Here is a 107,318-nt window from a genome sequence, read left to right on the forward strand (position 1 = left end):
TTCTAGTTTTTTAGGATTTCTAATTTTCCTAGTTTTTCTAAATTTTCAATTTTTTCAGGATTTCTAGTTTTTCTAGTTTTTTTAGTTTATCTAGTTTTTCTAGTTTTTCTAGTTTTTCTAGTTTTTCTATTTTATCTATCTTTTCTATCTTTCCTATAAAACCTATAAAAACTAGAAAAACTAAAAAAACTCAAAAAACTATTAAAAAATAGCAAAAAACTAGAAAATACTTTTAAGTTAATAGTTTTTCTAGTTTCTCTAGTTTTTCTAGTTTTATAGTGTTAATAGTTTTATAGAAAGATAGAAAAGACTAGAAAAACAAAAACCAGAAAAACTGAAAACTGGAAAAACTAGAAAAAATTAAAAACTAGAAAAACTAAAAAAAGTTTTTCTACTATTAATTTTTTTTAGTTTTTCTTTTAGTTTTTCTAGTTTTTCTAGTTTTTCTAGTTTTTCAATTTCGTAAAACAAAGAAAAACTAGAAAAAATTGAAAAACTAGGAATACCTAGATAAACTAGAATAGTTTTTTAGTTTTTTAGTTTTTCTAGTTTTTATAGGTTTTATAGAAAAGATAGAAAAGATTGATAAATTAGAAAAACTATAAAAACTAAAAATGTTTTTTTAGTTTTTCAATTTTTTCTAGTTTTTCCAGTATTTCTAGTTTTTCTCGTTTTTTTGTTTTTCTAGTTTTTCTTTCTTTTCTATAAAAACTATTAACACAAGAAAAACTAGAAAATCTAGAAAAACTAGAAAAACTAGAAAAAACAGAAACACTTGAAAAACTAAAAAAAATTTAAAGTAGAAAAACTTTAGTTTTTCTACTTTTAATTTTTTTTAGTTTTTCTAGTTTTTCTAGTTTTTTAGGATTTCTAGTTTTTCTAAATTTTCAATTTTTTCAGGAATTCTAGTTTTTAAAAACTAAAAAACTATTCTAGTTTTTCTATTTTATCTATCTTTTCTACTTTCCTATAAAACCTAAAAAAACTAGAAAAACTAAAAAACTATTCAAAATGTAAAAAACTATTCTAGTTAATTTACAGGAAAAGATAGAAAAGATAGATAAAATAGAAAAACTATAAAAACTAAAAATGTTTTTTTAGTTTTTCAATTTTTTCTAGTTTTTCCAGTAATTCTAGTTTTTCTAGTTTTTTTGTTTTTCTAGTTTTTCTTTCTTTTCTATAAAAACTATTAACACAAGAAAAACTAGAAAATCTAGAAAAACTAGAAAAACTAGAAAAACTAGAAAAACCAGAACACTTGAAAAACTAAAAAATTTAAGTAGAAAAACTAGTTTTTTATATTTTTCTAGTTTTTTAGTTTTTAGTTTCTAGTTTTTCTAGTTTTTCTAAATTTAATTTAGGATTTCTAGTTTTTAATTCTATCTAGTTTTCTAGTTTTTCTAGTGTTAATAGTTTTTATAGAAAAGATAGAAAATTTAGAAAAACAAAAAAACCAGAAAAACTAGAAAAACTGGAAAAACTAGAAAAAATTAAAAAACTAGAAAAACTAAAAAAAGTTTTTCTACTATTAATTTTTTTTAGTTTTTCAGGTTTTTCTAGTTTTCAATTTTTTCATTTTTTTTGTTTTTCTAGTTTTTCTAGTTTTTTTAGTTTTTCTAGTTTTTTAATTTTGTAAAAAAAGAAAAACTAGAAAAAATTGAAAAACTAGGAAAACCTGAAAAACTAGAAAAACTAGAAAAAATAGAAAAACTAGAATAGTTTTTTAGTTTTTCTAGTTTTTATAGGTTTTATAGAAAAGATAGAAAAGATTGATAAATTAGAGAAACTATAAAAACTAAAAATGTTTTTTTAGTTTTTCAATTATTTCTAGTTTTTCTAGTTTTTCAATTTTTTCTAGTTTTTTCTAGTTTTTCTAGTTTTTCTAGTTTTTTCTATCTTTTCTAGAAACACTAGAAAAAATTGAAAAACTAGAAAAACCTGAAAAAAATTGAAAAACTAGAAAAACTAAAAAAACTATTTTAGTTTTTCAATTTTTTCTAGTTTTTTGTTTTTCTAGTTTTTTTTGTTTTTCTAGTTTTTCTAGTTTTTCTATTTTTTCTATTTTTTCTAGTTTTTTAAGTGTTTCTGGTTTTTATAGTTTTTATAGTTTAGAAAAGATAGAAAAGATTGATAAATTAGAGAAACTATAAAAACTAAAAATGTTTTTTTTAGTTTTTCAATTTTTTCTAGTTTTTCCAGTATTTCTAGTTTTTCTAGTTTTTTTGTTTTTCTAGTTTTTCTTTCTTTTCTATAAAAACTATTAACACTAGAAAAACTAGAAAATCTAGAAAAACAATTATTTCTAGTTTTTCCTAGTTTTTTAGTTTTTCTAGTTTTTCAATTTTTTCTATTTTTTCTAGTTTTTCTAGTTTTTCTAGTTTTTCTATCTTTTCTAGAAACACTAGAAAAAATTGAAAAACTAGAAAAAACCTGAAAAAAATTGAAAAACTAGAAAAACTAAAAAAAAACTATTTTAGTTTTTCAATTTTTTCTAGTTTTTTTTGTTTTTCTAGTTTTTCTATCTAGTTTTTCTATTTTTTTCTAGTTTTTCTAGTTTTTCTAGTTTTTCTAGTTTTTCTAGTTTTTCTAGTTTTTCAATTTTTTCTAGTTTTTCTAGATTTTTAATTTTTTCTAGTTTTTCTAGTTTTTCAATTTTTTCAGGTTTTTCAATTTTTTAATTTTTTCTAGTATTTCAATTTTTTTAATTTTTTCTAGTTTTTCAATTTTTTTAATTTTTTCTAGTTTTTCTAGTATTTCAATTTTTTTAGGACTTCTAGTTTTTCAATTTTTTCTAGTTTTTCAAGTTTTTCAATTTTTTCAATTTTTTTAGGATTTCTAGTTTAAATTTTTTCTAGTTTTTCAATTTTTTCTAGTTTTTCAATATATAGGTAACCATTAAAATATATTCGATTTTTTGTTTTAGATTGCATAAAATATCAGACTGATTTGCAAAAAGAAATAGCTATGGTCACGTGTATGTACTTATACAGTTAACATTTTTCCAGAACATGTTTTAAAATTTAGAATAATTTAAACACCACGATTTGTATTGCTTGCATCTGTTTTATTGTAATTAATAGTTACAATAGTTTACACAGAGTCCTATTTTATACATTATGTGCATATTATGACATTAATCATAAAAAATATAGAAAAACATTAAAAAGTATTTGTTTTTTTTTTTATATACATGTTAGAACTGATGAGATACGAGACTGATTTACGAAGAGAAATAATGTATGTCACATGTAAGTATAAAATATAACATTTTTCGCGAACAATTTTCAAAATTCATACTTATTTAGTTCTAAGCAATATTTTACATTGATTAATTGGTCTAAGTAATAAAAGTTTTATTGTGACAGTTAAACGTTAATTATACATAAAAATCTGTTTTTTCTTTACTCTATAATCGCTTTATACTTTTGTTACAGCTATCCCTGTGCCGGTTGTTGAAAACCCAAGTAAAAACACATTTATTTGACGTACAAAACAGTCCTTTAAACAATACAGCACCGTTTTGTATAAATCTATAATATAACAGGCTTAAATTAAGACTCTTCAATCGTACAAAGTACAAGAGCCAACTTTTCATGGCACAGCACAAACGTTCTAAACTTTGAAAACATCACTGCTAAGAACTTAAATATAGTAATTATTCAAATGGGTGTACACAGTTTTTTTCATATACAACTTTAAAAGTCGAATAGTTTTACTTAAGTATCTATTTCGAATACTGATAAAAAAAACAGGTTTAACTTACAAAAAAGCATTCGTTGACAAATTCTGTACGATCAAACACTGGTCAAGCCCTGAAACATTAGCTTCTCATTTGTCCAATGTTAATTTCAAAATTTGAATGTGTAATAAGTATAAGTTATTTGAGTTTCGAGTACCCGAAGATTACTTTCTTACGCTATCAATACTTTTGGCAGATAGTGCACTAAAATGCGGCTCATCAAAATTGAAAGTATAATAATATATGAGCAACTAATTTGTTTTTGTATTTTTAGTAATTATATGCTATTACCAATGTAATTTTCGATTTTTAGCAGATATTGGTTGGATAGACCTCGGAAAAGATCGAATCTCGAGAATTAATGTAGCCCTGCAAGCTATAATCGACACTAGTAAATATCCATACATTAATATGTAGAGTTGTAACGGTTTGACTTTTTTCCGTTTATACAGGGTGATTCATTTGTTCAGTATGGTTAGGTTAGAAGTTAGAAACTCATTTTCTGGAAAATCAATTACAATTTTGTTGTTTTTCTATAAGTATTTTTTAGAGCACTGTCAAGTTTTAAAACTTAAACGGTTAGGCATTTCTAAAGCATCATTGGTGTAATTAATAAGAAATAGTAGTCAAATTAACTATATAACAAACTACATTTTAGCTTCGATGCAAAGCGAGAAGGTATTGGTTTTACTCTGATGTGGGCTTTTTTTTTCGCTGTATACACTGTAACTTTTTTAATACTAGACCAATTCCTTCGAATAGCAACTCTATAAATCACAAATTTTGTCTAGTTTGTACTTTGGGGGGGTAAAAGTTGAAAAAGTTTAAGTCTTCACAGACGAAAGTTGAAAAAACAAAAAAAAAACCGTACGAGTTTTTAAGTTAGAACTTTTACTGGCTATAGTATCGAGAAAAAGAGTCGGATCGAGTTGAAATGTATAAGAAATAATTATTTGGTATGCCCGCACACGTCAGTTGTGTCAAACTTAAACTATACCCATTTCCCACCCCCCTAGGGGGGGTACAATTTTTTTTGTTTTTCCGGGTTTTTAGCGGTAATTTTAAACATTTTGGGTTGAAAATTTGCCAGGAGTTGGAACTCATATGTATCCATAACATATAAAACGGGAAAAAAATTCGGCACTACAGTTTTTTTTTAATTACCGGGAAACTGTGTTTTCGCAGATTTCGTATATTTTAACAAAAACACCTAAAATCTTTAAAAAAAATTGATCAAATCATTAAAAACTTTTTATGTATATCTATGCAGAATGATACTATTAAGTTTTGTGCTCAAGTACCACTTTTGACTTTATGTTCACACAAATACAATTTTTTTTTTTTTTTAACTAAAAACCCAGTGTACCAGATGTGAGAAACGAACAGACACTAAAAACTATCAGTTGGTAACGTCTATCCGTGTTAGATTAGGTTAGGGCCCAATGATCGGTATCATAATATTGTGTTTATTACATGATATCACAGGCGACTAAATCGTGTGACTGATTATAGTAGACACTCGATTTATTGGGGAAAAAACATGTCCGTGTACTTATTAAGACACTTATGATTCTGATACGACAAAACCACTGTCGTTATCTCGTTATTTTATAGCCTGCGTTATATAACCTTACCGAAGGTTAACTATGAGTATTTAATGTCCAACTACCTGCAAATCATGAAGAGGACTGTTGTTTTTTGGATTCAGATTAAGTGTTGGTTTTTATGCAGTATACCGCCTCAAAATGTTTTTTTTATTACACAATTTTTTTAAAGGAAAACTAATGTTTTGTATATTGTTATACTGTTATTCATTTAAAGAGATTCACGCTTGATTGTTTAAATTGTCTAATATTAGATAATCTGCTTCGTGCTAATTTTATTTTTTTAGTTTATCAACTTGTAGCTCTAATTTTGTAAAAAATATTTCATTATTTTATTACTATGTACTATTAATATTAAGATAAATTTTAATAATAATTAAGTCATAAATGATAATACTTTATTTTATGACTAGATCAAATCTCGTGAATATTTAACATCATGATACTGCTCCTATGCTATTATTAAAAAAACACAATTTTTAAAATCTCCATAAAAGGTTATTGTTAAATAACAGGCAACAGCCGACTGCTAGTGGCTATACACGTTAGTAATATTTAACTTATAAGTAATAAATGTAGGTAAAATTTATTGTTTTCTCCATCACAGTACCAGTATACGATTTATTTTAATTTAAATGTAAGAAAATCGATTTTTCTTTAGAAAATAACAAGAAATTAATATACAGGATGAGGCAGTAAAACGGCGATTTTCTAATGTATTTAAATGGTAAAACCCGTTTCACTATCCCACCCTTTACATTTTAAGGATCTATGAAAAGGTTTTTTTAGTTGCATTTTATTTTGTACATTGTCAATCTAGTAAAATAGAAGTATAATATAGCTTTGAAATAATATAATCTGTGAAGTATAAATAGTTTGTGTGAGATTGCTTTAATGGAAGTATATAATACATAAATATTAATTTTATTGAGAATAAGCGACTATAATTTAAACTATGGAGTACAAACGATTGAAACATGAATCGTCGACCATTCCAACAAAATATAACAAGACATTGTATATGTGTTATTTGGTCCACTAAGTTTTTGCAAAAAAAAAAAAACCCCGTACAGTGGGGTCGGGGCATAGTGGGGATGGAGCATAGTTGGGTCGGGGCATATTGGGGACGGGGAGGTCACAGGTTTACAGGAATTTTTAAATCTGAAAGTGATAAAATCACTTTCGAAAAAACGCTTCGATGCAAATCGGTAGTTAGTATTTTCAAGCCAGTACAATCCAAACCAAGCACAGTATAAACCAGCAAAGTTAGAAAGTTTTAAATGAAGGTTCTGTATTTACAAATGCGCATCAAAGCGTTTATTTGAAAGCGATTTTATTCAATTTTATCACTTTTATTTATAATAATTCTTGTAAACCTGTGACCTCTCCGTTTCCTCATTGCTTTGATTACATTATGCCAATACTCTACTGTACTAGTCCTCTAGGATAAAATCGCTTTCAAATAAACGCTTTGATGCTCATTTGTAAATACAGAACCTTCATTTAAAACTTTCTAACTTTGCTGGTTTATACTGTGCTTGGTTTGGACTGTACTGGCTTGAAAATACTAACTACCGATTTGCATCGAAGCGTTTTTTCGAAAGTGATTTTATCACTTTCAGATTTAAAAATTCCTGTAAACCTGTGACCTCCCCGTCCCCAATATGCCCCGACCCAACTATGCTCCGTCCCCACTATGCCCCGACCCCACTGTACTGGTTTTTTTTTTTAAATGTATTTTATATCATTTCGACTAAAAGTAACATGGCTGTACAATACGAACACCTTGTATATTGTTATATTTTTTCTACAAAATGTGTTTTGCACGGGTTTTAGTTATGTCTTGCACGATAAATAAAAGTTGTAACCATTTGACAATTTACCAAATGAAATGTTTTCATTTTGTTTTAAGTTGAAATAGATGCACATTTTGCTTTGCCTATCATGATATGTCGTTTGAAAGGAATGCTCTTGAGTATAAATCAGCCCAGTGCACGTATTTTAAAAAATGTCAAGTTGGACGATACATATAATTGTGTCCTAACTGCTGTAAACAACGATACGTACATTCTCACTGCTGTTTGGGAGCCAAGCATGGCAAGCATACTTCATTCGAGTGAAATGTAAAAAAGCGTTCACTTGCCACTCGGTTATGACGAAACACATCAAGCATTTAAAATATGGACAACTCATTGAAATTATCAACTGCTATTGTTAATATATTGAAATAACCAAAGCGAATGTAATGTATTTCATAATAAACAGTCTTGCTTACGATTATTATACTACAAAACGTCGATTATTATTTTTACCTTTTTGCCCTCCCCTGGGCGGCATATCACCCCTCCCTAAATCCTCTTACCGAAGGGGGAATAAATTGCAATGGCATTAAAACACCATTGTACGGATAAAAACCAAAAATGATTCACATAAGTGGTTTTTTTCATGATTTTAGAAAATAGTTAATAAGTCAGGTGGGCCATGAAAATTTACATCCCATGTAGGTATTTCTCAACGTTAGGTGCACATTATTGTAACGCAAGCTCAGTATAGGCAAAATTGGATTTATGTAAACATTTTTTTTTTTTTTAATATGTGAACATTGAGCTTGGTTTGACTTTTGAAAATCGCACGCGGATGTGCAAAATTATTCAAAAACCTTACTTTCTAACAATTAAAATAATCTCTACATTGTCTTATAAACCCGTGGGATTCTTGGTGGACTTATTGGTCTAAAACGAGACAACTAATTTTTTGAAAATCATCCACCGACTATTAAATTGTGCCGTCGCTTTAAATATTTTGAAATTGAGAGGAACACAAACAATGGGCGTTTTTACAATTGATAAAACTTTTATAGAATTGGACACTCCAACCAAATGTTTTCACCGTGGTTCAAAGATGGAATGAGTGAAACAGTTAGGATTTTAGCACCGATGCAGAGCAAAAATGTCTACAGTTTATATTCAAAACGGTTTTACATGTAGTAAAATAAGAATAAGAAACTAGGTCTTGGTAAGATATTATTTAGGAGTACAACGACAAAAACAATCGCCCATTCGGTGTAGTACCCAAGAACCGAGAAAAACACTTGTTAAAACAATTTACATTGCGAAAATATTATACTGCTATTCGCCTACGTATGAACCATGTCAATTTTTTTTTACAGGGCCTTGTAGATATGTTTAAAAAAAACAGACACTGTCAAACATACACCGTCACGGCACGTATGAATACATTTTATTCCGCCGTGAGTTTTTCTCAGTTCTTTATCGAACGACTTAACAGTGTTTTTACACAACTATTAGATTAACAACCGTTTGTAATAATTACAAGATGCAAAAAATCACAAATGTTTTTATAATTGCCATTATCCTGGGAATATCGTTGGGTAAGTAATTATTTGTGTTTGTACTTTTACAATACTTCATTCTCAGTTAAGACTTAAACGTATCCAACAAAATGCCATATCGATGGAATTTTATTATTTCAATGCATCCATACATCGCCAACACTAAAAGTATTATGCGAGTATGAATTTATATTGTTAATTTTAGAAACTTTTATTATTTCCTATCATTTTGCATATAATATTTTTGGTGACTTGTTTTACCCCGTTGTATGTATGATGGCAGTCGATTGCAATTTAAAAAAAAGGGTTTTTAGTTTTAAAATCTGAAACTTTCAATTCAATAAATAACAGCATTTTTAAGCCTTTAGTCCAAAGATATTTCCATTTCTGCTATTTCCCCTCCTTACCCTTTACTAGGTGACTACTTAAAATGTATTTTTCATATTAATGTATTTTTTAACGATACAACTTTGATACGCAGCTGAATAGTATTTGTATTACAGTGTAGTGTTTTTGTTTATTGATTTTTAACGTGTCTAATGCCTCAAACTCATATATCCTATGCAAATAGTTCCAAAAAATCAAAAATGAAAAAAAAATTGTAAACAAATTTTTGGATTTGGCCGATGCTATATTTTTTAAATTTATTGTAAAAACCACTAAGTTCACCACCGAGTTACTTAATAAATAATTATAATTTCAAATTTTCACTGAACAATTATAATTTAAGCGTTTTTTTTTTTTTTAAAGCATCTCTAAACAATTAATTTTTTTATTTTTAAGTAGCTTAAAATTGTAAAAAAAATTCAAAATTGTGTACATTTCATTCGTTTTTATGCTGACTCAAGTTTCAAATAAAAAAAATATGGATATATTTTATCCTAACACGTCTAACTACACTCTTTTGATCATAATTTTTTTTTTTATGATGTAAAAGTAACTTTAAAGTTTGGCGTTTTACTAAAAATTTCAATATTTATAAACTTATAACGTTTTAGGGCGGAAATAAAATTTTGAAATTTGTTCAGCACTTACTAATATATATGTAAAACATCTGGTAAAAGTTTGGTAATGGAAACTTATTTTCACTACAAGTTGTATGAACTTGAATATTTCAAATTTCGTATTTTAGAACTACACATAACATATTTTTATTCAAGTTCTTACAACTCCTAGTAAAATTAAGTTTCAAAACTTTTACCAGTAAGTAATGTATAAATTCTATAGTTTTCAGTTCAATTTAGAAAGACTTAAAATTATTCAACAAATTGCCATTATGATGACATATTATTATTTCAATGCACTCATACATCATTCCATCGCCAACACTAAATGTATAAAATATATTGTTAATTTTTTTTTTATTTAGTCGCACAAAGCCAGCCACCTCCAAATGGTAAGCTACAATTAACGGCACATTATACGTTTTGCATAGTGTTTTTATACAAACTTTTTGTCCCGATGGCGGTAAAGACTGGAAAACCGTTAAATTTTGCATTTTGAAAGCTTTTTCGGATTGATTAACTTGAAATTTAATATACACTAAGTATATTGCAATTTCTTACCGACAGTCCTGGGCAATTTTTTTTTAAATATAAACAATATCAAATTGCAATACAGAACTGATCTCGAAATTAATGGAAAAAATTATGATTTTTAGAAACTTTTATTATCTCCCATCATTTTGCATGTAATATTTTTAGTGACTGGTTTTACCCCGCTGTACGTGTAATGGCAGTCGCTTGCAATTTTTTAAAAAAAGGATTCATAGCTTTAAAAATCTGAAACTTTCAATTCAATAAATAACAACATTTTTAGTTCCAAAGATATTTCTATTTCCGCTATTTCCCCACACTGCCCTTTACTATGTGTCTCAATTGTAATTAAAATGCCAAACTTTGAAGTTACTTATAAATAATAAACAAAAAAAAATTATGAGTCAAAGGAGTAAAGTTTGGTGTGCTAAAATAAAATATATTTTTTTTTTTAAACTTTGATCTTGATACTTATTTTTACTACGAGCTGCACGAATTGTATTTTTCCATATTTCTTTGTATAATGTTACATTGTAACCTCGTCAAGGAACCTCTGCCAAAAAAAAATACCAATCAATTTTAAAATTATTGTAAAACAACACAATTTCATATTTGATCATCATTTTTAACAAAATTCAATATTAGCATGTAAGCCATTATAGGTAGGGGAGACAACAGACACACGGGACAATGCCAGGGGCACCGATGCCCAGTTAGTTGACATACTACCATCTTCGGACCGCGACCTAATTATTCTAAAGCCATTACCTATATTTCACGTTACATTACTATTTTATATTTCTTTTAACTTTACCCGTACTCGTGTGTCCGTTCAACTCCGCCATTACCTGGACTAACTACAGAGAACGCTTTAGGATCCAGGTAGAGGTGTAATATATATGTACATAGCTTTACTTATTTAATAAACCTGTTTTCGTTTCGTTGCACACTTGAGAGTTAAGTTATTTAGAGGTACGATCGCCTGTTAAGCTCCTCAGGCGATATAGCAAATATACAAAGGAGACTTTAGGGATATTTAAGTGTAGATACGGCCTAGCCATCCGTCCCGTCTTCGGGTCCACTAATTTAACCCTATCGACTGTCGTTTCGGCCTAGCCTAGCCAACTAGCCAAGCAGACACGTTACAATTTGGTGGAGGCGCCGATTTTCGTTAGTCTTACCTCAGGGAGGGACCCTAACATTTTTAAGGGAATAGACGACGGACACGACCCCATATAATTGTACCTGCTATTTTTTTGATTTAACTCTCAGGTTGTAGTAAAGTACATTTTTTTTTTTATTAAGTATCAAATTGCATTTAAATTCTAAATTCAAATATAAAAATCGATTGTAATTATTTTTTAATACAAGAAAATTAATCATTATGGCTGGTCATAACATATGCGAACCCCGAATATTTTCGGGGCATATAACTGAAGATGTTGTAGATTACTTTTATACTTTTGAGAAAATTTCTGCCGCAAACAACTGGGATGACAAAAAAAAAGACAATTATGTTTCCATTATATTTAAGAGACCGAGCCAAAAAATTATTTCAATTTATCGAGGTTGAAAATATAACTTTAACGTGGGAAACTTTAAAGAAATCCTTTTTGGAATTTTATAATACAGAGGATAAATTGGAAATATTAACTTTAATTATGCCAGTAACAATAATAATAGGTCTACTTGTAGTAGTTTTAACAGTCAAAAGCCCTATTTTACTAGAGTTCCATATGTATCTAATGAGAATTATAACACAGGGAATGTAGCCTATAATCCAGGAAGGGAAAGTTGTGTCCAAACTCCAATTCCCTTGTTTTCCCCGTCTTTTTATAGATATTCTAATAGGCATTAAGTATGAGAAAAAGGAAAACATTTTAATTTTTTTTTATTTAACTTATTTTTCATTTGAAGAGTATAGATATACATAATTTTTTTTTTAGGAATCTTTTCAATAATACTATTGCGCACAGTTATATAAATTGTTAGTTTTCTAGTATGGCAGAAACAGCAAATACAGTGTACGACCTGAGCGGCCTATACTATTAAGGATATGATAAGATAGGTATTGCGTTATACATTTGTTAGGTAGCGTTTTTAAAACATACATAATAACTCCCACGATGTAATTACCAGGAATTCAGTCCTCAGTAATTTTTTTTTTCTCTCTCTTAGCCTTTATTTAGTTATAATATCGAAATCCGACACGCTCTTAGTAGAAACCATTTGATTAACACTTTGGCAAATAGAGTCGTGATTTCGTTGAGTATTGTTCTCACGAAATCGTTGGAAACCGTTAAATTTTAATCCTGACATAAACGAAATTTATAAATTTAATACAATATTAACTTAACTAACCGTTATGGTACTTGACCGTTAGGAAAAATATTTTAATACATGTAGGATAAATGACACCGCACACATTTTTATTAATTTATATTTTTTTTATTTTACTTTTTTTGTTCAAGCTGACAATGGGTGTTGTGGAATTCCATACAACTGTTGATTATAAATCCCACGACAAACTATAATTGTGTTTTATATAATTTGAGTATTTTAACTTAAAATATATATTTTTTTTGTGTGCCATTTACTTATTGTTAATACTATGTATAATTAAATTGACGTTAACTCTTTACAAATATAAACATATTAAGCCAGTAATTAGAAAATATTTACCTTATAAAATTTAATTTAATTAATGATAAATTTAACAACTTAGCGATATTTAATAAATCATCTAGACTATTCTTTTGAGTTAAAATAATTAAATTATTACAATTTACAATCATCATAATCTTTCTTATCACGCTGATATGGTCAGGGAACTTAAAGAGATTTAAGTAAATATTTCACTTGTTTGAATAATAATACTAAATATGTTTAACGGAATTATAAATCGCAATGTTCATTTTAAATGAACTCCAATGTACCAGACATTATAATAACAGCGTCAGCAAAATCTTCCCGTTTACCGACGCGTAGGTATTAGATTACTCGAACATATATTTGTTTTTTTTTATGTACATATATTATATCCTATATATATATATGTATATCTAAGTGTGTGTGTGTGTGTATTTATACATATACATTATTATTACGAATTAAACTTATCATATAAGTGTATATTGTTGATCTGTGCCATTGGTACAACAATTTAGAATTTTTTTTTTTTATATAAACAAGGTATACAATTGTAGAAAATAGTTTTTGCTTAACACAAACATATTATTAAAATATTTTATTATTAATTACGATTATATTTGCCGGTATGCTATTGTTTAGTTCATTTTTCACTAGATTATTGTTATTTAACACTATTCTATTGGTATGTAATTTAAGATATAGAAGTATCCGCGTATAAGTTATAAACGCTGTTAGATTTCTAGGAATAAAGAAATATTTTAGGAACGTATTTAAGCCCAAAAATATTTCATATTTAGGTAGGTGCTCCTATTTTTCCGCGAGTCGGGAGCGGTCGTAGTACATGGCACCAGCTCCGACTTGACGAGATGAAGCAATATAATGACCAAAAGTAGATAGATTTTCTTGCTTCACGTGGTAGTTACAGGATAGGTCGATTCATTAGAACGATAATTTTTATATGAGAAGGTAAAGGACTAGAAAATATAAATAAATTAAAAAAATAAATAGTATGAGTAATTTTAAGTTTTTTTATGAGGGTATAAAATTATATACGTTAGTAATATTCAATCAATTTTAATCGGTAGTAATATTTAAATAAATTGTTTAATCGAATACAAGGATTAATCGCTCGTTTAGTAGACGTAGAGTACTAGAGGTTTAGGTGTGGAAAATCATTGTTTTTTTTATTAGACCTTTGTTAAACTGGACACGAAGCGTATCTCTCTCACGGATGGACTTGTAGCACCCAGGGCCCGGGTGTCTATAAGTAGCGATTGCCGCTTTCCTGAAGCTGATAAATACGCTGGCCAAACGTAAAGTTTTAATGTGAGGCTCAAATTATTATTTTTTTTTTTGAGATATTTAAATCAAATTTCATTTACACACTGTATATGATGCGATTTAGGTTATAATTATATATTTTAACATCGCCATTATTCTGCTATTTTTACCGCTATTATCAGTTAGCATTTATTGCCGCCGTTTGGCCATTAGTTGCCTTTATTTGCCGTTTTGCCGTCCTGCAGTGATGCCATGTTGCCGTCCTGCAGTGTTACCATGTTGCCGTTTGGCCATTAGTTGCCATTATTTGCCGTTTTGCCGTCCTGCAGTGTTACCATGTTGCCGTTTGGCCATTAGTTGCCATTATTTGCCGTTCTGCCGTCCTGCAGTGTTGCCATGTTGCCATCCAACAGTGATGCCATGTTGCCGCCAAGCAGTGTTACCGGCTTGTCGTTTGTTTTATGTTGATGAATGCCGTGCCATGATTTTTTTTTTTCATCGCACGTTTGCCAATTGTAGTCACCCGAACATTCGAATTGTTTAAGGTCAAGGGACCTCAAATTTTTCCACAAAACTTGACACTTAACTTTTAAATTTAAAAATCGGGCGTGTAGGTAGTTTAAAGAAAGGCGTAGCTAACCTCTATTTTATTCGACCGAACTGATTTTTAGGTGAACATTGTTAATTCGAGTTTCGTGCGCGGTCATCTGCACATGTGGGTTATATTTTATTCCGGCTGATCACCGATGATTTATTAATTTACGGCACATTTTTATCCCTGAAATTTGCAGTGGATTTTTGTTTTATTATTTTTACCGGCACAATTAAATCGGCGATTTATATAATTTTTTACGGCTTTTGTCTCCGAATATCACGGAATGAATTACCGATGTATTTATTAAAAACGGCATCTCGTACTAATAACGGCACTTACCAATTTTGTCACGAATTTACATATATAATACGACATTTTTGTTATTTTTACACCACCTATGAAGTGGATATATTTATCATTTGATAACGGAAGTTTTTTCATGTTTGATTGATTTGTATAATATGAAATTTGTGTTTTTACTTTATCGCGTTTATAATGACATTTTAGGGCAACATTTTTAAACTTATTTACTACATAATTTTACTTTATCTATCTCGCGTTGAATTGAAATGAATATGATATTCAGCAAATTATCTGTACCCCGTTTTAAGTAGGTTGGTGTTATATTCTATTATATAAAAAGAAAATAAATAATAATTATCCATCGTGGTAATTTTAGCGAATATTTATTTAATATAATATTAACGTATGAAGCAATATTGAAATTTTTTTTTGTGATAGAACTTATATAAATAATGATTACTCATTTTATAATAATAAAATCTAAAGGATATACTTTTAAAAATAACATTTATATTAAGAATAATAAATAATGCAATTTGATATTTCATAAACATACCTTATTTAAATGTATACATATATTTTATTGTTTTACGGCACATGTTTTAATAACTAAATGAGTTGCAGGCACCCAAATGGTACACAGATCAACAAATAATTCAAAACTATTGTAATTAAAACTGTCGTTTTCACGACAAATTTACTAACACAAGACATTTTCATTTATTATGTATAAATATTTTAAAAAAAATAAATATAACTTGACCTACTGACTAAACTTAACGCGCAAGATAAGCGACTTCAATTTTTTTTTTTTTTAAAGGTCAAGGGTATTATTGTTTTTTTTTATCGTCGCGTAAATTACCCTGGGTCCGATATTTTTTCGACTACTAAGCGTTTCTCTGTTAGTCTTCTTTTCTGTTTCTTTTATAAACACTTAATGAAATTTATTTTATTTTACGATTATTATTATTTTATTTTGTATAATTTAAATGAAGTAGTTTTTTTTTTAAGCACGCAGAGGTATCAACTTAACTTAAGATAATGAATGTATATGATAAATGATTTTTAGCAACGTTTTTCATCATTATCATTAGGATTAACGTAATTACACATATATATTGTGAGATAAACAGACAATGAATTTTTCTTTTATAGTTGTTTTGAGTTTTCTTGTATGCGTAGCTTAGCCAACTTAATATTTTAAACAATAACAATACAATGTAGCCCATGCTTTTCCCATATTACCTTTTTATGTGGAATAGAATATGACAACCACTAGTAGCTTATTAAGACCTTGAGAACACCACTATTCATTTTATAGAGGGTTGACCTACAAGTCTTTTCAAGAAAGGCGAGAAGCTAGGTTGGATGTTTTCGTCGAGCGATGGCCTTTCAAATTTTCAATAAAAACGACAAGATAAGGGATGGATGATCGTCGAAATTAACCAAAGGTCAAAATAAGAGTACAGGTGGCCCTCCTTTAAATCATAATTAATTTAAACCAACCTATAGGAACCTTTATTTTCAGGGTATTTGTACATATCTTATTTATTTTTCTTAGTACCTATTTTTATTTGTATAACTTAGGTCTGAGGTCAGACCTCATTAGGGGAGGAGCAGCTGTAACGGTCACATTTAGCCGCCCGTTACCACTCGCCTCCAAATATGCATTATTAGCAGTTTACCCCGATTAGCATGTAAGCCATTATAGGTAGGGGAGACAACAGACACACGGGACAATGCCAGGGGCACCGATGCCCAGTTAGTTGACATACTACCATCTTCGGACCGCGACCTAATTATTCTAAAGCCATTACCTATATTTCACGTTACATTACTATTTTATATTTCTTTTAACTTTACCCGTACTCGTGTGTCCGTTCAACTCCGCCATTACCTGGACTAACTACAGAGAACGCTTTAGGATCCAGGTAGAGGTGTAATATATATGTACATAGCTTTACTTATTTAATAAACCTGTTTTCGTTTCGTTGCACACTTGAGAGTTAAGTTATTTAGAGGTACGATCGCCTGTTAAGCTCCTCAGGCGATATAGCAAATATACAAAGGAGACTTTAGGGATATTTAAGTGTAGATACGGCCTAGCCATCCGTCCCGTCTTCGGGTCCACTAATTTAACCCTATCGACTGTCGTTTCAGCCTAGCCTAGCCAACTAGCCAAGCAGACACGTTACAAAAGTAATATTTCTCGTTTAAACGACTAGATTTTGCAGTAACAGCATATAAAGATCTACTGGATGCATTGAAGGAAGCATACAATTTTCTTTCAGACAAAATCCATGGTTCTGATTACTCAGGTACTTATTTAATGATATCAATAAATAGAAAAATAATGATAATTAACGTGTAGGGATACCAATGATAAAAAAGATATAACAATAGGTAACTTGCACTTACTAAGTGGGCTTTTTAAACGTCTTAACAATATTTTAATACGTTTTTTAGGCGTCGATCGCAGAGTCCTTCAAGATGGAATAGGAGATGATGCACCTACACGTACGTAGTTAACAGCAAATAATAATTAACAAGATAAAGGCAAATAAAATAAACACATAATTATATATAAAATTACAAAGGGAAGCTCGAAAAATGTCCACAAGAGTAACTTACCAGAAAAAAAAAATACCTAGAATACATTTTTACAGTTATTGCGGCACATGATTTAAATTTGACTGTGATTTTTAATATTGAACAATTCAATAGTACCTATGTGTTTCGCGTTTATACGATTTGTGTTTGCAGCATGGGAAAATTTGTTGGATTCAATAAAGAAATTGCGCGTTTGTATTGAAGATAAACTCGTTTATACAGGTACTTATTTGATGATATAAATAAACAGCAATATAAAGCAATAGTAAACTCATATATCCTATGCAAATAGTTCCAAAAAATCGAAAAAACAATTGTAAAACATTTTTTTGGATTTGGACGATTCTTTAAATTTATTGTAAAAACAACAAAGTTCACCACCGAGTTACTTAATAAATAATTATAATTTCGAATTTTCACTGAACAATTATAATTTAAGTGTTTTTTTTTTTCATAGCATCCCTAAACAATTTTTTTTCTAATTTATAAGTAGCTTAAAATTTTAAAAAAATTCAAGATTGTATACATTTCAATCGTTTTTATGCTGACTCAAGTTTAAAATTAAAAAAAAAAAAATTTTAGTCTAACGCGTCTAACTACACTCTTTTGATCATATTTGTTTTTATGATGTAAAAATAACTTTAAAGTTTGGCGTTTTACTAAGAGTTGCAATATTTATAAGCTTATTGCGTTTTAACGATATACAATTTTGAAATTTGTACAGCACTTACTTATATGTACGTAAAATATCTGGTAAAAGTCTGGTAATGGAAACTTATTTTCACTACAAGTTGTATGAACTTGAATTTTTCAAATTTCGTATTTTAGAACTACACATAACAAATTTTTATTCAAGTTCTTACAACTTCTAGTGAAAACAAGTTACAAAACTTTTACCAGGTGTTCAATATACATTTTAGTAAGTGATGTACAAGTTTCATGTTTTTAGTACAATTTAGAAAGACTTAAACTTATCCAACAAATTGCCATATTGATGACATTTTATTATTTCAATGCAACCATACATCATTCCATCGCCCACACTAAATGTATGAATTATATTATTAATTTTTTTTAATATTTAGTCGCACAAAGCCAGCCACCTACTAATGGTAAGTTAACTGCACGTTAAACGTTTTGCTCAGTGTTTTTTACCAACTTTTGTCCCGATGCCGGTAAAGACTGGAAAACCGTTAAATTTTGCATTTTGAAAGCTTTTTCGGATTGATTAACTTGAAATTTAATATACACTTAGTATATTGCAATTTTTTTCCGGCAGAACTTGTTAATTTTTTATTTAAATATAAATAATATCAAGCGCAATAAAGAACTGATCTCGAAATTAATGGAAAAAATTATTATTTTTAGAAACTTTTATAATTTCCTATCATTTTGCATGTAATATTTTTGGTGACTGGTTATACCCCGCTGTACGTGTAATGGCAGTCGCTTGCAATTTTTTAAAAAAAGGGTTCATAGTTTTAAAAATCTGAAACTTTCAATTCAATAAATAACAACATTTTAAGTTCCAAAGATATTTCAATTTCCGCTATTTCCCCACACTGCCCTTTACTAGGCGTCTCAATTGTACAATTTGTTGAATTATAGATGGCGAGAGTTCAAAACTTTCAATCGCAAAAGGCAAGTATATGTTTTAGTTACCTACTGTACATGGGTTATTCTATGCCAAATCATCTGATGTGTGTGCAAGTGGATTTTCTAAATACTTCAAACTCATATTATATCCTATTCAAACATTGTTTTGGATTTTGGCGATACTATATTCTTTAAATGTATTGTAAGAACACCTAAGTTCACGACCGAGTTACTTAATAAATAATTATAATATCGAAATAGAATTTTTACTTAACAATCGTAATTTAAGTGTTCTTTTTTATAATATATCTAAACACCTTTTTTCTAATTTTTAAGTAGCTAAAACTTTGAAAAAAATTCAAAATTGTATACATTCATTAATTTTTATGCTGACTCAATTTCAAAATTAAAAAAAAAAAATGTTTATTCTGACACGACTAACTACACATGTTTGATTCATACATTTTTTTTGTATAAAGTAACTTTAAAGTTTGGCGTTTTACTAAAAATTGCAATATAAGTACATATAGGTAAGTGATGTACAAATACCAGAGTTTCTGGTTCAAGCCATAAGAAGTTATTGCCTCTTTTGTACAGCACTATTCATTAAAATTCCAAACTTTGAAGTTACTTATAAATAATAAACAAAACAAAATTATGAATCAAAAGACTAAAGTTTGGTGTGCTAAAAAAATATTTTTTTTTTTAACTTTGACCTTGAGTCTTATTAAAACGTAAAGCTGCAAAAATTGTATTTTTCCATATTTCTTTGTACAATGTTGTATTGTAACCTCGTCAAGGAACCTCAGCCAAAAAAAAATACCAATCAATTTTAAAATTATTGTAAAACAACACAATTTTATATTTGATCATCATTTTTAATAAAATTGAATAGTAATATTTCTCGTTTAAACGACTAGATATTGCAGTAACAGCATATAAAGATCTACTGGATGCATTGAAGGATGCATACAATTTTCTTTCAGACAAAATCCATGGTCCTGTTTATTCAGGTACTTATTTAATGATATCGATAAATAGAAAAATAATGATAAATAACGTGTAGGGATACCAATGATAAAAAATATATAACAATAGGTAACGTGCACTTACAAAGTGCACTATTTAAACGTCTTAACAATGTTTTAATACGTTTTTTAGACTTCGTAGACGGAGTCCTTTAAGGTGGAAAAGAAGATGTTCCACCTACACGTACGTAGTTAACAGTAAATAATAATTAACAAAATATTGGCAAATAAACTCTTTTTGCACAAATAAAATAAACACATAATTATTTATAAAATTACAAAGGGAAGCTCGAAAAAAGTCCACAAGAGTAAAAAAAAATACCTAGAATAGATTTTATAATTATTGTGGCACATGATTTAAATTTGACTATCATTTTTAATATAAAACAATTCAATAGTACCTATTTGTTTCGCGTTTAAACGATTTGTTTTTGCAGCATGGGAAGATTTGTTAGATTCAATAAAGAAAATGCGCGATTATATTGAAGATAAACTCGCAGGTACTTATTTGATGATATAAATAAACAGCAATATATAGCAATAGTAAACTATATAAACGAACAAAATCGTCATAATCTCTTTAAAAATTATACGCCTAATTATAGGAAAATATCATTGATAATTTATTACTCAACAGTAAAAACATTACTACTTACGAGGTTTAATGTTGACTAAGACGTTTCACGAACAGATCGGTTTGCAATTCACTCATCAATTTATATATTTATGTTTTAGTGGAAGCAGAAGATATTCACAGCGATTAAATAAGGTAATTTTTTAGGAGTTTTATATTTGTTATTATTTATTTATTTTTATTTGTATAACATGTCGCTGGTTAATATTAACTGTACACTTACAATGCTTGCATAGCATGTTATACTGTATCATAATAATAATAATTGGTTTTATTTTAGGCATTCAAATATGGGTTGCTTACCTGATCCGACCTGAACACAAATATAATTCCATTATTTAAAACAATTTGTATTGACTTTTTAATAAAACTATGTATATTTTGTGTGTTATGTCTAATTAATAACGAGCAATAAATGTGCAAAATGATGCGTTTAAATTTTATAAAAGCTTTTTTAATTTTCAGCCAATATTACAATAGTGTCTTTAAGAAGAATATGGTAAATTATTATAGAATTCTATAAGAGTCTTTTTTCGATGAATTTGCGGACATTTATTAGGCGTATTTATTTGCATTTATTAATAAATTGATACAACAATTTGAAATTAAAAAAAAAATCTACAAAAAAGATTATTTTTTATTGAAATAATTTAATAAAACAAGCCTAATGGTGTACCATTTGGTGTTAAATCTTAATACATGGAGATTTATTATTGTTCTAGTCAAAACAATTTGCGGACACCCGTAGCCACTCCTCACCCTTCCGTCTGACTATGCTCTGGCAAAGCAAAGGATGTGTAATGGTGTATATAGTAGCTCAAAAGGGATGAACGGGGTTGCCTAGTAATACCAAAGAGTTACAGCTGTAGTGTCGAATGTGTAATGTGTGTATAATGTTGATAATTAGAAAACTTTAATAATTTAAAAAGGTTCTTTTTTCGGTTATACATTAGTACCTACTTAAATTAGAATTGCCTCGCCGGTGCAACAAATAGTCAACTAAACAAAATACAATTGTGAATAAAACTCACACACAACAAATTAACTTAATTTCTGGCCAGGGGTGTAGCGAGGTCATTGTTTTAGGGGGCTCATTTCAAATATTATGTAAGCATGTTCACTTTGAAAATATACATTTTGTATTTATTTATTTTATTTACTGTATCAAATAATACTTCACTTAGTTATATTATTATTTTAATAATTCAACTAGTTTGATAGATATTTCAATACATGTATAAATATTTTTTTTTTAATGCCTAAACATTTTATCTACCTATATTTTGTAAATACCTAAATAATATAATATAGGTACAAGTTAACTTTTGAATTAGGTAGTTAACTACATAATTTTTTTCTAAGTGTAAAATATATTACCAAATATCATATTTTATTTCCTTGTTTTTTTTATAGCGTTAGTCAGTTTAACGTTGGGACAAAATGTATAGAAATTAAACAAGTCGAAAACAATTACCTTTTCACCTTTGTAAAAATGCTATAAACCTATAATATGTATTTTGTATATTTTAAATACCTTTTAATTGTGCAATTTAAGTGAAGTATTTTGGGTGGTAGGTTTGTTGTCTTATTTGATGCAATCAAGTTTACTATGTGAAGGTAGGTGAAAATTATAAAGAAACATAATATAACAATTTGTTAAATATTAGAATAGAAGTTCATAATAACTTTCAGCAACATTTAGGTATCAAATAAATGAAATAAAATCTCAAATAACAAATACCACATTAATTGAACAATGTAATTTACACTGTATAATAATATAACATATTTATTTGAAAATACCATTTAAGTGTACACACATAAATTAGTTACTTGCGAATAATCATAAAATATACAATATGTAGAATATGAATAATAGGTAAATTTACAAAATTGTCAAGGGTATTCTTTGGTGATCAAAAAAAAAAAAGATATAACTTAATAGTAATAATTTGTGTACAAAACAACAACAATTGTGAAATATAAAAGAAGAAGTTTAGACGGATTGGACATGTTGAAAATAGGGAGAAAACGTAAAAAAAATCAAAAAGAATGCATTCCCATACAGCGTTAAGTAAAGCGAAGAAAAACAAGGGCCAAACAAATCAAAAGGGTTTTATTCATCTGCATGTCACCGATGTGTTTAGATTTTTTTAAGAAATTAAACCTTTTTAGGCACATTCGTCACCGAGTAGGCCTATCGTCGTTCTTGTGCGTTTTTTTGTGTCTTTTCAGAGTTCCAGACAGTGAAAATGTTTTCGAACATACTTTACATTCGAAAGGCCTTTCAGTAGTGTGTGTCATTTTGTGTCTACTAAGCGTTCCGGATTCCAAAAACGACTTCGAGCACACTTCACATTGAAACGGTCTCTCGCCCGTGTGTGTCATTTTGTGCGTTTTAAGATACCCAGGTAGACGAAACGTCTTTAAGCATACTTCACATTGGAAAGGCCTCTCCGGCGTGTGTGTCTTTTTGTGTGTTATGAGATGTCCAGATTGTGAAAACGTCTTGCAGCAAACTTCGCATTTAAACGGCTTCTCGCCCGTGTGTATCATTTTGTGCTCTTTTAAAATCCCTTTTTTCGTAAACGTCTTCGAGCACATCTCGCACTGGTACGGTCTCTCGCCCGTGTGTGTCATTTTGTGCGCTTTAAGATACCTAGGCCGTGTAAACGTCTTGGGACACACTTCACACGGGTAAGGCCTCTCGCCCGTGTGCGTCATTTTGTGCGTTTTCAGATGTCCAGATTGTGAAAACGTCTTCAGGCACAATTCGCACTGAAAACGCTTTTCTCCTGTGTGAATTATTTTCGGTCTTCTCGGATTTTCCGTATCAGAACCGGTTTCGACTTCAGATTCTTCTTTAGCTCCGATACTTTTTGTCTCGACGTTTGATTCGCCAACACTACACAAAAAACAGGTAAAACAAATTATTTGGTAGTGTTGTCAATCTGTTAGTAATGTAGACAACAATGTTGTGGTTATAATTTATTCCATAAACATAAAAAAAATGTTTCAAGGAAAACACTGAATCATAAGTATAAGTTTGAAGCATATTTGGCCCTATACATTATGCACTAATCCGGTATCTTAATTGAGTAAATAATTCTAGTTAACATAATATCAAACTGTGAAAAAATTGAGTAAACTACTATTAATTATATTAATAATAATAACTAGGTTACTGGATTTTGATACGTGCACACAGATTTTAGGTTAACCCCAGGGGTAAAAACATGTACATGTTAAAATTAACTCACCCAGTAGACAGCGGCTCTGAAACTGAAAATGTTAAATCAGTAAATATGTTCTCGACTTCGGTTTCTTCAATTTTAATACTTGCTGTATCGCAGTTCGATTCAACGGAACTTTAAAAAAAGAAACAAGTAAAACAAATCATACAACAGTATTACCAACATCTAAAGTAAAGACAAACAAGTATGCTGCGACAATGATTTATTCAACGATGTATACTATATTTACTCCTAAAGTAAATATAGTTATATTATTTGTTGCATGAGAAGCAAGTGAAATATATTTATAAGAGGTGCCCTAATACAATGTATAAAATAACTACCATCGTTCACATGAAACAATTACATTAAACCATTTATATCTTATAGGTACCGTCTTCGGCCTTATACATTAACTAACCCCAACCTAACCGATCAAAATTGTAAATAAATTCAATAAACGAATATACAAATTGAGTGAATAAACCAAATAAACCGATTAAAAGTGAAATAAATGAGTAAATCGTTAGGACAAAATAGACTCACTCCGTAGAAAAAGGATCCACATATTCGTTCTTTATAACCGTAAAATCTTGATCAGCTTCAAGTTTTAATTCAGGTTTGAAATAACAATCTTCATCGATTTGGTCAACTTCCGATTTATTTACGGCCTCGCTGTTTAATTGTACAACAATAAAAAAATAAGCTAAAAAATAATGATATATTAAGCACTCCAGAAATATGTTCTCTTCATTTATTTCAGATAAAATGGAGTTTAGTATACTGAAATGTACATAGGAATCCAGGCATTGATTTAAATTTACTTGACAAACATAACTGATTTGAATTTTGGTTCTCGTCAGATTACTAATAAGGATTGAGTGTAAAAATAAAATATCTAATTAAAATAAACTTACCCAGTAGACAGATGATGCTCTGGAATTGAAAAAGACCAATGAAAACTGTCTTCGACATCAGATTTTTCAATTTTAATAATCGACATCTGAGGGTTTGATTCACCAACACTATAAAAAAAAAATAGAATAAATTATATGACAGCAGTCTCAACATCTATGAAGTATGTTGAATATATTTATTTGAGAAAAATACAATTTTGGCGATAACAATAACAATATTAATTTCGGTTGCTGATCTTTAGGCGGGGTCTAGGTTACTATATTTTAGGTTCTAAGAAAGTTAACAACATTTTTGTACAAATATTTACTATTAATATCTAAAACAAATGATATGAGAGTATGCGAGTTCATCGAGTGTCAGCGCATCAAGCTCACAACAATTATGTTATGCTTTTTTTTTAACTTACGACTTACCCAGTAGACAGATGCTCTGGAATTGACACGGTCCAGTCAGAACTGTCCTCGACATCAGATTTTTCAATTTTAATACATGTCTCGAGGTTTGATTCACCAACACTAAAAAAAAAAAACAAATTATACGTCAGTATTCCTAATATCTAAATTTATCTTAGCTTAGACTGTACTTAGTAGAAAGAAGGTTCACATATTCGTCCTTTATAGCTGTGTCGTCGACTTCTGATTTAATTACAACCATGCTGTTAACAACAAAAAATCAAATATTGCTCTGGGTTCGAACAAAAATAAATTTATACCGTTCAGTCATATCGTTAACAATAATATTCTGTGTTATTTCCAAATATTGTGTATTGTCTCGATGCAGATCGCTGTTGAAATACGGTTGTATACTATCTGAATTCGAATCATTAGCACTCGACTGTACATTTTGCCGACGTTCCCTTCTTTCTGCTTCACGTTGTTGGAGTTCTTCTCGGTGCAGTTCCCTGTATTTTCGCTGACGTTCTTTATTAAGAGCACCCTTCATGTATACACTGAAAATATGAAAATAGAAACGAAAAGTAGAATAAACATTATCTTCAGTACATTATCAGATTAATGACAATACTAATAAAATAAAGAAATCTTACTTTTCACTGGAATGTTCGTTATGTGGTGCTTGTTCTATACTGTCGAAATCTGAAAAATTTGTCGTAGGTTGGAAAAGTACATTTTGTTGACTTTCCCTTCTTTCTGCTTCACGTTGTTTGAGTTTTTCTCAATGCTGTTCTCTGTATCGTCGTTGACATTCTTTTTTATTGAGAGCACCCTTATTGTCTGTTCTATTATTACAAAATCAGAGAAATTATATTTTTTAAGATGGTATTCATTAGTTCAATAAAAATGAAAATGATTATGTTACATATCATTGATATAAAATTATTAAACCAGTTCACATCGAATGCAAGATAAATATAATTACCTCGTTGATACAGTATGTCTTGTATCACATGGATTGTCGTCGTTTCGAGTTTCAATAACAATATCACTTATCTCCCGTGACTGTTGGGTACTGAAAAATAAAAATAAAAATGCAAGGGTTGTTGAAAATTAATAAAGAGCAGAAGACACTAACCTAGCACCAGAAAACTAGGGAAAAATAGCTAGAGAGAGAAAGAGAGACAGAATATATATTTTTATAGAGTAAGTAATTAATCCAAATTATATTAGTACATACATACATAGCTATGTACGTGGATTTAAACTTACTTTGATGAATATAATTGGTTTGCAGTTTGTTCCTCATTCGAATCGTACTGAAGATCTGCACATAGAATGATACATGAATTAATACAAGTATGTAACATAATTTTATAACAGTAATGGCGTGCCCATAACCTACCCTAATGATATTTGTTGTATTCAATACTTATAACTATTCATTTTATAATTAAAAAATGTCTAGAAGACTAAGACTATGTCTGTACTAACATCATTGCCCATGATCACGCAACAACTTTATAATTGTATAGCGAAATAACTGTTTTTTTTTTGTTAAGTACTCACCTTGACTGGAAACTGGTGTGGATGGTTGTTTTCTGTATTTTTAGCCCAATGAAGAAACAACCACTAAAATATTGTAATTAATTAAAAAGTATTTTACTGCTTGACGTTAAATGTATCACCCTGTGCTACAGTGCTTGAATTGGAATACGATAGCATGAGAGCCACGCTACTATCAGTTTTAATTTCAGCATACCCTAGAGCAAAAATGAGTAGTTAAAAGGATATATATATATATTAAAAATACATCTGCATTTTAACTTTTGGGTTTAGAGTAAAATTAGAATTAGTATAAAAGTGTGATTAAAAAATAAAAATGAATAGTTGTACAGTTATTACGTGTTAGAGTGTAGCAAATAATTGTACTTGTTTAATGACGATAAAGTGTTTAAATTTAAAGCATAACAAATAGCTGGACAATACACATTTAGTCCATCAAATATTTTAGTATTTAAAAACATATTCATTTGATCATAATATAAAATCTAACTGCATTAACAAAATGAAAATGCACATGTACCCATGGAGGTACGACTAAACAGTCAAAAAATAATATGAATTTATGTTTACCTTGTAGCATTAACAAAGTGGCCGGCATACAACATTGACAGCTTGGGATTCATTTAATTTTCAATTTCAGTCGGTGGCATCAAATACAACAGACACTGAAACAAAAAATATCTATAAATTATTTCAATTAAAAAGAAAAATATATATATATAGCGTTGCGTGTGGATCGTAATCATGACTGACCTCTTTCTAGTATAAATATTTACACAACCGCCCAAAGAGTAAAAGGGCAGTCGTTACTTTAAATTAATTTCCTTTACTCTGAAACTCGTATAATTGTATTTATTTAAAATGTGTTATGCCGAGTAAAATTAAGTTAAAGTAATAAATATATAGTTATATAAAAGATTTTACTCCTGGTATATGGGTTAGCCCTATGTTAGCCATAAAATACAATATAATTTATTATTAAATTATGATATTAGCGTGTAGATGGTATGATGATAACTAATTCGTACGTAGACTCTGTTCACCGAGAGAACATACAGCGACCCGTTGCATAAATACTTTTAAAGTATTATTTACCTACTGTCCAACAACTACTTTGTACGGCAAGGCCATTATATGTTTAAAACAATAAGACTCGGCAATCTCATCGGTTTTCAACTCAAACAGTGATTCAATAACTCTAGAATTAGAACTTATACATACCAACAACGGTCGCTTTTCAAAAGTTGCAATATTTTTATTATTATATTGTTCATCATCACAAACGGTTAGGATCATCGATAAATAAATCAACAAAATCACATAATCCTTGGCAAGTAGGAAAGCACTTCCGGGGTTTTGTTATCATTTGACAACGACCAGACCAGAATCGGAAGACTTTAAACCACAATTATTGGCGATCGATCCTACAGGGGCTGTAGGATCTTACAACGCTGTAATCATTTATTCATTTATTATTAAAAATATCGTACAGTATAGTGCAATAATAATCACTTTATTCTTTAAAATATTATGTAAAACGTTCACATCAAAGTGTCGAGACGCAGCTACAACGAGACAGTCCAACGAATCGTTTTTCGTTAATAAAAATGTATCTGTTCGTGTAACACATACTAGGTATATTAAGCGAAACGAATAATTATTACCGAAATTCTTTAGAAATAATAATTATTATATTACAAAACAATTTTGCACTTTTCGATTAATGTGACATTCGACACTTTACCGTGTGTTATCATATTGATAACAAATCACCTACAAAACAGCAGCGCTTGGCGGGCACATGGCAGTTAGCCGAAAAATGATAAGCGATTTTATCATCAACATCACGCACGAGGGTTACACCTCAAAGAGCCACTCGACACGGAGCCACTCGACAAACAACCACCGAAAATCGACACCGAGCCACTCGACAAGCAGCCACTCGAAGGGGTACCAACATATACAATATTTATAAAAAATGCACGATTATTATTCGTGTATGTTGTGCGGCTAGTATTGTTTATTTAAAGGGGAAAACTTGTACATTTCATAACTAATGCAATAAGGCTTGAACTATTTTTAATTCACTGTGTGACCTGTCTCCTGTTTTGAGTTTTTTTATTTAAGTTATAATCAAATCAGTTTCTATTATTGAAATTTATATAAAAAAAAAACTGAAAGTATATGAAACAATATTTACAATATTATATTATAGTGATAATTTACCAACAATAAATTGTCTCTTGAGTTTGTAAAAAAAAATGTTTTTCAAAACATACTTACACGTTTTATAATAAGTAAAGCAGAATGTTCATTGATCAAATTTCAATGAAATTATACTTTTTTTTTAAATTATTTAATACCGATGTATTATACCTATCTATTTAAAACAATACATCGTGAATACCTCATACGAAACTATTCGATACCCGACAATAAAATTAAACACATTTACTTAAATACTTTACAACTTCCAATAGGCAATAACACAATAATAAATTATAGTTAAATACTATTTAATTTTGTATTATATATTATCATATCTGTGTATTAGTTATCATGTTATATATATGCCGAAAATAATAATTCCGAAAAAATTTAGAACCAAAACATATATTAACCGAAAATATATTAGCCGAAAAATATTTAAGTCGAAAATAATGTCATCGAACGTATTTTAGCTGACACTTATTGTTTGAACAGAACCTTATAAGTTATAAATTATAATAGTATACAAAAACACTGTTACGCGCGCCGTGTGACCGCGTTGTGTCTACTGTCTACGCTATTTTTATAACATCTGTGATAAGTTCCATTTGTTATTGAAATATACAGCTATTTTTTATTTTGTGGTTGACATTTTTTTTCCATATATACTACCAATGCTTAATTGTTAGTATTTGTTTATACTTAGCTACACAATAGTAAATTCAAACAGGGACAACCTATGGTAGACTGGCGCCTTGCCGATGCTGAATAAAATGTTTATATATTATTAAGCCGGCAGTAGTTTTTTGGGGTCTAAAATAACCGGTATGGTTCTTTTGGATCTAGATATGATCACTCATCAGACTTATCACTAATGTCCAGCTAATATATAAAATAGATCACTCCAGTTTATGTGTAAACAAGGTCAGATACAAGGGGAAGGCTGGAGTTAATAGTTAATAGTTTATAATACAATCTATATTAAATTTATATTTATAAACACAGATTTCCTTATTTCACACTATTATAATATACAAGTTAAAAGTTAGCTATAACTTAAATTTAAGTGACATGTGTATTGGCGTTGTCGATTGCATTATCTAGATGTTTTTATACATGTGCATAGAGTACACAAGGGTTTCACAAAATGATTGATACTTAGTGTGTGATATTATAATTAACGTGAAGTGGGTCTCATACGGTTAAAAAGTTATTAACGAAACGTTAATATTACTAAGTTTACTATGGTCAAGTTTATACAAACTAACGGTTGGTTACCAACTGCGGCCATCCATCACTGATGTTAAATAATTATGAGATTCGAGCTATCAAAAAAAAAATATAATGGTTCAACACGTTGGCGGTGGCCGGTACTTAACAAAAGACTGCAAGGAAATAGTTTTTACTAAAAAAATTGATGATTTTACTGTTTTTATCTATTTTTAATGTTATAATTATTAAAATTTATTTTATTATTGACCACGATTTAATAAAAAAAAAATTGTTTGGCTTAAGTATTCTAACAGCCTTGACAAAAATGTATTTTCTAAAATGATTATGTACATGTTTATTTTTAAAAGTTATTATCAGCAGTAATAAACATATAATATTAATCATTTGTTGAATAAAAACTAATAGTGTACATATTATGAACACAACGGATTTCATACAAGTTATTTTAGTATTAAAGTTAGAAACAATTGTGCATTATTAAAGAAAAATACTAAATTAATATAATCAAGTTTATAAAAAATGTTTACTAAATTATTTCCACTTGGCTTATAGTTTTTAAATTTTGAACATAGTTGGAAAAATAACAAAATATAGTTAGAACATTACAAATAATTATGGTATAAATCTACTTTACCGGGCACCCTTTTTTTCGATTATTTTTTTAAATCGACAGTACTTTTAATGTTGATTACGAATATGTAAAAAATTTGCGCCGCTCGCACTTAGTTTGGAAGTTACAGACTTTTAAAGTTCGCCGAAATCGACATACGTGCGCGCCCGGCACTGCACGTCTACCCGCGCCCGCTGGGTACTTCGTCCGTCGATCGCCGCTTAATTATCATCGGATTCCTCGTCTACCTGCCTCCCGCCCGTCATGGTCCTTTTTTTTTTGCATCATAATTTCATCACGCTAATATTTGACTTGTTTGGGATTTTGCTATAGCGAACAATGAACAATTTTTGGCTCGCCCGATGCACATTGTTGAGACTTGAGGATGACTTAGTAGTAAATATTAATGTTTTATCGCGCCCCGCTAATATTATAAAGTATTACGGGCTATTATAAAGCAATACATGTTATTCATTTTTTATAATTTGGTTATTCATTTATATTTTATGATTCTACATATATTAACACAAAATAAATATATAATGCTGTTTTTCTACAAACTCTGATGAAAATTGTGAGGGACACACACACACATACATTAATTTATATATATATATATAGATAATAAAAATAGAAATAATTAATCAGATAAAAAAATCCAATTTATATAGATGGCCTATAGCATAAGCCAAATGGGTGGAAAATATACACATTTGCCAATTAGCTAAAAATGTACTTTTTTTGGATTTTTATATCGGTATTTATCTAATTCTAACCCTCTGCTTCTGAGTTTTTAATAATTAGTTCTAAGTCAATAAAAAGTAAAAACCTTTATCAAATACTTTTTAGTTGTATATATAATATATACATGGATCGTTCATTCCGATACTCATGAAAATGCACACAAATTAAACAATGTTCAATAACTTCATTTGTTTTATATTTAAAATATATTTGTAATTTAATTGGAATACATGAAAGCAAGTTAAAATATTATTCAATTAATATCGTTGCAATATACATAATTTTTTTACCTATGTATTATATTAATAAATAAGTATCAATAATATAAAAATGTATAATTATTTATAATAATAGAGTAAAAGTATTTAGAAACAATAATTATTATTAATAGCATGAGTTAACAATAAATCCTGTTGAGTAAATTGAAATGTTTACAATGAACATAGTAACAATGTCTACTATACAATAGGGGTTTTAATAAAAATATAATATTTTCTACAAAGTTACTGTTTTTATTTTTATTGATATACAATTTGGAAATTACATTTTTTGCTATTACTCCGTTATAATATGTGGTGTCGGCCGCACAACATACACAAATAATAATCGTACATTTTACATAAATATTGTACATGTTGGTATCTCTTCGGGTGGCTGTTTGTCGAGTGGCTCCGTGTCGATTTTCGGTGGCTGTTTGTCGAGTGGCTCCTTGTCGAGTGGCTCCGTGTCGTGCTCCCTGAATTTGTATTGCTGATAGACGATAGTGAATGATATACAACGGTGGTACCTAAATTGTATACGAGTGTGAAGTTAGCCATAAACGAGCCAGCAATATTTGATAACAGAAAAAGTCATGGCGTTGGTGTATGTTGTGTTGCCAATACACTTATTATTCTAAGGGGCAGTCCATATATACCCATACACCGACGATTATTATTATACGATATCGACTAAATTAATTAAAATATATTATAATTATCGACAAAACAGTAAGAGTAAATTATTTAACTTAAAAAAATGGCACTTGGGGTTTTGCGGCCGCCGAACTCAACCCAGCAATAAAAAAGCGGCTGAACGCCGACCGAAATCGACGGCAGTTATGTCAATTTTTGACAATGTTCCGGAAGAGGTCCCCTCAATTTGATTATACCAATCGAAAGCTTACTAAAATGTCTAAAAATTCGTCTCTATGAAAAAAGTTGGCACCGGGGGTCTTGCGGCCACCAGAAGCCGCCGAACCCAATCCAGCAATAATGGGGTTGTTAAATAATTATTTTAGTATTATTGAATTATGTAAAACCTGGCTTCTAAATTATTTTTTATTTAAATAAATGGCTATAAAACTATTAACTCTTTAGAAACATTAAACAAAAGTGATGGTGTGTCACTGTGTTAATTATATTATCGTTGTGTTTTTATTTCTACTTAAATACTAACTTCCGCCAAGGTATACAACCCTATATCTGAATAAATAATAATGGTTAAAATTTTTCTAATAATATTAACTATAAGTTCGATAAATGTATTAATTAAAACAGAAAACTAACATTCTTGTTTAGATTCTGCAAATGTATATCATATGGTTCATATTTTCAATTCCAAAATAAAAGAATTTATTAACTATACTTCTGACTTTATAAACAAAGAAAAGCCAAACAAATTATTAAATCTAAAAGAGTGAATCACAACTGGAATTATTACTTCTATCAGAAATAGAGAAAACTTATTTTCTTATCTGAGTTATAGGCCTCTTGATTATTATTTTAAAAAATTTTACAGCGTATATATCTAGAAATATGTTGAACATATTGATTAAAAAGTCAAAAAATATATACTACAAAAAAACTTAAACGAGCTAAATCTGACAGTATACTGACTTGAAGTATTATTGATAAGATCACAGGAAAACCAAACAAATATAAAAATAAAATTAATAAGATTAAAAATTAAGGTGGTATTCTTACTGAATCTAAAACTGTAATTTGTAATGAATTAAATGACTAATGTGGAAAATCATTTAGAATTAGAGCTTATAAATTCAGATATTTTACAATTTAAACATGTTAATAATAACATAGACAGTATATTTCTTAATCCAAATGAACAATGAAGAAATTAGTAAGCTTATAAGATTAAAAAATATAATTATTTTTATAAAAATGATTTGAAAAATTACATACTTAAACAAATTCCCAAATCCATTATCAATTATTTTAAATAAATCTTTATTAATTGGCCATAATACTTTAGCTTTAGAAAAGTTATCGTAACCCCATTATTTAAATTGGTCATAAATTTGCATGTGGTAATTACCGACCGATCTCACTATCATTAACTTTATCAAACAATTTTGAAAAATGTATCAAAACAGCACTTAATTTTTTTAAACATAAAATCTTTCCTTTCAAATTCAAAGTTTGGTTTCAGAACTTTGTAGATTGTCAACAACTGATGCACTGGTGTGCAAATTTTAAATCATTTAAAAAATATATTAAAAACTTAGATTTATCTGAGGTCAAAAATGTATAAGAAGATATATCATTGTTCTAATAAAAAAATATGTATGTATTGTTTTATATTATGTATAATATAATTTATAAGAACTCGCTTCCCAAACACAAGTTTAGTATTAGGGAGTGCGGAAATATTGTTATCTAATTATTAAAATTATGTATATTTTGTATTGTACTATGTCAATAAATTTATATTATTATTATGTATTAAGTAAATAAGTCATTAGCTGATCGTAATGTACTTACAAGCTCGGAGCTATTCCTTAAGGAGAATTACATAGCTGAATCTGTAATTTTTTTTAATATTCCAAATTTAAAATGACCAATCTCAATATCTAATCAGACATCGCCCAATAACTCAATGTGTAGTAGTAATTAGCAGTAAGCAATAGCTATAAATTTAAAGCCCTATGCTTTTAAAAAAAAAAATCATTAAATACTTTTACCGAGGATTTGTTTTGTAGGTACTCGCATTACCTTATCTACCACCGCACAGGATTGAAAGAATTCCATCAATGGTTGATGGATTCAACGCTATAGTTCTCTATATGCTCCAAGATGAAGATGTGGCCTACCAGTTCCATTCTTTTATTTATGATTACCTGTATCGATTCTGGTTTGTAGAAATTGGACTTGATAATATTTCTGTATTCAGGAGAGACATTAGGACAAATAATTATTTAGAAAGTTACCATTCAATGCTATTGCAAATTATGAAGCCTCATCCTAAAGTATGGGAGTTTATTGGTAAGTTCTTATGTAAGGTCTATTAAAATATTAAATTTTTATACAGTTGAATACATATTTTTAATTAACGATAGAACTGATATTAATCTATTTAATCTTTTTATAGATCAATTGAGGTTTTTAGAAAACCAAAGCGAGGTTGAATTTAAGCAAGCTCGGAGCAACCTCAGAGTAAGTAATAACTTAGAATATGATTAAGTCCATGATTTATTTTAATGTACTAAATTTAATTGCAGATCCGTGTTGGTGTTTCAACAAGAACAAGGGAATCCAATACAAGAGCAATTGAAGAATTTTTGGAAGAAATGACACAAGACTATACAGAAGGACGGATTCAAACATTTTTACGGAGAGCTGGTCACCGAGTTGATGGATACATAACTCAAAAAATTGGCCCTTATCCAGGTAATTCAATTTTCTTTATATGACATGACGTTGTAGTAATTCATATTTGATATGATATTATAATTGTAAAAAATTCTACATGTCTTAAGGGGAACCAGATATGCTGCTACAAGAGGTTGTAGAGTAAAGAAAATAATGTTGAGCAACAGATCAGGAGTCAAATGAGGATAGTATAATAGTTGCTAGAAACCTCAGGGTGAGTAATAATTTGGAATATGGTTTAGTCTTATTATTTTAATGTATTAAAATTAAATTATTCTATATCCAATAAATGATACATGACTATACAGGACGGATTCAAACATTTTTACGGAGAGCTGGTCATCGAGTTGATGGATATATAACTCGAGAAATTGGCAATTAACTAGGTAACTTGTAACTTCTTAAAAAATATGTGATAACATTCGTGCAATAGTGCACAGGTATAACCGTTTTTTTTTTTTGGAGGGGAATTGTTCTGTAGCAATACCAAATAAATATTAACCTACATACTTTGTACATTTGGAATGGCATTATGTATTTTCAAACATTGTTTCTGTAAAAAAATTTAAAAGTGCAATTATATTACTTGTGAACAATGCTATTCATTTATTGATATTTTGTAATGATTTATTTATAGGTCGACTTAAGTTGAGTTTTACCATTCCAAATTGACTTCTACCATCATTCAAGCTGGAGGAAATAGTTTCAAGTAATAGCTCTTAACTATTGATCAAACCTGTTTAATTTCAATAATTATTTGTACCAGAATCAAAACTATATAATGAGTTATTCTTTATACTGTTTTTTGAAAATACATTACACTTTGTTTAATAATAAAAAAACTGTTATTATTGGTTATTTAAATTTTTGTCTGCTGTAAAACCTATGTATAAAATAACAATCTGTGTATGTAGTACACAACTGTAACAATATGACAAAAAAATTATTCCCATCTAAAACGCTACTATATAGTTTAAATTACACCACCAGTTCAGTACATATATTAACAGTACATCATTATTGCTTTACACAATTTATGAATGTAACATAAATTAATAGCCAAATGTTGACCCAATACATTTTAAATTTATATTATTTTCTACCCATATCTTATTTATTGATATTTAATAATTATGTGTGTGGAAATGAAAACATTTAATCAAACGTATACGTTATATGTCTAGATATTGGTTGAATTAAAATCCTTATTTGTTCAGAAATCACCGTCTATGCCATTATTCGGTAATGACGTACTGTACGTTTAGAATGTAACCAACAGCATAATGCATTAAATATGTATATTAAAGGTCTGGTGGTTTAACAGAAGTTCATAAGTGTTTAAGAATTCAAGAGTAAATCACATGAATGAAATGTCTAGTTTATATTAAAACTTAAAAGGGAAAGAAGTGAAGAGTGATAAATACATTATTATTGATCGACTATTTGGCAGAGCTTATAAAAATGTCCAAAGAGAGGTTAAATGAAATGTCTCGATGCAAATCTTTTAGTTTTTGGATCTGGACCTTTAATGCTAAAGGTACTTTGATACTTAAGGTCTGACGTTTGTTGGTTATTAGAAGTTTAAAAGTGTGGAAGAATGATATGTTTGTGTGACGGTTACTTAGGAACTCAAGAGTACAAAACAAGAATGAAATGTCTGAAATAGTTTGTAGCAAATATTTTTGATTATTCGAGTGTACGGCGGTGATTATAAAAACGGTCAGAGTACAAAATGATAATAATAATAATATTCAGTGCATAAAATACCTAAATTATTTGATACTTATCCAGACATATTTTATACATAATAGATAAATTGATATATACATTAATACTTTTTTAAGTAAACCATGAAAGGTATAAATCCATATGTTGATATATTTTTAGATGGCTAACCAACAATTCATCCTACTAAATGATAATAATCAAAAATTTTAAAATAATTTTATTTTTTATTATGTAGTATCAATTTAAAAAAATATAGCAAAATCTATAGATTTACTATACTTTTTTAGGGTGGAGCGAATACTTATATTATACTTCTATAAATAATAAAATAGTAAATTAAATGTCGATTTTCAATATAAATTTTAACCCTTTGAAGCACAGCATTTTTATCTCCGATTTTCTCTGAACATGATTATGAAGGTGGTAATAAATATATACCACTGCGCGAGAGTAGGCTATTTTTTGAAAAAGTGGTATATTACTTATACCACCATGCTTCAAAATGTTAAAATGCAATAAAATGATTTGAAATTAATATTTTATTTTTATGTTTTAATTATGCCCTATGTCTGAAATCACACCACAAAAAAAAACAAAATAGTCAATATTAATAAGTATCTAATTTAGTTCAAGCTATATCAATAGCAGCTCAAAAAAAAAAAATATATATATATATATATATACATACATATAATATAAAAAATTAACATTAAATAGTTAGTAAAAATAAATGTTCAGACAATTTTTTTGATTTTTGATTACTACTCACAAAAACGGTCTAAGAACACAAAATGTTGAACGCTAAAATAATCTAAAGACAACTGTTTTAAGAATTTATTAAGATGATATAGGGACTTTTGCTGATGCTTTTAAAAAACATACCTATAATTTTTTATAATAAGACTGTGTAAAAATGCATTTATTCGTTGGTTAAATAAGTATTATAAAGCCAGGGAGTAAAAACCGGAATGATTACAATAGCATAAGATGTTGCTATGTATAATGTGATTAAAATAAATTAGATCATGTAATACAGTTATTTCTTATTAGAGCGGAATGAACACATAGATATTTTATGTCAATAATGTATAAAAATTTTAAGCACACAAAAGTAGCCCCAGGTGTATAAAACTAAAAATCGATTGTTTTTAGATCTGAACAATTTTTATTCAGTGCATCAAATATACTATTATTATTATTTAAAAAAATATTTTTCATTATATATATATATATTATTATTTTAACAACAATAAACTTTTTTTTAATTAATCCATGTATTATGTTATTTTTAGATAGGTAAATAAATGTTTTTCTACTAAATAATTTACAATAATACTTCCTAAAAAAAAAATTATCTGGAAAGTGAAATCAGATACATGATTTAAAAAAATAAAGTTATATGTTTGTCAATTTCAAAGAATACAAACTATATTTTCAACTTTAATGACAATTATTAGATTTTTCTTAGCTTGAATTGTTGATTTCCACATAGCTTACCTACAATGTATGAATTTTCCAAAGTTAAAATATTAAAACCACAAATTAAGTCAAAAAACAATTTTAAAAACCCCAAACGGTTAGTGATAGTACTCGATAGTGATCATACATATTTATATAGGTAAATCATCCTACTAAATGAAATAATTAAAATATATTCAAATAATGCCAATTTAACGTGAAATAATATATCATTAAAAAAAAATATATAAAAAAACTAAAATAATTTTTATTCTATGTAGTGATCATAATTGTACAGCTTTAACAAAAAAATGTGAAATAATTAATGTCTTAATTATTTGTACATTAGTATCGTATGTGTGTGCACGTTAAGAAACTAAAGCGTTAAGAGAAGTCGGTTAAGACACTGTATAATGAAAAAAAAACTGTCAATTTAAATTAGGGTTGAGTATAGAGATTAGATAGGCTCTAATTATTAAAAAATACTTCATAAATAACAAAAAATGAACTTCTACGGTGTAAGTTTTCTGTTGGCCGCAGGCAAATTAATCGGTGACGGCATAGGATAACAGTCTGTAACCAATGGTAACAATAATAACTACTTATTGTATTAATTAAAGACAGAGTAGATAGAAGTAGCAATCAATCTTCTAAACGGACACGCGTCGGTTATGATTTCACTATAGTATTGGCCTAAAACAAATAATTTACATATATATAAAATAAGTCAGTAAGTTATTTAGTTGAAAATAAATAGTAGTCAACAAATTTTTCAACAAAAAATATGAAATGTATCGTTATCACCACACACAGCGGTTTGAAAAAGATAAGAATTTTGTACATCTAATTAATTTGATAATTTGGTTTAAGCGAAATGTAATATACTACTATACTATTAATTATTATATATATTCTAAATCTAAAAAACGTACCGACATCCAACGACGCATATTAATAGGTAATGTTTGCACACCGGGAAACACGTCGATTTCTCTTGAACGAAAACCGTGAGCGAATTACGGACAAATATGTAATTAATAATAACTATTATACGTTTAATATATAATTATGTGTATATAATATAACAAACTACAAAGACAAAAATTCACCAAATAAAACAAAACACGCCGTTCGCCGTTTTTAATTTTCATTATTATATATATGATAACGTTTGACACACCGGGAAACACTATTGAATAAAAAACCACGTATGACAATGAACAACAATGTAATTAATAATAATAATAATAATTTTACGTTTAATTTAAGGAAAGTACAAACTCGGCAATAAAAACAACACACGCCGTCACCGTTATTATTTGATACGATAACGTTGTGACATGATAAAAACGCGCGCCAACGCCACGCGCTGCCCAAGCCGCCTTTATGCTTGTCTATGAGCCAGATGTGTTATACGAATCCCATGGAAGAGACGATTAGGCGACTGGCGGGACGTCGGCTATTTGAATTGACATTTTCATATATAGATAGAAGACTACTATCATTAGAATTTAGATAACAGATTTATGTTGTGTGATATGAATGCGAGGACTACATGTATTGTACAGTTCTACTCATACTTCAAACACTACAATATTTGTCATTTTTGGATAATTTAATTAAGTTGGTAACACCGTCTTATCAGAATTATTGTAAATCGGACCCTTATCATTTTTCGGCTAACTGCCGATCCCCCGTAGCATATATTCCGCTTTCTTTGATTGTATATTGTAATATAATTTTCAGCCCGTGATGAGCCTGAGATATTTTTTGAGTTAAAACAATAAATAATTGTTGTTTACAATATAATATTAACATAAAAAATATTAAATTGTGCGCGTGATTTTATAGTTGTATGTTGTTTTAGTGTCTAGGTAATTGTGCCCTGGCCATCAGCATCTTCCAAGTTGTATAATAATTGTAAGTACCGTGAAAATTCATAAATACCATAAAAGTCCTTAATGCCGTTTTCACACGTACACACCGGTAGGTCCGATGCCGGCTGTTATTTAATCAAACGATCGCTTATACACGATAGTCCGGACCGGTAAATTCACCGGCCTGGTACTCGGCTCCGGAATATGCTATCGGTGTTGAACTTGACAATAAGAATGCCGGTCCGTTTTTATTTTAATTATGATTATTTTTGAAAACTATTCGAACCAGTTGTTATTTGAATAAATAAAATCAAAAAAAATTTAAAAATTGATTAAATACCTAAATTTGAAAAACTTAAATAAAAAAAGTTAATTAAATTTGAATAAATTCAATAAATACAATTTTAAAAATAAATTAATTGTTATTTGAATAAATTGTGAAAAAATAATTCAAATTACATTTTATACAATTATATTTTTTTTTTGTAAGAGAATTTGCATAACTCTCATTACTAGTAATTTTTTTTGTTATATTGGGCCTCATTTGGTGATTATAACTTTAATTATGATATTAGTTTACATTCTTTAAATTATTTCTATACTGTCTATATCCTCTCAATCTAGTAAATATCTTTAGCTTTATTTAATATTTTATTTTGTTAAAACCAGGATGCTGTAATATTACAAACATTAACGGTAAAAATGAATAAACATTCAATATTTATTTAATAATTAATAATGTTTACTATCTGCGTATTATTCTGCTACAATTATCTTGTCTAGAAAAAACCTAAAGCAACTTACGGTTATATATAATAGGAATATAATATAATTCAAAATCTAAAAGCATGGTTTGGAAACAGCTCATAAGAGTTGTTCCACGTCGTAACCGACAAAGTAGGAATTGCATTTTGTTAGAAAATAGACTAATATGTTAGTTTGCCAGCTGTCGGTGTATTTGAATTGGTAGATAAGAACTGCTTCATTATTCTTAATTTAATTAAACGACTCATTCACAAATTATTTGATCCAACAAGTAAAAAATATAATTAAAAATTATACCTACATCCTAGATTATTATTAGTGGTATCTCGATAAATTTCTAGCAGTCAAAAACTATAAACAATTTTTTTCATATTTGTTTTTAGTAAAAAAAAAAAATATATAATTTCTAATTAGTATGTTCTCTGTGTATCATTTTTGTATGTTCTGTGAACAATTAACTTTTTAAGATAACTGAAAAACTAGTAGACCGAATAAACATAAATTTTATGAAATTATTTATAATGTGGACAAAAATAACAAGCTTGTTACTTTAAGCTGTCTAAATTGTATCCAAATCCTACGTTAAGCTACCTATTTTAAATGTTTTTAATAGTTTATCACACGTGCGGTAGTTGCAATTATGCACAAGCTCCTATAACACATATTGGATAATTAAAAGAAAAAGTTGTATTACAATAGACAGGTCTAATGACATACAATTACTAAAATCTTCATTTTATAGTTTGTGATGTTAGTTTTTTTACTCCAATAAATTAGTAAACTTACTCTAGTAGATAGTAAAGTTTAACACCTTAAGTTTCGGTTAATAAATTGTTTTTTTTTATATTGTACATTGTGAAAATAAAACATTATTTATAAGTAAAAGTCTTGTTTGAGATTTCCTTGTCGAACATTAAGTACATATTCACTCATGTTACGTTTTATTTTTTTAAAACAATTTAAACACCGTCTTAAACTGTTTAAGAGGCAATATCTAACTTATTTAAAAATGCATGATAAAATATGTCATTAATGATAAAATCATAATATCGGTTAAGGTCAGTTCATGTTAACTTAAATTAAATATTACCTCTTAAAACAATCAAGAAAATGCTAAAAATTGTCAAAATTAAAGTAGATATTAGAAATATATTTATACTAACTAACAAATTATTACAGTTATCTATACAAACATGGATAACCTCAAACCGATACATTAAATTATGAACTAAGTTAGTAATTATTATACATACATTTGTTGGATGATTATTTTGGTAAATAACATAAATAATAAATAATTTTAAATAGATGATCGAAGAAAAAGAAAAATTTTAAAAGTTAAGTACAAAATATGTTTGTGAATGGATAAGTATAATTACAAATGAATCATGTTTAACACAATAATAAAAAACATATGTAACGCTAACAAAAGTAGTGATTTTGTAGGTAGGTACTGATAGTTATTACATTTTAATAAATTGATTTTAAAGTAGGTTAGTATACTATTTTTTGGTAAGATTTTCAATCTTAGTCATATTAAAGTAAAAACATGGAACGGTTATCATGCCGCATGAGTAAAATAAATTAAATGATTTTCTATTGTGTATAGGTTCTTTTTAGATAATACAGAATTAGTATGATGCAAAGCTAATTGTCATAAGTTAACTGTAAATATTTTTTTTTGAAATTCCATATTGTGCAGTTTGATTTGAACTGAACTTGGTAAGCAAATAAAATATTTCAAAATTTCAAGTAGTTATCTAAAACAAAACATAACAAACCATTTGAGGGAGTACTCATTTTATAATTTAACACCCAACTTGTTTAAGTCTTACCTGAAATTGGTCAACGACTAATAGAGTAAATAAAAAGTATCACGGCGTTATAAGTTGAAAAAATTTCAAATAAGAGTTATCATGAAATCGATTTCAGTAGTGTCGAATAACATTTTAATCTAAAATTTAATTAAATCGACTTGCAATTGAAAACATGTTGTAAGTACTTATAAATCGTAATTGTTAAAAGTTAAAACTATTACTAAATAGGAATAGACTACAGTATACAGTATACACCATCCGCTAAAGTAAGCAGATAATAATGAGTATTTTAACTTTTAAGGTAAACCATTAATGTCAATATGTGTTATCATTTATTGATTTATCCTAATATTGTGTACAGTAAATAAAATAGTAGAATGTTCTCTAATCATTGTATGTGAAATGAGAAGAGGTACAACAATATAACGTACCATTTACCTAATCTCCTACTTTCAGAAGTTTAGCTGTATTCCAAGTACCGACTACTTGTACGAAATATACGATAACTAAAAATATGCGAACGGTTGTCGTTGGTAATGAGAATTAATGTATTGAAGCGCTCCAATTTATAATCTTTATATATTAATAACTCACCAATGCATTATGCTAACTAAAAATGTTTTGGCCAAATTTTTAATTTTTTAGTTTGAACGATAATTAAAAAAAAAAACCACATCCCATTTGTAAATCAAAAGTTGCTATAAAAAAACTAATTTGAGAGGGGTATAGAACATAAAAATTTGTGGAAAATTGAGATCACATATTATTATTATTATTATTCATTATATAAAAACATAATGAAAAAAAAATGTATTTACTAATTAAACCCAGTTAGATGTTGAGTAGTTCACGATAAGTTGATTACCCTGTATATATTAATATTTTATCTGTATTATTTATAACTTTTTTTTGTTTCAATATTGGAAAATTATAGTTAATTGCATCAAAACTGAAAACCATGATCAAAGTAAAAGAAGAATATGAACAATCCAAAGAACTTACTACCAAAGTCGATGAAGAAAAAACAAAATCTAATTTTATTCCAGAAAATGAAAAGTCAAATAATGGTGTAGCGCCCCAGACCTTAAATGATGTCAATACTTACAAGTAATGTGATATTTTAAATACAAGAAGTAGGTACATTTTGTTTATAAAAATTAAGGAAAAGTTGTGTGATTAAGAGGTAATTAGTTTTTCAAAAGTTCAAAAGTTGTTCATTTAACATTCTATAGCAGCTTAGATAAAGAGGTTGTTCTCATTTTTAATAATGATTATAATTACTAATATGTAACTATATTTTTTACATATTTTTGAAGTATAAACTTTGTAATAATGTAGATAAAGTAACTTGATGTAGTGACGCACGCACAATTTAAAAGCTTCAAGGAGCTCTAATCAGTTATTTTGTACATGCTAGTTTGACAAAGTTCTTCTTCAAAACTTGGTTAATAACTGATAGCAACTTACACAGAATTTTATGTTTACAGAGTACATTGTTTTTAACTATAATCGCTTCCTTTTTGAGCTTGAAAAAAATTATTTTTGTTTTTAGTGTTATAAATAAGTACAACGGTACGGCTGTGAAAGTTGAAAAAGATATATTGAATGGTTATTGTTTCGAGTCTGTTGTGGAAATTGAAGAAAACAGATTTTTGGATATAAAACTGATGAAATACGAATTGGACAAAGTACGGAATTTTGTTTGTGACATTTGCAAAGAAGCGTTTACTACTAAAAGAAAAGTGGCTGGGCACATTAGAGAAACACATAGTGTAAACAGGACACTCCAGAAAAGTTGTGGAAAAAATGTTGTTGGAAACACACTTAGGTAAAGTGAATCTATATTTTATACTTATAGTTATCAACTTTGTCATCGTTAAAATAAAGGCGTTTGATCGTCTTTTTTTAAACTCTATAAACAGGTACTGACTAATCTATAAACTTTATCTTTTTAGTAATCGAATTGCACCGAAGATAGACAGTAAAAATTCTGCAAAAAAACTGGGATTGTTCCATTGTAATTTGTGTCAAAAATCGTACATCACTAAAAAGCAAATAACATTACACATAATACAAGCCCACCAAACATTAACAATCAAACCCTTGTCACGAAAACCTTACTCTAAACATTACAATAAGAATTCTAAAGCATTAAACAAAAGTGACAGCCAAAACTATAAATGTAATGTTTCTTCAAGGTCATTTCCAAGGTCATCCGGCCTCACAAATCACCAAAAAGTGCACACAGGGAAAAAGCTCTACAAATGTAATGTGTGTTCAAAAGCATTTTCACAAAAATCTGACCTCACAATACATCAACCCGTTCATACTGGTGAAAAGCCATACAGTTGCGATATGTGCCCAAAGTCATTTTCTTTTTCATGTCATCTCAAAACACACATACGCATGCACACTGGTCAAAAGCATTACAAGTGTGACATATGCTTAAAGTCGTTTTCTGATAAAAGTCAACTTACAATACATCAACCCGTGCATACTGGTGAAAAGCCATACAGTTGTGATATGTGCCTAAAGTCATTTTCTGTTAAATCTAGACTCACAAAACACAAACTAATACACTCTGATATTAAGCCATTCAAATGTGACGTATGTTTTAAGTATTTTACTGAAAGATCAGAACTCCAAATACACGAACGACGCGTGCATACTGGAGTAAAGCCCTATGAATGCAATTTGTGCTCGAAGAGATTTTTTGATACATCTGAACTCAATAGGCACACGCGCACACACACTGGTGAAAAGGCATTCAAATGCAATGTGTGTCATATTTCATTTTATGAAAAATCCCACCTTACAAATCACGAAAAAGTGCACACAGGAGAAAAGCCCTATAAATGTGATGTGTGCCTCAAGTCTTTTTCCCGCAAGGACACTCTCGCTACACACGAACGCGTGCATACTGGCGAAAAGCCCTATAAATGTGATGTGTGCAAAAAGACTTTTTCTCAAAAGGTCCACCTTGCTCAACATGAACGCGTGCACACTGGTGAAAAGCCCTATAAATGTGATTGGTGCTCTAAGTCATTTTCTGTATCATGCAGCCTCAAAACCCACAAACGCGTGCACACCGGTGAAGGCGTTAAAAAGCCTTATAAGTGTGACATATGCTTAAAGTCGTTTTCTGGTAAAAGTAAACTTACAATACATCAACGCGTGCACACTGGTGAAAAACCCTACAGTTGTGATGTGTGCCTTAAGTTATTTGCTAGGAAAGCCCACCTTACAGTACACTCAAGGGTGCACACTGGGGATAAGCCTTTCAAATGTGATACGTGCTTTAAGTCATTTTCTCAGAAATATTATCTCAAATCACACAAACGCGTGCACACCGGTGAAAAGCGTTTCAAATGTGATATGTGCCTAAAGCCATTTTCCGACAAATCTCAAATTAGAAGGCACATGCGAGTACATACTGGAGAAAAGCCCTACAAATGTGAGTTTTGCGAAAAAGCATATTCTCAAAAACCTATGCTTCAAATACATAAACGCGTGCACACTGGTGAGAAGCCCTTCAAATGCACTGTGTGCTTAAAGTCATTTACTAATACAAACGACCTTAAAATACACAACCGTGTGCACACTGGTGAAAAGCCCTATAAATGCTCCATATGTTTAAAGTCGTTTGCTCAAGTGTCTTACCTCACAATACACAAGCGCGTGCACACTGGTGAGAAGCCCTTCAAATGTGACGTGTGCATGAAATCATTTTCTGTTAAATCCAGCCTAACAATACACAAGCGCACACACTCTGGGGAAAAACCCTACAATTGTGATGTGTGTTTAAAGTCATTTGTTTCTAAATCTCGCCTCACAGATCACCAACGCGTGCACACCGGCCAAAAGTATTACAAATGTGATATGTGCTTAAAGCTATTTTCTTTAAAATATCAAATTGTAAATCACATGCGAGTACACACTGGAGAGAAGCCCTACAAATGCGCCGTTTGCCTTAAATCGTTTTCTTCTAAAGCAGCCCTCACAAAACACATTCGCACGCACACTGATACAAATGCCTAGAAAATGTGATACGGGCTTAAAGAATTATTTTCTCAAAATCAAACTTTGGACTATTTGTAAGTGTGCACACTGGTGAAAATAATAAATGTTTATATTCTTTTTGTACCAAAAAATATGATCAAATAGACCCTTTTTTACCTCGTTTTTTATGTAATAATTATTTGTATAATTTTTTGGAAGAATAATTAGTTTATACCTAATAATAGGTAACACTTAGTCCAAATAAACAATAACAAATATGTATGTTCTTAATTTAAAATAAACTTTTAATTATTATAACTTAATCATAATGTTATTATGTATTTAATGTTAATTTTTTACATTATTATTGTACTTAATGTTACTATTTGTATTATTATGATTCATTTTTTGTACGTAAATACTAAATTTAACTTTTATTGCTCTATACTTGTATTATTTATTTTTGTAAGTTATCATTCTTAATAATTTAATTAATTTGTCAGGTAGACACTTAATTAATGGCGAACCACGGAAATTGATTTATGACAAATGTTAAATATTGATAAATGTTTTCAGTAAGTCGTTTAGAGTCAGATATTTAAAACGTTTGGCCAGAACATATTAAGACTATACTATCATCATAATATATTAAAAGGAGTTTATATATCGGAAATGGTCATATAATTTTTAGGACATATCCTTGTAATGATGTATCTGCGTTTTAATTAAATCTAAGTACATTAACAATGATAGTGTTACCGTGATCAGAAAAATGTATATATATTAAAAACATATATTTTTTAATTAACTTATTTTGTTTTTAACCCTAATTTTCGTTTTGCAGTCTCTATACTCTCTCCATTCCTTCCCGTTACCAGACAGCATTTTCACTTCAGTGAATCTATACAATTAAGTTATTTTTACAATAACCAGCTGATTTTACAAGAAATAATGTTATTAAGTTAAAATTATAATTTGCAAGAACAATAAATTATATTGTTTAACACTTACTATTTAAGAACGGAAATAATGTTTTTGGTTATACTCTCTTGGATTAAGTAAGGCCTATGATTTTTGGCAAAATAGCTACTGTATAGTTTGTGTCACAGCATAGTAGGTACCTATAAACCAGTACACCCAACATGGGTTGTGTAAACTAGTTACGTATTGAAGTAATTAGTTTTATGATCATAAAAATACCGATGGTTTGGTAGGTATTACGTATTATTACATTAGGCTTGTAAAGTGAAACACGCTATAAAGGGTTGTAGCGACAAATAAATTGGTAAATTATTAATTTTGTCAATATGTTGTTGTTAAAATATACCACACAGACAATATATTTACTGAGTAACACTATTTTTGGTTTCACAATTATTTATATATATTTATCTTAGAAGAAAGCAGCGCTATCAACAGTATTGATACGTACTGAGAGACCGTATGAACCAAACTAGTTGGTAATTTTGAGTTTTATTGGGTGTTATTAATTTAATACCAATTTACTGTTTAAAGTCCTTGTTAGTCTGTGATATCCTAATTAAACGCGACGAGAAGGCAAATGTTGTTTAAAATCATTCTTTAAACCTTTCTAGTTATCTATTTAATTTGGTTTCATTAAGATTTTTATCAATATTTAGTTTTTAAAATGTGCTTAATAAAAGATATATTAAATCTTTTATGTGTAATTCAGTTCACACATTTTTGTAGTTTAATAGCTTTTTATTTTATACCAAATAGGTGATTTTTATTTTATTAAGCGAGAAACAAGTCCAGAATTGATAAAAACGCTTTTACCGCAACGACACCATGATCAAGGTAAAATAAGAATACAGTCCAAAGAATAACGTTCTAAAGCATTTGAGGAAAAAACAAAACCGTTTCACAATAAAAATTTAAATAATGGTGCGACGACTCGGAACAATCGTAGCAATACATATAAGTAATGTGATACTATAAATATGAGGAATACATAATAGTACTAAATATTAAAAAATAAAAATGTGTTTGAGGCATTCCGTTGCTTGTTAGTTACAGGTTATTCTCCATTGATTTACTTTACAGCGGGAGTGCGGTATCTAATAAATACTTTCAGTTTTAGATTAGTAATTTAAAGAGTGCTGTAACCAAAATTTAAAATTGTTGTGAAACTATTAAGTTTGATTTTGAATATTTCACCTCATGACTACAGACGTGTTACAAATCACCTTGATTTGGTTTCGCTAGTTTGATCTAACATTCGATGGATGTTAGAAGTCTACTTTTAAACCCTACTACTGTAAATCTTTTTTTATGCTGAATTATATTTAAACTCAATACTATAAACCTCGTCTTTGCTTAATTAATTTAGTTAAAACTTATTGTGTAAATACTAGTATAATAAATTATTGTGAGCACACCGACGAAAATCGGATGTTAATGGAAATAGTTTGATTAGCGACAAATACAGCCAGTACAGTGTGGTCGGGGCATAGTGGGAACAGAGAGGTCATAGGTCTACAGATATTACTATAACTGAAAGCGATAAAATCACTTTCAAATAAACGCTTCGATGCGAATATGTGGATAGTATGTTCAAACCAGTTATAGTTCAACTATTAAGGTTACTATAGATTTACTGATTTTTTTTTTTGGTTGTCAACGTACATAAATCGATTCAGCGGTTTAGAAGATCGTGGGACCAGCAAAAATGTACTTAAAATTTAATATTTAGTCTTGTGCAGGGTGGATACGATAAGGGTTGATCGTCTGTCTTAAAAAATTTACCGTCACAGTTACCCATATATCGTAATTAACAATATAATGAAAATATTTTCATTACCCGTTGACTGTTGATTCACTCACACATAGCAACCTAGAAACTGACTACGGCCAAAGTGTGAATTTACCCTATTTTTGGTGTTCTTTCTTAATAAAACAAAAAAACCTGACTACAGATTTTTGAGAAAATTGTATATGTTATAGTTTCATTTTAGATCTACCTTCGATATAATTTTCAGGTCTAAAACTTTGGTTGAAAAAGTGAAATAAAGAAACAATCGTAGATGGTTTTATTGAACTATATCCGAATCCGCGGTTTATGAGCGACGAATTGAACCGTCATATTGAAACCTTTTTTTTTCTTTTGATGTATGTCATTGTCTTTTTACGATTGTTTAAAGACAGATGTTTAGTTCGGCTACGTGTGAACAACACAATTATCATCATTCGTACCACGTATTAGACGTCGTGCAATATCACAGTGTAAAATTTTAAATCTAATTAATGAAGTGTCAGCTATTTGTATCTTTACGCCAAGTACAGATGCATTGTGAAGTTTGTTTTATCGTTTTGCTTTTTGTATTTTTTCAAACAAATTGTCTGGCATGCGAAAACCCCGTGGAAATAGATAAGGTTGCTCTTTTAAATAGCGTTCGCGTGAGGCCGGGCTGGAAAAAAATAAAAGGCATACTGATCAACGACCCTACACATGGTAATATTAGTATCGATGCTCTAACGGGAAATAATGTCTGCCAAGAGAACTACGACAAAGCTCTGCAATGCTTTATATTGTTTTTAAGTTGCAGATATGTTCAACATTTGAAAGCGCTTAAATATGCATGGTTGGGCTTTGTCGACGGTTGTCGTGCAGAAAAAAATGAAATTGATTTCGCATATTGCGTTTGTGAACTTTATTGTGTGATCAAAGAGTCAATTCAGATGTTGATTCACATGGAAGATGGTTTGGTTGCCATGGAAAAACTTGCAACGAACACATCTAGTTATTATCACGAATATCGTAGCATAATAATGCACTTTAAATCACTCGTGTTTGGTCACATTAATCAATATCCAAATCCGGATTTTTTGAACGAAGACGACGGTGTTAACGAACGATTCACCCAAGACACATTTCAAAGTATTTCTGGTATAGTAGGAGACGAAAATATGGATTTTACGGATCATAATATAAATAAAGGTTGCACTATTGAAAGACTAACTAATTTCAGTTATTACTATTTATCGCGTAATTACAGAAAATTAAAGAATACGTCTCGATATTCAGACAATGAATACGTTTTTATTAGTCTAAGAATTAAGTCGTTTTACAAAAGTGTAATTGAAGGTGATTATATTGAACTAGGTCTGGAACAGTTAAAATCGAGACTCCAATGAATTGTCCATTCATCACCATACAGAAATACAATTTTTTTTTTTACCACAAACCAAATTGTAACCAAAATAATGTTTTGACCGTTCTAGTAGGTACATTTTATTTGCAGTTTTTTTGTAATAATGGACATATTGTTTGTTATAAGTTTGTGCTTAAGATTAGGGTTTCAAAAATATGGCAAATGTTTTAAAACAAAAAAAATTTCTATTTACTTTTTAAGTTATAAAAAAAATGATTTGTTGTAGGTGTAATAATTTCTAATAATATATACTTGGTTTTGACACTAGATTTTTTTTTTAGGTTTATTTATATTAATACTATAATTTGTAAACTTACAATCTGTTGATTTATAATCTCTTTAAATTATCTATATAAAAAAAAATGTACCGTATAGTGTAAATTGAAACATTTTAAATCTGTGTTCAGTAATTATTTGACGGACAATTCAATTTTTTTTGGTCAAATGTTAAAATACAGATTATGTTTGTTACATTAGTCATACATTGTTAATTCACAATTTAACAAGAACATAAAATAATGTTGACTTAATAAAAAACACATTTTATTTTCATACATTAATGCACTTTAAATCACCCGTATTTGATTACATTATTTAATAACCAAACCCGGATTTTTTAAACGAACTTGAACGACATTAACTAAAACTTAACTGAAGACATATTATTGCAAATTATTTTTAGTATAGTATTAGATGAAATGGATTTACCGAAGCTTAACAAAATAGAAAGTTGTGTTATTAGTAGACGATCTCATATGAGTTATTATTATTTGTTGGCGAATTACAATAACTTAAAGGATGACTTCAAGTAGTTCTTTTGAATGAATACATTTATGTAAGTGAAAAGTTAAGTTGTATTACAAAACTGTTATCTTAAAAGATTATTACGGCGTCGGTTTGGATCGTTTAAAAAATGTACCACAAATTAATCATAATTGTCATGACCCAAATAGAATCACATGCTTCTTCAATACAACCTAACGAATAACCAACATAAAATTTTGTTGTTTTTTACAGTACGTCAATATTAAAATAGTAATTATGTTTGAAAAATGTGTAATTAAATGTTTTTTTACAATTTATAAATATTAATAAGGTATTAAGTTAAATAAAAAATTGTTTTTTTTTTTTGTTGTATTTTATTCATAATTTCCTCAAGTTTAAGAAAGGTTCACATTTGTAAATTTTTTTTTTTTATATTAATTGCTTGATAACTGAAGGTAAACAGTCATTATCTAATATTATATACTTGAGTTACGGAAAGAATATTTGTTCGCATTTGAAAAATATAAAGTTTTAAGCAATGAAATTGCTTGCAAAATAGTAATATCGAAACGGTTCTTTGTAGTAGTGAAATAGAACTGTAGAATTATAACAATACTTTTTAATCATAAAACACAAGTCTCACATTTAGGTATAAAATTTTAAAATTATAAATATGATTTTATAAAAAAAAAACTGCACACTGCTGTAAAGATGAGAAATATAAATCTAACTCCAATTGGAAATCATCATTAAATACACCTTATCGCTTGTTAATTTTTTTTTTTTTTTTGTAACACTATATACCTATGTGTAAAACACATTTATGAATACTTGCAAGAGGGGGCTATTTCTTATACAGTGCTAAGTATATCATTGTAATAAGAATATTATTTTGTAGTATTTACGTTAAGTATCCAGCACAAAACACAACAAATATGTGGCTGTTGTTTTAGTTTAAAAGTATGAGAAAGTGCCGAATGAGTGTAGTACTATGTTAAAATGATCACTCCAAAAAAAAAAAAAAAATTATTGTAGTTTCAAATTAATCAAATCCACATTTCTAAATTTTCTATTATTTTTTAAAGTAAAAATATTTGACTATATATTAAAACTAAAAAATACTTTAACTATGTAAAAAATAGGGTCACGACGTAGATAAGATACATAATTTGTCAGTTATCAATATTCAGTATTTACTACGAACTGTGATACTATCAATGATCGAATTTTAATCATATTACCATATTTCCATGATATTATTTTTTCCCATGGGATACCTAAAAATCTCTATATCTCTTTTTAACGATATCGACCCTCGGACCCGCGTTTGAATAGTTACCTATTACCGCTACCTACTTTAGTCGACACTCGCTATTGTGTCCCCAGCTATTGTTATCAGTTACACAAGTGACAATATATTATTATCAAATTCAATTTTTTTTTTTTTTGTAAATTGTAATATAATTTTAAAATTTCTGTCTAGCCCGTGATGAGCCTGATTTATTTTATGAAGTAAAACAATAAACTATTGCTGTGTTTACAATATATAAATATAAAAAATATTAAATTGAGTGCGTGATTTTATTGTTGTAAGTTGTTTTAGTGTCTAGGTAATTGTGCGCTGGCCATCAGTATCTTCCTGGTTGTATAATAATTGTAAGTACCGTGAAAATTCATAAATACCATTAAAGTCCGTAATGCCGTTTCACACACACACACACACACACCATTTAGAATCACAGCGCCATCCTGGGCCGGCTGCAATGTAATCGAACGACCGATTATACACATAGTCCGGATCGATAAATTTTCTAGCCCGGTACTCGGCTCAGGAGTATGCTATCGGTGTTGAACTCGATAATTGAAATGCCGGACCTGTTTGATTTTAATTATTATATTGTTGAAAAATATTCGAATAAGTTGTTATTGGAATAATAAAATAATATTTAAAACCCTTAACCATAAAAAATGATATACTCTCCATGTAGATGACGTATTTTGGCAACCATATAGGCATTTTCAACGCTTACAACAGACTGAATAGGTATAGAAGGAGGTGATAGCCCGTAATCGGTTGCAGTCTGTTGTTAGCTAAAGATGACAACATTGTTGCCGAAATAGGTACATTGAATACGTAGTGAGTATATAACTTGTTATGGTCAAGGGTTTTAAATATTATTTTATTATATATCACCATAATAAGTTGCTTAAGATTTTTCTAGATTATTTGAATAAATTGTGAAAAAATAATTCGAATAACGTATTATTCAAATACATTTTTTTTGTAAGAGAATTTGCACAACTCTCCTTACTAGTAATTTTTTTGTTAATATTGGGCCTCATTTAGTGATTATATATTATAATATGATACTAATTTACATTCTTTAAATTATCTCTATACTGTGATATCCTTTTATCAATCTAGTAAATTTCTTTAGCTTTATTTAATGTTTCATTTTCTTAAAACCAGGGTGCTGTAACATTACGAACGTAAACAGTAAAAATGAATAAACATGTTCTTACCTAGTTATTGTTAGTTTTGTTTTTATCAATATTTAGTTAATAAAGTTTACCATCTGCGTATTATTCTGCTACAATTCTCTTGTCTACAAAAAACTTAAAGCAACCTATGGTTATATATATATATATATATATATATTAAGGAAATTAATAATTAAAACCCTTAACCATAAAAATAATACAATATGCGTTTACGTATTTCAGCAACAATGTATGACAACATTGTTGCTAGCACTAACGACAGACTGACATCCTGTCAGCCTAAGTAAGATGACAACATAGTAGTCAAAGAATGACGCATACAGTGTATTATTTTTATGGTTAAGGGTTTTAAATATTTCTTTACAATTCTCTTGTGTTAAACACGTTATTGGTTTTTTTTTAAATTACTATTCTATCTGTATTATTTATAACTTTTTGTTTGTTTCAATATTGGAAAATTATAGTTAATTGCATCAAAACTGAAAACCATGATCAAAGTAAAAGAAGAATATGAACAATCCAAAGAACTTATTACCAAAGTCGATGAAGAAAAAACAAAATCTAATTTTATTCCTGAAAATGAAAAGTCAAATAATGGTGTAGCGCTCCAGACCATGAATGATGTCAATACATACAAGTAATGTGATATTTTAAATACAAGAAGTAGGTACACTTCGTTTCTAAAACTTAAGGAAGAGTAGTGTGATTAAGAAGTAATTAGTTTTTCATAGCAGCTTAGATAAAGAGGTTGTTCTCATTTTTAATAATGATTATAATTACTAATATGTAACTATATTTTTTACATATTTTTGGAGTATAAACTTTGTAATTATGCAGATAAAGTGACCTGATGTAGTGACGCACGCACAAATTAAAAGCTTCGAGGTGCTCTTATCAGATATTTTGTACATGCTAGTTTGACAAAGTTCTTCTTCATAACTTGGTTAATAACTGATAGCAATATTATACACAATTTTATGTTTACAGAGTATATACTTTGTAAACATAAAATTTGTTACTTGTTACATAATTACTGTTGTTATTGTTACATTGTTTGTAACTATATTCTCTTCCTTTTTGAGCTTAAAAAAAGTTATTTTGGTTTTTAGTGTTATAAATAAGTACAATGACACCAATGTAAAAGTCGGAAAAGATTTATTGAACCGATATGGTTTCAGGTCTTTGGCGGAAGTTGAAGAAAACAGGTTTTGGGATATAAATCTGCCGAACTACGAATTGGACAAAGTACGGAAATTTGTTTGCGACATTTGCCAAGAGTCGTTTACTACTAAAAGAAAAGTGGCTGGGCACATAACAAAAACACATAGTGTAAAGAAGACACACCAGAACAGTTTTGGAAAACATGTCGTTAAAAATCAATTTAGGTATGGTGAATCTGTATTTTATACTTATAATTATCAGCTTGTCATCGTTAAAATAAAGTCGTTCGATCGTCTTTTTTGTAAACTCTTTAAACTTGTACTGACTAATCTATAAACTTTATCTTTTTAGTAATCGAATTGCACCGAAGATAGACAGTAAAAATTCTGCAAAAAAACTGGGATTGTTCCATTGTAATTTGTGTCAAAAATCGTACATCACTAAAAAGCAAATAACATTCCACATAATACAAGCCCACCAAACGTCAACAATTGAACCAGCGCCACGAAAACCTATCTCTAAACATCGCAATCGGAATACTAAAGCATTTAAAAATAGTGACAGCCAAAACTTTAAATGTAATTTGTGTTCAAACTATTTTAATGAAAGATCAGAACTCAAAATACACGAACGACGCGTGCATACTGGTGTAAAGCTCTACAAATGTGACTGGTGCTCAAAGTCATTTTCTTTTTCATGTCATCTCAAAACACACATACGCATGCACACTGGTCAAAAGCATTACAAGTGTGACATATGCTTAAAGTCGTTTTCTGATAAAAGTCAACTTACAATACATCAACCCGTGCATACTGGTGAAAAGCCATACAGTTGTGATATGTGCCTAAAGTCATTTTCTGTTAAATCTAGACTCACAAAACACAAACTAATACACTCTGATATTAAGCCATACAATTGTGCCGTGTGTTTACAGTTTTTTAATGAAAAATCAGAACTCCAAGTACACGAACGACGCGTACACACTGGTGTAAAGCCCTACGAATGCAACGTGTGCTCAAAGAGATTCTTTGTTAAATCGGGACTCAAAAAGCACAAACGCACACACACTGGTGAAAAGGCATTCAAATGCAATGTGTGTCATATTTCATTTTATGAAAAATCCCACCTTACAAATCACGAAAAAGTGCACACAGGAGAAAAGCCCTACAAATGTGACGTGTGCCACAAGTGCTTCTCCTACAAGGGCACTCTCACTACACACAAACGCGTGCATACTGGTGAAAAGCCCTATAAGTGTGATGTGTGCAGAAAGATTTTTTCTCAAAGTGGCCACCTTGCTCTACATAAACGCGTGCACACTGGCGAAAAGCCCTACAAATGTGACTGGTGTTCAAAGTCATATGCTGATTCATCCCACCTCAAAACTCACAAACGCGTGCACACTGGTGAAAAGCATTACAAGTGTGTCATATGCTTAAAGTCGTTTTCTGATAAAAGTAAACTTACAATACATCAACGCGTGCACACTGGTGAAAAACCCTACAGTTGTGATGTGTGCCTAAAGTTATTTGCTAGGAAAGCCCACCTTACACTACACTCAAGCGTGCACACGGGAGATAAGCCTTTCAAATGTGATACGTGCTTTAAGTCATTTTCTCAGAAATCTAATCTCAAATCACACAAACGCATGCACACCGGCGAAAAGTATTACAATTGTGATGTGTGCCTAAAGCCATTTTCCGACAAATCTCAAATTAGAAAGCACATGCGAGTACATACTGGAGAAAAGCCCTACAAATGTGAGTTTTGCGAAAAAGCATATTCTCAAAATACTTGGCTTCAAATACATAAACGTGTGCACACTGGTGAGAAGCCCTTCAAATGCACTGTGTGCTTAAAGTCATTTACCAATGCGAGCGACCTTGGAAAACACAACCGTGTGCACACTGGTGAAAAGCCCTATAAATGCTCCATATGTTTAAAGTCGTTTGCTCAAGTGTCTTACCTCACAATACACAAGCGCGTGCACACTGGTGAGAAGCCCTTCAAATGTGACGTGTGCATGAAATCATTTTCTGTTAAATCCAGCCTAACAATACACAAGCGCACACACTCTGGGGAAAAACCCTACAATTGTGATGTGTGTTTAAAGTCATTTGTTTCTAAAGGTGACCTCACAAAACACCAACGCGTGCACACCGGCGAAAAGTGTTACAAATGTGATATGTGCTTAAAGCTATTTTCTGTAAAACGTGCACTTACAAAGCACATGCACCTACACACTGGAGAAAAGCTCTGCAAATGAGATGTATTCTTGAAATTGTTTTCTAATAGAAAAGAATAAATGTAAAACCTTTGAGTTAGAAATTATCTTTAAATAGAACTTTTTAACCTCGTTTTTATGTAATTATAATTTTTTATTTTAGGAACTAATAACTAGTTTATACCTAATATTAAGTAACACTTAGTGTGTAAATAACCAAATACTCTTTTTAATCTTAATTTAAAATAAACTTTCAATTATTATACCTTAATGTTATTATGTATTTAATGTTAACCTTGTACATTATTATTGTACATAATGTTACTATTTGTATTATTATGATTCATTGTTTATACCTAAAAACTACATTTGAAATTTATTGCTCTAAACTGTTTTATTCAAAAACAATATGTAGTATCTAGTAGTAAATAATTATACAGTTAAACAAGTTACAGTGCATACAGATAAAAAAAAAACACATCAGAGTAAAACCAATACCTTCTCGCTTTGCATCGAAGCTAAAAGAGATACCCGTAAATTTGGGCAATACGCTATATTGTATTAATTTTTTAATTTACTTCTTTGGTTTTTAACCTTTATGTTGGTTTTGCAGTCTCTATACTGTCTATTTCTTCCCGTTACCAGACAGCATTTTCACTTCAGTGGATCTATGTAATAAAGTTATATATATATATATATATATATATATGTAATTACCAATGTCATAAATTGTTTTACACATATTGAGATCACCAGCTGATTTTACTAGATATAATGTTTTATATTTATAAAAAATATATTAACTTTACTGTTTAAGAAGGGAAAGAGTGTGTTTGTTTATAATCTCTTGGATTAAAGATCTATGATTTTTGGCAAAATAGCTAATGTATAATTGGTGTTCCAGCATAGTAGGTACCTATGAACCAGCACACCTAAGATGGATTAAAAATCAAAGATCACAGAATAGATGTAGTGCAAATATAATATTGTTTAATCCATTCATATTTGAATATTTACCTCCATTGCGTTCTACCTCCAGCCGACGGCGGCCGTTATCGCTTAGCAGTTATCAATTATCACACGCGTTATAATATTATCACATTATCATAGCGTCAGGCTTCTCTTTGTATTATAATATATTATTTATTGTGTCCATAGTTTAGCCCAAGAAAAATGTGGTGTAATTGAAGAGTTATATTATTTTGTGTACCTATGCGATATAATAAAAATAATAATGTTAAATTAAGTGTGTGATTTAATTGGAGTTAATTGTTTTAGCGACTACGTTATAAAGCCCTGGCATCTTCGGTCTCTTCGTAGCTGTCTAGTTGTAAGTACCTACCGAGTAATATCGACAATGAGTTCCACATTTTCTTTATGTAATTACATTTCTTACATATCTGCAATTAAAGTTAATTTTTAAATAATTTAAATTTTCAATATACATAATATTCATTTTAAGCTTGTAAGTAAAAAGTGGTATTGACGGTTAAGTAGAGATAAATTCCATAGTAGTGATTCTTTTGTTTTATTTATATTTAGCTGTTAAAATGTGCCATGTAGGAAGTATAGTAAGTGAGTTGCGGTTGTTTTGTGTTCAACGCATTTTTGTTATTTTGTCTGCGCTCAATGTCACAAGTTTGACAATGTAGTTGGGCAGTTTTGTTTGCTGAGTTATTAACTTTCTAGAGAATAGGTTAAGACACATTAAATATGTATATATTTTAGGCTGTGTATAATATAAACACGCAACATAACTGCCGTAGGGAAGAATTCATGTGAAATATACAGCCATTAATAGTTATTTTTTGTTAATCATATTGCGATAAACGCCTGTATATCTTGGTGGAAGTTAGTATTTTAGTAGAAAATAAAACACAACAATAATATGTTTGAACACAATACTATTAAATATAAAAAACACACACAGTATAGAGAATAATATATATATATACAACGTACGTTTCAATTATAACAGCAGCCGTAATAGAATGGTAAATCCAACACCTTAATACTATGTCTTATATACGATACAATCTAGGTTACAGACGTAATTGGTCCTTGTATAAACAACTTAAATATTACTCATGATTTCTTCAGTGTACACATATAATACCATATATGGTTATATAATATTTATTACTTATATTCCATGACCCAGATAAACAATATTAATTATATTCAATAAATCATAATGATATAATTTGTACAGTTGAAATTGTTCTACAGTTTCTCTTTAAACTATTTCTATACTTTAATATCTTTACTAAAATAGTTTCTTAATTAAACTACTTATATTATTGTGCTTTCTTTCACATTTATTTAATTTGGTTTAAACCGTTGTATCAATCTGTGATATTCAATTTAATGGTGCCAATAGGTAAATTAAATCTATTTTTTTTTTAATTCTTCTGTTAATAACTATAATAATTTGTTCTTAATTATTTTCTTTGGTTTTATTTTACATTTTATCTTATCAATATTGAGTAGATAAAGTGGCAATATAGTAACTGAATTATACATTTTTTGTATTCAACGCAAATTTTTTTTTTTACTGTTTTACTATTTTATATTATTTATTTGTTATACCAAAATAGGCAATTAATACTTTGTTAAACAAGAGACAAGTCCAGCATAAGAATCGCGACATTATGATTAAAGTAGAAGATGAATATGAACAGTCCAATGAGCGACCTACCAAAGCCATTGAGGATAAAACTAAACCATCTTATAATCAAGCTTCAGATAATGCTATGACAACCCAAAATGATCCACAAATATCAATTGATGGCAATACTTACAAGTAAGGCTATATTTTAAATATCAGAAATACATTTTGTTACTAAGAATTTAAATTAAAAATAATATTAGGATTAGGATATTGATAGGCATTCTATAGCGTAGTTAATCGTTTTTTCCAGCACGGTAATGCTATTCAAGAATTGGCCGTCTAAACTTTTTTTTATATCAGGTGTAAAAGATTAGGCTAAATAGTTTAATATGTACAATTGAACTACCACTGTGTATTTTAAATTAATAATGTAATGTTTTATTTTTTAGAGATAACGAAATTAAAATTAAAATTGAGATGGAAGAGTCATCCGATAGTTTTTACAATATGTTGGACGAAATAAAAGAAGAAGAAAATGATCCGCTTAAAGAGCATCTTTCCAATGACTTCCAACAATCTTCTTGTTTTCAAATATCATATAATAGTTCAGCGGCAACTCGAAACAGCTATCAACAATTATTGGACAGAAAAACAAACAAGTAATGTGGTGTCTTAAAATAATTTTAATTAAAAAAAATCTATTATACTAAATATCAAACTATAATAGTGGAAGTAATTTCATAACTCTCTTTTATTTTATTTAATCCTCTTTTATATGTGTAATATGATTTACTAAATTAAAAACGTGTTAGTCAACAAAATAAATAAAACAAGTCCCCTAAGAAAACTCAAAACTTGATGAGTTGTCGTAGCTGCCAAAGATTTATTAATGATAGACCAGAACGCAACCTTACAGACAGTGTATCAGAGAGAATGATGGAGAGAGATTTTGATGGCAGCGCTGGTCCTGAATGGACCGTTAAACTGATGAAGAAGAAGAAGAATAGGATTTACTAACAACCACAATCATAAAACCCCGTTTAATGTAACAATGTCCCCACTGTTTTACTATGTTTTGTTTGCAATTCATTTTTTTGTGATATCAAAATGATGACAAGTCTTTGAGATCTAAAATTCACAACTAAGCCATTTTAACCGTCGGTTTCAGGAAGAAAGGTCTTAATTAAATTAAGAAAAATAAATATAAATACCATAATTATTAAATTGACTTAATCGCCTTCTGCCTAAGACCAAAGTTAACTAAACTCAGTTACAAGTTTCTTTTTAGTAGATACTAAAGATTTCTTGATTTGATAAAACTTAAAGGTAAAATATTAACGCAGAAGAACTACCATAAGCCAATCTCCCAGCTTCAAACCTAAAATAATAAATACAGAACAATTGTCTACTGCTTCATAGGTAAAGAGGTTCCTCTTAGTTTTTTAAATACGACAATATATACATATTCAATATTAATATTAGGTTATTTTAATTTAATATTATACTAATTAATAGTTATATTTATTGTATGCTTCTTTATTTAGCAAAAAAAAAAAACGTGCTAGTTTGACAAACTTTTAGGTTAACTAGAAGCAACTTACACAATATTTAATATGTTAATAAGGTTTCTTTGTAGTATCTGATTTTCTATTGCATTTTAAGAGTTAAAACAATTTTTGTTACTTTTATAGTGTTGGAGAAACATGCAACGAAATAATCGTGAAAGTCGAAGCAGATCTAGTAGATGGAAATTATTTCGAATCTGTGATAGAGGTAGAAAAACATTGGCTATTGGACAATACGATGAACTATGATTCGGACAAAATACGAACATATGGTTGCGACCTATGCCAAAAGTCGTGTAGCACTAAAAAGAAAGTGGCTCGTCACATGACAGAATCACATGGTGTGAACTCAACTCAGGAAAACACTAGAAAACAAGTCGTTAGAAATACACTCAGGTATGGTAAAAGTGCTAAATCTTGTCTTTTTGTAAAAGATTACTTTTGTTAACTATCTAGGTACTACCTAATTCACATTTTTTATTTTAGTAATCAAAAAGCATCAAAGAAAATAAATGAAACTTCAAAACAACTGCGATCATTCCAATGTAATTATTGTCATAAGTCTTATAACACCAAACGACAAATTGAATTACATATCGTTCAAGATCACAAAAGTACACTTAACAATATTTCGCTCCAAAAACCACAACAACGCAAGCGGTTTACTGAAGAATTTAAATCGTTTTCTCAAAAAGGCAATCTTAAAATTCACAATCGCCTGCACACTGAGAAAAAGTCCTACAAATGCTCAATATGTCTAAAATTATTTTCTCTAATCTGCAATCTCAAACAACACCAACGCGTGCACACTGGAGAAAAACCCTACAAATGTGATGTTTGCCTAAAATCGTTTTTATCAAAAATAGAATTAGTGCGCCATAAACGCATTCACACTGGAGAAAAACCCTACACATGTAATATATGTTTTAAGTCATTTTCTAACAACAGCAACATCAAAACACACAAACGCGTTCATACTGCAGAAAAACCCTACAAATGCGATGTGTGCCTTAAGACATTTTCTCTTAACAACAACCTGAAAACCCATAAACGCCTGCACACTGGTGAAAAGCCTTATAAATGTCCCGTATGCAATAAATCATTTTCTGATGGAACTACCCTAAGAAGACACAAACAATGGCACACCGGTGAAAAGCCCTATAATTGTGATATGTGCTCCAAGTCATTTTCGCGAAAGTCGCGTCTCAAATCACATGAACTCCTGCACACTGGTGTGAGACCGTTTAAATGTGATTTGTGCTGCAAAACCTATACTATTAAAGACAATCTCACAACTCACAAACGCGTGCACCATTAATGTTGCTAGATTATTATTATCTCTTGACTTTCATTGCTATACTAGTAACTACCACAATATAACTGTAAATTGTTGTCATGTCCAAATATTATTTTATTGTTTACATGATGTGTGCTCAAATTAATTTTCGCGAAACTCGCATCTTAACGTTTGCCAACCGGTAAATAAAATAAAAATTTTTATTATTGTTTTATTCACCTACAACTCGGTACATTTTTTATATATTTTTAATTTTTTTTGTATGGTAATATTTATAATATTTACTCTTAATCTATGATCGTATTGCCTACTAATTACTTGCAATATTCAATGTTAAAGAATACACTTTAAAAAATAAATATGATCGCTACACTTTTAACTGCTATGAATGTCATATTTGTTTTAGTACTATGTAAATAACATTGTATATTATACTTAATTAGGTATTGTAATTTTACTTATTATATTTATTATTATGTGTTTGAAAGAGTGTATTTTAACGGTTGGCTGTATATTCTGACATAAGTTTTAAGTAAAAAAAAATTCAACACTTTTTTAAATAAGGAAATATATTTTAAAATTTAACATTTTCCAATTATTCGAAATTACACTTATACTTTTCTAAAAAATTGATTGACTTGTATTGTATGTTATATTTGGCACTACCGATGTACAGTTTGAAAACAAACAATCTCCTTACCTAAGACACCATATAAAATTGTTATTTTTATTTAGAATTTAAAATGTAAGGTTGTTCTACCGTTTTTAATCACTTTTAATGGATAAACGGAATAATATTTTTTTTTAATTATTTAATTTGTCTGTAATTTGTATGGAATAAAAAAAAATATGTTAACTAGTTACGTATTGAAGTAATTAGTTGTATGATCATAAAAATACCGATGGTTTGGTAGGTATTACGTATTATTACATTAGGCTTGTAAAGTGAAACACGCTATAAAGGGTTGTAGCGACAAATAAATTGGTAAATTATTAATTTTGTCAATATGTTGTTGTTAAAATATACCATACAGACAATATATTTACTGAGTAACACTATTTTTGGTTTTACAATTATTTATATATATTTATCTTAGAAGAAAGCAGCGCTATCAACAGTATTGATACGTACTGAGATACCGTATGAACCAAACTAGTTGGTAATTTTGAGTTTTATTGGGTGTTATTAATTTAATACCAATTTACTGTTTAAAGTCCTTGTTAGTCTGTGATATCCTAATTAAACGCGACGAGAGGGCAAATGTTGTTTAAAATCATTCTTTAAACCTTTCTAGTTATCTATTTAATTTGGTTTCATTAAGATTTTTATCAATATTTAGTTTTTAAAATGTGCTAAATAAAAGAAATATTAAATTTTTTATGTGAAATTCAGTTTACACATTTTTGTAGTTTAATAGTTTTTTATTTTATACCAAATAGGTGATTTTTATTTTATTAAGCTAGAAACAAGTTCAGAATTGATAAAAACGCTTTTACCGCAACGACACCATGATCAAGGTAAAATAAGAATACAGTCCAAAGAATAACGTTCTAAAGCATTCGAGGAAAAAACAAAACCGATTCACAATACAAATTTAAATAATGGTGCGACGACTCGGAACAGTCATAGCAATACATATAAGTAATGTGATACTTTAAATATGAGGAATACATAATATTACTAAATATTAAAAGATAAAAATGTGTTTGAGGCATTCCGTTGCTTATTAGTTGAAAGAGGTTAGGTATTCTCCATTGGTTTACTTTACAGCGGTAGTGCTGTATCTAATAAATACTTTCAGTTATAGATTAGAAATTTAATGAGTGCTGTAAACGAAAATCAAAATTTTTGTCAAACATTACAGTTTGATTTTGAATATTTCATATTTTCACCTTATGACTACTTTCGGGCTGCAAATCGCCTTGATTTAGTTTCGCTAGTTAACCTAAGACGGATAATAACAGCTCTAAGCTATTTGATAATCGTTATTATATATTATATACTTATTTATGTGCACCGCTCTGCTGTTGTCAGTCAGGTCCGTTGGAATACATTGTTTGCTGAATGCTGTGTATCGGCGGGAAGTGGTGCGGTATTACCTGTGGTGTGGAGGCACTCTGCCAAACCGCGATCTCCGGGCGACGGCCATCTTTGTGGAGGTATCGTTTGGCGCGAAATACTGTTTGAATTCTATCGTTCTTTTTGTCTTCTGAATTTTCCCAAAAAAAGCACTAGCAGTATCTTTGACAAAAATGTATACAAATTTAACCTTATATTCGTCTTTCCACCTATTGACTTCAGCTGCTTTCTCATATTATTAATAATTGTATATTTAACGCCCCGAAGGCAAGAGAGTAACATACAAATTAATTACAAATTATAAATAGTATCAAAAAAAAGAAAGAAAATAACACAATTTTTACATTAAAAATTAGTAATTACCAAACAAAATATATAAAAATGAAGTTATTTAAATTATTTTTTATTGTATACCTTTTTAAAGCAAAATGGTTGAAATCATTTTAGCTTCGATGCAAAACGGAGAAGGTATTGGTTTTACTCTGGTGTGTCTGTATACACTGTAACTTTTTTAATACTGAACCAATTCCTTCGAGTAGCAACTCTATTAATAAAAAATTTCATCTAATTGGTACTTTGAGGGAGTAAAAGTTGAAAAAGATTACTTCTTCATAGTTAAAATTTGAAAAAAACAAAAAAAAAAACCGTACGAATTTTTAAGTTAGAACTTTTACTGGCTATAATTTCGAGAAAAAAAGTCGGATCGAGTTGAAATTTATAAGAAATATTTATTTGGTATACCCACACACGTCAGTTGTATCAAATTTAAATTAAACTCATTTCCCACCCCCCCTAAGGGGGGTACAAGATTTTTTGTTTTTTGGTGTTTTTAGCCGTAATTTTAGAACTTTTAAGTTGAAATTTTGGCAGTAGTTAAAAATCATATGTATTCATTACTTATTAAACGGAAAACAAATTCGGCACTACAGTTTTTTTTTAACTGCCGGAAAACTGTGTTTTTGCAGATTGCGTATATTTTAACAAAAACACCTAAACTCTTAAAAAAAAATGTATCAAATCATTAAAAACAATTTTATGTAGATCTATGCAGAATGATACTATTAAGTTTTGTGCTCAAGTACCACTTTTGATTTTAAGTTTACACAAATTAAATTTTTTTTTTTTTACTTAAGTTCTTTCTGGCTGATTAAAATTGAGAACTGATATTAAATTCATAATCACCGACTCCAATAACATATAATTTTACCACCTTTGAAGTATTTTACATAAAAACCCAGAAAAATGTTTTAGCTTCGATGCAGAGCGGCGTTAGAAAAAAAATTATCAAATCATTCCAATATTTTTATGGATACTCCTTAGAGTGGTCCCAGTTAGTTTTGAGTGCTCAAGTACCAGTTTAAGGTTTTAATTAATTTTTTAAAAAGTGAATTTATCACATTCAATCAGCTCGGCCAAAATTGTAATGGATTTTTTCTTTGAGAATATCCGTCGATAACCATACTTAAGTTTAGTATATCCGATTCGATAACATTTTTAAGTTTAAACGTTTTGCTATGACCTTCGAATTTTCGTAGTAAAAAGTAACACTAAGATGTGCACAAAAAAAAAAATGAGAAATTCAAACATTGACAATTTTATGTACTATTTTTGTCGTTCGATCGACGTATTTTTCTGCTTAAAATGTATGAAAATTTATCGATGGCAAAAATAATGACTAAAACATTCTCATGTGTGCACAAGTGTATGTTTTTCGAAAATATTTTCGATTTCTTATAACCTTAGCATTTTCTATATAAAAAGTTTCATCAACAAAATCTCACAAGGAAAACCCCGAAATTTCCACAACCCTCCCTCCTCCTGGGAAAAAGGCTGAAAGTTTTAAAAAAATTGGTTGGCGCAATTTTAAGATTTAACAACTACCAAGTCAAACTAATTCCAAATTTGTGTGGAATTTAAACCGTTTCTAATAGAAAAGCTAGAATTTTTTTCTTTATTTCACTTTTCGAAGCAAAGTTTTAGGGATTTAGGTCGGGGAAATTAGACCTAAGGTATATTATCTAGAATGGAACTATAACATATACATTTTTGTCAAAAAAATCTGTGATCAAACTTATTTTTTATTAAGGGACCCCCCTCCAAAAAAAAGGGGAAAATTACACTTTGACCGTTGTCCATTTCTAGGTTGCTATGTGTGAGTGAGTAAATAGGCAATGAAAATATTTCATTATTTTGTTAACAACGATATATGGGTTATTATAGCAATACATTTATATAGAGAGACGATAATGTAATTTATCGATGAAAAAATTCAAATTACCCTATTAGTAATTTTTTCAATCATTGCTGATTGAAATTCCTCTAACATCATATACCAAACTATATTATGTTGTCACGCGAGTTGATTGGTTGCAATTAGTAGAAAAATGATTTTTTTCAAATTATTTCCATCTTAGTGTTTATATTTTGGACGTTTTATTATTTGCATTAGGTTTCTTTCATATAATTTCACTAGTGAACTTACCCAAGTTTTGTTAGGAATTGTTGATTTTATTTTCACTGTTGTTAAACTCTTTTTTTTTTTTTTTTTTAACGAATGAAGCAAGATTTAAACCATATGAAAGAAACAACAAGGAATTATCGCCTACATAGTTTGTATTATAGTTTCGCCGATTTACAATGTAGCCTCGAATACTGATTGCCAAAACCAACTGTTTTGAAATTTTCTATTAATAAAAGATTAGGTGGTGGACGATTATATTTCAATAGATATTTTTGTTCGTATGTCATTCTGTTGAAATTTTTTAATAATAATACGTTCGACAAGATTTTTGTTTTTTACATTAATAAAATTAATATTATGCGCCTTACTATTTTTAATGAAGCCCGTTTCAATACCGCCTATATCTTGCGGCTTATTCTCCCCGACTGCCTCCGTCAAATCCACTGATAACATTACATGTTATAGTTGAACAGTCAGTCGACTTTATGTGCTATTATCTACAAAGATATGGACTGATAGTAGAGAGAGAGATTGATAAACGTACCCTCTAATTTGCATTAGATTTCTTTTAAATAATTTCTCTGGTGAACTTAGCCAAAGTGAAGTTAGGAATTCTTGATTTTATTTTCACTGTTGTTAAACTATTTTTCTTTAAAACGAATGATGCGACATTTAAACCATATGATAGAAACAACAAAGAAATATTCGCCTACGTGGTTTAGCTGATTTACAATGTAGCCTCAAAAACGTATTACCTATACCAACTGTTTTGTAATTTCAGCTTAGATTCCTTTACTTACACTGAAAGTACCTACCTAAGGTAGACTACCTTTGAGCCAAATTTCACCTGTACGGAAAGTGTCTTATTTTTGATGAACAGTGAGTGAGTCAGTTACAAAAATGCACACTTTGCAAAGTTCTCCCCTTTTGAAAAGGCTTAATATTAAGGGCTCGTCATTTTTACAGCGTCCTAAGCTCCTATAGGCTTAATCTATGTTGGAAATTTCAAAAGCCCATCATAAGAAGAAGCACAGAGATATCATGAGAGTTAGGAAACCCGGATGAATTGGTTCGTGTACAGATACACTGGCATTGACGGAACTTGGCATGCTCAGCTGATCTGCTGTGCCATTGCATTATAGTATATTGCCATCGTATTATCGATTAGTGGCCGACAGCGCAACTGGCGGATGCTACAAAGAAAGTTTGGCTTTATCCTTTTTTGTATGATAAATGATAGCGCAGTTCGGCGTCCTTACTGTAATAATATTACTACAACGTTCGCGTGCACAAACCATTAAAAAAAATTGAAATCGTTATTACTATCGTAGCTTATAATAATATAGTAATATAATACTCCGTTTGTTATTTACTCATTTGTTATATCGTGGTGGCCGCTAACAGCGAGTTTTAAGATAGGTACTTGTAGAAGTTAATATTCAACTAAAATATTTTCATAATCTATTGAAGTTTGTTGTTTTCTATTTTTTTTTTTTTGTAAATCACTCGTCTTAGCTATGGATGTTAACACGAACGCACGAAGAAGTATTAGTGAAGTATTAAGTGTTAAAGAATTAAGTGTTATTAATGAAAGATTTCGCCGAATGAACGAAATGCGCAAGTATGCACTACCTATGCTGTACTTACCTAACCTAGCTGCTTTTGTTTACAAACGATTTTATTTTGTGTATGATTGTGTTAATTATTATATTATCTTTTTCATTGCGCACACTTTGTTGAATTTTTAAAAGTTCTACATTGTAATGTATAATAATATTAATCTTAGATTTATTATTATTTTAGGGACAAGCAATTATTGGATTACGCATTGGTCAGCGAAAACGGTGAACATGTATGGGGTCATTGGATCGTGATGTCTTCATCGAGCCCTTTAATTGAAAAAATTTCTTTGTCGATTGGTAAAGGAAAAGTGCTTATAAAAAGTATAAGTGCTGAATCGCTGGAACATATCGTTAATTACATGTATACTGCTGAAATAGACTTAACTCGTGATAATGTTAATGTAAATTACTTAGTTAATTATTTATTTTGTCATTCAAGAATTTTAATTCATTTATATTATTATTTTAGGATATTTTAGCTGGAGCTTCTCTAATGCAGATGAGCTTCTTACAAGAAGCGTGTTTGGATTTTTTGAAAAATAATTCGAATGGCAACTAAGAGGATTTGTTTCGGTGATGACCTGGTTAAAATTAGTATTAATTCGTTTTTGTGTAACACTATAACAGTATAACTACCCCTACAACATTATATCCGCCTAAGGTATGTAAAATATGTTTTGGTCACAATAAAACATTATTTTACGAACCAAAATTCTTAATTAAATGTATGTCTTACTTTTTCAAATGTATCTATTGGCGTTTTTCGAATAAAACTACTCACAGACCTAACGCATTTGATTTCGTTTGTTTTCCATAATAATAATTGTGAAACTCTTATTGTCTGACATTCATTCTTGATATTACATTTATCAAACTTGAATCCCATGATTAAAAAATAAATGGGAGAGAGTCAATTTACTAGACATTGTCATATTTATCACAATAATATATTATAGTACCCTTTTTTTCGTGTTTTCCTTTATAAATATATTAATATATGTTTGATTACAGATTTTTGAGACAAATGTAATTGGCATAGCCCCACGCTACACCCACTCTCATTCAATTGTTCAAACTATAGGTCCTAAAACTTTCTTCAAACAAGAGAAATAAAGAAAACGTTTCTACTCTTTTTAGGGAATATGGTTTATAATATTTTATTAGTTTGTCGACGTTTATCGAAAGTAATTAAACTGACAAACATCCCATACAAATTGGGAATTAATTTGGCCTTTTTTTTAAAAAAAAGTTATTGTGTGCCGTAACTTAGAGTTGAAAGATATGTATTATTTATTTTTAGATCAATAAACTACGTTTAAGGTACGATTTCTACAAGATGAATAATAACTGCCCTTATAGTTTAATTTTTTTTTTTAATTAAACAAGTTATTAAGTCAACTTCAGTTTTTAAAATATAATAACTTTATATTATTAATGTTCGGTTTTTTTATTTAAATAATAAAACCTCGATTACAAAGGTCATCGATCGGAAATGGGATTTACAAGTAAGATTTTAGAAATTAACTTAAAGGGCGTTTTTTAGAATACAGTAGATACAGTAAATATTAGGTTTTATGTACATATTGTATATTGCTTACAAAAGGCGACTGATGGGGTATAACTGATTTAAAATATTTTTTTAGCACTTCAAATGTTTAAGTTGAAACCAAACCGGAACAGCTGAAAAAAGTGTAAAGATTTAGAAATCAATAAAATTCAATGATTATTTCATTTTGAAAAAAAAATCAGCTCAAAACAAAGAAATGTTTTGTAGCAGTATAATGTTATTTCAGAAATCACAAGAAAACTTTAAGTATTATAATTTTTCATAAAGAAATTACTAGTTAACCAAAAATAGTTTAAGAATTATGATTTGAACAATAACTTGTAAATGTTATGAATTTTTCAAGTTTTTGGACAAAAATAAAGCCTGTGCGCATTATGGTAGTTGAAGAAAAAAATTGTATTATTAACTTAATAGATATTGGAAAACTGTATAAATGTAGTAGCATTGCAAAATGTCCTTGACAGAAGGCACATTTATAAATTATAATTAATGAAATAAAAAAAAATTCGAAATATACGGAATTTCTTTTAACATGATTATAACATTAATATTCTTGATGACAAAATATTGACACATTAAAACATTGATTTATTGTATTTAGTGTAGGTAAATGGTAACCAATTTTTCATCTTTGAGGGTTGTTCAAGGTAGTCGTAGAAATAATATAAATTTATTTTATGTAAGTAAATTTTGATTTAATGCCTGAATTATTTTTTAGACTGTTAATTTTCTGTTTCTACTTTGATAAGGGTCTAATTTTATATAATTGTTGTTCGCATCAAACCCCTTGTAAAATAAAACAATTTACATTTTTAAAATTTAGAGAAGCGAATTCAAAATAAATATTTTTTAAATTCATATCTGCTATTTCTATGAATAAAAAAAATTATAAGAATTTATTACAACTGACACCAATACTTAATGAAGTAAATATTTTTTTTTTTATATAAAATACGGTCTCAGCTTGGGTTAACATGGAAAATTTAATTTAATTTTGCTACACTTTTTGCTGTGTACTTACTAGCGTTTCAATATTTCCCTACACAGCGTTCTACCTCCAGCCGACCGACTCGACGCCACTGTTATCACCATCTGAAATATTTAGTTGTTATTATTGATGAAATAATGTTATTAAGATTTTTTTTTAAATTAATTTATACTCTTTTGCGCAATAAGCATCACGTTTTTTATTACACTTAACTATTTTCATTTTTTAAATTATTAAAATTTTTTTTTGTTACGTTAATTTTATTAAATTTAAGATAGCCATTATATTAAGAAAAATTTGCTGAAAATGATGTCTGGTCGATAACCAGATTTGGAAAATTACTTTTCAAGTTACTTAAGGTTAAAGGGTAGGATGAGAGGTCGAGTGCGGTAGAGTAAGCGCGTAGAGTTATTTTTATCTGCGCGCATTACTCTACTGCACTCCACCTCCCATCCTAAACTTTAAAATAAAACATTTTTAAAAGTATTTATCCAAAACTGGTTGTCGACCAGTCAACGTATTTAGCAAATTATTCTTAATAAAATGGCTATCTTAAATGTAATAAATACTGATCGGCTCCACTGGGGCATAGAAATTTTAAAACACTTCGTGTAAATGTTCACATTTACACGCCTTATTACCTATTACTATATCATCCGAAATAGTTTGTAAAAACTATCTAGTTTAAAATAATAATTCTAGTGTACTTATTTCTTGGTAACAACTACTTACAGCTGTTGTAATCAAACTGTTAACTTTATTTTGCACAATCAAATTTTGGCGCGCAAACGTTGCGTTCAATTGTCAATCTCTTATCACAACAATTTTGTTATCAGATTTTTTGACAGAATACCTCCACCGATAATGATAAACATTTGATTACTGTATATTTACACTTTAAAATGTTCGTCCAACACGATTATATTATATTATATAAATGTTGACTTAGATGTTTTGAACATTATAATCCTGTATTGTATTCATTAAAAATAATTCTAGTCATATTATACGTAAAATTACTAATGTCTTTTATCTTTCGTGCCGGCTTACATTATCAAACAATGCAATGGAATTTTCAAACCAACTTATGGAATATTCTGATACCGAGTACTACATAATATTGTGTATTTTAATTGTACCGGTATATTATTTTTTTCAACTCTGGGCTTGGCTCGGCTGGGAGCTGTTTAAAAACAATTGATCTACTCAAGTAAGAATGCTACGTTAAATTATAATATACCCTTATCATACAATTGACAGAGAATCGTCAGACATAATTGAGCAGGGAATAATAATAAATAATTGTTTTCATAAAATTGTTTATCTTTAGACTGTGTACAATGTTTATTAGTGACAACAAGACTATTCATTTTTTTTTAAATAACTCATTATGTTGTGTAAAACTTACTTGCCCAAAAGTATTGCGGCAAATATCTAAGTGGATTTGTACGCAAACAGACATTACCCATCGATTGAGCATCCGATACTCTTTTATGTTCTACCGTAAAAGCTGATTGTGTATAGCAAGCTGGACAATTTTTTTAAAAAATATGTTTAACCCACGGTCGGAGTAAATAATTTGTCGTCGCAAATATAAATGTACATAATAATGTTAAATGAAAAAAATCTTATCTAATGTTTTGTATAGATATTGAATAGAAGTTTATCTTACATAATCGGTAATTGTAAAACTGTTTTATCGTATCAGTATGCCTTTGTTAACCGTTGCAATGTAGATCGAAGCTGTTCACCCCACACTATATTGTTGTTTAAACTATTTTTTCTAAATTGATGTATGAATAAACATAAACTTGTTTAAATTGAAAACTAACAAAAACCTACGCGACAGATTAAAAGTAAAACTTTAAAATAAATAATAATTTGGTCAAAAGTATAAATTACATTCAATTTCACTGATCTTGTTGTAAAATCTTGTTTAAGCTTTAACATAATATTATTAAAACTACATGTTTAGAATACTTACTATTTACTTATATAACGTAAAAATAAATTAATGTATGAACTTATTGTATTGTTTTAGGAAAATAAATTCTTTTTCAAATAGTTCTGCAGAAACAGTCAAGCATGGCCCAAAAGTAACCATCTCTATTAATTTGTTGAACATAATATTTTAAATAATAACAATATTAATTATGGAAAATGTTTTACAGGGAATTCATACATGTCTTAGACAAATGTTCCGATTTCGATGACCACCGTAAAGATATAAGAGAACATGAGAAGTAATTTTTTTTTTTTGGATTATTATTATTATTATTTATTTAATAATATACAATTTTTTTTCATAGGAATATACCAAATGTGTTCTCTGTGCCCAAGTGTGCAACCAAATATTCAGATTTATATTTGTCGTTGGAAAATGTAAATGACAAGTTGTCCACGTCCAATAACAATCGTAAAGATGTCAGAGAATTTGAAAAGTAATAGTTAAATTTTCATTTATCATATAATTATTCTACAGCTAATAATTTGTTATACATTTTTTTTTTTACAGGTCTATTCCAAACGTGTTCACCATACCGAAAAGCAAATCTTTCGGTATTTATCCACTGTCAGTTGTGGAAAGAGACAAGTATGAATTGCTATACGCATATATATTATTTAAAAATATTAATATTATTTTTTGTTTTTACAATAGCAAAATTCCAAATGTATTTCAAGTTCAAAACACTCCGAGTTGTGCTACAACACCAAATCCTAAATATGCGGCGTTTGTGTGAGTAATTTGATACAATAACAAACTGCGAATGATACGTGCAATTGTTTCGCACCGTGTTGTGATAGAAATTCTTTTGGGCGTTATTTTGACATTTTTAAGTCTTATCCCTTTTTTCTTTATAATATGAACATAAAACTTATAATAATTATTAAAAAATATCTTGAATTATTTCTTCATAAAACTCAATTTCGCAAACAGAAATAAGCGCAATATTTACTACGCTAATGTGACATGTATTGTTTTTTTTACAAATTTATGTTTATTTTTAATTAGTAACCGAACAAAAACCAGAAATCATAACTGTATTATGTATCTAAGTTTAGCTAGGTTATTTGAGCATATCAATATAGTAAGGCATTAAATACTTTCTCCTTTATTAGTACAACAACATTGTCAAGAGGTTTCATCAGGATTAACAAACATACTGTAACTTTACCCTACATCATAAGTAGTTTTAGGTAGGTCATAGGTAGTTTTGATTTATACACATTTTTGCCACCCATTTGATTAATTATTTTAAGAGTTTAAATTAAACTTAATTGTGCTAAAAAGAATTATTTGTATATAATTGTATGTATTGTTATCAGAGTTGATTAATTAACAAAATATGATGTACAACATATTATTATTATAATATTGACATCCCCTTATGAAACAAAATTAAATTTTGTACACAAGTTTTGGCTATTTTTAATGAGTTTTTTTTAAAGTATAACGTAAAGCAATGTATGAAAACTCTGATTTTAATGATGAGAAATGCTTACAACATTTTTTCATTTAAATAAATGTACACCATAGCCATTTATTTTAATACAGATTGGGTTTTAAGCCCAAACATCCAAGCCATCTGAAAAATTCTCTATCCAGACTAGTGTCCTGTCAATTTGTTGGATCAAATTTATTGACAGACACTTTAGATACATCAGACACATTATCGTTAGATTATTTTTTAGTTAACCGTTTATCGTGATAAAACTTATCGTATTAATCATTTGTATGCAATATATATTAGGATTTAGCCAAAAGTGCAAAAGTCCAACACAGTGTGTTTAGAAATAGCATTAGTATTATCGTTATCAATTTTTTTCCAAATAATAATTTAACCTTAAACGATAAAAAAATAATAACTACCTGGAAGCTTCATTTACTTAAAATGCTTGACATCCACCGTTTTAGAAATGTATTCTTTTTCTTGAAAACAAGGATTAAAAAAAATAAAAAATTCAGAGTTTAAAGCTTGATTGTCAACAATTGTTGTTTTTTTATTATTCTCTTCAAAAATGTATGTATCAAGATACAACTACTAAACATTTGTTGACACCAATAGAACTCAAACGGCAGCTTCTAAATTAATACCTTTAGGGTATTAGTGTAACCCATAAATTTATTTGTAAATTTGGCACGATAAATTTGATACTATGAATTGACCGTAGAACATTCAGACTAGCTAGTTGACCTACTAATTCTAATTAAGAACAATATTGGAAAATTGATGACAAAACCTACTACCGTTGTTTAGAATAAAAAAATAAATTTATATAGAAAATTGGAAAAGGTTAATTTTTTTATTTTTAAATTTCTGTTTCATATTAATAACATTGTTTAAATTAAATGTCATGAAATTATTATGATCCTCAAGACAATATGTTACTATATTATCATCATCTTTCAGTTATGGTAATACATAAAGACTAGTCACCTCCCCGTGCCACAATGGTCTATAAAGTAATCGCATTCTCAATTATTTTCATTTTATATCTTTTGAATTAGGTAATATTACGTTCCTCTTATTAAAACCATTTTTGTTTTAAATTCACAATCACTATTTCTCGTTAGAATCTATACTCGTATTTTCAGCATTTTATTTTTAAATATATTTACTAAATTTAACGTTGATTTATAATACTAAGTCAACAAACAAACAGTAGCTGTTGGGACAAGTATTGGGGCAACTCAACACTTAACAGTTGTAGGCGACCCTTAATATGTCATATCAAAATAAGGAGATGTTCAAATGAGTCCTATCTAAAAAAAACCATACATTTGGACCATACGCATTACGCGGTTTTATACTGAAACAAAAATAATCTATGTACATTATTTCAAACAATTCCAAATATATTTCCTATTTAAAAGTATAAAAAAAAGCGAAAATTCGATGCGGTAATCTGTTTTATCGTTAGGTTCTATTATACTACAACAGGTATGGTTTTATTGTATATTAGGCTATTGGGTTTGTTTTATATCTTTTTTTTTTTGTTCAAAACGGCCATCGGATATTTTACTTTTGTTTCGTTATTGCCGCTTGTACTACGTTGTTTCGCATTGCCGCTTTTCGGCCAGGAAATAATATTGATTTTGTGCGACCCTCGTGCGCCAGTTTTGCACGCTTAAGCACCAGTTCGCGCAGTAGGAACCAACTTGGCCGGGTAACACTGCCCGGGCGACGCGCAATAACGCACCCCAAGCGTTTGCACAGGAGATTATTCCACCCCCGAAACCACACCCCCCGAAATGCTGTGATTTGCAGGGGAAACAAATGACGCAGAGGTCGTCGTTCTCCGTACCGCCATTGTTGTGGTCTGTAAAACAAAAATTAATCTTTCTACAAACCTTCGTTTTGTAAAATCTCGGATAATACGTTCTAGATTTAATTAAACGTTTTTGTTTTTTTTTCTTTTGTACAGAGAATACATGAACGTGCACTGCAGAGTTTCAGATCCCGATAACGATCGCATCGATATAAGACAACACGAAAAGTACGGTCGTACCTACGTTGTTACCCGACGGACAACGGCTAATGTTCTTTGTATGTAATTATTTTTTACAGGTACATTCCAAACGTGTTTTCGTTGTCCAAGAGTAATTCGTTCGGCATTTATCCGTCGTCGGCAATGGAACGCGACAAGTATGTTAGCCGTTGCTGATTGATTTAGCTTCGTTCAATACAGTTTATTCATTTTTTTTCCAGAAATATTCATAATCTTTTTAAAATGCAAAAAACCATTAGCTACGAAAGTTTGTTGACCAACGAGAAAACTACAAAACGCTTGTAAGTAATATTTAGTTCTGTTTTTATATATATTACTATATATATATATAGTATAAATTACTAATTACTTTGTAAACAATATATTATAATATAATTACTAATAAAATTCCTAACAGCTATGAGGACTTGTTTGCTTTACACAAGTCAAAATCTGAATCATGGAATTCCAGCGATTATTTTAATCGGCCTAGGTGAAACTTTTAAAATTTCATTGCGCTTAAAGTTTGTGATATTAAAATTTAGTCTAGCGTGTAATGCAAACTATACTTAACTGACTATACTTAATATGGATCAGCAACGACACCTTTATCTATCATAATTTATTTAGTACTTCTACAACACTACCTGACATTCTGTTTTAGTAAAATATTTAGATATTTTTTCAATTGAATGTAAGAATAGTTATTTTGATTTTTGTACCGCATAACAGCCAAATTTTGCCAAACATTTACATGACAGTTTATAAATAGTGACCGAAAGAAATTATTTGGTCTCCAAAAAAATTCATTTAGTTTGGCTTATGAGTTTTTAAAAAAAATCAATTAATGATTGCCTACAATACTTAAATTAATCAAGTTAAATTTGTTTTGTATTTTGTGTTTTTATGAGTAGTTTTACTGGTAAATTAAGTACATTTTTAGCCACATTTAGGACTTGAATTTTTTTGTTAGAGTCATTGTTTATTTGATTTTATTGTTTAGCATGTGTTTTTTTTTAGTACATTTTATGCATGATAAGAACAATGAAAGAAATGTATTGCATCTTGTGAATACCATTATTACAATTCTCTGTACTAAAGTTCATTAGGATTTAATGTGTATTTTGTTTTTTATAGTAGCAACGTCAATTCTTCACAAAACGACTCAACGCAAGATAAATCATTGTCTAAGGTGTTTATATATTTTAAAACAAAACATTATACCTTATACCTACATTTTTCCCGTCATTTGATTTATACAAATATAATTTTTTTCAGAAAAATGTAATAGAGAACGACATGAGCACGATCAAAGCTATGTGGTGCGTTATGACAGCGAAGACAATTCGAGGTAATCCCAACAAGCCGTTTCCAGTTACAGAAATCAATACCAGTGTGATGTTAAACGATATTAGACGAATGCTTACCAATCGAGGAACAGAATATTATTTTGAGGACCCGGTAATGTTTGTTTTATAGTACTCACAGTTCTCATAAAACAATTAAAACACACAAATCAATGGTTAATAGACTGTTTAATGTATAACTGGCATTTTTCAAAATATTCGGAACATTTTAGTTTGACATAAAAAAAAAAAAACTTAGCATGAAGAAAAATTATCTTAATGTTCTATTCATTAAAGTTAATATCAAACAGTAGTCTGTTGAGTTTTCTTCAATGTCAAGTGATTCAAATTTATTTTTCCACCTCTCTTAAATTAAACGTTAGGCACAATTTACTAATTTCCTACAGGACTACGTATTTACATATTGAAGAAAATAAAAAATATTAACAGCATTTTCACTGTCAATTAAGCGTAAATGATTTTTTTAATTTGTAAATATAATTTGTTGACTATATGATTAAAAAACAAATATGTAATATCTATATAAAACATTAATAAATATTTAAAGAATTAGTTAAAATAAAATAATTGATTGTCAGTTTGGCTAAATTCAGTTGATTACTTTGAGCAATGACTGAATTTAGTAAACTTAGGTATATGTATAACATCAATTAACGTTAGTATTAAAACATATATTTCAGGTAACAAAGAAATTTAAATTCAACGGAAAATACAGCATATTTGGTCTGTCGCCAGACATGCTTGAAAATGTATCGCCGATTATTTTGGAATGTGCCAATTTATTTAAAATATTATCTGCTTTTAAGGAAGAATGGGAAGAAGACACAGACGATAGTCTTCTCAAGGTGAAACAAAATGTTCATGACTTGAAAGTGCATTATTTTTTTTTATAATTGTGGTAATTTTTTTTACCAGGCCTTTATGTTTGCCTTGTCACGAGTGCTTGCGGATTACGAGAGAACTGTGTTTGCGGTTAAGGATGAATCTCTGTTGGCACTACTTGGCAGGTTGTCTCGGATCGTAATCGGATTACGTACGTTAGCGGAAATATGTGATTTGAATATAAAGGATCGCATTACTATTTCTCCGCAAAAACCATCTGCCGTTAAACTTATTAACAAAGTGTACAATTACTTATCCAACTGTCAGTTGAGCCACAGTGTATTCGTACGAATGCTAATATATATTTTGGATTATTGCTGTATGATATACTTCAGGTATATTTTTGTTTCTTATTTCATTGAAGACAGTCAAATTTAATTTTAAAAATATTCCGTTATAGAATGTTATCCGATTGGACATTGAGAGGCGTTATAAGCGATCAACATTGTATGTTTATTAAGTTGTATTCGGACGATAACACTGCACACCAATCTCAATTAGATTCTGATAATGTTTTTATCGATGAAAACATTGAAGTACCTGATTTTATGAAAATATTCAAAGAATACATTTTGACTAGTGGCCGAAGCGCTTATGTGCTTAGCAAACTAAACGATATAGTGAGCACGGCGTTATTGTGGTGTTAAAAGAAACTGTTTACTATAAAATTATTTATTTTGCGTTTTAGGAGATTTTTTCAACACCAACATTGACGTGTTGTTTCGATTATGAGGATGCCAAAAGAAGTTATATGAGTTCACTAGAATTATTCAAATGCAGTTCAGTACCTCGTCGTAAAAAATCTATACGTAGTGCGTCTTATCAAATACTAATTTAATATTGTAGTGATGCTGTTTAAAAATATTGCAAACATCCATTAAAATTTAAGTGGTTTAGAATTCTATTTTAAAGGTCTGTAACTTAAAAAAAAACATTTATACTTATACAGAATATAGGTAATCAATTTAAATAGATAACATAAAATTATAATATAATTCAAAATAAAATTTTAGCTTTTAAATTTCTGTTGCATTACAATTTAACAAAAGTATAGAAAAAACAAAAAAAAAAAACATTTTTTTAACTCTTATTTACTATTATTTTATTATTACACTTATATTATTATTAAAATAATAAAAAATAACTGATTTTAGAGTGAAAAATAATAGTCCTTGGCTTTATATTTTTACGTTTAGTCGGTATGTTGGTTTCAAATATTTTCCTCGTTAAATGACGTAGTTTTGTTATCATCAAAAAGTAACACTAAGAAAAAAATATTGCTTTTAAGTAAAAAGTTTAACAATGTTTGCTGTTAACTTTCTCGTTTAAATTGAATTATTAAAATAATTAAGGAATTATTATCATTACAATGTTTAAACAGGAGCTCCCAACTTGTTCCGTGTACCTGATTGGAAGAACGTTGAAAGAAACGAATACGATTTGCATAATCCGTATGGGTTTTTCATGGAAAGCGACAAAGTTTTAACATACCACGGAAAGCCAATCGACATTCCTAGCTTACTGAAAAATTTGCCGTACACCATACTTATACCGTCTCGCATGTGCAAAATAAACTGCAACCGACAAATTCTGGATAGGCTGTTCAAGCAAGAGACCCTACTGGACGAGCTACAATATCTGTCGCAGTGTTTCTTCTTGGTCAACAGTCGGTTTACATCAAAACTATGCGAGACCTTGTACGAAAGTATGGCGATTAACCGGCAAAACCCGCGCCGTCTATTCAATCAGAACCGACTTCGCACAATCGTCGATGACGCCATTCAGTGTAGCTTCCCGTTGAAAGCAGAACACGGTTTTTCATTAAAGATGCCTGACGATGCTGTTTTAGATGATCCTACTAACATAAAGGTAACCAATAATTGTTTACACATTTGATACGTCAATCGTGCTATTGTTAATCGTTGACGTACTTTGTTTTCATCCAGGACGTGGAATGTATCGAACTCGAGTACGAGCCGAAATGGCCGAAAAGCATTATACTCACGGAGAAAATGATAGTAAAGTACAAAATGCTATTTTTGTTTTTAAACAAGTTGGAGTATGTTACTTGGTGTTTGTCGAAAGTCAGAGAAATACTTAGCGTGCACAAAAACGACGTCGGACTGCAGTTCAGACAGGTAAATTATAGTACTGACAAGAGTGCCAATTATTTCTGTTGCTTAAGATGATTCTGTGAAATTTAAAAAGTTTATGGCATATTTTTCAGAAAGTAAATAAATTATTACAAACTAAATTTATTTTGCATTTCTCATCTTTTATGAAGTTATCCGATAAACGGCAATTAAGCATTCGGTTTTTTTTTGTAGTTAAAATAAGTAAAACAATGTATATTTGATATTTCTTATTTGGAAAAAAAAAACAAAATCATTATTTTATTTATTATAGCCCAACTAATATATCTGTACTGAACAAGGACTATATTATAATATTATCATTATTTCACAATCCCCATATTAGCTAAAAACATGATATTATAACGAATAGTGTTTCTTATTTAATGGTCTACTTGCAGATAAACCTTTTCAAACATTCCATGGTCCAATTTACGACATCAATGCATCAGTACTTCAAACAAGTTGTGATATCAGAATGCTGGACTAAGTTTGACAAAAGGGTGGAACAAGTGGAAGATGTGTTCGATTTATATTCCGCCTATAAAGAGTATATGCACGAACTTTTACGCAGGTACGGTAATTATTTAATTCTGAGTTAGACTGGCCAACAATCTTACATCGAAAATTAAATAACTACAACTTTAACATACTCTATTAAATTAAAAAAAAAGTTTTGCTCATCACGTCAATATAATTTATATTTATCTATATACACATAATATAGAAATATCGAATGATCTAAGGTTTAACATTGCGATAAATGGTTTTCTAAACTTTTAAAAAACTTTTTTTTTTCAGTCTTGCAAATAATATCTTAATACTCAAATGATCGTGTTTTAATTTACAACGTTTGTTTGTAGATGTTTCATGGTCGTGGGGCTCAAAGACAAATTGACCCATCTGAACAAAATCTACACGGAAATACTGAACTTTTATGAGCTGCTCCATGCCGGCTACTTTCATTGTAGTGACTTCCAATGGGTTCACACGGACTACGACGAAATCGAAGAGACGTATTTTCGGTTTTCGAAACTCAGGAGAAATTTCTACGAAGGTCTTAAGAAAACCGCTGTATCAGCAACTAGCAAACACAGTACCGATAGCAACTTACATAGTTTGATTATCATACTAGGCCCGTAATAAATATTTTCATCTGAAATAACAAACGACCCGCTCAGAGAGATATTGTCATATTGAACGTACGCTATGTACGAGTATTAATCTAACCGTATCAGTTGTGTGTGTGTGTGTGTGTGTGTATTGGTTTTGTCCTCTTAATATTTCTATATTTAAGAAATAATATTATGTTCAATTGCTGTTTTTTTTTCTCAAGAACATAAATGTATATTATTTAAATAATTGTATTTACATTATTTATTATTAACGTTCCGAAAACACTGTATTCGTATTTCGTTTTCGCCGTCCGCCCCACTAGTCGTCGGTCGGTCATAATAGTCATTGTAAACCAGGAATAGTATTGCATTTTTATAATTTTTTTCTTTCATTTTGCGTGTCCATATTATAAGCTAGCTTTTAGTATACATTTTACATGTTTTGAGTGTTTTATTCGAATTCACATTTATTGAAATAATTTTCAAAATTATTCGGAATCGTTTAAAAATGATTTCAAGAAATGTAATATTCCATATTTATTTTTTAAACACACTGACATTAAATTGTCTTTTTTAATTTATATTTAAATATAATAATAAAAAAAGATAAATCAGTTAATTCATAAATTTTCAAACATATACTTTAAAAACTATTCGTTTTCTTATTTTTTTTTAACTGTATTTGTGTTAATTGCACTGTATTGATAGAATGAACGTACCTATTCCTGAAAAAAAAAACAATTGGGACACTAGTCAGCCCCTTCTCTAATTCTGTCACTGCATAAAATATTTACACTCTTAACGTAATATTTAGTTAAGTAAGTTATATAACGATTGTATAGATATTAAGTGTGTATACTATATAATATATAAGAGATGTTTACGTTGCTAGTAAACATCTGAATCGGTCATTTGAGAAACGCCTGAAATTTAAATTTTTACAGAATAAGAGAAAAACTTTATCCGCCAACACAGGCAGGGAGAAATCGTTTGAAAACACATAATAATTTATTAGACAATTTTTTTAAATATTTATTTCATTAGCAAAACTTTGAAATCAAATTGACCGGACTTGAGTGTTTCTTTAAGGAACTGTATTCTATTTGAAACGTCATAAGACGGGACTAATGTTAAACGGAAAATCCAAATCCCTATTTAGAAAGTCAGTAAACCTCGTGACAAGAGGTATTTCTTCTTTCTTTTAAACGCTTTTAGCTGAAATAGTGACTTATGGACTTTCACAAATGACCGATTCATTTAAAACGATAATAGAGTGTCCAATACTTATGATTTTAGCGTTTGATAATGTTTGTATTTGTATTTAATAAAATAAAATTGCGAATAAAGCATAGAAAATTGTAAAAAAAAATGATGTTCAAAGATATTTATTTGAGTATTTTACAACTTTGAGAGCTGTCGCTCGACAGCATAATATTTGTATTATTTATTGAAAAAACAAAAATTTTCTAATGAGTAAAATCGTTAGACGTCAGTAAATTTGAATATTATTTTAAAATTAAATTAATTTATTTTAAATCTTGGCTAAAATATAAAACTTTCGGTCGTAAAACAAACACATTTCAATTTTGGGCCTTCTGAAAATTTTTAATTTTAGCCTTGTATTATAAATAAATAAGTTTTTTTTTCTCTAAATAGTCATTTCTACCATGTCGATAACGTTGTCGCCGAGCAAGGTGAAAGAGCTCAAAGAGTTCGTCGACAAATACCGTAACTACCAGTTGGACCCCAAGACGACCGAACCGTACGCCAGGCAACGGGCCAAGTTCGAGACGTCCAAGTGTTTCTACAAGCGATGGCTGAAAGTGTCCAAGGCCGCGTACTTGGCCGAATTGGCGGCGCCCAAACCGGTACGCCTTCAGCCGTGGCCGAATCCGCAGTTCCAGACCACACTGCCGATACCGGTGTCGCGGGCGGCGTTGGCCGCTTCGCCCACCCGGAGGCTGATCGAACTGGCCAAGCCGAAACGGAAAAACCCGAAATTCCAGCCGTTCAGGAGCGGCAGGCCGAAGAGACGGCACGGCGGCGGTTGGTCGGGCAAACAGCCGTTGGCGGACGGCAAGTACTTCCCGAGGACGGCCAACCTGTCCAAGCCCAAGCCCAAGGTCAGGTACGTGCACGTCGGCTGCCTGCGGACGGAATACCCGACGCAGAAATACTACAGGCCCAAGCGGTACGCCATCAGGAACATGGACGACTGGAACGAGCACATCAAGTGGCTGCGCAAGAACGCGATGCCCAGGAGGAAGTTCAAGCGGCCCGCCCCCAAGAGGGCGGCCATACAAATGCAGCCCAGCCAGTACATGGAAATGTTGAACCGCCTCACTTACAAGCCCAGCCACAAGAAGGTGGCCAAGAAGAAGCCCGTCCGCGCGTACGAGCCCAGGCCCCCCGGCCAAATCGTACCGCTGCCGTTCGAGTGGATCCAGAGGCTGTCGAAACCGAGAAAACTGGCGTCCGAGACCAGGCTGAACTTGGAATACGACCCGGCCGTGATTCCCCGGGGCGCTTTGAGGGCGGTGCCCAGCAAACGCACCCAGCAGCTTGCCGAGCCCAAGATAAGGTCCAGAAAGGTCGACACCGAGCACAACGAGAACGCGTTCAAAGTGTCGCCGTTGGCCCTGAAGTATAGAATTACCAAACGCATTAAAGCGCTGTCCAAACCGCGTGTGCGCAAGTGACCGACAGCCACAGGCCGGCCACAAGTTTCTAATTCCAAAACGGAACACATACAATTTTTTGTTTTTATCGTTTCCTCGTGTTCGACAATCGAATGTTGCGATTAAACTGAAAACATTTATACCTACATACATCTAGTTAGCATAATACAATTATCATTATTTGTGCATATGGCATTTTGTGGATTGGATTGGGGAATCCCTAGATAGCTGTTAAGAAATTGCCGATAAGCCGACCGGCTTATCACAAAATATGATATGCGCCGTCCCCCACCGCTTCACTTTTCGTCGCGGCAACTTACTTTAGAGTTCACTTCAAAACAATACTTCATTTGTGAAAAACGACAAACTTGGACTTGGACTTGGAAGCGATGTTCTTTTGAGAATTCGGCCATCTTAACCAATCGGTCGTTTAAGAAGTCGGCTATCATAAAATAATATGTGTTTATTATAAAATATGAACATTTTGGTTTATGAAAATGTGTAAACGTCGTATCCATTAACATTAGTATTAAGAAATGTATAACTTTTGAGACTAGAAAAGGATTTTAAAAAGCCAGTACAGTAACATCGGGTGCATTAGGGACTTTGAGAGGTCAGATGTCTTCAGGAAATATTATATATGATTTAAAAAAAACTGTAGATGGAAAATATAACTAATTTTTTAGTCATTAATTAATGTGTTAATTTAATAATGGTGATTTTTTTGAGTTCATGTCAACAAAACGAGTGACACAGAGAATTGAAAATAAGGTAAAGTATAGAGGTATGTCGTTAACTTTGTAAATTGTGAAATATTTACTGATCATTTTTATTGGTCGATACAAAAATGTTAAATTTTGTAAAAAAAACCGACAAAAATATTTAAGGGGAAAAAAATGTAAAATTACCATTAAATGGTTTACTTTAATTTGACACTCACAGCAAACCTTATAAAAATTAGTGAAAATCAACAACGGGCGATAAAATATAATTTAAAAAAATGTTGTACTGATTTAATTAATTCAAATCACGTGTGAATTACTTTCCATAAAATGTAAAACTATCATAAAATAACTTAACAAGTAATTTCGTTACAATAACTTGTAACCTAAGTTACTGCCCAACTGCACTGATAAATGAAGCAAATAAATACAACAATTATTATTAGGATAAAATTTAGCTTTTGACTTTCAACCGAAGTAATGCTAAAATAATTTTTTTTACAACCTATTTTCCAAGTGCTGGAGAACACAAATATACATTTTTTCAAAGCATGTAAAACGAGTATCAATAGATTTATGGAAAATTTAAACGCGTTTTGGTTCTTGGGGCGGTAATTTGACTTGTTCGGCCGAGGAAAACCCAGTTCAGTAGTGTGTATTATTATATTAGTTCAAAAACGTTTTACTTGCAAACAACTACAGCTGTTGTTACCTTGGTATTTTTCTACATTGAACGACGTTGTTTTCGACAGAGATTAAATCAACACATTTAAAAAACCGACAAGCTATCGAGTACACTATTGGAGTTTAATTATTTAATTTTGAATTTCGGTATAAAAAGACAATTTTAAATGGAATCCGTACGTATTGTGTGATATTATGAGCACCATGCTCTGTGCAACGGGTTTTCATGATTTCTCGCGTTTACATCGTTGCAGGGCAAGAAGTTGGAAGGCTGCGGTTGTAACAAGTCGGCGAATAAAAGTGCAAACGCCCAATCCAAACCCGATGGCCCTCCGCCGAAAACGGGATGTTCCACGCAACCCTGTTGCCCTTGCCCGTGTCCCGCCGAGGAATGCAAAGTCACCCTGAAGACGGTCCGGGACTTGGTCGAGGCCGAAAACAAAGACGTCGAGCTGTCGGAACTGTTGAGCGGCATCACCATATTGGACGAGAACAGGCCGAAAAAGAAAATACTCAGCATGTACGACGCTCAAGCGAAAATCAACCGTGTCGAAACCGTGAGTGTCCTGACAAAAAGACAATCCAATCACACGCACACATTGCGGTCATTAACGTCATCCCTTTCTGTGTTTCGAAGGAACACAGTGTAGATCCCGAATACATAGCGTTCATAATGAAGACAATCGAAGACGGGTTCAACATGAAAACCGACCCGATCGAAATGTATGAGCATTTGTTTTCAAAAGGCAACGAGGACGCGCCCCTCGTGGCCTTGGGTCCAACCGCAGACATTTCAAACGAAGTATGTGTTACACTCGTTGATCTAAAACGACATGGACGCCGCTAAAAAAAAAAAGGGTGGAATTCTGCGGGCAGAAGGTGCTGTAATGAGGCTAGCAACTGGGTATGGAAGTGACTGCTGAGATGCGAATGTTGAGATCGAATTGCTGATTTAGTCAGCAATGATCCTAGCCAACACGAGAATCGAGTAGGTAGGAGGTAGCTCTGAATGGGAAATTGGAGAGGATAGCGCATAACAATCAAGAGAGCGATTAGACTTGTTGGAAGAATACCATAAAGACACGCATTACAATAGTTAACCCAGGCTGACTATTGAATTGAGATAAATCGTGCAAGTAGATAAGTAATTCAAAAGTCGGATACCTTTGGCCAATAAGCTGATCAATTTGTGGAGGACGCCACTGTCTTGTTGATAACATATTCCCCCCATTTGTTCGTCCAGGAAATCTTTTAGTGGTTTTATTTGTTTCAAACTTTTCAGTTTATCACCAAGATTCAATATTCATTTGCCATGATTTGGGTTTATTATTATTGTCATTTATCAGTTAAGGACTGAAGCTTATGTAATCTGCAATACAAACATCATTGCCAAACTTAACCCGATCCAACCCAATTCCCACTCAATCGAATATTTCGTCGCAGGATCTCGTAGTGCCACTGTCGGCTCCGGCGGTTGTGGACGCAAAGGATCCGGATTACGAAAAGGGTGCACGGTTCAGCAGAATCATACCCAAGCTCAATATAGCCGTGGCGGAGGCGTCGGAAATTGAAAAAGTAGACGATATCCAAGTGTTGATAGGAGGAAGTGCACAGGACGAGAAAAAAACCGATTCGGCCGCCGACGCGGAAGAGGAGACCCGCAACTTGAAACTGGAAACTAGGAGTCCCATACAGTCGGCCGCCGTGTTAAGAGGGTCCGTGCCTCCCACTTGGTTCCCCGGATATAACGTCGCTCTGCCCAACACTGGCCATCCAGCACTGGAAAGTGATCCGGAAGCCGTTTTGGAACAAGCCTGGTTTCACAGCCAACCTTTGGCGCTGCAGTTGGAAGACAAAGGGGCGAAACTCATTGGATCCTAAATTGTTGTTACAATTTTAATAAACGTCCACGCTGCTCGGAGGATGTATTTTAACTTTTCCACTCAACGATTAGCAAATTAGCAGACCTACAACACCTGTATTCTTGTTAATCTAATGAGGTTAACTCTACGAAGTAGGATTTAAATAATTGTCAATGGGATTTATCTCAAAGCGAACCTTTGATGAGTCAAACTTGACTTTAATTTTATTATTTTGTCATTATTTGTCATATTTTCCATAAACGGTTGGCAGAATTTTTTTACTAGCACAAATGTCTCTCACCAAAATGAAATTAATTCGTGATTCATTTTCATCACAATTAATATTAGTTTATTAATTATACCGAGAAATTATTTACAAATTTATGTATATACATGTTGTTGGTAGCGACATTAAGTTTAAAATTGTTATTCAATTATTATCAGTACCTTTCGAAATATGTCCATGGCCAGCTTTAACTAGAAATTCGGTCCACTCGTCTTGTTTCTCATTGTGTATTACAAAGAATGGTTGCGTGCAATTAAGTGATCCTGTAATCAGTTGAATCGTTTTATTAAAACATAAACGACAGTTCAAGAATATATTAAAGACAATAATTTGAATGAATGAGAAGTAAGTATCAAATCGAATATTTTTCTTTCACTCTACATGACACCTTTCTGCTACACAACGCCCAAGCTTTCATTGTTCACCTCATCAAACCACGTTATATTCTACTCAACACAATATTATCTGCCTCAGAATCCCTCTACCAATGCAGTCAAATTTCTATGTCCAAAAATACTATTTTGATTGGTCGCAGGGAACAACAATATTACGGAAGTAGTCAATTTTTTTCAGCAAAAATATATATACTGAAAACCCCCGAATCTATATCTATATCTACAGTGTGTTTTTTTTTATCTTGAGCAAGTCAGTATCTCAATGGGTTCAATTAGTAATAGAATTTTTTTTTCCACAGTGTTTTTGTGTAATGTGATCTAAATTTTCCAGAAATTATTATGTTCCTACCCCCTCCAAAACTATTTATTTTTATATCAAATTTTGAAACTTAAATGGTGACGCACACATTTCATTAACTTTTTAAATTGACAATAATGTACCACACATTTTGACCGGTCGATAACCAGTTTTAGATAACTATTTTTGAAGTTATTAAAGTGTTTAGGACAGGAGGAAAAGTGGAGTATAGTATTATACCATAGATTAAATATACTATGGATAAACAATGCCCGTGTTATGATTGGCAACGCATAAAACACAAATATTTTAGTCTGAATTTGGATCACTGGGAGTGCTTAATGGTGGAAAAGGTGGGGGAAACGTGTGGCATATCTAAAGACAGAAGAACACATATGCGAGCACCGGCACGCATATGTTTGAAATCCATTTTGAACCTCATTGACAGAAAAATGAACTAGAAAAAGAGCTTCCAGTCGTTCCATATTATGCATTGTTTATCTGTAATAAATTTAATCTATAATTATATTTATGTGCGCGCACTTCCCCTCCCTTCCTAACTTGTAAACTCTTATGACTTTAAAAGTTATTGTTTAAAACTGGTTATCGACCAGACGACATTGGTAGTAAATTATTCTTAATCTAAAAAGTTAATCAAATATATACCTACTATACCATAATTAAAACCTGTGAGATACCGTGTGGCTCACCCTGTATATTATAGTTACCGAATATTACTAGTCTGCCTGAGGTGGATAAAAACAATATTGCACAATGTATTATCATACATAACGAAACGTGTTGTCCCGTAACTGCCGTATCACTTGTTGATCTGTTCGTAGATCTCTGCCCACAAACAGGTGTCGTGCCAGCCGGAAACGGATTGGCCGAAAAACGGTTTGTCAGTGCCGTAGTAATGGACGGACAGGATGTTGTGCTTCTGCTGCACCGTGTTGCACCCGTCCGGCTTGTAGTTGCATATGGCGTTCAGGTTGTAGATGTCGACGCGCAGCACCGCGGTGTAGATGTGGTACAGCAGCGTCTCGTCCGGCCCGTTCATCGGCACGTCCGCCGGCGGCCGGGTGGACTTGACCAGCCGCAGCACGGCGTCGTCGGGCTTTAGCAACGTGAACCCGCCGCTGAAAGCCTGCCGCGATAGCTGGGCGAGCACGGCGCTGGGACACTTGTTGCCGTGCGCCTCCAGCACGGTCTTGAGCGCGTACGGGCTGTACTGCTTCCGGTTGTACGGGTTCCAGATGACCGCGGCCGGCGTGGGCACGTCGAACACGGCGTACACCAGCGACGCGTCCGCGTGGTACCGGCTGGTGAACACCACGTCGGCGTCCACGAACAGCACCTTGTCGTACCGGCCGAACAGCGCCTCGTCCAGGCAGTTCCACTTGGTGTACGAGTAGTCGATCCAGCGGCCGTACAGTTCGCGCTGCCGCCGCGACCGCAGGTACCGGTCGGACAGCTGCTTGACGATGTAGGGTACGTTCACCACGCGGGTGAAACGCTCTTCCAGCCGCCTGCGGTTGGCGTCCGACACGCTCCTGTCGATCATGCACACCCTGTAGATAGTGTTTGAAAATGTCATTGAAATTTTGAAATATTTCAATTTTTATTATTTTTGCATTTTGGTCTTGTAAAATTATTCAGTAAAACAAATTAAATATTTCACAGACATACATTTTTCGAAAAATAACTGAACTATCGATTTTCGACACGATTTTTATCAATAGAGTGCAGTAAACACTTACAAATGGCATATATATATTTTTATTATAATATTAATCATTCCTAACTTTTTCATAAAAACAAAAAAATGCACGCAGTGAAGGCAATAGGACCAAATAGTTAAATATTTAATACACATAAAATATTTTGGAAAATGTTAAATAAATGACTTCTAACACTACCTGTCGATGTTGGCCGCGTTGTACCGCTGGATCGACTCGGCCAGCACTAGGGCGCCGTCCACGTACCTAAAACACACGGTTAATATTATACTTAAACAAGTACTTTACTTTGTAAATATTTGTATATATTATGGTATTGTACAATATTGTAAAGTTACCGAGTATTTATTTAGAGCTCAATCAACTTATTAAATTATAAATAATTTACTGGCAATGTTGACTTGTCGATAACAAGTTAGTAAAAAGTTAATTACATATATACACCTATGTCAGCGTACAAGTTTTAAGAATTAATACAGCTCTAGAAATAAAAAAATCCCAATTTGAATAATGTCCAATATTGTAAAATAACATATTCCTTATTGAATCGACCTGTATGTTTCCTCGGCTCAAAGTTAAAACAAATGCTTAGCAAAATAAAAAAAAAGTATTACAGCAGATTTTCGAGAAAATTGTATATATTAATATAGTTCTATTCTAGATCTACAGTAGGTCTAATTTTCAGACCTAAATCCCTAAAACATTGCTTGAAAAATGTCTATCCCTTTCTAGGGGAAAGGGTTTAGGATATTTTTTTCGGTTTGACAATATTTGTCGGTAGTATTATGTCTAAAGAATATTCCATTCAAATTGTTGCTATTCTAATTAGACTTATCTATTATTATATTAGTATAAATTTCACGGACACCGAAAATATCTGGACGATTTCATAATGACTTAAGTGTAGAATTACCAGTGTTTTCATTATTCGAAACACTTTCATTTTAAAGAAACTCGACGCAATTAGTTAAAGGTCAACCAGTATCTAAATATTGTTTTTCAAAACACACACTTCAGTTAAACATTTGGGACTTGACTCGTGCAATAAAATAACATAATAATTTATGAAAAATAATCATATCGATCACATTAACTCTTGGCCAATCTATTCAGGACAATATCTACACATTTTGAACACTGTATTGTTGTATAATTAAGTTAACACTGTTGAGTTTAAAAATACCCAAAAAGCTTACACGATATTTAATTTAAAATTATAACTTTTAAATTCATGCTATACATTTTTTCAAAATGGTCGAATTAGTTTCAAATTTATGTTGAATATTTTTCTGCTATATTGAATCAATGTACATTGACAAACTAAAAAATTAAAAAAAAAACCTTTTCTCCAGAAGGGGTAGACATATTTTTTTTACTTGAGTTGCTTCAAATTTAATTAAAATAAATGATAAACAGTAATACCCGTCCGATAATAATCTTATGGTCAAAATTGTTTTCTTGGATGTGTTTTTCGACTAAAAGTGCACTTAACCATTTTGATATTTGTACTGGTTATAATAAAAAAAGCTAAAAGAAAATAAATATATACATATATATATTTATATATAATCATACCGCGGGCTATGAGATAAATAAAAACAGTTTGGAAATAAAAAAATATATGTTTAATTTTAATTAGTTTTTTGAAAATTAATTTCAAAATAAATAGGTATTTATATTTTATTATTTGTTTCATCTGAATTTACACCGTTTAAAAACCCTCTCTCGACACGCACAATTACTTTAAAACTGTCTAAAAAGTGTTGTGGTTATTTATTATTTATCATACATTATTTATAGGTCCTTAATGACAAAACAATTAAAAAAAATTAAAAAAAAAAATTTTGAAACCAAGCTGATTTGATTTTTAAACATAAATTATCCAGAAACATAATAGTATCAACATGTAACCCGTACAGTTAAAATTTTAATTAAGTGTACTTTAATGTTTTTTTTTAAATTGTTTTAATCCTGGAAAATTTTTTTTTTTAATGTTTAAAAATATTGTTTGGGGCCAAAAAATAAAAAAATATTTTGCTTATATAAAACTCAAGTTATGTTCTTGATGACCCATATCATCTTCGAACCAATGGAGTTTTAGTTTCGATAGCTGAGAAGGTATATTGTATTTACAATGATGTGTTTTTTTAAAAATATTTTTCTGTCTGTACCCACGATATCTTTTAAGCCACTGAACCGATTTCTCCGTGTGGCAGCTCTTAAGATCAAAAATCGTACCTGTATGGTACTTTATCAGACTCAAAATGTAAAAAGTTCATCCCTTTCCTTTCAAAATCGAGAAAAACCCCCAAAAAATTTACATTTTTTTTTCAAAATAGTCCAATTAGTTCTAAATTTGTATAGAATATTCTCGACACACAGTACCACACTACCGACAAGCGTCGACAACCTAAACAATTATCGTACCACCTTTCATCTAGAAGGGGTGGAATTGTTTTCATGCGAGTCTTAGAGGGGGGGGAGGGGCTAAATAATACATATTTCCCCTCAAAAACCTGAAGCTTTTTTTGCCGCGAACAGGTGGTCATCGCGTCTTACCTGTTGTCCAACATGACCAGGGTGACGATGGCGTATCGCTTGGAGCTGTGGGTTCTGATCAGATCCTTGGACCGCCATCGGTCGCAGTACTCGCGCAACACGGTAAAATCGTACTTGTACATACCTCGCGCGGCGATAATAATGTTATAAATATAAAAAACAATATAATACAATAACAAACAACGACATCAATAACAATTATTATTATTACCATTGACCGGCGCGCACACTACACACACACGCCGTCGCACGCATTAAGACCGTTCGGTTGACACAAGTACAGAACAGCTCTGCACAGCAAAACCGTTTGTGTGTTTATGTTATTATCACTATTATCGTGATTACGATTATAATTATTATTACTATTATTGCCAAGTACACACACACACAGCATACACGTGAACAACAAGTCGGGGGGCGGTGGGAGGAGGGTATATTCCACATATATTGTACCTACTACACTATGTAGTACAAATAATGTGTGAAACGCTCTGTGTGCATACAGCAACGTGTACTGCTGCGTGTACCTTTGGACTGAGTGTTATAGTGTTATTATTTTAATTTTTTTTTATTATTATATTATTATTATGGAAATATGACTTTGGTCAACCGTGTGCAGCAGCACGATCGCTGTCTACTGGGTCGTCCGAATTTCAAACGGACCTGTTGATTGTTCGATAAAACGCCAATAGAAAACCGATAATAATAATAATTATTATCATTGCTATTTACACGGACACTATATATTGTACCGTGGCAATGCAATACGAGGCTCTGGGTACAGCTGATAACACACAGAGACAATATTGTAATAATATATAAAGTACAAGTCATATCGTTATTCCGGACACGGTCGACAACGATGATGATAAATTAAATATACACACAAACAACAGACATATTATTATTATCTTGTCCGTGTGCGACGTTGTGGAACGTTATATTTCCATAATTATTATTTTATTGAACAAAAAAAAATCCACACAAAAATTATTGATGAGAGTTGTCAAAGCAGAATAGCTTGAAAGTTTCTGGACAAAAACGCACAACAACCACATAATCGATTTTTGACAAACTTCTTTTATTTTTTTTTTTGATTCAATAAAAGCCAATTTTTTTTGGCGCCGGTCGACGATCACTATATTGTATGTACCTATTGGCTATTAGACATTGGCCCAAGTCAATTTTAGTGAAATAAAGCAAGGGCAAAATATGTTCAGCTATCTTATGTACATTATATATGATAATGCAATTTTAACGCATGTCAGACCTTATCAAAACTTTTCAAACAGCATATTTGCTTATATGCATATTTATTCGAATGGTTTTTGCAGCACCAATCCAAATGTATTATAATTTTTTTTTTTTTGCTGAATCAGATCTGGTTGATTGAGACTATCTCTAGTTTTGTACCTAATCTAATCGCTTTTAAACTGGATTAAAGGTTATAAATTTGTTTCTGATTTTTTTTCCCTTATACATTCAGAACTGGTCCCGGGATTCATTTAGAATTTATAGGTAAACGCAACAAATTAAATTAGATTATTAATGTATTTTGTGATAACATTTTCTGTTTTGATTTGGACCAAAATTCCAAAGCTGTCTCCAAAAGTAATAATTAAACGTTAAATTGTAAGTGTTAATTAAACATGTACAATGAAATGCACTCACATTGTTGTTGCATGTATCACATTATGTTAGGGTTTTAATTAAATTAAGGTAATGGAAAAAAACAAAATAAATTAATAGGCTAGACGTTTATTATAATTTCGATACAACAAACTAATTATAAGGGGTAAAAAAATCAATATTCAGATTAAAAACAACAAAAGCATTAAAGCATATTTTTTTTGTGTAGACGGCGAATGGCTAGACCAACGTTTACTTAAAACTTATCCAAGTTCAAAATTGTTGGTTTTTAATTTTTGAATACATACCAAAAGATTAAACATGTGTTTCCTTTTTTTTTTCCACGCTAAGGTGACAAATTAAATGCTCCTAAATATGTACAATTATTTTTTTACTCTGGTAAACAAATACAAACTTTTCAAACACTAGTTAGTTTTCCCAGCAATTTCGGTGTTCATATTTACACCATATTTTGGATTAGGTTAGACAATAGGCAATCGCCGAGTTGATTCTAACAACAATTTTAAACGTTTGAACTTTTTTGTGTTTTTAAGATTGAAATTAACCGATTCGGTTGAAAACAATCGTTCCAAAACAGTTCCAACGGTTGTTATTATATTGCCAATGTTAATTGCATGTGAGTACAGGTGGTGTGCCGAACTATAGAAACTGTATGCATAATATAATGGATTTATGTAAACACTAAACAGCAGTCGTCGCCACTATTCAATTAAAAATTTGATGTAAATACTAAAAAAAATACTGTAAACGAATTGAACTCGTTTTAGCAATTAACAAGCAACGCAATAACGCGAGAAAAGCTAAGTCGGCAAATCCATTACCTATTTCAAGAAAAAACCAAACAATTAAAATTTTTTAAACGCCATCTCGGAAAACCCATAAAATATTTTTTACAAAAAAACATAAACTGTCCAACTGAAAAACGAAGCTTGTTTGTGGTATTTGTAATGTCATTAGACGTATAATTATTATTATACTATTATCGACCGCAAAACACAGACAATACTTGATAAAACTATTAGGCTTAATTCATTTTTCGATCATGCCCACTTGTTATCGGATATAGCCAACGTGAAGGTTATTGTTTTTAGTACGGGCAAGTGTTTGAAATTGCACATAACATACTCCAAATTGAACATTGTTTGATACAAATGCAACAAATTTCGACCAAACTGTTATAGTGACATAGTCTAAGAATACTATCAATACAAAGTAAGGTAGGAGTTTTAGGTACCTTTATACAAAAACTACAGATTGATTTTGAACCAACAAAACCTTTAAAAAGGTAAACAATAATAACTGTTAACAAAAACAATAATACCGATCAAAGTAAGAAAACAATTTGCTCCGTTTACGCTATTTACGGCTCTTCCTAGTTTGTTTGTAGTATTGCCTAAGAAAAACGCCTGAAATCAGTATACTGTTTGACAATAATTATTACCTAAAATATAACACCAATTTTATTGAATATTTCAGTATATATTTTTATTGTACTTCGTAAGAAATAAAACATTGTTTTGAAAATACATTTTACTTAAATCTAATTAACGTGCCGGCAAAATGTGTCTTGTCGGCGTGCGGCCTACACGCTTAACGAAAACCCAAAGAGACACACCTTTTGTTGTTGGAAGTAAAGTCAATAACACGTTGACTTAAAACCGCTATTTCAATATTGGTTCAGACGGAAAACCGCTTACCAACGGTGTACGATTTCAACCATATACGTTTTATATGTTGTCAACTCGAAGAGTACAGAAAAAAAATTGGAAAACCATAATATTGTATAATATTGTAACCGAAAACTTTTCAGGTCCGCAATAAAAGACACAATGATCAATAAATTGCCGATATTGAATTTTATTATGTTAAACCAGATTTCAGTTACATTTTATAATGTTAGACATACACTTTTTAAGAGCAGGTAGTGAATACTTTTTTTACTTTAGTACTAACTAAACAGAATTATTATAAATTACACGCATACGTTTTATAACTATTGGTAACGTTTTTTTATATATGTAGCTATATATATGTAGACTTTTATTGAGGTTCATCGATTTGCATACAATGAAACCATTCATTTTTTTCAGATATTCCGGTATCTCTCCAAATATGGGTATCGCAGATTTGATATTTCTTCTCAATTCCTCGTTGATTCTGTTTGTCGTTTTCAAATGTAGCACGTACCTTCGAACAACTGGTAGTCCAAAATCGCCCAGTCGTCGTTGGCCGCTTCTCTCAGCGTATCCTTGGCCCGCCAATTGACCAAATCCAACAGTTCCGACGTTAGTGTTTGCTTAAATTTTTTTTCTAATAAAGAAACTACCAATATACGCATTCTACTGCACTAGAAAATCCGTTTCAACGTTAATAATATGTTTTTACATTTTATTTGTCTGCTCTACACGTTCGCTAGGCTTTGTACAATACTTTTCGTTTAAACCGTGCGTACTGCGAATGCAAATTACATTGTATCCACCTATCTTAAAATTCAGTAAACTAATCATTGATTAGCCTATTTTGTCTAAGACCTGCCTAGGTCGGGTTTACAACTCTTGCTCTACACAAACCGGGTGAGATATTTGTACGGTTGTGTGTATACTTATAGTGCCATTTAAAACCGTCTTTAGGATGGGCCGTGTTGGCCAGGTTTATCGCAAGATGGCCCTATTCACACGCATCCTACATTGTTAGTTTTGTAGTTTGTTGTATAGATAGGTATAGGTTGGCACACTAGACGGGGGGGGGGGGGGAGTTAAAAAGTTTTCTTCTTTGCCATTAAAATTTGAGAAACAAAAAAAACCATACGAGTAACACCGTACACATTTTAATGGCTATAATTTCGAGAAAAGGGGTCAGACGTATATGCAATAAGTATATAATTTTTGTGGATTGGGTTTTACTTTTATTAAGCTAAAAAAAACCTTTTGAACTATCATAGTGTTAGTTATTGGAAGCAAAGTAAATAACACGTTGACTTAAAACCGCTTTTTCAGTTGTTCAGTATTAGTTTTGATGGAAAACCGATAAACTTCGGTTTACCAGAATTGTTGGTTCTATACAGTTTAAAAATTGTCCTCACGAAGACAATGATCATAAAAAGTGATTGTTATTCAAAACGAAAAACAATCGGAAAACCATATTATTGTGAAACCGAAAACTTTTTAGATCCACAAAAAAAGCCACATACATCTGTAAATTGTCAATATTACATTTTATTATGTTAAACCAGATTTTAATTACAATTTATAATGTTAGATATGTTGTTTTTATTGAGTAGTCGCTGAATAATTTTGTATTCATACTAACGAAATAGGATTAATTAAAAAATATACATTTCATAATTATTATGTATGTTTTTTTTTAACAAAAATTATTATTTATAGCGCCTTTTATTGAGGTTTTATTTTCAAATAGTCCGGTATGTCTCCGAATATACGTATCGCGGATTTCATATTTCTTCTCATTTCGTCATTGATTTTGTCCTTTGTATTCAAAACATTACCGTGTTCGTACAACCGCACGTAACCGATCATGTTGCCGTACCGTTGTGAAAACGCTTGGCACTTGAGCTCGAATGCATTTTTTCCATCGTTTCCTCTCTGTTGCAAGCCCCAGTGACTATTTCTAATTTCCACTATCGGCTTCGGGCATATGAAATGGTATCTAAACCGGCCCATCAATACGGCCGACAGGTAGGTGTGGTATTCGTCGACTAGTGTCCTATCTATGGGCACCCTGTTTCGAATAGACGTGGTCATCAGCTCGCAGTACCGCTGTAAAAAAGCGATGCCCGCGCTTTCAAAAGCGTTCATCATACGAACGTAGCCTCGCAAGAATTCACGGCGACGATAATAGTGTATCAATACATCCACCAACGGTACACCGTGGGCTTGTACACCGTCCGGGTCGTTTGGGTCCAATAATAGAGCCGTGAAAAATCGTCCTCTGAACGGTCGTTCAGATTCTCTAAACGGATCCTTGTCGTTCTTAAAAGGAATGGAATGCCCGTACGATTCAACGATGTCGTCAAACGAATCACTAGAAGATGCGCCGGTTGTCACTTTGCTGATGCAAGGTAAGTTTCTGTCGGTGTAACACGTACCTTCGAGCAACTGCAAGTCCAGAATCGCCCAATCGTTTTTGGCCGCTTCGTTCAGTGTGTCCTTAGCCCTCCAATTGACCAGCTCTAACAATTCCGACTGTTGCCGAGTCTCTTGTAAGGCACACGCCATTATTACAGACAATTTCCACAAAATCATGCCGTTTGCGTTTGTATTCCACCTGTGATGAACGTGTTGCTTTCGACAAAAGAAAAACTTAACTAGTTTAATCGGTCCGAACAAAATGTTGAGTTTATGGTTACCTCGATGTACATACACAACGTAAGATAAAACAGCCAAACGTTAGTGTTTGCTTATAAATATTTTTTTTTCAAGAAACTACCATATGTTTCACGCGTTTCACAGCACAAGAAGATCGGTTTACCTGTTTTGTATTTTCATGTTTGCTAAGCTCTACAAGTTTTGTTGTACAATATTTTTTTTGTTTAAAGCGTACCTTCTACGTGTCTAAATAATTATGGTATCTACTGATTCATGCCCAGTAAAAATATGATTGATTAGCCTATTAAACATTTTATTTCAATAATCTCCATTTTATACTTCACTTGCCCACTTATTTTTTCAATTTCAACGTTAAAACCCTAGTTTGGGAGTTTAATGTAATGCACAGTTTAAATTAACCTTTTTGATTTTTAGCCAAAATGGTTCATATAATTATAAAAAGCGAAAATTATTTGTTCATCAAAAAATATGTGCCTTGTATTTCCCAACACACCTTTCATTATTACTAACATTGTTTTATCGTTAATGTAATTGAATGTTGCATTATATACACTCGGCGTATGACTGGTATGAGTGGTTTATTAATTGAAAAACACCAAATAATTAGTTTGTGTATTTTGGAAATGGTGTTGTATAGCATACACGGTACACAGTCGATTTAATCAACACTCATATTATATAGAAAAGTTGAGTTAAAACGCAACTTAATTTCCGATGTTTGTATTAGTTAAGACTAATATTAAAGTTTTCAAAACAAAACATTTTATTTAGCTTTGTAGTGAGTAGATCCACCACATATTTTCTGCCATGTCTTAGGTAAAAGTGAAAAAAATTCTAGTTGTAAAGAAACATTTGTGCATGTTGTACAGCAACTAATATTTTTTTATTAGAAAATTCCATTTATTTTTAGCAATGCATAAGTGTAATTTTTGTTTTTTGCGTGTCTTAAATCATGGTAATTAAAAAACAAACCCTATGTAATGTCTAGAATTATAGGAGAGCATGAGAAAGGATATCAAGTAAAGGTTCAGAACTATCAGTTTAATTATTCAGTAACTGATTCTAAAAATAAAGGACACCATTAAATGTAAGAATAATATAACTATAGACGACTGAGAAAAATTACTATTTTCCAAATAGTAAATCCTGAAGACCGCCGTTTAACTAAATATATGGAATCAATATTACTATAGACTTTTTGTCAATTATCACCTTCGTCAAAACCGGTAAAATTGCGAAATAATTTTAATAACAACAATGTTTTCTTTCTGAATCTTTTAATATATATTTTTATTCTACTTCAAACATTTTTTACGAAAAATTACTGTAATTATTTTTTATTAGCTTAGTGGTAGTTCATTTAGACGAGTTCGTAGTAAATTAAAAGAAGATCTCAACAATATTTTAAAATCAATATGTATTTCATACATACAATAAATAATCATAAGTTAAAAATGGTAACCAGCACGGCGTAAACGAACAACCAAAAAACCGACGACACACCTTTAGTTATTGTAAGCAAAGTAAATAACACGTTGACTAACACTTAAGACAGCTTTTTCGTTGTTCAGTATTAGTTTAGACGGAAGACCGATTTCAGCACAGAAAAAAAACTAGAAAACCATATTATTGCAAAACCGAAAACTTTTCAGTTCCCAAAAAAATCCACATACATCATTAGCTGTCAATATAAAATTTTATTATGTTAAACCAGATTTTAATTACATTTAATAATGTTAGATATGTTTTTTTATTGTGTCCAAAAACAGTACTGAATACTTTTTTATTAGTACTAACGAAAAACAGTTGAATACAAAATTATACTATTTAAAACTATTATCCACGGGTTTTTAACAAAAATACATATATATCACTTATAGTACTCATCATCATCTTTGTTATTCTTATATATGTCATTTAAAACACGTTCTGGTAGCTCTCCGAATATCGCTTTCACAGAGTCCATATTTTTCCTCATTTCTGCATACATTTTCTTAAATGAATTCAAATCATTACTGTGTTTATACAACTGAACGAAACCGATCATGTTGGCGTACCGTTGTGAAAACTTTTGGCACTCGTGCTGCATTAACGTTTTTTTTATCGTCTGTTGCCCACTCTACGTTATGGAAAGCGTTTCTGATATCCAATATCGGCTTTGGAGATATGAAATGGTATTCAAACCGATCCAATAAGACGACCGAGAAGTAGTCGCGGTATTCTATCATTATGTGCCAATTTATATTGAACTGCTTTTCAAAAGCTATCGTCATCAGTTGGCAGTACCGCTGTAAAAAAGCAATGCCCGCGCTCTCGAAAGCGTTTACCATTCGAGCATAGCCCTGCAAGAAAGCACCATGACGATAATAATGCATCAACACATCCACCAGCAGTACTCCGTCGGCTTTGACTCTGTTCGCGGGGTTTTCGTGCAATAAAAGAGCCGTGAAAAACCGACCTCTGATCGTTTGTACAGTTTGTTTATACGGATCAGTCTCGCCGTTGAAAGGAACGGTATCGGTGTATGACTCAATGATTTGGTCACGCGAATCACTAGAGGATGCACCGGGTTGTCACTTTGCTGATGCACGGCATGTTTCTATTAGTATAGCACGTACCTTCGAGCAACTTATAGTACATAATCGCCCAGTCGTTGTTGGCCGCCTCGTTCAGTGTATCCTTGGCCCTCCAGTTGACCAAATCCAACAGTTCCGACTGTTGCCGAGTCTCGTGTAAGGCACACGCCATTATTACACACAATTTCCACAAAGACATGACGTGTGCGTTTTTATTCCACTTGTGATGAACGTCTCGTTTACAGCAAAAGAAAAACTTTACTAGTTCAATCTGTCCGTGCAAACTATTGCGCGTTTCATACAACACCTTGATTCGATGTAGGAAACAACAGTCGAACGTCAGTGTTTGCTTATAAAGAAAAAAACACATGTTTCGCGGGTTCTAGTATAATTTAAAGTCGGATTGAAGGTGTATGCGACGAGATAATATTTTTACTTACTTGTTTTTTGCCCTGTAATGTTAATGCTAAGCTTAAAGTATTTTTTTTTTGCAATTTTTTACATTTAAAGCCTGTATGCGTGTAGCGTGTACTGAGTATTTGATATATATATTTAATAAAAATATCATTAAGTAGCGTATTAAGAATCTTGTTTTAATGATCCGCGTATTTTGATTGCCCTGATATTTTTGAGGAACGCGGTAAATATGACTGGTGGCCGAGTTACAGGATTATCAAATACGGATTTTTTTTATGTCCACCCATTTACTTTTAATTTTTACACAATGAAAAAGTGGTCGCTTGGGGTTAAGTAATCAACACGTTTTTAGCATTTTTTCCATACTTAAAAAAGTATGGGAAAAAAGATAAAAATATTTGAAATTTCGTCAACCTATTTTTTACCCCGTAAAAATCAATTGTAAAAGTATTTTTGCAAATTTCGGCTCTTGTGACCGTTTTGATTTTTTGTGGAAATTAGATAGGTGGAAAGATTGACTTTTTTTTACTATAAGATGTGTACGTTTGCGGCTAGTCATGTTAGGCTGAATTTACATGAAATGAAACAATCGGCGTGTTTTCACTAATTAACAGTGTATATTATATTAAAAAATGAATATTTTGAAGTAAACGAATCTAAAGGCATCCAGTCTAGTCTCATCTCTGACAATCTAGTCTCATTTATAGGCGGTTGTGGGGATATTTTTGATATTCCCTTCGGTTTTTCCACAAATTCGATAAGGCGCGTGGCCGAGTTAATCACCTTGCTTACATTATTGTGAACATTTTTCGTTGACAGATTCGCTTACTTAAAAATATTCATTTTTTAAATATATACATTCGATTTAGATTTTCATTGACTAATTACAGCTCTTAAATCAAAAGTTTGTATTTAGTTTTCTAATGAAAAATTTCTAGTTTTAAAGGATCGTCTGTACATGTCGTATAGCAACTAATATTTTTTATTAGAATATTCCGTTTCGTTTTAGCTTCGAAGGTGGGTAATTTTTTTTTTGTGTCCGAAGTCACGATCATTTTTTTCCCTGTAGACCGCAATTTATTCGAATAGCACCTCTATAGATCAAAAATCGTATACGGTTGGTACTTTTGTGAGTTATAATGATTTGGTCAAAGGAATCACTATAGGATGCATCGGTTGTCACTTTGCTGATGCACGGTATGTTTCTATTAGTGTAGCACGTACCTTCGAGCAACTTATAGTACAAAATCGCCCAGTCGTTGTTGGCCGCCTCGTTCAGTGTATCCTTGGCCCTCCAATTGACCAAATCCAACAAGTCTGACTGTTGCCGAGTCTCGTGTAATGCACACGCCATTATTACACACAATTTCCACAAAGACATGACGTGTGCGTTTTTATTCTAATGTTGAATGTCTCGTTTTCGACAAAAGAAAAACTTAACTATTTCACTTTGGCCGCACAAACTATTAAGTTTTAAGGTTACCTCGATTTGATGTACACAGCGTACGATTGGCACATCATTCGAACGCGTTAGTGTTTGCTTTTTTTTCCCATAAAGAAACTAACACATGTTTCGTGCGTTCAAAAACAATCGAAAATCGGTTTCAACGACTATGCGACAATAATATTATGTTTTTCTTGCTGTGTATGTTTGCTAAGCTTTCTGTCTTTCTTTGTACAACACTTTTCGTTTAAATCGTACACACTACATGTCTAAACTATTGTACATACTGATACATATTCGGTAAAAACATATTTGATTTGACTTTTTAGAATCTTATGTTAATCTTATCTGTTGAAATTAATAACTTTTTTAAATTTTATACTAAATGAAACATTTTTAATCGAATATGACAAACTTAAACTGACCGACCTTATGACTTATTAGTAACAGACATAGAAAATCGTTTTAGGTAGTTAGATGCATCTATAAATTCAGAAGACATTTGTGATTATATTTTATGGGTTTTAAAAGAATCGGCACTTAGGTACATGCCATTTTTTAAATATTGTAGCGTTAATAATAATTTTAGAAAAAAAAATATATATTATAATACTATAGACAAAACCTATAATTTACATTTTCCTTGAATGTACAATTGTTAAAAAGGTAAACAATAAATAGACATTTAACAAAAAATGGAGATTAATAAACATTCAAAATAATTTTACTACTACTTAGGCAATTTAACGACACTTTTTTATTCGTTTGTAGTATTGCCTAAGGAAAACGCCTGAAAATAGACCGTTTAACACCTTCACCGAAAACGGTAAAGTTAAAAAATCATTATTTTAATAACAAGTAAGTATTCTTTCTGAATATTTTAATATTCATTTTCATTGTACTTTTTTTTAAACTATTAACTGTTGGCGTGCGGTGTACCGACAACCACTTAAGTTTTTAATGGAAACTAAAACAACCATATAAAGTATCATAGTATATTTAAATGAATTTTAAGGAAGACGAATTTCTAGTAAACTATAAATAATTTGAAAATTCAAAGAAACTGAATTTTTTACTGATATCTATTATGTTTTAGCTTTGGGGTAGTTTATTAAGACGAGTTTGTAATAAATTAAAAGAAAATGTCAACAAACACTTAAAAATACAATATCAGTAAATAATAGTTTTATAATATTTCATACATAAAATTAATAATCATAACCGAAAACTTTTCAGTTCCCAATAATGCAACATACATCATAAACTGTCAATATTAAATTTTATTATGTTAAACCAGATTTTAATTACATTTTATAATGTTAGATATGTTTTTTTTTATTGTGTCCAAAAAATAGGTACTGAATACATTTTTATTAGTTCAAACGAAAAACAGTTAAATAGAAAATTGTACTATTTATAACTATTAGCAATGTTATTTTAACAAAAATACATATATATATATATATCACTCATCGGACTCATCATCATCATCTAATGAATTTAAAACACGTTCTGATAGCTTTCCGAATATCGCTATCGCAGCGTCCATATTTTTCCTCATTTCTGCATTAATTTTCTTATATGAATTCAAATCATTACTGTGTTTATACAACTGAACGAAACCGATCATGTTGGCGTACCGTTGTGAAAACTCTTGGCACTTGTGCTGCATTAACTTTTTGTTATCGCCTGCTGCCCACTCTACGTTAGCAAAAGCGTTCCTAATATCCAATACCGGAGTTGGAGATATGAAATGGTATTCAAACCGATCCAATAAAATAAGCGAAAAGTAGTGGCAGTGTTCTTTGATTAATTTTCTATCTATAGTCAACTGCTTTTCAAAAGATATCGTCATCAGTTGGCAGTACCGCTGCAAAAAGGCAATGCCCGCGCTTTCGAAAGCGTTTACCATTCGAGTATAACCCTGCAAGAATGCACCATGACGATAATAATGCTTCAACACATCCACCAGCAGTACTCCGTCGGCTTTGACTGTGTTCGTGTGGTTTTCGTCCAACAAAAGAGCCGTGAAAAACCGACCTCTGATCGTTTGAACGGTTGGTTTAAACGGATAATGGTTGTTGTTAAAAGGAACTGTATCGGTGTATGACTCAATGATTTGGTCAAAGCGAATCACTATAGGATGCACCGGTTGTCACTTTGCTGATGCACGGTATGTTTCTATTAGTGTAGCACGTACCTTCGAGCAACTTATAGTACAAAATCGCCCAGTCGTTGTTGGCCGCCTCGTTCAGTGTATCCTTGGCCCTCCAATTGACCAAATCCAACAAGTCTGACTGTTGCCGAGTCTCGTGTAAGGCACACGCCATTATTACACACAGTTTCCACAAAGACATGACGTGTGCGTTTTTATTCCACTTGTGATGAACGTCTCGTTTTCGACAAAAGAAAAACTTTACTATTTCAATTTGGCCGCACAAACTATTAATTTTTTTATGGTTACCTCGATTTTATGTACACAGCGTACGATTGGCACATCATTCGAACGTGTTGGTGTTTGATTTTTTTTTTCCAAT

General features: G+C 30.5%; 9 protein-coding genes across 19 annotated transcripts; 7 read left to right on the top strand and 2 right to left on the bottom strand.

The window, feature by feature from the left end:
• Positions 1–17,527: 17,527 nt before the first annotated feature.
• Positions 17,528–20,379, top strand: LOC126839513 (uncharacterized; the record flags this gene model as incomplete). Its single annotated transcript, XM_050574853.1, has 5 exons — positions 17,528–17,578; positions 17,825–17,893; positions 18,757–18,783; positions 19,280–19,312; positions 20,188–20,379. Coding segments are annotated over 5 exons (326 nt in total), but the record flags the coding sequence as incomplete, so codon positions are not given.
• A 2,342-nt stretch (positions 20,380–22,721) lies between these two features.
• LOC126839499 (zinc finger protein 85-like) lies at positions 22,722–26,250 on the bottom strand. The gene is made up of 8 exons (XM_050574839.1): positions 26,126–26,250; positions 25,793–26,029; positions 25,664–25,735; positions 25,494–25,595; positions 25,080–25,187; positions 24,709–24,837; positions 24,190–24,297; positions 22,722–23,834 (listed from the first exon to the last, which is right to left on the bottom strand). Exons 2-8 carry the CDS (start codon positions 26,020–26,022, stop codon positions 23,114–23,116), a joined length of 1,470 nt encoding a protein of 489 aa, XP_050430796.1. The 5' UTR covers positions 26,023–26,029; positions 26,126–26,250; the 3' UTR covers positions 22,722–23,113.
• An 8,611-nt stretch (positions 26,251–34,861) lies between these two features.
• On the top strand, positions 34,862–35,695 carry LOC126839538 (uncharacterized). The gene is made up of 4 exons (XM_050574900.1): positions 34,862–35,093; positions 35,200–35,264; positions 35,330–35,498; positions 35,588–35,695. Exons 1-4 carry the CDS (start codon positions 34,862–34,864, stop codon positions 35,623–35,625), a joined length of 504 nt encoding a protein of 167 aa, XP_050430857.1. The 3' UTR covers positions 35,626–35,695.
• Positions 35,696–40,389: 4,694 nt separating this feature from the next.
• On the top strand, positions 40,390–58,184 carry LOC126839534 (zinc finger protein 271-like). Of its 6 annotated transcripts, none has more exons than XM_050574893.1 (5): positions 40,390–40,586; positions 44,060–44,232; positions 44,678–44,953; positions 45,081–45,241; positions 56,237–58,181. In XM_050574893.1, the coding sequence occupies exons 2-5, from the start codon at positions 44,084–44,086 to the stop codon at positions 57,988–57,990; spliced, it is 2,340 nt and encodes a 779-aa protein (XP_050430850.1). In that variant the 5' UTR covers positions 40,390–40,586; positions 44,060–44,083; the 3' UTR covers positions 57,991–58,181. The 6 variants fall into 6 exon arrangements, with proteins under 6 accessions (XP_050430850.1, XP_050430853.1, XP_050430854.1 ...); XM_050574896.1 differs by lacking the exon at positions 45,081–45,241 and having other exon boundaries at positions 56,076–56,427; positions 57,103–58,180; XM_050574897.1 differs by lacking the exon at positions 56,237–58,181 and adding an exon at positions 46,499–47,356 and having other exon boundaries at positions 45,081–45,310.
• Positions 53,876–94,589, bottom strand: LOC126839536 (uncharacterized). 4 transcript variants are annotated; one of them, XR_007685917.1, is made up of 5 exons: positions 94,349–94,589; positions 91,970–92,035; positions 90,839–91,621; positions 89,519–89,620; positions 53,876–53,936 (listed from the first exon to the last, which is right to left on the bottom strand). XR_007685917.1 is itself a non-coding variant. In XM_050574899.1 (4 exons), exons 1-3 carry the CDS (start codon positions 94,468–94,470, stop codon positions 90,871–90,873), a joined length of 939 nt encoding a protein of 312 aa, XP_050430856.1. In that variant the 5' UTR covers positions 94,471–94,589; the 3' UTR covers positions 89,439–89,620; positions 90,839–90,870. The 4 variants fall into 4 exon arrangements, 1 of the variants encoding a protein (XP_050430856.1); XR_007685916.1 differs by lacking the exon at positions 53,876–53,936 and having other exon boundaries at positions 89,439–89,620; positions 90,779–91,621; XR_007685918.1 differs by lacking the exon at positions 53,876–53,936 and having other exon boundaries at positions 89,439–89,620; positions 90,761–91,621.
• On the top strand, positions 59,095–64,187 carry LOC126839535 (zinc finger protein 761-like). Its single transcript, XM_050574898.1, has 5 exons — positions 59,095–59,278; positions 60,546–60,751; positions 61,009–61,218; positions 62,251–62,520; positions 62,611–64,187. The coding sequence occupies exons 2-5, from the start codon at positions 60,600–60,602 to the stop codon at positions 63,440–63,442; spliced, it is 1,464 nt and encodes a 487-aa protein (XP_050430855.1). The 5' UTR covers positions 59,095–59,278; positions 60,546–60,599; the 3' UTR covers positions 63,443–64,187.
• LOC126839533 (uncharacterized) lies at positions 73,041–84,428 on the top strand. 3 transcript variants are annotated; one of them, XM_050574888.1, is made up of 20 exons: positions 73,041–73,349; positions 74,181–74,235; positions 74,311–74,382; positions 74,449–74,580; positions 74,655–74,732; positions 74,799–74,876; positions 77,567–77,638; positions 77,710–77,787; positions 77,851–77,931; positions 78,048–78,122; positions 78,767–78,821; positions 78,908–79,090; positions 79,677–79,841; positions 79,912–80,213; positions 80,279–80,498; positions 80,567–80,690; positions 81,260–81,747; positions 81,825–82,016; positions 82,412–82,584; positions 82,874–84,428. In XM_050574888.1, the coding sequence occupies exons 2-20, from the start codon at positions 74,225–74,227 to the stop codon at positions 83,151–83,153; spliced, it is 2,859 nt and encodes a 952-aa protein (XP_050430845.1). In that variant the 5' UTR covers positions 73,041–73,349; positions 74,181–74,224; the 3' UTR covers positions 83,154–84,428. The 3 variants fall into 3 exon arrangements, with proteins under 3 accessions (XP_050430845.1, XP_050430846.1, XP_050430847.1); XM_050574889.1 differs by having other exon boundaries at positions 78,770–78,821; XM_050574890.1 differs by lacking the exon at positions 78,048–78,122.
• On the top strand, positions 84,793–85,824 carry LOC126839539 (uncharacterized). Its single transcript, XM_050574901.1, has one exon. The coding sequence runs from the start codon at positions 84,793–84,795 to the stop codon at positions 85,822–85,824; it is 1,032 nt and encodes a 343-aa protein (XP_050430858.1).
• Positions 87,377–89,090, top strand: LOC126839540 (uncharacterized). The gene is made up of 4 exons (XM_050574902.1): positions 87,377–87,385; positions 87,464–87,766; positions 87,847–88,011; positions 88,653–89,090. Exons 1-4 carry the CDS (start codon positions 87,377–87,379, stop codon positions 89,088–89,090), a joined length of 915 nt encoding a protein of 304 aa, XP_050430859.1.
• Positions 94,590–107,318: the final 12,729 nt, after the last annotated feature.

Source organism: Adelges cooleyi, unplaced genomic scaffold (assembly GCF_023614345.1).
Source record: "Adelges cooleyi isolate 19-005CV unplaced genomic scaffold, UGA_ACOO_1.1 ACOO_flye_CR_arks_rails_tigmint_CR_PRNA_306, whole genome shotgun sequence".
NCBI lineage: Eukaryota > Metazoa > Arthropoda > Insecta > Hemiptera > Adelgidae > Adelges > Adelges cooleyi.

What these genes read in the sequence shown, in the direction of transcription:
- LOC126839499 (XM_050574839.1), bottom strand. Translation starts at nt 26,022, where the DNA reads ATGAAGGGTGCTCTTAATAAAGAACGTCAGCGAAAATACAGGGAACTG. An exon ending in GTTAACGATATGACTGAACG is followed by an intron (nt 25,736 to 25,792) that starts GTATAAATTTAT and finishes TGTTGTTAACAG; the next exon opens with CATGGTTGTAATTAAATCAG. An exon ending in GTGAACCTTCTTTCTACTAA is followed by an intron (nt 25,596 to 25,663) that starts GTACAGTCTAAG and finishes TTTTTTTTTTAG; the next exon opens with TGTTGGTGAATCAAACCTCG.
- LOC126839538 (XM_050574900.1), top strand. Translation starts at nt 34,862, where the DNA reads ATGGTTGATGGATTCAACGCTATAGTTCTCTATATGCTCCAAGATGAA. An exon ending in TAAAGTATGGGAGTTTATTG is followed by an intron (nt 35,094 to 35,199) that starts GTAAGTTCTTAT and finishes ATCTTTTTATAG; the next exon opens with ATCAATTGAGGTTTTTAGAA. An exon ending in AAAAATTGGCCCTTATCCAG is followed by an intron (nt 35,499 to 35,587) that starts GTAATTCAATTT and finishes ACATGTCTTAAG; the next exon opens with GGGAACCAGATATGCTGCTA.
- LOC126839534 (XM_050574893.1), top strand. Translation starts at nt 44,084, where the DNA reads ATGATCAAAGTAAAAGAAGAATATGAACAATCCAAAGAACTTACTACC. An exon ending in AATGATGTCAATACTTACAA is followed by an intron (nt 44,233 to 44,677) that starts GTAATGTGATAT and finishes TTTTGTTTTTAG; the next exon opens with TGTTATAAATAAGTACAACG. An exon ending in CAAACCCTTGTCACGAAAAC is followed by an intron (nt 45,242 to 56,236) that starts CTTACTCTAAAC and finishes CGCCACGAAAAC; the next exon opens with CTATCTCTAAACATCGCAAT.
- LOC126839535 (XM_050574898.1), top strand. Translation starts at nt 60,600, where the DNA reads ATGATTAAAGTAGAAGATGAATATGAACAGTCCAATGAGCGACCTACC. An exon ending in ATTGATGGCAATACTTACAA is followed by an intron (nt 60,752 to 61,008) that starts GTAAGGCTATAT and finishes TTTATTTTTTAG; the next exon opens with AGATAACGAAATTAAAATTA. An exon ending in GTCGTTAGAAATACACTCAG is followed by an intron (nt 62,521 to 62,610) that starts GTATGGTAAAAG and finishes TTTTTATTTTAG; the next exon opens with TAATCAAAAAGCATCAAAGA.
- LOC126839533 (XM_050574888.1), top strand. An exon ending in GATATAAGAGAACATGAGAA is followed by an intron (nt 74,383 to 74,448) that starts GTAATTTTTTTT and finishes TTTTTTTCATAG; the next exon opens with GAATATACCAAATGTGTTCT. An exon ending in CAGACGATAGTCTTCTCAAG is followed by an intron (nt 79,842 to 79,911) that starts GTGAAACAAAAT and finishes TTTTTTTACCAG; the next exon opens with GCCTTTATGTTTGCCTTGTC.
- LOC126839539 (XM_050574901.1), top strand. Translation starts at nt 84,793, where the DNA reads ATGTCGATAACGTTGTCGCCGAGCAAGGTGAAAGAGCTCAAAGAGTTC.
- LOC126839540 (XM_050574902.1), top strand. An exon ending in AAATCAACCGTGTCGAAACC is followed by an intron (nt 87,767 to 87,846) that starts GTGAGTGTCCTG and finishes TGTGTTTCGAAG; the next exon opens with GAACACAGTGTAGATCCCGA. An exon ending in CCGCAGACATTTCAAACGAA is followed by an intron (nt 88,012 to 88,652) that starts GTATGTGTTACA and finishes ATTTCGTCGCAG; the next exon opens with GATCTCGTAGTGCCACTGTC.
- LOC126839536 (XM_050574899.1), bottom strand. Translation starts at nt 94,470, where the DNA reads ATGTACAAGTACGATTTTACCGTGTTGCGCGAGTACTGCGACCGATGG. An exon ending in CTGGTCATGTTGGACAACAG is followed by an intron (nt 92,036 to 94,348) that starts GTAAGACGCGAT and finishes CGTGTGTTTTAG; the next exon opens with GTACGTGGACGGCGCCCTAG. An exon ending in AACGCGGCCAACATCGACAG is followed by an intron (nt 91,622 to 91,969) that starts GTAGTGTTAGAA and finishes CACTATCTACAG; the next exon opens with GGTGTGCATGATCGACAGGA.